We start from the raw sequence: 113,619 nt of genomic DNA on the forward strand, positions 1-113,619 counted from the left end.
CTTGGTTAACCTGTTTTTAAGATAGTGACGCTTAAATTCTTTTCAAGCAGATCTTGGTTACTGTAAACTGAAAAAGCAGCACATACTTTGTGTGTTGATTTTTGTCTAGATAGGAAAGATACAACCAGGAGGTTCTTCAGCATTTATCAAGGATGAAAAGGAAGGAGATTGGTGCAATCTGGTGTGCTGATGCTTGAGGTCTGCTCAAGCAATCTCACACAGCAAGACCATTACCAGATTCTGGGTAGAGGCTGTTTTGGGAAGGATTCTCTCCGGTCCTCAGTTGGGAATTGGGAAGGATTTATCTGAGCGATTCTGCAGTGGGGAAGAGAAACATTTATGCTGGAAAAATATTAAGAGTTTATGCTCTTCTTGTGACCTTTGCATGGAAGTAATGCGATGAAAAATGTGAGGGTGAATGTTTGCCTTTAACACCAGGTTTTATTTGCTGTTGTAGTAGGCTCCGTGGATCTTTTAGTTTCTCTTGAAAACTCTCATGTTGTTGTTGTTTGAAACCAGTAGAGGTATCAGGAACAAAAAACTTGATATAGAAGAACAGAGAATATAGGAAATTCCTCAAACAGCAATTAACTGACTTCCAGGTTTAACTTCGGGCCACAGTTTTGTTGACAGCTGAGGGTGTTGAAGAACACAGTGCGGTTACTGGTTCAGAGGTGAGCGAGGTTTGCGCTCAGTTTCAGATCTGGTATCGCAGCGCCAGCTTTGGCCTTGCTTTTCACAAGCACTGCGCACAGGGAAGGGTTCCTGGGGTGGCTGTAAAACATGCTACTACTATGCAGGCAACTGTAGAAACTAAAATTTTAAATTACATACATACGGTCGATTCCACTCTTCCTGTATGTATTTCAGCTAGGGCGAATGTGGAATATTTACAGCAAACAGTTGTAAAATAAATTGAGAGAAGCCCTAGACCCCTAGCACCAGGGTTTTGTTCAGGGTGAGTTTCACAGCTGTACCATCTCTGCTCTTCCTGATGTTGGTGCAAGATTTAGCAGTTAAATTCCATAGGCAACTGGGATCCTGACTGTGAAACCAGCCTCTGAACAGAGACAAACTGGATAAGGCTCGCAAATTTTGTCTATTCTTTTAAAAATGTCCAACCCTCCTTGCGGAAGGAAATGAAATATTACTCCTTACATAATTTTAGTCATTTTTTTCCCTTTTATGCATCTTTCAGTGTATGAAGTGCCACGTACTGAAGGATTTGGTCCCAAGCAACCATAAATAGCCTAGCAAGCTTGGGTGACTTTAAGGTTCTGAATTCCTCTTGTCATTACAGGGAAGAAACAGCCATGAACTACTAATTTTGCTATTTATTTTTGATGTCATGGTGCCAGCTCATTTAGTGGTTGAACATCACATACTGTGAAAGCTTGTGTCTCTTTGTTTCCAAACATCCCAATCCCTAAAAGCTCTGAGAGATCGTGTGGTTGGATTTTGAAGGATCGGGCCCTGTTAGGGGAGGGGAGGCTGCAGGAGGTGGCTGAGGACAGGTGTGGGGGGTGTTTGGCTGCTCATCCTGCTGACCAGTGAGACGTTTGGCTGTTCTGCTGCTCATGGTGGTATTTCAAGCCTATTTGCAGAATAAATAGGTCAGGTTCAGAGCAGAGGAAGCCTATGCAGCATTCTTCTCCTGAAATTAGTCTTTCCTCTCTGCTTCTTGGAAATAAAAAGACTGTGGAGCACATGTAGGTGCCCCTGGCTTGTCTCTGGAATGAAGCACAGTTGAGTTAGTTTACCCCCATGTCCTGGCAGAAGGGAGGAATGTCAGCACTGCTCCCATGAGATCCTAACACTTACTGTTCAGAGTTCCTGCCCTTGCCTTTCCCAAGTTGTGTATTTAAGCAGTAAAGGCTGATAAGCTCATCTTCCTCAATCTTTAATTTGCTTGACACCATTTAGAGCATACGCACAGCAGGAAGCACTGCAGTTAGAATGACTGGAAAATACATGACTCCTACTCTCCGAGGGTATTTAAAACAAACGCCTGTGTAAATAGCTCGTGAAGTTCCAGCTTTTCGTAAGAGGACTTATCCTGCCCTTGTAGGGCTCTGTTTTACTTACGTGGTACAAACTTCAGAGCTCCAGGCTATCGTTATCAGCTGTTTTGGGTAGGAAGGCTGAAGTGCCACTGCAGCTAAGTGGGAGCATCTGGCTTCTCGTGACAGCTGGATGTTTGCGCTCAACTGCCTCCAACCAAAGGAGAGTGACGGCACTCAGCTGAGGACTGGGAGGTTTTCTTTGGTGGTAAACACAGTCTTTCACAATAAACCGAGTCATTCCCACCCAGCGCAAAGTCTAAACACTCTTCTGGAGCAGTGCAGCCGGTCGCAAGGTGATAAGGCTGACCTGAGGCCTCCACCCCGTGACTGCAGAGCACGAACCACAGCCCGGGGGGGGGGAAGGCAGTTTATCAACGTGGAGCAGAGGCGCTGTGCTGCAGGGGAAGGCTTCTTCCATGGTTGGAAAACACATTCGCTGCCCAAACAGGGTGAAGGCAAAGCCTAAAGCATAAGATGGGCAGGGCAGCTCTTGAAGGGCAAAGAAAAGTCTTCTTTCTTGCTGGTAGTGCTGTCTCTATTGCTGTGCTTGTTGATGCGGTGTCATGGACTGGAGAGCTGTCACATAAGCAGTGCTTCCCTGCTCTCAGCTGTTTCTTTTGCTTGTGTCGAATACAAATCATCAGCAAAGAGAAAAGAGATGGTGTGTGGATTTTACTGCCTTCCTCCAAGGTGTGTGAGCGCCATATTCTTATTTGGCCTTTGTTGACACAGATTCCCCACAGCTAAGCTCCTACTTACCCTCAGTACAACAAGGGAATGAGTCAAAGGTTGCATTTGCTCTTCTCAGAGAACATAACGCTGTATCTTCAGACGTATTTTCACTTTCTCTGCTTCAAGATCAAGTTTTTCAGGGTGCTAGGACTGGTTCTGCTTTGAAGGACACGCAGCAGATGCCAAGCACAGGAGCTTATTGTCTTCCTTAGCATACTGAAATCTGTACTTCAGGGAGGGGGAAGGCATTTTATACTGATGATTCAAATCCTATCAGATCGTGAGCAAGTTAATAATGCTGCTTCATCACTTCTGCAGCTGACACATCCCCTGTTCTCATTTTGGCTTGGCATCCTGAATTATATCAGCACAGCGTTAAGTATTGCACATCAAAGCTGATGAACACTGGCACACCACTACAGTATCTGGAACACGAGCAGCAATAGAGCAGCGCATTACGATATGGAGGCAGGGTGTTAAAAAACAACATTGTGACTGCAGTTCCTCCAGGCACTGGGAATGTAGCTCAGTGTTCAGTCAGCCTTGACTCGGACTCAGCTTGCTAAGTCAGTTAAGACTAGTTTAGTGGGAACACAGCCATCGCCCAGCGTTACAAAGAACAGCTTTATTAAGGTTCTGGTGGCACATTAACAGCCTCCCCATGTCAGCCTCGCCACGTGATCGGTTTTCTGCTTGCTGGGCTTGATGAAACCCAGGAGTTCCAGTTCCGAAACGGCTCGAATAAAACGAGCGCTGGACATGTCCGTCAAGGAAACTGAAGACACTTAATGACGATAACCAACACGGACACCATCATCTCCCAGAGGGGAAGATTGCTAAGTTATGGTAAGCATTGATTACACAAAACGTGTTGCGCACTAAAATTGTTAGAAAGAGCATGCCTGGCCTCCAGAAGCACAAATAATCTAAACAGTGTTTCTTTTTGCTACCTGAAAACAATGTGGCAACAAAGGAACATTCCTTTTCACTTGAAAAGAAGCTTTAAACCTTTGAAAATACTAATTTTATGTCTCTCTGAAGAATTTCCACTGATGTCCATTAACAAGAAAATGGGGAGCAAGATACTTCCACTGAGATTTTTGGGGGGGTTCATAGAACAGCAGAGGCACAGTGGCACAGCATCACCACATACACACTCATCCTCATACAGCTGTTCATCCCTGCGGCAGCACTACTGCTGTAGCCATGAGTTGTGGTTCCAGTGCCCGTCCTTCAGATCCTCTGAAGTGGGAATTAGGACCGAGCGAGAAGCAGGATGGATGTTTTGTGCAAGCCAGGAGCCTCAGCTCTGAGGTAGCAGAGCTCATGGTTTCTGCAGAGACTGCTTCATAAGCATTTCCTCTGCTAATGCTTTAATTGTCCCCATAAGAGTAAACTACCAACTCTTTCCATCTCCTCTCTAGGTCACAACTGTCCTGCCTCTTCCTCAGTAACGCTCTCTCCCTGCATAAGCAGATGTACCAACTCTCAGATGATTTAACTCAGAACAGCTGCTTCATCTTGTTTCAAGCTCCGTTGCTTCTATTTCAGATCCAAAACGCTCCTCTGGACAAAAGCTGCTCCCTTACCTCACCACTCCCAGCCCAACTATTTCACATGATCCGTTTCTGTGACTCTGCATATAAAAACTGCTTGAGCCACTTAACTAATCCAGGAAAAATAATACATCAGCACACAAAAAGCTGCATTTTAAAAATCCTGGTTCACTAATCCCATAAGCATTTGAACGTCAAATAAATTTAAGACCGAAGTGAGAAAGGATACTGGATAACATCATCCACCTGGTCTGAGGAAGGTGCATCTGCATTTGGTCCCTCAACTGCCGTCACCACAGTTGAGAAAGCCTAGAAAGGGCAAAGCAGCACAGATTTAACACATTTCATGAACAGGCAGAGCTGCATGTAAAATAACGAGCTCTGAGCTAATCACTGTCACTCAGGGGGAATGAGATCTCGGAACAGTAACTCTGACAATGTCAGTTTCACAGCAATCCAGAGAGCAAGCAAGGTTACACATTACCAGGGAAGGCACACAGAACGAAAGAAGGAAAGAAGGTGACTCCTTGAACTCACGACTACATTTTACATTCTAAATACACTTCTGGTTCCTGACCCGTTCTCAGAAAAAAATACAGAAAGCGAGACTCTGTAAACCATCTGGAAGAATTAAGCTGGCTGCAGAGAGATCTATAAAACTGAGTGACATCAGGAGGCTGGATAGGGATCTGAGGTGCACTTTCTCTTCCAATACACAAGCAAGGCAGGAGCAAATGAAGCACATTCAGAGAAGAGGGGTGTTCTGTGCACGGCATGTAGTGAAGCTGAACAATTCTTTCCCACAAGCTGCTGTGGTTCCTGAAAACTTGCACTGCTCAAGTAATCCAGTTAGACTTAATAAAATACAGAGAAAACATTCCAGATTAGGAAATAGTTGAACTAAAACATGGCTGTTGGGAAGTACTCGGAGAATGTATCATCTTGATGCACATTCTCTTCTTATACTGCCCTTTGGCCATGGTATGAGACAGGGTATCAGGCTTGACACTTTGCTCTTCCCTAGCATAAGGCATTCTGCCCCGAAGCCCCACACTTCAGTGGTGGCGCTTCCCTGTCTCCCTGAAAGTGTCATAAAATATTTAAAGGGGAAACAAGGTAGCTTTGCGAAGCGTAATGTCTGATCTGCAAATGTGAAACAGAAGAATTTCATCACGGAGTAACAATGCTGGAAATAAATGATTCACAGCAGGCGGGAGGGAGGACTCTGTGGGCTGGGGCTCTGGAGACGCCGTGTTCTTGTGCAGGAAGGACTGGGGCCGGCAATGAGTTGGTTGTTGAGGGGCACGCCACAAAAGCAGGCACACAGCAAATAGGTAAATCAGGAAAATACTGCGAGCAGCTGGAGGCACTGCTTGCATCCTTACGTACCTCTAGCCAATCAACAAGATTGATTAATCTGCCGCATTCCAAATGGAGCTTGTAGACTATGCATATGTCAGGGGCTTTATTAGAAATGCTTCCTCCATCGCTTCTCAAAGCTTGACTCTGATGAAAGACAAAGGCAGTAACCCCAGTCAGTTCTTAATCCTCAACAATCTATGAGGCTAGATAAAACATTGCACCAGGAAATTCACACAGTAAGTATTTTAACCAAATGTTCACTGTTCGTGTGTTTAGTGCTAAGTTGGTGGCGCAAAGAAATAAACAGAACAAAAAAAAAAAAAAGAAACACACTATTAAAAACAAACAAACCACAGCTCTCCTAGGTACTTCTCTCCTTGTGGTCCTTCTACCATTTTTTCTACTTATTCAAATGATTCTCTGCTTGGGCTTTTTCCTGTTTCTCTAGAGAGAAATATTCTGTTCTGTGGATTCAAGAAAAGAAACCTCTCATGATTAATCTCAGGCCTTACTATGTAAGGCCCTCATCCCCCCTCAGAAAGGAAAGTCTTAGCAGAAATCTGTCACATGGGCTAAAAACCCGAATTGTTTCATTCATCTCAGAGTTTTATCTTTGAAATGCAACAATCATTGCTCTGGCTTGAAACTCAACACCTACAAAGGCAGAAGTCTGATTTCTCATAAACTGTACTGTGTCAGGAAATCCAGGTCATCAGCACCAAACCATTTACTGTGTAAGTAAAACAAAAACCAAAAACCACTGGGGCTAGAAGAAAGTCTCCGCATGGCTGCAGAAATTTATGACATTTCACCTCAGTTCATAATTTTATTCAGTTTTCAGTCTCACGTACTCTTAAGAAGCCAGCTCCTGTAATAAAACAACTTTGGATCATTCCTTTCAGTTCCTAGAAATTTTTGCTAAAATGCTCTTATATGTCAGTAAAAATACACCAGCAAACATGCCAGACTTGAGAAGTCTATAAAGCCCTAGCGCCTAGTCCTACCTTCATAAATAAAAGCTTTTCAAGATAGGAAAGAAGGTTGGGCAAAACCCACAACTTTGCTCAGGAATCTTTAGCTTACGTTTTATCTGTATCAGTTCCTGCAATTTGTGAGGCTCATATTCAATAAAAAAAAGACCTCTCAGATGATCAAGTCCAACGCCGTTACTGTGCTACCAACTAGCAGGGGCGAAGTTATACCTTCTGGGTGATCTAGTGGCTCACCACTACCCACGGGGGTTGCCCCACACTTCTTTCCTCTCTGCTACCTCTCCTAACTCCACGGCTCCCAACCACTCACCTTGGTGCTAACTCTGGTGCTGCTGGACACTTAGCATTGAAACCTAATCCTTCAGATTTTGTTTTTAATGCCAGCCTAAAGCTTGTCCGTTCACAACCTGAATTGGCTTTGGAGAGCATCCAGCAAGTACCAGAGCAACTTCAGCTGTCCCTGGAAGGAAACTAGACTGAGAGGCAGGATGCAGCAGGGCTCACTCCTTGAGATCAATGTTACCCCACGGTCAAGAACAAAATTTGTGTGACCATCTAAACCCTGTGAAAATCCAAAAATGACATTTCCTTGAGTTGATACAACCCTAAGCAGTGACTTGCTGATATTCCAGGTTACAACTTGCTGTGTTTTCACGAGATCAGTGAAAACAGAATTGTACTTCTTTTTGTGTGCATTATTTTTTCAGGATAAGTATGCTCTTTGGTTCAGATTTAGCTAAATAAATAACCAGACTAGTCTTGTAAGAAATGCATCACATTATTAATCATTTGCTAGTACGGCACTGAAGCAGATCCTCTTCTGTCCTAGTCCTGTGGTAGGAACGGCTCTAAAAAACCTTGCTCTGGTCACATCCCAGGAAAATACAAGCCATACAGAAGTCACAGGTACAAGCAAGAAAAAGATTTGACTCACACGGGTTAAAATGCTAAGCAAGGTACTCAGCCAATACTGCTGCTACTAGAAACTATGTCAAAACCTTCACAATTTACTCAAACATCAAAAACATGTTGAAGTACGTCACAGAACAAAGTGCAGGATGGCAGAGGACTTTAAGTCCTGTCAGCTCATCAAAGAGAATACTCATTGAACACGTTAGCAGCTAGATTTTGCTGACTTTCCTGATCTTTACATTTTTTTTCTATAGCATAAATTAGTGATGTTCACATTAGGTTTCCTCAGTGGTAGCCCACTTGCTAACTGCCATTTTCACAAATCAGACCAAGCAATTTTAGACAAAGTCCTGCACACAGCAAAACCCTCATTCAAACAGAGGCACGGTGCCAACAAACCCAACACAAACTAGGCTGTGGATTTCAAAGACCGATCTTTATTAAGCTTGGTTTCTGGTAATTAAGTGTTGGCTCCGATTCAAGTACCACATAAACACACAGATACAGCTATAACCAATGCCTTCTTCAAAACTGAAATCATACTTTTTAAGAGAAATGTCAAGGCACAAGGATAACTCCAAGTAGCATACATATTCTATATGCTACAAGCTATATTCTATATGCTACAATCAAGGATAAACCAGAGAAATGTATGTTCACTCCTGTTCCAAATCGTGTGCTTCTCTTTTCTTCCCTTTCACAGCTCATCCCAGGAATTTGATACATGAAATAACTGGGGAAGAGGCTGTTTTTCTTCTCTAGAAAAAGGTCAGGCTCGGTAACAGGATCAATGACAATCCTTTTCTTGGGCTCAGGAAAGACAGGATGTCAATACACAACCGATATTGAAATTAATGTAAAAAGAAAAGGACTCAAATATGCTTGTATTTAAGCTATTGTAAATTTCCTCACTATGCCTTCACCTCACAGCAAGCCTACACAGTGAGGCCTCAGCACCAGCACTGCAAAGAAAGTCTCTGGAAAAAGCCTGACACAATTTTTTTCCCTTGGACACAGTCCTCCCATTCATAATGGAGGACAAAATGACTTTTCTGCTACATCCATAGAAGATCACAACTAGAACAGGCTCTGGAAAACAGCTTTCCCATATAAAACTCTTTCCATAATCAGCCTCTTTATTTCAGCCAGCCAGATTCCCTAGCTCTTAGCGAAGTCCCCAGTTGCTTATCAACACTGCCGTGCTGGTTCTCTGCAAAACATCTGAGCACGTGCCAAGCTTCATGAAACAGCAAAACTAAGACTTGAACATCATCCTCGTGTACAGCCTTCCGAAACTACTCCAGCTCTGCAAACAGCTCACTGGTTTCTTACCTTCAGGTAGGAGTATGGGTTATTCAGAGCCGTGTGAAGTGCAACCCTGGGGGCAGCGTTCAAGTGCTCGCGAAGAATGCTGGCTGTGTTGAAATACACTATCTCATGCAGCGTCTTGTGGTCTGCAGGAACAAGGTAATTTCTGAAAAAGCAACATGAGGTACAGGGCGAGGAAGGGAGATACAAGCTTTACCTTAAGGGAAAACAACAGAACTTTACTGCAGTCAGAGAGTACGATAATGTATTTCAACCAGTACTGACAAATCCCCCCCCCAAAAAAAAGATGAAAAGGACCGGAATCAATTTTTAAGCAGGGAAGTCAATAGTTAGCAACTCTGCATCTGAGGGATTTAACTTGGAATTCTAGCTGGGCCAGACAAACTAAAAAATAAGGGCATAAATGCTAACACCAGCTAGGTACTCTACTCCACAAATCCTACTGATCCATCTTGAGGCCATCTCTATCTTCATATTTGAAGCTTTTTTGGGGCACTTCTGTTAGCTTCTCTTCCCCCACCCATGCCAACACAGGCTTTCAACCTGCCACCTCCCTTCACTAAGGCTGCACAGTTAACAAGTGCCTTCATCTCTTACCCCACACACCCCAAGCCTTGCAAATTTTCATCCACAAAGCTGCCTCCAATACCTTATTTGCTATGCCTTACTTGCCAAAAATGGCTAGGATATCACACTTGGCATCTAGAGTTTCATAAATAGAACAGACCAGCAAAGATTAGAGTAAAAACCCTTGACTTTATTTCATAACGTACACCCAGCCCTCCCCTCAACTTCACTCTGCAGACAAAGTAAGTTTGTCAGTTTTTGTGCCAATTACTTCTAACCTATGGAAAACAGGTTGTATTATTTTTTTTTTCTAGAGTGGTCAAAGGAAGAATAATAAGGGGGAAAAGAAACAGCATGCTTCATACCACAGGGACTAAGACATAATTTTGACAAGATTATTCCCATGTTAACTTGTTAGCAAACTTTGTTTTAAGTTACGATGCAAACTAATGCAAGAATATAAAATAGAGAAGCTCACCTTACAACGCTGTCTATATAGTCAACAACTTCAAAACGAAGCATTTCAAACTTTGTCAGTTTCTTAGACCGCCTTGATTCCTTCAACTCCAACAAAGTCTTAAAAAAAAAAAAAAAAAAAAAAAAAAGTGGTGCATAAAACTACCTGGGAAGTAATTATTCTCTGGAGAACACAACGTATATGTTGAACATGTAGAATTATTTTTTGCTGGCATGTCTTCACTAATGATGATCCCAACTGTGATCGTGCAGCTATTTTTATTGAAGCCAGTGTATTCAGTTCTCATACTTGTAGGAGTTAGGTTAAATCTTCAAGCTTGAAGAAATGTGGGTTAGGCAGGGTGTAATTTACAAGTTTAACCCAAAAATACGAACTAATTTGCACTTTAAAATCCTAGTTTATGACAGATATTTGCTATTATTTTCTATTCATCAGGTAGGTCTGACATACATGATTGTTCCTATTCGTTCATTTTTAAGCAAAGTTATTATCCATAACTGTTAGGCAGAGCTCCAGCTGGCAGGGAAGAGCTAACCATGGACAAATACACCTTAAAGATTCAGTGAAGGAGCTAGTCAGTAAAGCCTATGTAGGCCTGACCTTCTGAAGATGATAAAGGTCTGTCTTCTTCTGGAGCTCCTTTTGTGACGATACGGACTCATCTTGTTCCTGGCAAGCTTCTGCTACTAGAACAAAAGGGAGATTTCACCTACAGATCACAGGTAAAGCTCCGACCAGCAGTAATAATCATGATCCATAAAAGCTTTCTGGTGACCTACATAGAATGAGCTGATATTTTACTGCTCTCTGAAGAGGTGTCAACATCATTAAAAATCCTCACTGTAATTCCCTTAGTAGGAACCGAAAAGATCTAACAGAAAACAGCAACAAAATTATCTTTTGTAGTTGGTGTTTCAAAACACATCAGTGAATAGGGCAGGACTGCAGACTGATGCCAAGTTTCAGCGTTACAGAATCTTGATTTGATCAGTATCTTGCAGGGCTGATCCATTTCTCCAGTTCTGGACAAAGAAAGCTGACTAGCTAGAACTAGTAACTTCAATTTTTATTGAAAGTTATGAAAATGCTCATGCCCATGGTATCAAGTAACTCTTCCCTAAAAGCTCTGAAACAGTACTAGGAACTGAAGTGATCATTAAAATGTACGTTTAAAAACAACCTCATCTTTTTCTCAAACACTCAACGTCAAGAGCACCCACATACAAGCACTCACTGCACAAGTCCTGGAAGATCTTTTCTTAACACATTCACTAATACATTTGCCAATTCACTCTTTCTTCTTCTGAAAAAATAAAGCAAAAAAAAAAACAAAAAAAAACAAACAAACTGATGCTATCAGAGCAACACCAAAACAGAAAGGCTTTTAAAAGACCTCCAGGTGAATGAGCAGCAGAGACTTACTATCTAGATCACTGGAATTTTATCTACTATTTGCATTTAGTTAAAGATTTCAAAACAGAGAACTTCCTCTCTTCACTGCTATAGTTAACTTGAGGTATTTTAAAAATCAAATCCTTCTGCTCAAAATAGACTGAATATATTTTCTTTCCTCAAGCCTCATGTTTTGCTATTTTCCAATTCATCAGGAAGTCTTGAGAAGATGGACTGTTTTTAGAAAACACACCACCACTAACACAATATTTTAGACTATCCATTCACCAGAAGGGAGATTTGGGTACCTAGTATTGTTGGCAGACTTCTGAAAACTTCTGCTAAAGATCAACACAACCAGAAATATACAGGAAGAAGTCACCTAACTCGGCAATCTTTTCATTTCAGGCTTATTTTAATTGCCCCACTCTTGCTTTTTGATAGTACCTTAAATCCTTTTTGAAAACGAAGATCATTCTTGTACTCATTAAGCTCTGTTTTAAAAACTTCTTCAAATCAATATTTGAAATCAATACTGCCCTTCTTTTTGCTTTAGAGTTCTGCACATCTCTGAATTCCTTGATTATTTTTTTTCCATTTTGATTTGATTTTATTTATTCCTTCAAGGTAGGAGTCCTAATAGTTTATCCAATACTTCTTTTATCCAATACTTCTGCATTTTAAAGTGTTTCTTTTCTAAATTAGATGAACCTTCCTGTTTTCCAATGCAGTTCAGATTCTTCAGTGCCAGCACCTTCAGTGACAAATACAGCCTCTTCAAAAAGATCACCACATTGCCATACCACAGCCCCGATACGTCCTCGTACCGTGAATAACCACATACAGGGGCTCAACAGGTTACAGCATGTCATCAGAGCCAGGACAACTGACAGTGGGTGTCCTTGTTTTCATACGAATCTAACTGAGGGCGCGGGTAAAATAACATCTATACAAAATATAGAAATATCTAAATCTGGATTAAATACTTTCCATAAGCAAGCCTGCTTCTACTTATCTTTCAAAATCTGTTTTTACTTGTTAAATGTTTTTAATGATTGCAACATCTGGTAAAATGCTCAGAATACACATATGACAGATTTAGTGAGTAATGTTTGCTGATCTGTCCAATTTCTTATCTTACATCACTCTTCTGTATTAGAAAAGCAGGAACCACAAACCAATAAAACAGAAGTGGCATATTCGTGCCTGTGTATTTAAAAACAACCCTGAAATGTTTGACAACTTGGTACAGTACGAGGATATACCACAGAAAATGATACCCATTTGTCCCATTATAGATCAGCTTCAATTTAATCTGCAAAGGAACGTATGATAATGCACACCCACCTTCTAGTTTCTGAAACTGGGTCAAGAACTCCTTCAACTTCTCTACTGTCTTATCAAACTCCTTTCCAGGAGATGACACAAGAATTTCCACACATTTTTGAAGCATGGTTACCAAATCACACTTATTCAACATCCTAAAAGACACAATTGTTGACACAGAATGATGAAGCGTCTTTCAATGTCCTTAGCTGGAAAAAAAAATGTTAACTTGAAAAAAAAAATCCTTTTAAAAGAGAAAGCCTCCAAAATTTCAAGCATTCAGTCTTGCTGTATTTTTTCTTGATGTCATTAAGAGAAACAAACAAACAAATCCACAACAATTCAACTTAGACAGATGTCAGAATGAGTTCTCAAACTAAATTTAAATTACTGCCTTCTCCATTTAATTGGTATGAATCTAGCCACTCCTAAAATCACAGATTCACTTAGGTTGGAAGGGACCTCTTGAGATCATCTAGTCCAACCTCCAGCCTAGCCTTTACTTAGCTTTATTTATTTATTAGGGCATTTTATAAATGTCACCATTTCAATGCTCAGTTTCATTCACAAGTTATCAAAGCAAGTTCTTAAGTGAACTGCAGAATCGGTCACTGCCCCAAGCCAGTATCTTTTCACATGCACTCCCATCACTTTTTCATGCAGTGCAAGAGATTCCCATCAACACACCCAGTGGTTCTGAACTATCTCACATTCCTAACAGCTGCGGTTACTAACAGCCCTACTCAGCTTATTCCTGTGCTTTTGCTTTGTCTTTAAGAAGCACAAAACAAAGATGCTAACAGTTTAAGGACTGCAGAAGACCGCAAAAACATGGATACACAAAGAAGGGACCATAACAAAGCAATGAAATGATGGGAGTAGGTCTCATGTTAGCTACCTAAACTTTGTCTCAGAGTTTCGAGGATGCATGAATGAGAGTCTAAGGTGGCTTTGTCAATGTCTGGAAGGACAACTGCAATTCAGGCTGCAGCTTTTGATTGGCAGTTGATTTTTATCTGATTTATGGTTATGGATTTTCACAAATCAATAGTTTATTTCAGATACATTAATTTTGTACAGAAAAGGAGCAAGAGCTAACAAAATGAAAAGGTGACCTTGAACACAGAAGAGTGGTCATTTATTTTAGTAACATTTTCCATTATTTATCTTAGTAGTATTATTCAGAAAGAACCTGCAAATTCTAGAAGAGTCTTGTCTTAGATACAAGAGCCTAGAGAAGAACTTACCTGGGCTATGAGGCCCAAACAACTGGCAAAAGGATGTTTTTTTATATATTGAGAAACAGAAAAGGCTCCCTTTCAGCTTTTTTTTTGTGCCTGAGATTACTGCAAGGTATTCCAGGTATCAGAGAAAGCTATTAAGCAAGGAAGATCATCCAGAGACATCCAGTAAATGTCTCTTATTACTCAGAGATGAGTTACGAAAGAGAAGAAAGGAAGCCAGGACAAAGTCCATAGAAACTCCCTCAGAATGCTGAAGCAAGGATCATCTGAAGAAGGGATAACAAGTGAACAGCAAAATGACGTGGAAGGGCAGAACCATGACAAGCAGCAGTACGTGCCCAATAACATCAACGATTAGAAGGCAAAAGTAGAGTACAGTATCAAGACAGAAGATAGGTCAGATCATCCTCAAAAGTTTTGTCACTTAAAATCTTGGCCAGATGTCCAAACCAGTTAGACCCCTAGAAATTAATGAAGTGAGACACACCAACATCTCTTAATTATCTTTCTTCTGATTGGACTGATTACCTGCTATACCTCACGCACTCTCCCTCTCCCTGTGATATTTTCAGGGCTCTAGAAAACTGGCTTAACATAGAGTCAGATTGCTGAAGTTAGATCACCTGAAAAAATAGTTTTGAGGACAGCACTTCTGGCTGAATTGAAGGGATAAAAGCAGTCTAAGAAAGGGCTGAAATAGAGAAAACCAACTAACCAAAAGCAAGAAAAAGGAACTAAGGGTAACTGAAAGCCCTTCATTCAAACATAATTTATGAAGAGAAGTGAGATGATGTTGCAAATTGAGAAATAAGCTGATCAAAATGTTCTCAATTTTTACTTCCTAAATGAAAAGAGATGCGCTCCGGAAAATATCAAAAAGAATAATGGAAGGGTGAACATATGGAATATCAATAGGTGGCAGGGCCCCTGGGAAAGCAGAGATATTAAGGAACAGTCAATAGCTTCCATAGGCAAGCATAGGAAGGTGAGGAGGAGATAGTGAGTAGAAGTACAAAGATCACATTTTATCGTTTTCTTCTAAGAGACAGCAGCACAATACGATGCAAAAAAAATCAGAGATGAGAAAATAAGTGTAAAACAGAGAAGGCAGTTAAAGAAAAAAACTGAAAGAAACACAGTCACAGCTAGAATTCTAAGTATTTTAAGGAATTATGTTGAAGGAGTTAAGAAAATAACAGAATTCCTGAATTAGAAAAAAAAATAAATAATAATTTATGAAAGCAATAACCCTGATCACTGCTATTTCTATTCTACCTTTTATTTTCTACCTGGTATTATCTATTCTACCCTGAGCAGTGGTATTTCTATCAGAACCTCCATACAGTGGGTACCAGGATGAGAGAAAAAGCAGGAGAGAGATAAAGTGGTAAGAACAAAGAGGGAGCAAGCCAGAATCTGATGGTAGTATCAACTAAGAGGCAGTGGAATTCAGAGTGGAGGAAAACAAATGAAACATAGGAGGAAAAAAGGGAGAGGCAAAAATGACCACGAGTTACTAGAGATTACCGAACAGACAGTACAGAAAAGCAGTGACACATTTGTAGACATGGGCTGATAAGTGATTGAGCCCTGTCAAGATTCAAGAGAGTCAGAAAAGAATTAAGAAGGAATGACTGCAGAGATGGCAACTGAAGCAAGTAATCCTTTCAGAGCAATGAGGGTAAAAATAGAGCAAAGTGATGGTGTGGGAGAGAAACTCAGTATGGCGAAGGTACAGGATGGAGGGAATGCTTATGAGTGTGAGCTCAGACAGCGATCCTCCACCCAACACTGACACGGTTTTTCTAAGCAGTTTTCCTGTCAGACATCAAACCTCACAAGGCCAGAGGCTGTTGCAGAGGCAGTTATGGTAACAAGTGTTGTATCAGCTCCTTGTGTGACAGAAACAATGCATTATTTGAATGAATGCAGCCATCAGGAAACAGTCATTTGCCATGATAAAGCATGTTCAGAAGTCAGAAACTTCAACACTGCAACTGGAAGGTTTTCTATTACGAAAATTGCCTTAGGTGACTTTTCTATTTTAAACACTGATGGACAATGCAAACATAGGCTCTCCTAAAATCCTAAGCTCACAACAGCACAAAAAATTAGCACAATCCCTGTACAAACTGGTAGACGTGCTTATGAAAAGGAAAAAAGCAGTAAATAAGAAAGGCCTCAACTACTCATTTGGAACAGATTCTCATTTTTAAGAATGGGTCACAATTTAGGCAAGCTAAAACAACTTTGTTGGTCAACTGTTAATAAGAAGGCCTTCAAAAACACAGCACAATAATGTATTGCAAGAATTTCTAACACAATCATACTTTAAAAGACAAAGTCCAACCGATGTTCTCATTCACACAAAGGCACCTTGATGCCTTTGGCACAATTACACAGGGCATAAGAGATTTTAGAATCTGGCTGGGTTTCACAGAAAACAGTAGGAACAGAAAATGAAAAAAGCCATTATACTTGCAAACAACCCCACAACTAGCTGCAAAGCTTCCAAACAGGTAGCATCCTCAGCTTCAAGTTCTCGGATAACAGATGACTGATATTCTATACGTGTACAGTGGTATTAAAACAAAATGGAAAGGAAAAAGTCACCTTGCTAGTTGAAGAAATGACTCATACTCCTCTGTCTCCCACACACGGTTTTCCAAACATGCACAGTGCAGCTCCCTGATCTGTTATGCGGAAGGTAAAGAAAGAATAACGTGTTTTTTTTTTTTTTAAACAAGCAAAGCAGTGGGGAACTCCTACAACAATCTTTTCAAAGTAACATGTAAAAACTCCTTTGGAGCTTGTTTCCCAGAGATGTAGAATGACCACAGCAGAAACTGAAATTATTTAGTACCTTACACAACTAATTTGCCAGAGTCTATATATATAAATCACTCTGTACCAGGTAACTGCAGAGACCAGAGAGGAACTTGAATCAAATGCCCTGGCTAAAACATCTCTTAAATCTCAAATACGGGGACAGTTCAATCCAATGTTGTAGTTAGGGCCAGACTCTAATAACAGTGTGTAATAGATTGAGAACTAACAGACAAATACACGTGCACAGAATATTTTTTTTTTTTTAGTGGAAGAAATTGCTTCGCATGAGAAGGTAGATTTAATGACATTAGAGCAATATGGCTATTAAGAACCATTATCACTGTTCACTTGCTATCATTTTTTGTACAGGTTGAAAAACTCAGTCTCATCCTCTGAATTTGACTCTTTTAGGTGGTAGAAGAGTACACATTGTCTGCAACACATACAGAGGGTTCCAGATGCGGGAAAGTCAACCTGCCAATTCTCTTGCTGATCTGTCCATCTGCCTCCTCCTACAAACTCCTTCCTGCTGACTGATGAAGTACCATCCCCACCACTAAAAATAAGACGTGCTGTTCCTCTCTGCCCATAATAAGAAAGAATCTGTCTCCATTTGGGAAGCAGAGGGCAAACCAGTAGAAGAGAACATATAGAGAAAGAGTAGATACTTGTTCAGATGCCATACCATGAAACAACAAAACATGCTTCACTAAAATGGAGTAACACTACCTCACCTGCTTGCCCAAAGGATACTTTGGAAGTGAAGACGTGAAAACATGAAGACATCTCAGAACTGGAAAATAATTTTCATGATAAACATTCAGGTCCTCCAGCAACTTCTGTACTGTTTCCTACAGTGACAGAATAATTGCTTTGTAAGTCATTCTGACAATCATTTGTTTAAAACTCTCACGAAGTACTTAAAATGACTCTTGGGTTTTGACATTCTGATGTGCTGTGACTTAAATCCCCAGTGTGAAATTACGACCACCATGTAGAAAAGTTCTATTTCAACAGTTCGCTGCAATCACGCTGCATATCTTAAACTTTACTTTCCTCTTCCATCTCACTGAAGAGTTGTTATTGATTAGCATTATTATCTTATCATTTGCAACTATATTTAGCTGTTGTTTGGCGTGTCATCTCACAACAAACAGGACTACACTTTTAATATGCACTGAGAAATTATATAGCTAAATTTATTCAAATCCTTGCTATTTGCATTTTTATATTACAAATACATTTAAAAATATATTTGTTACATTATGAGTGCTTCCTGTTTTTACTAGTGAGGTATACATAAAAAGAAAATTTCATAGGAAAACATTCTAGAGTTGCTGCTTCTATGTGCTCTTAAGTTGGCTTGCTTATTCATAGATTGAGATCTTCAGAAAAAAATAAATAAATCATGTATTAGGAAAAAGAAATTATGAACTCCTGCTATCGAATTTACCAGATCGCACCTCATTATCACTGACTTCCCTTGGAAGGATATGCAAGACTTCTGGAAAATCCTAGTAGCAATTTCTGGTAGCTGCATTTAAGTATTTTAGGCTCATTACATTTAAGTTCATGAATCAAAAAAATCTTCTCTCATCTGACTTCAAAGATCAAAAGAGAAAAACAGGGCTGTCTACATTTTTAGTACCATTTCCATCAACTCAGAACATGTTATTCCAAATGGAGAGGAAAAAAAACACAGAACAACAAAACAAAGAAAAAAACACACACCCAAGCCACTGAAATCCACTAAAGTTAAACTGAAAATACCTAAAACAAAAAACCACAACAATAACAACAAACCAACCAAACAAAAAGGGTATGTGCTCCTGGCAATACAAGGAAGACTGAAGTGGAAAGATGTAAGTATCTGTGTTACTTTCAGCCTGCTCTGTGATACATGTACTTGGTGCTGCAGAGAGCTTTCCAATGTTAAAAAAGGTTTGAGATGATAAAAAGCGTGAAGATGTTCCCGTAGACTTTTTATCTAAGGGTCTAAGGGTATCTAAGGGTCTAAGGACCCTTTTTTTAAGGGTCATTGGTTTAACAATTATTTAAACGTCTTCCAAGTCCCTAAGACAGACATTTGTAAGTTTATAGTTAGATTCTAAGCAGGATCATTAAAAGAAAAAAAATCTTCACCATAAGAAAGCTGAGAGAAGGTAACGAGTTCTGTTTTATGCTGCTAAATCAATCTTATTCCCTCAAACTGCGAGCATTATAGCATCTATACTTCCCTCATCTGGTTTCTCAGGTCAAAACTGATGAGGTTACATAAATTAAAACACAGTAAGACTACATATTTTGCCAAATAACAGAGTGGAAAGACATAGTCTGTTTCCCTCCTTATTTCTGTTCTAGAAGAGGTTGAAAACATTATCAGAAGGCCACACAACATACTTTCCATATAGATCGACATATTTACATAATTTTAAATGAAATTTGCCATGAAAACTTTCAGACAACATTGTAATTAATTAGGATGTAAAACTGCCGAGAGAAAATGCATTTAAACCCAGATTGTTTTAAATATGTTGAACTCCTCCCTAAATTACAAAAAAAAAAAAAAAAAAAAAAGTGGTAACAACATGGAAAGGAAATGCAGCTGTTTGGTTGCTAAGCCTGAACAGCAAGTTTACCTAGTCCTGAACGTGAACAGTAAATTTATAAGAAGTACAATTAAATTTATAAGCAGGTAACACTATCAGCTTGGCAATGCAGTAACAGTTCTACTGCTATAGCAGAGACTAGAACTAGTGCCTTAAGGTACAATTGGTTGGGAGCATCATGTGCACATAAACACAAGAATTCCAACTGTTTTTTCCCAAACTTCCATGGTGGGAATGGACTTACAAAATAAGGGATACATTATACTTTTTGAACATACTGATGGGTATTAAAATTTAAAAGTAGCAGCCCATTAAATGGTGTTTGTTTAAAGAAACAGCCACTGCTGCTCATTCCCACTCCTTCCTTCTTCCGTTCCTGTTATTTCAGCAGAAGCATTTATGCACCTGCAGAGGGAACAGGCTGGGGAAATTATTCTGCAGAAACAAAACAGCAGAAAAAATCCACATTTTGGGGTGGTTTTTTTTTTTTTGGTCAGGTTACTTTAAGTTGGATTATTTCTCTGATTATATTCATGGTGCAGCCATGCAAGCTGTTGTGCTGGCACATCTGCTGAGGTGTGAATAAACAGCATGGAAACAGCAATAGCTTAAGCTATTTTTGACACTGAAGACTGCAGATCATAAAATCCCATATAAATCATCTTTAGCCTTGACTACTAGAATTGCATTGCACTCACAAATTTGTCTGCTCTCTTCCAACCATTAACAACGTTCTTCACATCTGAAAAAGTTCTTACAGACCAGGACAACCTGCTAGGATACATTAACACAATCACAGAACAGTTTGGGTTGGAAGGGACCTTAGAGATCATCCAGTTCCAACCCCCCTGCCATGTGCAGGGACACCTCCCACTACACCAGGTTGCTCTAATAATAATAGCCTTATCTCTGGTCGTACCATTTGCCTGACAGGTTAGCTGTACTTGAGGTGAAGTTAAGAGAAATGCATCTACAGGGAGTGGTTCAGCTAATGATAATTACAAACACTTTTACTGTATGATGAATTCCTAAAGTGCTCGCAACAATAGTAGTAGCCTGACTTTAATCACTTGACAAACCTCCAGATAAACATGCAACAAAGTTTTAATCCTGTACAACATCTAGTGTGAATGTGCACCTTGGGACCCAGTCTGCCCTACTGAATTCAATCAGAGACTACGGAAGGGTAAAAGCTCATGAAGTAACCTCTGTGATTACTTACTCATTCTTCAACCACTGCACTCTCAGTCTGAGTAAGCATTAAAAGACCAGGCCATAAATAAACCTTGTAGCCTTCTTTTTAAGCACTTTTATTTCTACACATAGCTAAAAGCTGACGTAAGAAAAGCTGTGCAGCTTGATATAAAGGTATAACTTTATACCCAGAAAGCCTAGAGATTTCAAATTTTGACTTGTGGATTCTCATTCTCCATTACTGGATATGAAGCACAGTATGCACTGTACAAAAAACGTTTTACAGATCTGTACATCTTAACCATGTAATTTATTATCTTTCACATAAGCCAATACATTTGGAAAGTTACTTTTGCTCTCCAAAGACATTCTTAACATTTTACCTTTAAGAAACCGTCTGTTGTCAGCAGTGCAATCTGCTTCTCTGATGTTTGATTTTCCACGTACCTGGATGGCAAGGAAAAACAGGAGCATAAAAAATATGATGTAAATTATGCTTAAAAGGTCATAAGGTTAAAAATTTCAAAATGTTTATGCTAATATAAGGATTTACTTGAAAAGATTCAAAAAGGGACAGCCAGATCCCAGCAAGTTGAAAAGCCATAACTAAACCCAAGAGATTATGCTCCGTATCAGCTTAACAAGTTGCGAAGTGATTTATGGTTATTTGCCATAATAGCCTGTTTCTGTATTAAGTACAAGAGGAAAAAAAAAAAAGTCCAAATGATGCAACAGATTGCAAACCACATAAGCTGTACTCTCCATACCAGATGATAAAGGGTTCCTGAAAATATTTGGAACTGTCCTCCTTTTGAAGAATTTACCTTTGTTATACAAACATATGCTCAAGTAGCCTACAGTTATTGGTTAAGCTTATAGATAACTTTTACCTTTTCCAATGCTGACTAAAATGTGAGCGTCCCAAAATTTATTTCCCCCTCTTACCTTCTAAAAGAAGGCAGCCTTCGAATGTTTTCACACTGATTATGTGATAAAGAATTTATTCTCTTCTTTAATTCTTCTTGATGGCAACACAGTACACTAAGAGGCTGGGTATAGAAATGCTCCACAATGCAGAGCTGAAAAAAGCAAGAACCAGTGACGTTAATAAAATTCATCCTCCCTGCTATGTCTACCTTTTAAGGCTTTCTTAATCCCTACAGTGCATATTCTATAATGGTAGTAATGGCATTACTTTAAAAAAAATTCATTACAGTTCGTATATATTCCGCAACTCACGTCACTACACCACACTGATTATTCAGCTTTAAATACAGTCATGTAACCACCTTTTTGCTCTGTGTGCTATTCATGTGCAGTACCTCATTGTTTCCCCTCCTGCAAAACCATAACTACAGCTTGTCAAATATTTCCTATTCATTTATGGAAATTGCTGCATTCTTTAGCTTACATATTCAGCTCTAATGTTCACAAATAACAGAGTACATTTAAAGATATGAAAAGCAACTGCAATATATAAGCAAACTTATCGCTTATTCTCACTTCATCTACTGTTTCATGTAGACAAAGACACTGCTAAGTTCTTCCTATGCACAAATACAAATATGCTCTATCATTGAGTTCATCTGTGCTGAATATTCCTAGTACCAGGGCCTTGCAAAACAGCAGCATATCTCAATCATAACCAGTCTTAAAAACCCAGCAAAACAGACAAACAAACCATCGCACCAAAACCATTTAAAATTAAAACCATCAAAGGGGAAAGACATTTCCTGTCAGAAATGTTAGCATCACTCCTAGACATAACTGAGGTGGTCATCCCTTGTAAAAATCACTTAGGAAATCTGACCTGAAATTGCTTTTTTGCACTTTACTTGAGTATTTTAAAGCACAAAGACACAGCCACACCCTGTGAGGGCTAGGACTTGTACTTTCGCATCAGGCCAGTGGGGAATCATTAAATTATGGCAACTCTTTCAAATAAGAGGAATTGAAATATACAGAAACCCGCACAGGTCTGTCTGGGGGATATTTCTGCAAGCCATGTGCAATCACTGAATCTTAAAAATCAGGGAACCCAAGACACTCTGAATGAGTAGGGCTATAAAATGGCAAGTTTTACTAACAGATTCCTTTGTGACACCAATCAAAAAAAACAAAACCACAATTTCACAATCCTGCATTAAAAAATTCCTCACAAAACTCTTGTCCACAAGCCAGAAAAGCTACATAGAGACTCAGACATGGAAATATATCTAGATATAAACATAAGCCAATAAAATATACTCTGCATGGACTTTTTTATTATTAATTTTTAATAAACTTTATAAAGTCTTCCACTTTGTCTTCCAAGACGGTAAATGTAACTCTTCAATTGCTGCACAGCTGCTTGGAGCACAAGAACCACCTACTCTGAGGCACAAAGCAAGAGGCCCTAGAGCTCCTATTTCTCTGAAAAGGTAAGCAGTGTGCATCCAGAAATTATCTCAGAAGAGTTCCAGCAGGAAGCGAGGAAGAGATACTGGTGTAGACTACATCAGGACAAATTCTGTTCACAGCCCAAGAACCTGGTACAGAGGAACAAATACAGGAACTTGCTACACAACCAACTGGAGAGTTCTGCCAGGGGTGTCAGAAGCCATAATTTAACCCATAGCAATAAAGAGGCCTTTCCTACCCATTAAGGCAGGTCACCTTTTTAAGTTCAACTTTTAAAAACACCTTTTGTGGCAAAATAAGCTAATGAACTGTTTTTAAATGCCTCCTTATACCTGGCTCTGTAAGTTTTTCTTTAAACCTTTAGCAGAGAAACACCCACCTGCTCACAGAGCCAAGATGTTTTCAAAGGGCATTTTTTTCATCCACGTCAATGACAGCAAGAATGGGATCCAAAAAAAACCTTTCAATATCTAGTAATAACACTTCATTTTCAGCACCCATTATTTGAGATTTTGTTACCATCACCTACCTGAAAGCCTTTGATAAAATTCTGGACAGAAAAATCATGGTACAAGAATATGTTGATGAGAACCTGAAGAACTTTCTCACTCAGTTTAAGTGGAAACTGGGTTGTTAGAAGTACCTAAGGGAGACAAAAATGAAAACATAGCCATAGGAGAAATTCTTTCCTTAATTCAATTTAGTAAAATTTCTAAGTACAATTTAATACAACTCTCAGCATATGTTAGCATGCAAGTAAGTGAGTTACTAAATACACTGCCAACTTGTAAAAACTGTATTTCTACTAGAACAAATACCTGTGCAAAGACTTTCAGTTTATTTCAATACATTTTTCTAAGTTCCTTTTACTAATAAGCGATGTTTGAAGTTAGTTTTAGCTTAACATTGTTTTCGTATTATTTTTTAAGTTACAAATAATAGAAAATAGATCTCTGTAACAACCAAGGATGTCACCGCTTTCAGCATGTTCAGAAATTCTGCACAAAGTGGTATACCAAAAATCACAACGGCAAAGTGTCCGTATGAATTAACCATTTGGATAACTCTGCTAATTTTTGACAAGCAGCAGAATTAAAGCTGAGCTCATTTTTTTTAGATTTATTTTAAAGACTATCCTTTTCTGAACAAAGCCAAACTTGGATCAAAGCACTCGTCTAATGAAGATGTGGGGATGTCGAAATGTAATTGTCGCTGTATGTATGTACAGATGTGAATGCAAATCAAAGATGAAAGCAGGTGTCTATTAATGTAGAGAGGAAGCTCTTGGCATTAATAAGCTGCTCTGCAGTTATGAGTAAAAATTTCCCAAATTCACAGCTCTCAGGAACAGATTCCATTCCAAAAGCTTCAGAAAAAACTTGTTTGTAGAGGCCACACATGTACGCTGTCCTTGAATACACACACTCCTATTTAGAAAGGGAATTACCTTGTCAATTATAGTAGACAGGTGCTCCTTACAGGAAAGGGACTGGAAAAGCTCTATGCACAGCAGAGAGGAAACAGAGTGAGGAAGTAAGCCGTGGATAATCATTGGAGATGTAGCGATTCCAAAAACCAGTACTAGAGGTAATTCATGGATATGCTGACTAGATCATGGGGTGGGGAGGGGAGAAAAAACGTTAATAGTTACATTATAGAAAATCATAAATAAAACACATTCTATTAATACTACAGCACTGAGCTCAAATGATTTACCTGCAAGAAATGGACCAATTAAAAGATTTGTTGCCAGAAGTTTTGATGAGGAGAAGAGGAGTAAAGGGGGGAAAAAAAAAAAAAAAAAAAAAAAAGGAAGCTACTTAAACCCTTAAAGCCCTAAAGCAGAAAACCAAATTAAATTATATTTTAGGATTCAGATTTCAGGAAGCAGCAGGAAGCATTTTCAGTTATAGTATTGCACTAACCCTATCTTCCAAAAAAGTTATATTCAAAGCACTGAATCTTAGCATATGACTTTTTTTCCAAAGAAATAAAGAAAAACAAGAGGAGACTTTGACAGCTAACAGTCACAAGAACATTTAGAAGTTTTACACAACTTAGTAGCAGCAAAATAAATATGAAACCTCTCTGAAGTTCTATCTTCCTGTTGTACTTAAAAAAAAAAAAAAAAAAAATCAGCTTCTCCAGATTCCATCTTCTACAGATAATTTGTTTTTAGTATATGCTTTGAGAACTGACGGCCGGGACTGAATGTTGTATTCACTAGGAACACCAGAAGTACAGTATTTTCGGTATTATTTCATCATTCTATTCCATTTTTTTAAATTGGAGTTTCAAGCAGATACAAATTCTGCTATCTTAAATCCCTTCTAGGTTAGAATGGATGATTTATTCATTTTCTCTTTGTTGTTACCACAGCCACACTTCTTGACCTTTCAGTTGTCATCCCACAATTATTTCATTTCTGTAACTCCTAAGAAGTCCTTTCTATGGAGTTAAATATGGGGGGAGGCTTTAACAAAATACAGTCTACTTTAAAAATTTATTTTCAAATAGTAGACTGTGACAGACCTGAACTAGACTATACTGCATTCCACATGCTCACGATGAGGTATCTATCTTTGCTACAAAAAAAAAAAAAATAAATAAATAAAATAAAATAAAGCACAATGCTTAAAAAACAATTAAAACCTCATCTTCCCCTGCCCTACAGCCTAATTATTTTGAGATGATTACGATTTCTGTTTTTACATCTTGAAATGTTCCCCGGAGAACCCATCTGCCAGATTTAAAGTAGCAAAAAATTTTATTGCAGGCCTCACAGCAAGTGAAACTGCTCAGCCATTTTTAGAGGTGATGTCAGATGTGCATGCTGCAACTGAATTAACTCTACAGCTGCAGCTCTGATCCTACTGTAACTAAACAGAAGATGTTCTTTTTGGAGAGTAGCAGGGGTTATTGACTGAAATGCTGGAGATGATATTAAGGAGAACAGTATTAAGAAAGGACAGAAGCACCACCAGAGGTAGTCAGCTACTCATTACACATCCTGGTCAACACATAAACTATATAAAAATCAGAGAATTTCTAGCACTTCTGTTTGTAAGCTAGAAAACCTTTAAACAGTTTACATCAGTTATTACAGATCACAGAATGGCTGAGGTTGGAAGGGACCTCTAAAGACCATCTAGTCCAACCCCCCTGCAGTTCTAAACAGTTGCAAATAGAAAATGGGTAACAGAGTGGAAGAACAAAACTTCAAGTCACATTACCTGCTGATAACTATGAAATCTTGAAGTACTTTTGTGGTGAAACTTTCCATATCTTTGAAGATAATCACAACTGGAGGAGACTTCCAGTGTCTGGAGGAAGTTCTTTTTTTGTTTGGAGTCTCAAAATCTGTTTTCTTTAAAGCCAATGGTTACACATTAATAAACAGAAGACAGTAAAATAAAAAGATTGAGTCACATGTGTACAATGTTATAATGCTCCAAAGTGACGTGGCTGACTTTTTTTGTTCATATTTTGTACGTATTTTGCTACAACTGTATGTATTACAAGCATCTAGAACGCAAATGTTCTTCTTTCTATATTGCATAGCAGGAAGTGCAAAGAATAAATACATTTTTAAAAACTAAACAAACAACAACACATTCAACAAAGACAAGGATAGCTCTGTGGGACAGAATCAGTAAAAGTGTGTTGGGATTGAGGTTAAAGATTTTAGTTGGGTACCTGGAAGTTGCCCATTTTCTATACATTTATACTGTAATAAAAACTGCAGCTACTCATTAAACTTTTATTTAACACACTGCTCGCAAAATCAGTTCTAGCTTTTATTCATGACAGAAGAAAATACTTGAATAAAACATCATTAGCTTTATTAAATAAAAGGATAAAAACCATTTATGGTTATTTTGTCACAGCTTTTCAATGTAGTAAGGTTTGCAGATGACACACTGCCGCTAATAACATGATGATAACATGATAACAAACATGATGACATACAGCACTAAAATGGTGCCCCCTCCCCAGATGGCTGTTCTTTCTTGAAGTTTTGTTTTAACAAGCAAAACATCTCAGCGCTCCAGGGAGAATAGCATCTGGCATGAAGTTGATACTGCATTTTAAGCTTCTGGTTCCCATGTAAACATATCATAAAATAGTACTTTACCCGATTTCCAGAATGCTGACATTCATACCTCATCAGAAACTAACTCCACATCTGTTACAGATTTACTTTCAAATCACCTCAGTCTCGGTCGTTTCTTAGTATTAAATGAAAAGCTAACCTTTGGCGTTCCTTCACTACTGCATATAAATCTGAGGTATTCAATTTCCCTTTTAAAAGAATCTAAAGGTCAGACATTTTTGTAAACTGGTGATACAAAAACCAAAATCATACCTTTGTTACACTTTCATACCAGGTGATTAGAGAAGTCATTGAACAACGTATTCTATTCTGGGAAGTCTGTACATAGTCGTCTTCCTCTGAGTCCACATCTACATAGCAGTTCATCAGCTGCCCGAAGAGCTTCTGCATCAGATTTTTTATACCTTCACAACACGTTTTTAAACAGACAATAAAGATGTTCAGTTAGTTGCCTAGAATCTTAGCACTTCCCCAACTCGTGCTCTAAGAAATTTCCCCAAGTTATTATTTTTCACTTTTCTTATTATTCTCCTCCTCTCTCCAGGACACACATCTCACGGTACATAATGCTTCAAAGTATTCATGGCATGAATGTTGTTAATGCAGTAGAATGTATCCTATTAAGTTGCCTAGATAGCAACAATTCAAGTTAAGATGGTGGCCCTGCACCTTTCCTGAACTAGACAAATGCTATCAGAGTGGCCTAAAAATAAACGAGAAGGCCGATCAATAGCTTGGGGAATGGTGCTGAGTGATTCAAACCTTTTTATTTAAACAACCTTTTATATTTAAATAAAGGGCAGGGGAGAAACAATTTTTTACACATTTCTTCAGTTTAATTAAGCGGATTAAAAATGAAATGCATACATACATGATCTGATCAAAAAAGGGGAAAGCCAACCTTCAATATCAACATGCACTACACAAAACAGCATGCTCTTGATATTCATAGTACAAATTATTTCAATCTTCACTGTCTTAAACAAAACCAGACAACAGAACTGGACACCTCTTAAAACATAGTAAGCATTACTGTGATGTTAATGTAGGATTGAACAAATCTTTAGGAGGCATTCAATATCCCTCCATCCTATTATTCTTACCTTTGGGGGCAAAAACTAGTTAACTGACAACTTATTCAGATGAAGAAGCAAAGATACTGCAGTATTTACCTGGGCAATCTTTGGCTTGCAGCAAGGCTACATAAGGAGTAACTCTATTCTGAAGGACTTCCGAAAGACTTCTGAAAGTCAAGTCATGATCTGTAACATTTACACCTAGAAGAAAGACAAACTAAGTGCATTTTGCTGTGACTTGTGACCACAGTGACGGAATAATAAAATGGACAGAAGACAAAAAAAAACAAACAAACAGAAGATATTCAAGGCAGAAATGAAAAGCATCACACCATCTACGAGGTAAGATGAAAAACTAGCACAAGATTAAACATGCATATTCATATTGGCCAACTAAAAGGAACCGGGAATCACTTTAAGGATGGCTCGTGTAGTACTTTGCCTTATTTTTTTTATGAAAGATTTCTCAAGGGTGAAAACCTGCAGGGACTGGGATTGGTTTTCTAGCTTCCCTGCCTCTCATAACTGCCGAAGACATCCACAGTCATCTAAGCACCGCAGACAAAAAGATTAAATTTGCTTTCTCTAGAAAAGCAGCAGTGCAGACACCTGAGACCTGGATCCTCACGAGGCTTATGTAAGGGGAGGAATTACTGAGTTTCAATGAAACACATTCTGAATTTATTATGAACTACTCAACTTTTACTGCCTTTGTGAACATTCTTAGTCAAACAAAGAAAGAAGAAGTCTCTCCAGAGGGCAATTCACAGCTTCTTCCACAGAAATATTCAAAGCAGGAACTTTCTGCTACCTACAAAAGCGACTAACCTTCCAGGCTCTGTTAGTGTTCACATGGTAATTCTGCAGCACAGGCCTAATTTTAGGTTACCTAACATGATCCAGTAAAAATACAATCAGGTTGTCCTGAACCCGGTTCAGGTTTAGTTATAAACATTTGAAGCAAAAAACAAACAAACAAACAAACAAACTTCTGACCTCCGCTAACTTCAGTACTAAAACATTCAGCTATTTTTCTCACCTTCTGCTCCTTTTCCAAGATAATAATGCTTTTCATGTAGAAAAATACATGAAAAGATGCACTGCAAGAATCAACTCATAAACAGTTATCAGAAAACCAGGCCGTATAATCCCATGGTTAGTCACAGAAACCACCAAGGAAATTAGTGCCAAAAGAGGACAGAATCAAAGCATCTCCGTGGTATTGGCGGGGGAGGAAGGAGGGAGGGATCATGAATGTTGTCTAAGACACACCTTAAAGGAAGGTGTTCCTTCCTGCGTGACTGTGTACACAGACAAAAGGCATGCAGGTCAAATCTTGCTTCCTTCTCCCAGCCCAATCTCTTCTGTTAACATTTCTGAAAGCTGATGTTGCTCACACTAATTGCTGGAAGTCAGCAGTACAATTTCTTTGATCTCTGTATCAATTTTAAGCCTCTGTATGAGAACAAATGGATATAACAGAATGCATCTTTAAAAAGTTACCTAAGACAAGAGCTGCAGTAGGGATTTCTCTGGACTTCATCCGACAATTCCATTCTGTTGTCTTCTCCTGGAACTCGGAATGAGACCGCCTCAAAAAACTTACAAGGTTATCAAATAACTGCTGATTCAAATCTTCCTCTATTTGCTGTAAAGAAGCAGAGAGTTTTTATTTATAGAAATGTGGAAACACCAGTATATCTTAATTTTCCTACCCTTTCCCTGCATTGGATTGAATCCTTAAAACTCCAGTGCAAAATCTGATGTAACGCTAGTGGGTTTTTTGTTTGTTTGTTTTTAATTAAAAACATGCCAGTGTATTAACTATGTGAAAAACACAGACATTTCCCATCTTGGAACTTCTGGTCTAATGTCTCAACAATAACCTGCACAGCAAATGAGCTTAACTGTTATCACACCACAGGCTTTAAAGGAGACAAAAATACACAGGCAAAGCAGAAGTGACACAGAAGGAATAAATATAATGAATATAACAAAGGTTTATAAAAACTTCTATTATTCCCTCCTAGGTTAAAAAAAACTCCCATAAATTCTCCTCTGAGAGATCCGTATGAGAACTAACAATCAGGTCCTTCAAATTTAATTCAAATTGAAAGAAAACAAGAAATGATGAAACCAAGCATTACAGAAAAAAATAAATACTAAAACATGCAACTGCCTCATTTGCTTCACTGTCTTTTGCCCTTCAGGATGATCTTCATACCAGAATATACTGCAAGGTGAGAGATGGGCAGTGGGAAAAAAAAAAAAACAAAAAACTTTTAAATGCAGATATATACTAGAAACATTTTGTGTTTCTTTTATTATGTATGTGCCTTTGAAAATCTGTCTCTAATCCACAATATCCCTTCTGCTAGAAGAGCCAAAAATGTGCTCTGAAGTTTAGAATTATCAGGACATACTCTAGAAGGCTGATGAAAATTAAGCCCCTATTCCCAATAAAATCATGATCGAGATTTCTTAGGAACACCAAGTGACACACCCCGCTGTGAACTTGATTTTAAAAGGAGCTACAAAGGTTGTCTCTGGCAGTATTGCTGAGGCAGCTACCAAAAAGTTAAGAACACATCTCCAGGATGTTCCACATGATGCCTCCTCAAAAACCTGAGCTCCATTTCTATGACAGAGAAGAGTTCCTACTGCACGCTTCTCGTAAAGGACTGATAAACTGACAAAACACACGCAAAATAATCTTCATCTTTTCACCCTCTACTTATTCAAAACTATTCTTCTGTCTTTTTGACGTTGATTGTCTCTGAGCTCAGGTAAATTCTACGGCAACTGAGAAAAAACTGTAACATTTCAAGAAGTACAGTTTATGCCATCAGCTTTGAAACAGCATCATAAGAGCTCCTCCATTACTATTCATCCCATAACAATCATCAGAGCTTCTGCTTCAAAATCCATCAGGCCTTGAGCTTCTGATTATTATCGTACAAGTTTTCACTAAGCCCATCTAATAAGATTCTGAGTCCTCACATTGCATAGTTCCACTTTCTACTATTTTTTTCACTGTGCATTCGTGAAGATTGAATTCAGTTTGCCGTACCACTACACACTTGCTTAGCTTTCTTAAATCCATCAGTCTTTTGTGAAAATAACTTAATTATTTTAACTATTCTGGTAGTTTTCCACCAAGTATTTTAGGCTGCTCTGCATCTCAAGTGACCAACTCATTTACTTGCACGACACTACTCTGGAAACATTTAAAAAAGTTGAAAAATTGATCTGGCAATTCAATCCCTGTTACAACACTAACACCCAGCGAGGTTTTGCCACGTGTGCTCTGAAAACTATTATTTGTACCTTAGAGCTAAAATTACCATGTTACAGCCCTGCACTTGGGATTTGTGTTTCTAACCTGGATTCTGGTGTAACACCTGAAATTTGTGACCTTACAAAAAGGGAATGTTTCTGAAAGCCCTCGATGAGATATATTATAACAAGAATATTTGCATGACCACTGCTGAAAGCAGGGGTCAAGCCCAGGATATCCTGCAACAGTGGAACAAAGGAGGTCAAAAATTCACATTCAAAAAAAACAAAAACCAAGGACAAGAGCATAATTCCTGCCGTACTTTTGCCAGCTTTTCATGTTGTGAGAAGCCTGAGAGGACGTCATCACCAAATGCCACCACTGCAGCACAGTTTGTGATAGACATACAAAGGCCGAGAGTGTTCCACAACAAAGTACTTGGAGGTCAAATCCATGTCAGCATTCAACACCTCAGACAGGTTTCAGAGAACTGAAAAAAAGACCAACACAAGCACATAGCTTGACACAAAAATGTCGGGTATCCTGGCAAACACTTCACTGAACATCCTACCCTTAGTGCCCTAGAATAAAAGTCCAAATCAGCAAGCCATACACTTCTCAGGTATTCTACCATGGATTGGGTTTGCTACACCAGGGCTTCCAAGTGCAAAATAAAATCCTGACTGGATAAAGCTCTCACCTACCTGGCCTGACCTCATGAAGTGATGCTGCTTTGAGAAGCACTTAGAGACTTTGAAGGACTAGAAACTTTCTAAGATCCCTTCTGAGCTGTATTGTCACATCTAAGTAAAAACAATTATCACCTCCAAGTTTTCCAACAGCAGGGCAAAAGGACAGAAATTCAAAATTCAGTAAGAAAACATAACAGATACCCCAGAAGCTTAGTGAAGAAAATTTGATGTATGGCATCAAAAATAACTGCAGATAATCTGTTGTTGGGTAAAGCAAACTAAGGCAAGGCCAATGCCAATTTGTCAATGTAGAGATGAACTGTCTTCCACCCAGAGGAGAAAAAAAGAGACAAAAGTATTTGGTGAACTCCTAGCAGCATTCAAAAAAAAAAAAAGCCACCAACAGCGAATTATTTAGGACAGGAAAGAATGATGATTTTCCAGATGGCAATGATTCTGTGCTTCTAAGTAGTTAAGGGAGGCTTTTACCATGATGGGTTGCGCTGGCTGCTCTTGGACAAATATTTGCAGAGCACTAGGAAAAAAACACTTCATCAAGTTGAAAATCCTGCAGCCACTGTTGGCTATCTAGAAGCATAATTTCAAAAGCCTTGACAACACCATGCCAAATTAAGAAGACAAGAAAAGGTTTTCCAGAAGTGGCTACAGATGTCATTGCCCCTCTAGCCTCACTGTGTAACTGAGGAGGCAGTTTCTGCCAGTGCTAGTGGCTAACCTGTCAGGCTGAAGCAGCTAGCAGGATGACACCAAATACACCTCCCAAAGCTTCTGTTCTCTGGGATCAGCACTGCGGTGCTGCGCGCTGCTTTGCGCACCCTGGTTGTTGCGGTTTGAGAAGCGTGCTGACGAGTCCAAGAGAGCTGGATCATGGAACAGTAGAAACAGAATTAGAGGAATTTACGAGTTCAGCCCAAGGGTCCGGATCGTAAGCTCCATCCAGCTGGCTCCCACTGTATATCCCAAAACAAACTTGGGGAAAAAAAATCTCATAATGTTTAATGCCCAATAGCAGGCAGAGGAATACGGAATACTTGCCCAGAATCCTTGACACCAAATAGAGGAGGAAATCCCTGCTGTACGGAAGCAATTATTCATGCTATAATACAAGCCAGCTGGCTACTCAGACACAACAACAGCATGCCATCCACCACACAACAATTAGGAGGCCACAGTTCAGTACGAAATTAACTCCCATCCGCACCAGACAAACCCACTGACACTGTTGGAACTAACTCAACAGACTGAGCTTGCAGCCTTATCTTTCACTATTTGACATCCATGCACTTGTGTTCACATAAATCCACTGTGAATCTTGGGCTGCTGTAAGTTCTATAACACTGAGGTCAAAAGCAGCCTGAAGTCCTCAGAGGGCTGGCACACACAGAATAGAATTGGAAATAGAGGAAAAAAAAAGTATGCCAGGAATTAATAAGAAGGTCAATTAGTTAAAACAGCTTAGAAGAAGCAGCTTGACGCATCAAAAGCATGTGGTAAGAAGTAATACGTAACTGATGGATTTTTTTTATTTTTACTTTTTTAATTTTGTACACTAAAAAAAGGATTTCAGTCTTGGTCAGCATTTCTGGCCCTTTTATTGCTTTAACAAATTGTTCTTTTAAGTGTGTAAAAAGAGACTTCCAAAAACAAAGCAAGCAGCACTGTTGTAAATGCTTTAGTATTAGGTGCGAGACTCACCTCTGCTTCCAATTTCACGTGTTTCCATAATGACTGACAAGTAGCAAACCGTAATTCGCTATCCTCTGCATCACTGTTTCCTTCCCTGAAGTAGTCAGCTAGAAAGGAAAGGGAAACATAAATATTATTAGAACAAATCATTTTTTCTTGAGAAAAAAGCAAAGTACCCAACTGAAGCAAGAAGATCTATAAAGATATCTAGATAGATAGATACAACAGATATAACTATACAGGTATAAGGGAGATGACTTTTCTCTTAGCCAGTTAATTAACTGCTGGTATCTGGTAAAGTAAGTGACAGAACAAGCAGAATCTATTGCCCAACTATACAGGCTTCAGTCAAAGAGCTGGCTTCTACCTCAAGTCCCAGGTGAGCTAAAGGCTAAATCAGGGCAAAAAAACCATTATGTGTATATATATATAATATTATATATTATTAATATATATTTTTTTTCCCTTGCTTCATAAAGTTTTGTGGGTCCTTCACTATTACAATCTGATATGAATCACAAAGGCTTGCAAGAACACATGCATAAGAAATCCTTTCTGTCTTCCTGGAAAGATGCAGCAATACCAGCTTCCCAAACAGACAAACAAAAAGGTATACTTGGAAAGGCCTGTTAGGTTACCTGAAATACAGATTTATTTTTTTTAAATACATAATCTTAACTACCATAACTATCACAGCAAAACTTTTAAGCACAAACTAAACCTGTATTTTTGAATCATCTCTAAGCTGCCTCTCACTTCTAAGTGAGCTGCTTACAAAGAAGAAAATGAGAAAAAAAATAAATCTGAGCCATAAAAGCCATGAATCCTTCAAAAATCAGCACCTTTTCAGTACCACAATGTCTTGGCACATTTTTGAATGCATCTGGCTTTGCAGGTGCTCCTCTAGCTCACAGATACAAGTACAGAAACTCTCTACCAGCTTCCCAACAAGAAGGGCAGTGAAGAAAGTAAAATAGGAACCTGAACAGAACCAAGTCTGAGTTACATTTTTCTTGTTTTTCCTCCCACCTTCACACAGTCTACATTTCATAAAATAAAATGGCACAGCTTTGGAACTGTCCTGCTCCCAGCATACCCACACCTAACTCCCAGCTGGTGTAGCTTTTAAGCTTCTCTAACACTATCTGGAAGAACACAAAGGCTGAAGGTGAAGCAAACAGCCTGTTGTTACCTGTTGCTTGCTACAAGGCAGCATTAAATATAACATCTAAATTTTTCTAAAGACACCTCATTTGTATCCCTAAGAAAAATCACTTAAATACATAACACACTTTGATGACACAGGCTTTGAGTTAAAGACCATCCAGCCACCGCACTGTTATTATAATCAATGAATAATATTCTTTCTATACTACCAAACCTCAAACTGCATGGGCAAATGTGCACAGAAGGCCTTTGTGAGGTGCAAGAGTATATCAACCACACCTGAAACTTCACATTTGTCAGGTTTAGCCTTCCAAACTCAACATATGCACATCAAAGTCATGTTTATTTAGAACACCATTTGAATCAACTGCTGTTAGCAGTCAAACTAGCTCCCTTCTGCTTCTCTTTTCAGAATACCCCAGTCAAATTCATTTTTCTGTGACAAAGTATGTGCTAAGTGGAGCAACACATTTTTCCAACCATGATTTATTAATCCTGCAAAAACATACTGTTCAGTACAGGGTAAAAATCCAGTGTGGTTTAAGTGCACAGGTCTTGGTTGTTAGTTTATTTATCTTGCAATGACTTGAAATGACAGACTGGATTATATCTGCCTACCACTCATTCCCTGAGCCACAGATGTGCCAACTCTCACAGAAAAAAAAATAATTTGAGATTAATTTTAAAGCAGGTGCTGTTGTAAGTCCCTCTGGTAATGAAGGAGCCTATGATGATTTCCAAAGCCTTATTACTTTCCCCTCTGCTTTTTTAAAAATACATATTTTCAAACTGTCACACTTTTTGACAGCTCTGTCCCTGCCGAAAAAGTTTAACCTGGGAATAAGAACAGTTAGTTCCCTGACCAACTCTCAAACAGCAACTATTTGAGCGGCCTTATTTATGGCTCCAATAAGAGTCTCTCCCACTTGGTCTTCCTCAAATGCCCAGAGACTTGTATACATGCCTTTTGGATTGGAGAAAAGAACGTAAATATAACAAAAGTTAGTGAACACAAGCCAAGAGGTGTTCACAAATGGCTTCTGCCAAAGTTGTTTGAGGAAAAGAAGAAAAACTACCCACACAGGGTAAGAATTATGAATGGGATATCATTTCTGACTCCCATAGCTTAGAAGTGGCTCATTCAGACTCTTCAGATAGATGGTTTGTCAGTTAACAATTTATGGCAGTATGGAAAAAAAAATAAAAAAAAAAAAAAGCGAAGACAAATATCAGCTATACATTCTTAATCGTTGGAGATGAAAAAACATTTACGCTAACCTACTGCTTCTGAAGAAATGAGTTTTCAGAAATACTGACATCAAGGAGCAACTGAAATCCTCACACAGCTATGACAGAATTCAATCAGAACTGAAGCTTCCAGGATTAACCCTCCCAAAGCACAGCAACATGCATCAAAATACACTAACCTGTTTTCTGAGACACCTTTCTCTTCTTGGGACTTGGTTTAAAAACAAAGCAGCCCTGGAGAATAACAAGAAAAATATAAACTTCAAAACGAGCATCTATCTGACTGTGACTCCCAAGGCCATTTTATTCTCTTTAATCGCAGTGTTCCATCAACAATTTAACCAAATTGCCAGCGTCTTAATGATACCATTAGTTGTGCTTTTATTGTCCTGTTTCAAGCTAGAAAAGCAACGGAACCAGTATTCCAGCACATCTGTGAGGAACTTTTATCACCCTTCCATTATGTTCTTCAATTCATCCATCAGCTAGAACAGCAGCGAGAGAGGAATCGTTGAACTCCTCATGTACCTTCATTCAATAGATTTAAAATTAAGAGGAAGTGATTCCCTGGGGACACATCAATAGTTTCCTCAATACAGATTTAGTTAAAAGTAAAACAAAGCAAGAGGCTAGGATGCACAGAAGAGGTGATCCAAAAGCCAATGACACCCTGCAACTGCAGAGGACAAGAAGTCCATCCCAACTCAGAAGAGTAAAGATAGACACAAGCAGAATGACAAATGGTTGGGAAAGGTTCAGATAAATTAAAACCCTGCCGCCAGAAGTCCTCCAAATAGAAGTCATCTCACAATTAGATTTGATCCATCACCAAGAAGGATGAAATCAACTGCAAGTATTAAGCTTTGAGTTCCGGGAGATTTTTTCATTTTCCTGTAGAAAACCTGATATTTCTCCCATCATCTTCCCAAATCAACATTCATCTTCTTTTTGTGATTTCCTTTATACCAGCAATCGTACACTGTCCCCAGCTCTTGCTGTAAGGTTCTTGTGCCACAGCAAAAGTGAAGCAAAAACACAAATGTTCAAGGTATTTAAACAGACTGATTCAATCCAGCATTTCCCACAGAGATGCTTGCATAAACAAAGATTACTGAACTTAAACTGAGACAGTTCAGCCACCAGCGTAAGAATGATCTAATAAAAGTAAAGCCCTAGAAAGATGTTGAATTTTGATTACAGACACTAGTTTTTTGGGTATCTTCGGACACATTATTTCCCTTCTGATTCAAATAAGGATCTAAAGTCAAACACTGATACCTATATTGTCCCCTTCTGAAAAACTGCCTTAGGAATTGGAGAAGTTCTTGGATACTTTTCATTTTAATAAGTATATTAAAAACCATCCAAAAATAGCCGGACAAAAGTTGTCCAGCTGTGTCGTCCATACCCTAAATGCTGTGGAACAATTCCACTACAGAAATATTTGATACAGGCTTATTTATGCTGCATTATACACAGCAAGTCAGCACAGTAATTCCTGAGAGGACAGCTGGAATTGGCCCAAATTACTCAGGGGGTGGTGAGGCCCTGGCACAGGCTGCCCAGAGGAGCTGTGGATGCCCCATCCCTGGGGGTGCTCAAGGCCAGGCTGGATGGGGCCTTGGGCAACCTGGGCTGGTGGGAGGTGGTGTCCCTGCCCATGGCAGGGGGTGGGACTGGGTTGGCCTTATGGTCCCTACCAACCCAAACCATCCTGTGATTCTATGAAAAGAATTGTATACGGTGCATAGATATAAGAAGAAATGATGTTTAAGTCTAATGAAATATAAATATTATTTAATGCTTTACATTCAATGTAGCAGAGATGAGCATGTAAAATGACCAAGGATTACATTTAAGACACAGGACACAACAGAAGTACCCTTCACTGCCCAAATCCTTAAAAGCAACATTTTTAAAAGGGAAACCCACCCGATCTGAATTCAATTTTAACTTTGTTTGGAAGCAGCTCCCTGTCCCCCTGGAAGCACGGCCACTTCCACACCGAAGGACGCAGCCACACGCCTGGGTCCCGTGGAAAGCATCACGAGGGAAAGGATTTTTCCTGAAGTAAAAAAACCCTTCCTGCGCGCTGCAGCCCGCGACACAACCACACAGCGCGGTGCCCTGACACATTTCAAGCGAAGCGCCCTGCCTCCTCGCTATCGCCCCTGGCCGCGAACCAAACGTTAAGCTTTCAAAAAATAAAAAAAATAATAAAAAAATCACATAAATTTAACGCTTAAACGACGGCAAACGCCACCCCCCCCCCCCCCCGCCGCCTCACCTTGGAGACGGAGCCCGCGCTCATGTCGCCCCCTCCCCCCCCGCTAACGGCTCCGTGAGGTAACGGCCGCGCGGCCCTGAGGGGACGGGGCCGCGGCGCATGCGCAGTGCGGGGCAGCGCGGCGCTGACAGGGCGGGCCGAAAGGCGGCGGGAGGGCGGGGGCAAGGGGCGGCGCTGACCTCCCGCCCCGCCGCCCGGTCATGGCAGCTTGCGCCTTCCGGAGGAGCATCGCCAGCCAGGTAACCCGCCACAACCCCTCTTTCGGTAACCGGGAGCGGGGCTGCCCCGAAAACTGAGCCGCCCGGTTTGAGCCCTCAGCCGGACCCCCCCCCCTCCGGGAGGTGGCAGTTGGTAGGGCCGGTTGCCAAGGGGACCGGCGCGGGCTTCGTTGGCCCGCCCACCCCTAAGGGCCGGGAGGGGGGGGGGGGTCCGGTCATGGCGTGCAGGGGTTCGAGGATAAAAATAATTAACTAAATAAATAAATTAAACGTTATCCTGTGAAATAAAGGACCTGTACGCGATGTTTTGTCTTGTCTTTTATTTTTTCCCTCTTCCTTTTCTAAGGTTTCTTTACTATTCCCTGCGTTTGCGTTGCGAATTGGAAAAAAGCAAGCTTAAAGTACTAAATAATTATTTATTTCCTTTCCCTGAGAGGAATTTTACTTGAAAATCCCTCACAAGTGTATAAGCAGGGAGCGGTACTTCTGGGTATTTTTCACTTAAGCCACTTTGTTCTTTATTTCAAATTTAGCTTTCCAAAGTTTTGGATCTGCCGCCAGAAAAACTAATAAAGTCCATATCTGCAGTTCCTGTCTCCAAAAAACGGTAGAGTTTGCACTTTATCTTACAATATCTTCTCATTTTATATTATTTTTGGTTGTGTTTATTAGTGTAATAGCTTAACAGGGGTTCAGGGAAATAGAAATACAGAAAAGCTAACTGAAGCTAATATACCGGTCCAATTATAAGAAGATACCTAAATCTAATTAAACCACTCTGTTTTTTGAAGCAAGCTCAATACAAATATAATTGCTTCAAAAATATAAATAATATGCACCACTTGAATGGTAAATGTTTCAGTATTAATAAATTAATAAATTAACTAAATATGAAACTGCTTAGAACCAATGTGAAGTTACAGATTTTTTCCCTGTCATGCTTAAGAGGTGTAGTATTTTTGGCAGATAAACTACTTTTATTCATAAGTATAACATTTTTTTTTACTGTGAAATGGTGATTTTACCATATGTATTTTACAGTTGTATTAGAGCAAAGGTAATATTTAGCTTTCTACTGCAGCTTTCTAAACGTAGCTTACTTTTGGGTACCAGTGACTGGGTTATGCTTGCCAATTAGACTTGCCATATGCAGAGTCAGCTTGGATTTGTCAAATCTCCACATCATTTCAACACTTTTTTTCCCTGATTTTCATCTGTTCCTTTTTTTTTTTTTTTTTTTTTTCCTTTCCAGGCATGTTGCTGATTTCCAGCTTTCTGTTGCTTCTGTTCTAGAAAACCATTCTGGTGATTGCTTAGCACAAGATCTTCAGCTTCAAGCTCAGAAGCTAGCTGAGAAGGTATGCTAATATGTTAATTCCATGTATTTGACACAGTAATGAACTTACAGACTAGGGATGTAAAAGGCATTCTTTCTTAAAATATGAAGAAAAAATGGTATTCTTTCTTCAAATATCTCTTTGGATCAGAGGAGTGTAATGACTGCACCCATTGTCATTGTACAGTCTTCCCAGGTAATCAGAGGAGCAGTTAAGTTTCTTGTGAAATTGTGGTTTTAAAATAGTTTGAGAGTAAGTTGTGTTTGTGAGTTAGGAGGCACTGCCTAAAAGCTCTGCTGTTGTCCGTACTGTTGACCAAAACTAGAGGAAAAAATTGAGTACGTAGTGGCCTGAGAAATCAAAGATGGCAAACTCCAACACTAGAATCACAGTGAAGAAACTTAACCTGTGGGTCAAACAGGCCAGTCTTCTCACTAACTGTTTGAAATTGAGGTTTCTTAGAACAGCAGTGTTTTCATGGCCATTTCAGGCTGTGGGAAATTGCAGTGGCTGAGTCATTAAGGCTAACTACTGTAATAAAAAAGACGCAACAGGCAAAACAAGATATACATAAGTGACATGAATCTTGAAGAAACAAAAGGTACATGGAAGAGAAGAAAACTTCAGAGAAGTTGGTATGTATAAAGTTGGAAGAGGGACCAGAAAGGTGATGCTAGGTTTTGAGGTATCATTAGAGATGAAAAAAATCCTTCAAAATCTAAGAAGTTGCTACTGGTGCTGATGAAGAGGAGTATAAACTAAGAAGTAGTGACAATGTTAGCTGCAAAGAGGCAGTAGATCAAATAATAAAAGCGTAAAAAAGATGCTTCATCTGCCTCAGAAAGAATAAGTTTGAGAGGGAATCGGTAAGGTTGCTATATGATCAGGAGTTTAAAAGGTCAAATAAAATAATTTGTTACTGAGAAGCTAAACTATTTCCTCATTTCATACTCCACTGCTGAGATGTTGAAGAGAACCACACTTTGGACCCATTTTTGTAACACGTGAATATTCTGACTCAGGCAGAGGAAGAGCTGATGGTGCACAGATGTACAACCAAAAGTTCTGAAACAACTTTAAGATGATCTAGCATCATAAAATAATGTAAGTTGGAAAGGGCCTCAGGAAGTGATTTGTTCCAGTCTCCTCCTCAAAGTGGATTATTGAGGGGTTTTGGATGGGTTTGCTTAAGACTTTTGAAATCCACTGTGGTTTTATAAGCCTCCATAGATGTAACAGCCTCTGTGGGCATTCTGTTCCCATGACTGTAACATCATGGTAGCGATTCTTTTCCTGGTGTCTAGTCTGTCACTTTAAAAACTGCTGTTACCAGTGATGTGAAAGCTACAAATGTGTCTTTCTCTTTTATTGGTTCTGGCTCATTAAATAAATCTTGGCCACCGAGCCTCACATCTTTACACGGCAAAGCGGATGTAACAGTAGAAAAGAGCAAACCATCAATATAAGCTCAGAAATTGAATACACCACGCTGGTTAACCAAAGGAGGGGAAAAGAAAAAAGAAAAAAAAAAAAAAAACAAACTTCTAATCTCTTAGAATCATTTTTGTTGGATATTGGATAAAGGCGATGCATTTATTATGATTTGTTTAGACTGATCATGTCATCCACAAAGATAAGCAGTATAGAAATACAAATATGCAAAATGTAACCATAATATCAAAAATTAGCAGTGAGACAGAAATGTAGACAGTGATCAGTGTATGTCATGATAAAAAAAAAAAAAGTTGATAGAGTACCTCGAGTTTCAATAGCATGCTCTTCTCAGTCACTGAAGAGGAAATTGGTCACAATGTTTGAAATACAGATATTTAGGTTAGGCAGAAGAGACTGAAATAGGTCCCATTGACTAAAGTAGCCAAAATAATAAGGCAACATGATGCCAAGTGGAACATAATATGCTAAGATACGCTGAGATTTGTCTGTCATTAAGGTTCTAATTGTCTTGTTTCTGTTGGCTTTTGATTTTGTTTGGGTGGCTGCTTCTTGCTTCATCTTTCAACTGTTAGTTCTTGGCTGAGAGGGAACTTTTTTTCTTTTTATGCCTTTATAGGATATTCTGATACGGCATTCTGATCCAAGCCATAGGCATGGGGAGATCTGGTTACTAAAGAATGGTTAAGTACTTGGAAGAATTGATAGAGCTATGGAGAGGACAAATAAGCTCTCATATTAAAGAGTTGAAAAACACTGAGATGGTAGTGACAGATGATGTAGAAAACATTTAGCAGAACAAACAGTATGGAGAAAGTGCAGTGGGAATTTCTGTTTTATATCTGCCCCATAACATGGGTGAAATGGGCCTTCAGTAAAACAAAGAGGAAGGAAATTCAGAGTCAATAAAAGAGATATTTCTTTCATGTAGCTTATGAATAAACAATGGAATTTGTTATTGGAGATTGTTAAGGTTAAAGAACTTACAGGCTAACAGTAATTACTCCTGTTTGAGGTAGGGTCTAACTACAAGACCTAGAATGGGGATAGAATTTCTTCTTCATGCTGATGTGCTTCAGTAGGAATGTGTAGCTTGCCTCTTTCAAAGACCAAGTTATAAGATAAACAAAAAGCAACAGAAGATAACTTGTTTGTTTGTTTTTGTTGTTTGAGAAAATGTCCTGTCTATGAAAGGAAGCTACTTTAGTGAAAACGAAGCCAAAACTCTCAACCTGTAAAGAGACTAAAATCTGTGTAAAGAGGAGGTTGACATTAGAGGAGCTTATACATTCCTTACAGCTTCAGAATTTTCAAAACACGAGCCTTCTGAAAGTTGTAAATGGAATCTTTAATATATAAACCTTTAACATCTTTAGTTTATATCACTGGCTGCTGCAAGGCATTGTAGTTCAAGTCAGGAACTTTGAGATACAGCAGTCCAAAGCTTGTCTCAGATTTTCTTTAAGACGTGGATCTTTTTGTTGTTGTTGTTGTTGTCACACACACGGTGTGAAGCCGTCAAATGCATCTCAGCCTTTGTGTGTACAAAGAGATCATCTGCTGCTCATAGCCAAAATAAATTAACACAGCCTGGACACAAGCAAGGACTGAAGCAAAACAAGTGTGTGAGTGAGTTGTGTTCAGAGCCAGTAAGCATGGATTAGAAATAATAAAATCATCCTTTTTTCAACTGGATGGATTAAATGATCTGTGATTGCTTACAATCAGATAAAAAGCATTTAATATTTATAGTGGATTAAATTAATATTTTGGGTGGATTGAATTAAAGTTTTCTAATTTACCTGTTTTCATGGAGAGTTGCTGTTCTGTTTTGTTCTTATAGCTAAAATGTGATGCTGTAGTGAGTGAAATCAGCACCGGTCCAGGAACAGTGAACTTTACGATAAACAGGGAATTGCTGGCAAAGGTGAGTACAATATTTCAGATGTGTTAAAGTTCCTCAATAAATTCCGCAATGTAAAACTCTAAAATATTTAACCATAGTCTTTGATCCTTTCTATACATATCTGCTTGTTTTTCATCAATTCTACTCAAGGATTCCTGATGCTAGATGTCTAGAATTGGGAATGAGGCTCACAGAAGTTCATCCTCTTAAGGAAACAATGCATCTATCCTTCAGTTACAATCCCTCTCTTTTTCTTTCATGTTTCTGCTCTAAAAGGCAGACTTCACGTGTTCTTTGTGTTTCTGAAGTACACAACTCAAAATTTTGGTCTTGCATATAAACTCTTGTTTAAAATAAAGAAGGATGGTAGAAAGATACCTGAAATAAAAGTACCTGACTTCAAATCTACCATTACGTACTTTGTTGCCAAAAATTCTGCGAAGTCCAATCTGACTGGAATGGAAAATCTTAATTTTGTTAAACCAGTAATTTAGTGAAAGGAAGATACCACTTGGTTGATAAGAGTAGTGTTTTGGTTGCACTTGGTCTGGATTATTTTAAAGAAGTTGCATTAAGATGGGTAGCTGCCTGGTGCTATTCAACTGGGGAGTGAATGAAAGCCCTGCTAAGCCAGCTGAACTAACTTGGGTTGCAAGCTACATTGTGGTGGTGTTCAAGGCATTAATCTAAGCAGCTTTTGTGGAAATAACATCGTGGTCTTAGAAAATGAGCCACGTGTGATTTGGGCAGGAAATCAGATCTTACCTCATGCTGGTGAAGCTCTCTTCCTATCAGGGCTTCCACTGAGCGAGTCACTTAGGCTTGTTATCATCTCCTCCTGAATGATAAGTGGACTTGTGAGTTGCTAATGCCTAGGCATTCCTATCAATTGCCTGCTTTATGTATTGCCTGGAAACATCTCCTTAAATTCTCATTAACTATCTGTAATCCATCATGATAAGAACATAACACCTGACTATTCACTGAAAGAACAGTTTTGGTGTTAAATTGTATTCACGGGCAGGATTTGACAAGGTGCTTTGTCTGTAGGGATTTTACTCAGTATAATGAGTCAAGCAAAACCATGTGTCTGGCCTAGTAGAATTTTGCTGGAAGAAATGTGGGATTAGAACACAGAATTTTGCATTATGTCACTGAGGAGAGAGGAGGAGATAAGACTTAGCTGTGACTTTCACTAATAAGGAGAATAAGGCTGTGATAAATTTGAGGATTTGTTTGTGTGTCTGGCTTACCTTCTAAGGTGCCATAATGAAAACAGCATTAAAGGTTTCTCTACAGGCATAGTTCCTTTTTTCTGCATCTGTTATTTCTGCTGCAGAAGTGTTTTAAGGTGACTTTAGGAAAAACAGAATTAAACAAACAACTTTCCACTGAATGGAATGAGATTTCCACTTCAGCTCACATTGCTAGAGGCCTGTACTATCTTCAGGAAGTTTGTCTGATACTTACAGCTTTGTGTATTAGTTTTCGTAGTGTATTGGCATCACTGCGACAAACTGAAGAAGGCAGGGTGAATACAGGGAATTATCTTGCTGTATGATTGCAGTACTGATGAAGCGTAGGATTCCTCTTTCCACAAACTACATTCATGCTGTTGAGGAAATATTTGAAGGCATTTTAGACCATCTCCATGCTTTCAAAGTACACGTGCTTTTGTACAAGCCATTTTCACAGACTTGCAGGTGGGAGAAGGGGTGTTTAGACACGTGAAGACTGAATAGTTGGCTTTCTTTGGTGCTAGAGGTGTAGAAAGCAGGCTGGCTTTTGATGCCTAGGAAAACCTAGCAGTCTTAGTAGAATGTGAGTGTTGTGGGTTGTTGTTTTTCTTCCTGTTTTGGAGTTAAGTAACTTGGTGATTCTGAGGAGGCTTAAGAACTTGCAAAAGTCTCCTGTTTTTCTGTTTCCACATTGTATATGCATACTCTCATCCAACAGGAAAGGAAAAGAACATTAAGCAGATTCTATTCCTAAAAAAAGATTAATGAAGACATACAGTGGGCAGTGATGTTAAGCAACTGGAAAAAGCTAGAGATGTTAGTCTGCCTCATGTTCTAGAAAGAACAATGAAAGCATTTGTATTACTGAAATCAGAAAAAGCTAAGCCTCTTTTGTCTGGTTTTTCTTCACTTAAACCACTGGTTGACGTGTATGTATCCTGTTGTTATTAAGAATGATCAGACGATGAGGTATCTCCCATAAGCTGTTGTTTGAGTCTACCTGCAGTGAACTGATGGAGAGCATTCTGCAGTTTTGTCCCTTAGGCTGGCTTTAGTGGTAGTCACAAAGGCTAGAAATCCTGAACTTCTGTGTCGGATTTCCTGAAAATAAAAACACTTTCATGTGCTGTTGAGGTGACCTGGATAAGCATGGTAATGCTCGTGCAATTATAGCCCGTTGGATTTCTTGCAGGTCCTCAGTGACAAGGAGTGTGTGGGAGATCTGATGTGTCCCTAAGGGCTGGACCTCTGTGACTGGGTTGTGCTTTGTGCAGTGGGTGTCCTTTACATGCACACGTTGACAAAAACTTTGGATCTAGGACAGGACTCATAGGAATTTCATTTCCAAAGTCCTCAAAGTGTGCCTTGATAAGATTTATTCATGGGAAGAATGCACTTTTGAAGAAGCTCAAAGGTACGCTATGTAGCTTTTCTTTTTAAATCAAGGAGAAAAAAATGTCTGCTGAGAACATCTGGCTGCACAATGAAATAAATTCTCTCATCAAGTCTACTGCTTATAAGCTTTCCCAGTCTTTGATCAAAATCTATGGTCTAGTTCTACAAGATAGCTTTTATTTTAAAATGTGTTACCTGAATTAGGCATGGCAAGGGTCCTGGTCAGACTGAGTAAGGTAAGAGTCCTATTTACATGAGAATGCCTTTATTTTACAGGAGGTTACTATTTTACCCACATTCTTGGGCTGACTTTCCTTTCCTGCTTACTGATTACCTCTGCATGACCCTCCAGCACTTTGATGTTGTGTAACTAAACAGTTTTAATGAGATCTACGCTTTCTACTTTTAAGTTTTTACCAAAATCAGCTTAGATTTTCACCAAAATCTCTGCTTACAATTTGTCTGACTTATTTAATTGATCCGGTGCAGCTTTCCAAAGTTAATGGCATTTCCATCTGCATGTGATACCTTGTTTTCTTGGCAGACCAGCCATCTAACTGGTAATGTGAAAACCAGCTGTGGGATCAGACTCCTGTGTGGTTGGTGGATGGTTTTCCTGATCACATTTTCTGTTGTTGATACTTATTTTCCTTCATTTTATCTTCCCTGTGCTTTAGACTGTGCTGCAGCAGGTGTTGAAAGATGGCTCAGAATATGGAATAAAAAGTGAACTTTTCTCGATGGTGCCTAGACAAAAGGCAGTGATTGAGTTCAGGTAAGCACTCGCGATGAGTCCTTTGAGAATACAGCCTTGTCTGCTGATTGATATTCATTGCCGTAATGTGCGGTGCCTGTGAAGTTAAACCACATTTATGGGATTACATTCATCTGTATTTAATACTCTGATAGATTTGCCAAGTAGAATTTAAGTTTTATTTAGGGAATTGAGGCTTTTCCCAGAATGTATTTTTGGTGTTTGAAGAGTTCATGCCTCGTTCTCCTTTACTGCATAATAGCATTCAGTTTCTAAGTAGGCCTCTTTTATCTTGTTATCAAGAGACATCATCTGAATTTTCAGCCAGTAATGCACTTCTTCTTCCACCTGGGTTTCAGTTTCCAAAGCTGTTACGTAGCTGTCCTCACTACCTTCATCCTTGACTTGCTTGAGCAGCCAAGCATTTATCTTGCTAAATCTTCTCAGTTGCTGGCCCCAGAACTTCTGGCCAGTATCTATTTTGTTTGTGGTAACCTGTGCATGGAAAGAAAAGTGGTTGACTTGGATCACTTTTTGTATTGAAAAAAAAATAATAAAATTGTTCACCTATTCTCCTTGTGTAGGCTTCCTTAGTCAGAAAGTCAGCACATGCCTTTAATTTGGAGGGTGGATGTTCATAGCTGAAATTTAATTTTTGTTTTTGACAGCAAACAATTGTGGGCACAGTGTTCCTTTTTCCTTTTGTTGATAACAAAGCTACAACCTGTAAAGATCTAGCTCAGCTATCTGGTAGTATTGTTTCAAATGGATGCTTAAGACGGATTAATAATATGCCGCTGTTGTAAGCTTAAAGTGAACTAAAATACAAACAAACTAAACAAAACATTTGTTCACATTATAAAACCGTGTTGGAGGTGGGTTGTTTTTTTTTTTTTGTTTGTTTGTTTCTGCATAATGATATGCCGTTTACAAGCTTTGAAGAGGACACTGTTGGTAGAGAATGTGATTTTAATTACTGATTCTTGTACACAAAGTTACCTGTTCTGGTACCAGATTTACCTCTAATAAAGGTCTGAAGAACATGATTCTTATGTCCAATACATGTGAAAGTGAGACAGCAGTGTAAGTCCTTTGTCACTCGTATATTTGGATATTGGGAGGTTCCTTGGTGTGTTTTTTTTCTTTTTTTTCTTGAACACTGGCTGCTTGCTGATATGAGAGGAAAAGTGGGTTTGATATCGAGATCTACTTGGAACAAAAACTAATCAGAGAATTACAAGGGCAAGGTGAAAGTTGTGGTTTAATTACAGTTCTTCTGCTGTTACTAATGAGTTGAATACTTCTGAGTTGGAGATGTGGCAGCCTTGTACATTGAACAAATGCTATTTGTGGAAATTTGTTGCAGCTCCCCTAATATTGCCAAAAAGTTTCACATAGGACACTTGCGTTCCACAATAATAGGTGAGTATGCGTTTCAGTGTGCGTCCTGAAAGGACTTCTTGTCTCCATGATTCACTTGACAGGGGAATTGGGCTAACCTTTCACTCCTGGTGGAGTGGCTGTGTCAGGCTTGACTTGCTAATTAAAAGCCTTTTCCTCATTATACAGTGAAGAAAAGAGCATGGTGTGTTGCTGGCAGATTTATTAAGTCACACGTAATATAGTTTTATGACTGTGAACATTAAATGAAGTACTTTAAAATTGTTCCACAAAGACACCCAGGGCAGTTTTCATTGAGGTGTTATGAAACTCCTTTGAATTTTAAATTTCTGATTTGTGCTGGACTGCAGAGCAGATAGTTATGTCTTGGTGGCTATCTTGCAAGACATTTGCTTTTATGTGTTAATTCCTCTATGCTACTATTACTGACACAGTTGCTGTCATTTGTCACGGAATAATTAAGTAGTTTATTGTGCAGTATTCTAATAGCATATGGAAAACATCATTTCTCCCTGCCTTTGCCCTGTCTCATTAAAATTTGTAGGTTATTAGCTGAAGACCCTACAGCATCTGTTGAGCTAATAATGCATTATTTTTAATTATACTAATGTATCATGTATAATTATCAGTTACATAAAATTAATAAATCTGCCTCTTCGTGGACTGAAGGTTGAGTGGCATTACGTATTTTTGGCTTGCATTTCCGGGTCCTTTGTTACAAAAAAAAAAAAATAATAAAATAAATCAAAAATAGTTCTGTAGGTGGATGTTCATCCAATAGAAACAGAATGAACTGATGACAGGGAATAGGAATGGAAAGTAATTAAGTGATTGCAAACTATAGTGTGGCGTTACAATAAAAGAAAAAGAGAAAGCTTTTTGCAACCTTTTATATCAGTATTGTAAAGAAAAGGTACCCTTGAAGCACAGAAGAATAGGGGAAGGGCTGCACTTATTTCTTGGTTGCATATATTACTTCTTTGTAATTCTATGATACAGCAAAACTCAGGAGAAAGACAAAAGGTTTTTGTTGTAATAACAATTAGAACCAAGATGTTCTTATGTGATGTGGTAAGTTTGGACCATATCAGACACACAGTGTGTGAAAAGTTCAGTACTGGTCAAGGACTTGGAGTTGTTCTCTGTTTAACTTCACAGTTAAGAGCAGTTTGTGAATATCAGTCCTTGCTTAACCTCCTGGTATGCAGTTTCCTGGCTTTGAGAAGGGAAATATGGATACTACCATGTATTTGTGAATATACGAGAAGTCGTACATGGCTCCTTATGAACATAAGGATTTTTTATAGTCATGTACTTTCCAGAATGTGCATGCACAGACAACAGAGACACAAACATATGGATCTGCATGAGACGCTTTATGGCACCTCTCAAATGCTAAGCTGCTTTCTTTTTTATTATTGCTTTAAGTTTGGAAGTATTTTAGCACATTGTGTAGAGTAGTTCACCTGACTGATTTGCTTTTCCTTTTCCTTTTGAATATGACAAAACCATAAAATTGATCGGTTGAGGTTGACCTACAACTTTGCATAATAACACCAATTTTGATTCCTTACCAGGGAATTTTATAGCAAATCTCAAAGCTGCACTGGGACATGAAGTAACAAGAATAAATTACCTTGGTGACTGGGGCATGCAGTTTGGTATGTTTTGATATTTGTTTCTCCTGTTCACTTTTCAACTGTATAACGTGGTCTGGGTTTCCAACTTCAGTTTTTGCAGGCACATTGGATTCACCCTGGGCTCATAAAGAGTAGTATTGTGTTCACATATATGTAATGTGTCGTTAGTCTCCTTAAGACAAAAACAAAGCAATCCAGAGTGATTCATCAGCGGTATGACGTATACTGCCATGCAAGAAATACAAGCGGAAATTTGCCCAACGGTTCCTCAGTAGCTCTCAGATTACCTGTGTGTTGCTTGAGGTTTATTTTTAAAGCACAGGAGAAATATTTTGAGTGTGGTGGTTGTACTTGTGGTGCTCTAGTAGCTGAACAGGCTACTGTTGCTGCCTCCATACAACATAAATACATGATACTATATCTGTTGCATGTCTGTGGTGATACTACTGTCCTCCTTATTCAGATTTTGCACGGGTAATAGGAATAGTGGGAGAGTAAGTTTGTTAACTTAGCTATGCCACACCTGTATGCATAAGAATAGAATGATTGTTTGGGGAAAAAAAAAAAAAGGAAGTTATATTCTTGTATTTAGTTGTCTTTGTGTGTGTCTTTATATTTTTTTTTTTGTTTGTTAGTTTGTTTTTTCCGTGTGGAAACAGGTTTGTTATTCACAGAGTATAACTAACTTTTTTAGCAACAGCATTTTGGTAGGTCAATGCTTTGAGTGTTTGTATTATTAAAGGTATCCCAATACTTCCCCCAAAATATTGTTTGCCATTAAAATGTAGCAAAAGGAGAGGTGTGTAGGTAGAGAATGTGCAAGTGCGTTCTTAGAAGGCCGTCAATCTTGCCTGCATGTGCATTTGCTTGCATGCATATACACACTGCTACCTCCACCAAAATGTCCACCAGGTAAGTGAGAACCGAGAAATCCTCTCATGCAGGACTGCCTGGCTGGTATTTATTCCCTGACTAGAGTTCGTTTGTGTCTGCTTGCTAGGTCTGTAAATACTATTCACATATGGCAGTTGACCCATCCATAGGCTTCCCAATTTTGTTGTTTTTTTTTTATGTTAATCTTGCATTTTAAATTTATCTAAATTCTCCCCTTCTTTTCTAATCCCCCACCTGAAAGCTGATTTTGACCTATTTTTAGGAAGAAAAAAGAACCACAGCCATGCCCATTTTCTCATTCTTGAAAACTGATACGTTCATGGAAACTATAGAACTGCCACACAGTTTTTGCAGTGGGGTCTGGAAACAGCATTTATATTTATTTTTAATTGCCAAACACCAAGTGAAATGTCTATCAAGCAGTCAATTTAGCTATTTCCAGCCCGTATGCTGCCCCCTTCAGTTGAGCTGGTTCAGTGCTTTGGGGGATTTTAATTAATCAACTTTGTGAGTAAAACTGGGTTAAAAATGTAACAGAAATATCCTACTCTATTTATGTATTCACGTTCATCAGTAATGATGATACACCTAAAAGATATTTAGTTCTATCAGTTCTCCTTCTAGAGTAAATTCCTGGGTTGTAGACAGTTGGGTAAAATATTCTTATGACTGTGAGAGCAGTAAGAGAATTTATTTTCTTTTTTTTTTCTTTCCTTTGTCAAATTATTTCCTCCACAGCTTGTCTGTTCTGATCATGTTTCTGGTCAAACCGTAGTTTATAGCAGTTTCACTTTACTTAGGATTTCTTTTGTAAGAATTGAATACGGAATGAGTTTACATAAAATTAAATAAATTTCATCATTACGTATTTCATTCATTTTTACCCCATAGACATTATTTTTTATCACCAGCGCTTGCATAATGAATGTGGCAATGGCAATTAAGCAATAAAATGCAAAAGGCAAAGGGCTTCTCAGCTGACCTCATTCACTCGTTGGAGATAAATGGTACTCGTAAGTCTGAATACCAGGAAATTTAACACAAAGTTTCTAGAAAGAATAAGGATGACTGTGTGTTATTTACCTATATTCCTGTTGTCCAGAGCACAGCTGTTAAAAACGGTACCACTGACAGAGCAGTCCCAAGTGTAGCTTTCCAGATGGGTGCTCCCTTCTCTGTTTGGGCTGGCTCAGCTCAAATATGTGACAGGCTTTATAACAAATAACACAGTCATGCTTCACAGAATTATAGCAGAGGAATATTAGTATATTAGTCCTTTCCCAGAAGCGGTGCTATAATTAACAATCTGTCAGCATTTCCATTACAACTCCCATTGTTGAAGGCTCTAAAAAATAATAATTGAAAATGTGTTTTGCTGAAAAATGGCGGAGCAGTCCTCAAGCTTGAAGCAGTTTTGGGGCAGGTTTCTTCAGGTAACAAATCTCAGGCAGTCGTTGCGTCTGTCAGTCCATCCATCTTCCTGACGCTCTGCTCTTAATAAATTCGGAATGCATTGGGCAACCTCAGCCAGATCTGACAAAAAATATCCCGGAGAAGAAAGTTCTCCTAGTTTTGTGACAGCTGGCGGACGTGTAGGGGTAGGAATACAATGTAGTGCCTTCGGGGAGAGAAAGTTAACTTCTGAGCTCAGCCTGTCAGCTCACCAGTCAGCACATCTCGGTCAAATTCAGTCCCAGCTCGTGCTACATCTTGCCAGTAATTGGGGAGTATAACAAATGTTTAGGAGAAGACAGAGACACGTGGAAGGAAGTGTTTGGGGTGAATGAAAGCTGGAAACCTTGCTGGGGGTTGGACTGTGAAAGCAGCATGGAGAAGTGGGGTGTGTAGGTACACTGAGAGAGATCATTAAGAAGCCAAGCCCACAGAACCGGCTATCTTTAAAGAAACACCCTCTCAATAGGATCAGACGCATTTTGTTTCCTAAACTCTAACTTGTTTTTCCTATCTAAATCTGCTACAGCTCCTATCGCAGTCGTTGTTTTCGGGAGGGAAGTTCTGGAGATAGTGCTGTTTGCTTAGCTGCTGAGGGCTTTCAAAGGGGTGCCCGCATTCCTCAGATGCTGTCTTTATATCAGTCCAGGTCCTTGTTGGCTCAGAAGGAAGAGATGACCTTAAAAGCAGCCTCAGATAATCCAAGAGGCTATGGGGTTAATAAAGCTAGATTACGGAATGAATTAATGGGCTCTTTTGACTTAGACAATCAGCTGGGGGGTTGAATTTCTTGCCCTTTCAGATGGCTTTCAGAAAGTGCTGAAGCCAGATCAGATAATGTGAAGAAAAGCTGCACATTCTCAGCATTTAGCAAAAAGCTCCCTTCAGAGTCCTGCATGAGTGGTATGTGAAATAACTGCATTGTGTCCCAGTTTCTACTGTCCTTGAAGTGATAATGCTGCTAAGGGAGGAAGCCAAACAAGGGGGTTGATTATTCTGTTTGCTGGACAGTTTCCCCTGTATGGCTTTGCGTTTTCAGCTGGTCGCTGTGTAAAATATAACTTTATCTGCAAGTCTAGGAAGAAATTCCATTTATGAGGAATTGAAAAGTTGACATTGTATTTTATACTAATTTCTAGCTGTTAAAGCTTTTTTCATACAGCAGAATAAAAGGCTATGCTTTTGATCTCTTTATAGCCTGCACTTATTACATTGTTTAGATATGTAGGCAATTTGTCTTGTTACATAGAGTGCTAAGACAGGGCTTGCTTATTAAAACAACTTAATCAGCAAAACAATACACTCTGGGCTGGGCTGTTGTCTAACTCTGTATTTAATTGTTTTTCAAGGTTTACTGGGTGTTGGTTTCCAACAGTTCGGCGATAAAGAGAAGCTAAAATCCAGTCCTTTACAGCACCTTTTCGAGGTAAGTTCAGAGAAGACCATTTGGGTACCTCAGAGGATAATCCATTTAATGTCACTGTCAGTTCTGTACAGGATGGTGCCTCTGCAGGGTCACGAGGGACTTGTGCAATCATGTTGTATTTAAACAACTTCATTGAAAGACAGCTGCCTGTGACAGCAGGGACAGGTTTCATTAGACTGAAAAATACACCTCCTAAGGGAGGGAATTGAATGGGTCCTCGGGTTGCATTGGGTGCTGCGACTGCTACAGCTTGACCAGTATCAGCTGTCCTAACTCGGCAGCGATGACGTCCGAGCTCAGCTTTGGTGACTGCAGTGGCAAGGAAGTCTGACATCTAATGCTGTCGTGTGCTGGTTACCAAAGCTGTGTTCAGTTACACTGAAAGAAGTGGCATATGTGGTATAAAAATGTTCTTGTTGCCAGTATTTTAGAACAAGTAATGTTTCATTTCCATTGCTCAGTACACAGTTCACTATGGTTGGGGAGGTGTTTTGGAGCTGCTGTGGAGCCTTAACATACATACAGGTAACGAGAAGAGACTGTCACTTTTCAGACTGCTGTTCCAGCCCTGCAGATTGCTCTTTCTTTCAGCTGTGTGTAAGACCCAGGACCAATAGAAGGTGCAATTTCTGTTGGCAGGTGTTAATGAAAAGCCTTCCAACAGCAGAGAAAGCTGTTTAATTGCAGGGGGGTGCTCTCTTGGTTGCCCACCGTGCCTGCCTCGGCACAGTGCAGGTGTCACAGTTTGCATTTCTATGCATCAGGGACAAAGAAATTCCCTGGAGTCTCCACACAGGCTGTCATAGTTTAACAAGTCTTCTTTTTACAGAACTGATAGGATTTTGGATGTTCATCCAGATAAGTCAGTATTTATTTCTTCCTTTTTACCAGTTCCTACGTTAGTTCTTGTTTCAAACAGTGCAATAGGCAAATAAAAAAAAAAAAGGCTTTTGTGAATCTTTTGATACTTTTAAGTTATCTTTGGTTGACAGTGTGTGTTGTACCAATCCAACAGCCACAAGGATGCTGAGTTAAGCTTTACTTTCCAAGCTGGATGTGGGAACTATTGCTAATGCAGGTGTTCAGGCAGTACATCGGGCTAACCCTTTCACATAAACCTGCTTACTGGCAAAGGAACAAAGTGTGGTTGAATGTTTGGGCACTGTACAACTGAATACATATTAGGCAGGTTGTTTATGTGGCAGAATAGCTTCTTCTGAGTTCGCCAGCCTCTCTGACATAGGAGTGTTTTGTTTTCTCATTCCCTCACCCATGAAGCCTGCTCAAGAAAATTGATAGATTATTAGCGTGGATGTGTTTTAGAGCCTTAGGGCTGATTTCCAGAGAGAGAAAGTAGTAGTTGCATTCTTGTGGTTATGCATTGATGTATGTTATTTAATTCTTATTTATAATTTCAGTCTATTCTTAGGATTTAAAATTTGCCTACTTGAATTTTACATTAAAGCTTTAGCTTAATGCAGCTTTACGTGCTGCTGCAATAGATTGCAGCAGCACGTAGGCCTTAGGACCTTGAAAATTATCTTTAGATTTAGTGAATAGTGTTCAGTTGAGCTGTAAGATTCTAAAGCAGTAATTGTTTGAGACCAAATTACAGTTCTCAAATATCCCCTATTTTTAACTGTTTGTTCAGCTGTGTTCCTGGACTGTATCAAATACAGAAGCACGTTTTAAAGGGGTGTTTTTCTGCTGTTGTATGAAACCAATCTTTCCTATAGCTACATGAACTTTAAAAATTTCCATGGCACCGTCTCTGTATAAATAAATATGTGGATGAACGTATCTTTCCAAATAACTTTGCACCTTATATTTTGGCTAAGCGTCAGATTCAAATACGTCTTTTGCATTATTTTTGCTCTACAGCATCAGAGATGGGGAAGGGGTTAGAGTGTGTGAAGCCATTGTTCGTGGGAGGGGGAGCATTGTTCTTGGACAGGGTAGAATTTTTCCTCTACTTTAAGTTCCTTTTTTGTGGCAGAACTAAGCAAACATTAATCTTTGAGGCTTGTCAGCAATACTCTAAAAATCTTGGGACATGAAAGGAAGGGGAAAAGTTCAAGAGTTTTGCTGTGAAAGCTTTTTTTTATAGGCAGACCCATTCAAGCAAGGTATTCTTGGCAAACTCGTCTGAACATTGCAAGAGTGAAGTTTATATTATCAAGATTGCAGTGATTTGGGGATCAAAACGCTCTTACAAAGACTTGAAAGTTAATCTGCATTGAACTCTTTGGGTCTAAATACACAGTGTAACCACTGGTCAATGTTATTATTTTTACGTAATACTATATCTTTTTAAAAACTTTTCAATCAGCTTTCAAATTCTTACACATGGAGAGAAGAGAATCACTGTCTGGTGAAATATTTGAGCCTCTGTATAGAAAGGAATTTGTTTATGAACAGGAGAGCCGATTTTGGTGTACCTTGGTAAGATCAGCTAACGAGTTAGTAACACTTCTAGCTAACTATTAGTGCATGTGCCTTTCTAGTCAGGTGTTGACATTCGTATACTTGACTCCAGCCACAGAAAGGCAGCAAGTGTTAGTGTAGATACCTAGTACTATAAGTATGTGGCTTTTGGCTCAGAACTCGTTGTTGTTGTTGGTTTGGTTTCAATTTGGTTTTTGTCATTTATTTTTGGTACAACAATGGCACCACCTAGGGTGCTGCTTCAACTGCCAGCTAATTTCTAGGCAGTGCAAAGTATCAGCTTTGTGGTCCTCTGAAGAGAGGTCTCTGGTTTAAAACTGTGTGATGGTTTCCCCTTCATGCAAATTATTTCTTCTATGTTCTGCTGCTGTGGTTGTTTCAAGGTTATGAAGACACTGGTAGCAACAGCAGTAAAAAAATATGACATTAGTCTTGTTTCAAGATAAGATAGTTGCACATTTTCCTGTTGGAGTTTAGGCTAATCGTTCATCCTTTAAATAGGAAATGTGTTCCTTTAACACAGCTTTAACGTTTTTGACATTAAAAATGTCACCTTTGAGTCTGTTTGTCTTATTCTTGTAGAACTTTATTTTTGTTTGAGGAGAGCATTATATTTCTTCAACAATTTCCGTGGCGTTATATTTTAGGTGTATGTGCAGATTAACAAAGCAGCAGAAGATGAAAACATTAAAAAGCTGGCTGCAGATTTCTTTAGAAAACTGGAGGAACATGATGAGCAGACGTTGTCACTTTGGAAACAATTTAGGGGCTTCAGCATTGAAGAATACATCCGAATTTATAAGGTACAAATAATCCACTGCTTTTTATGTGTTGCTGGTAAAATGATCTCCTTTTATCTGTAGGTCCATCAATATAATTGACAGCACCTTCTCATCCAAGAGACTTCGACTTAAGACTAGAGGCTGATGTAATGTTGTGAATTTGTTGCCTTTCTGGTAAACTTCACACTGTCAAGGGGAAGATGTTTCTAAATATGCCAGGTTATGCTCTGTTCTGTTTGGAAAAAGCACAGTAGTTGATTAAACATCAAAGTGGAGAGTCACTTAGTTTCTGGCAACCTAGACAGGTTTTGTTTAACGGGGTCCATCTAATTGGACTGTTGACTAATCCTCCATTCTCAGGAGCCCTGAAGCCAGGAGCATGGCACTGAGCAACAGTGCAAACCAGCGTTAGCTAAATATCGTTCAGTTCTGCTTCACGTTTGAAGTCAGCAACAACCCACTAAATTTAAATTTCTACGTTATAAATTTTATTGGGAGATAACTCTGTTTTCACATTTCTGATGTGATAATGTGGAGTTGTGTATGTCACACATTAAACTGAGTGAAAGAAATCATAGCAGCAGGAGATTACAGTCGTAATCAGTGCATAAGTACTCTGTAGGTAGAGTTGAACTAACATACAGCCATCTGTTGTATACTGTAACCTCAAGAGTGGAGCTGGTGTCCACCATTTCATGGGAGAAGTTTGCACTATTGACCACAAAATCGGTGCTATGAAATTGTGAAACGGGAGTGGAAATAAACCTCCTGTCACTGAACCCAGTCTCTTGGTATTAATAGGACATAGTCTTGCTCCAGAACCACCTGAATCCATCTGAAAACAAGCTAGTGTTTTTCTTTCCTACATTCTTGCAATAAGATTCTGGAGTGGGTGCCTGATTTTGAACTGTTTGGTTGTTTATTTTTTTTTTCTAACTTCCAGTTCCGAGGGGTTTGTGATTAGTTATGCAACTGCCCTCTGCTAGCATGATTCTTCACTTCAAATAGCACTTTTCATCCCCCTCCTCATGACGTATTTATAGACGTGTCTTCTTTCATCCTTGTTTTGCAATACTAAAAGAGAAGTGGCCTGCCCTACCCTCAATAATCCAGATAACCTCGCTGTTTCTTTAATTTCTTCCCTGAAAGGTATCACTGGATTCATGCCTAGCACCCTAAGTTAAGTCTCCTACGTGAGGCACAGCTTTGATAATTCTAGTAGGAGCCTGACCTGTTAGGGTGAATGGAGTGTTGGGCTGTGTCTGCAACTGCATCGTGATGGTTACTCATCATCCATCACATGATGGTGGATACAGCTAGATCTTGCTCTCCCAATTCCTTTTCAAACCAATAAATAACTAGAGGATGGACTGACAGCCTTTCTTATCCTCAGTTAAAAACCTCGTCCCTTGTACTATTATATTATATTATTTCACCCTCTTTTGGCAGTTAGCCATCCAGGTTCTCCCAGGTGTACTTTCATCCTTCCTAGCAATGGTGATTTCTGTGTGCTCAGCAAAGTTTGTGAGCAGCTCCTACTTTTTTTTTTTTTCTCCTCCTTTAAATCCTTTAAAATAGGATTGGCTTCAAGGCCAGGTAACTGTAGTCCACTGGTTTCGCCTTTAGCACAGCAAGTTAATTACATACCCCAGAACTTCCATAGTAATCACTCTCTCCAGTTTATTCTTAATTTCTCTAATGTTATATCCAACATTGTATTCAGCTTGGGGAGATTAATTCTCATGCAGAAATCGATTATATCAAAATCCAAATGTATTTTCCTTTTAACAATGAAGTGACATTTCTTGGAATAAAATCCATTTTTGCTCTCTGACCCATGGCACACATCTGTGATCTGACTTAATTGGAAGAAATGATTGGCCTTAATCTAACAATGTTTCTTTTCTTTCATATTCTTGGAACCTTTCAGCGCCTAGGAGTCCACTTTGATGAGTATTCTGGCGAATCATTTTATCAAGAGAAATCCCAGGAAGTTCTGAGGATGTTGGAGGATAAAGGACTCCTTCAGAAAACAATGTATGACCTGGTTTTCAGTCTACTGGTGTGGTTTATTTAACATTTCAGTGAAAAGATAAGATGACCGTGGTGTGTATGTAACCTACAGGAAAGTGTTTTCTTTATATGGTTTCAATAGCTGTTCTAATAGAAAACCAACAGGGCTTGTGCAATCACAGAGAAAAAATGTTTGCCTTTTTTGTCACTAACACTGAAGCCTGGCCATGACAAATTAGGTGCAATGACAGCAGCCAGCTCCTAATGGCCTTTTCAGCTGTTGATTAGTTTGGTAGCTGTGTGTGTCAATTAACAAGGAGAGTCAGAGGAGATCTTTGCTTCCGCATGCTGCCTGCCTGAATGGGGAAGAAAACTATATTCACAGAATGTACCAGAATATGAGGAGGTGGTTCTCTGACATCACCAGTGGTGACAACAGCTTAGAGGAATGGTCTTTGACAAGGCTTCTGGGAGGCAGTCATTCCAGGAAAGATCAAGATTGTTCAGAGTGGATGGGGTCATACGGCAAGAGGCCTTCTGGTTTGTTTCTGTCTTACCTGAAGTTTACCTGTATTTTGAATCTGGACTGCATTTACTTCAGCCTTTTCTCTCATCTTACAGAAAAGGGACAGGAGTTGTGGATCTTTCAGAAAAAAAAGACCTCTCGTTGTATTCCACAGTCATGCGTAGTGATGGGACATCTCTTTATATAACAAGGCAAGTAAGTTCATCTGTGTTTATTAGGTTTTATTTGGCCAGTAAACTTTTGTGCATGAGCACATTTGTAACAGTACAGACTTTGAAGCTTTTTATTTTTGTGATGGAACATATTGGCTAATGAGTAATTGTAACTGGAACTAGCAATGTAACTATGATGGGATGAAAATGGCTCGGGAAAAACAACTGCTTTTAAATACTTTTCATTCCCTTAGCCATTCTGTTAGTAAATCTCCCCTTTCCATAAGTCATAATACTTTCTCCAGCTACTAGCTTTGAAAACAAAGCCAAGATCTCTTCATCTCATAAACACTTGACAAATGAAGGTTTTAGAAAAACCCTTGCTTAAAACATTTGTTTACAGTGTGCTGCAGAAGAAAATGGCTTGTTCAACCATGTCTTCATTGACTCAGTGGACCACCAGCACTGCACCATCAATTTTATCACTGTTTTTCTCCCTTCTCATCAGTAAAATTCCTCTTGGATATTTTGATAGGGAAGTCTTAAAAGCTTATTTGGGCCAGTAATGTAGATCAGATCATCAGATGTCTAGCCCTCGGGATAAACTGTACATTTTTTCAGGAGAAGAGTATTAGGGGTTGCAATCAATCCTGCACATCAGGTAGCTGCTGAATCCCAGAGCCTGACAGAGACAAGGCTGCCACAGTTCCATGCCCATGGGCCCAAACAACCAACCAATACCTGGGCACAGGAGCCCCCAAGGCCATAGGGCAGCTCCAGTTGCTTGTACAGACACAGCCACGTTGGATTCCTCCAGTAATTGTGTTTAGATATGGTGTCCATCCATCAGCTGGCCCTGGATCCTCACTTTCTCCTGTTGCCTCCTACAGAGAGGCCCACACATATACAGATGGGTCTCTCAGTCAACCCCACCGGCCCCACAGTCTAGTAGTTGGCATGGACCTCCTGTTATCTCCAATAGCCATCTCCTTTGGTACCCCAGCCTTGAAGACACACACGTACCTGGCTCTGAGGGTGCTTCAGCTACCTGCCGTATGAGCTGTAGCCCTTAGTTCCAGTGACTGACACGTAGACCTGCAAACACTTGCATACGCACAGAAAAGCCCCTCACCCAGAAAAGTTAGTAATGGAGTTTAAGGAGAAGACAGGACAGATTGGACTGACCAGGTGCAAAGCATGGCCAAGCCCAGACAGACTTCTTCTTCCCATAAAAACTGTTTCCTCAGTAATTTTCATAGCCAGTGGTTTAAAAAAACAATTCAAGTGCATGTTGTGAACAAAGCACAGATGTCCTCTTTTTCGCTCCAATATGGCACTCCTCTCTCCTTCATAAGAGTAGGTAATTTTCTGAAGTGGTAAATAATGAGGCTTGTTTAGTTTGAGTGAAAGTCCAAATAGTTTCTTACTATCTCTTTCAGAGATCTTGCTGCTGCTATAGACCGAATGAAGAAGCATAGCTGCGATACTATGATTTATGTGGTAAGTAATTCTAGATACATGAACACTTTGAGCCTCTCTCCAATAATCTGGGGGGATCTCTTGCTCCCAAATACAACTTAGGCACGTGGTGGTTTTGGCAGTAACACAGACTGTCCTCATTGCCCAGAAGCTATGCCTCAATCTGGCAGTATTTCTTGGTTCTGTTTCAGTTCACGACCCACAGAATGGTTGAAAAATTATTCTCTGTTTAAAAACAGCAATTCTCTGTTTTAAAATTTCATTTTAATTTGTTTTAAAGAAACCTTTATTCAATTGGCATTATATTTTCTATATTAATGTAGTAATTAATATTTAAACAAGTCAGAAAAAGCTTTTAGTGTTATAAGGGGTTGTAATATTATAAATTAATGTTCTAAAATGAATCTGGATTTAGTCTAAAGTCCTGATGTGTTATCTGTGATGTAAATTCTTACAGTTTTGAACAGTGCCTCGATTTCATTATGTTAGAATTTATACATGAAATACTGTTTAATCAATCTGAACAAAGCAGTTGTAGGCAGGGAGCCTTTTTATATTTCTGTGCTTGATTGTTTTGCTTTTTAACAATTCCAGCAGTATCAGTAATAAGCTGTAGGGTTATCTTCTCAATTATGTAGAGCTTTTTTGTGTGTTTTTTTTAGCTTCATAACCACCAAGGATGGATCACATGATGCTTTTAAATGTTCTTTTTTTTCCCAGATTTAGAAAAAAATGTTTTGAAAATCATGTTCTATTATGACCAATGAACAGTCAATTAATGACCTGTGGAAAAAAAACATACACATTCTGGCATGTTCTTTGTGATGTGATAATGCCTGTGTATTTTCTCTGGTACAGTTTTTTCAAAAGCCAATATAATGTTACAAATACCACGATTTGAGGGAGAAATCAATAAACATAAAAGTAAATACCAACCTAGTTTACGTGGAACTTTTCATTAAGTCACATTCCTCCTTTTATTTTCAGTCTTCAAGAAATTTCTGCTAGCTTGTCATTCCAACATGTGATCATAGAACAGGTTTTTGTTGTTGTTTTATTTTTCTTGGTTTGTTTAGTGGTGCTGTGTTTTGTTTTGTGTTTTTTTTTTTTGCCTCTGCTGGCTGCGACACGCTAGAGTCACTGGCATCAAAGAGCAGTGTGGCTGTGAAAGTGCAATTCATTAGGAGTTAAGGAAGCTTCCTGCTAGTTCATGTAGCTAGGTAATTATCTCTATTTGTACTTGTTATACCATGAGCTAGTGGGGACCAAGGGAGAAAGAACAATTAGAAAGAAAATTACTGGGTATTCTGCACAAATCAGGATGTGCGCTGAATGTTAAGCTAATGGAGTGAGCCCATTAGCTCACTCCATTAGCTTAACGTGTGTGGAAACAATAGTCTCATATTAACAGGTTGCTCACAGCTGAATTGGAATAACTGAATTTTTGTTTTCATTAGGTCAACTTGCTTAAAAGAACATTAAATTGATTTAGTAGCTGTAAAGCTGTAAATCAGTGGTTTGTAGTAAAATAATCCTACTTATTTCATAGAAATGCAGTGGTTTGAGCAAAACATCCAAAATGTTATAAAACGCATGACACTTATTAAAAATGTGAGGAAATTTCAGCTGCATGTTGCACTCAAAACAGGAGATGAAAACTCTTATGTATGAAAAATAAATCATAATCCCTACTGTCAGACAGCAAATTTCTCCCATAAAGCTAACCACTTGGATTACATTTGGACGTGTATAATTAGGGGCTTGTACAGGTTAAAAAAATAATTAAAAAATTCTTCATAATACAAATCTTCTTAAGCATTTGTGTTACTTTTGCCATGCTGTGGAGCTGTGCAGAAAATGTGGTGTTTTATGAAGTGGTAATGTCTGTGGGTTCATCTTTTTTCCTGCTTACACATCCATGTTTTGATTCTTAGTGTTAGGCAGAGATAAAGCTGTGTGGTACTCCTAGTACTTATTTCCATCTTTCTCAACAAATTTGGTTTTCATGAAATATTAATTAGGTGATTTGTTTAAGCATAACACTCGCTCACTGTTATGCTTCTTGCAGTATCACACAGCTTCCAAACCACAGGAGTCGATGCTTTGTTTTCAGGTGACCAGCTGAAACCTGGCACTTAGCTTCTGCTGCCTAATAAGTAGTCTTAGCTTGGCCTCTCTTTTCATCTTCTTATCTCCTTGGTAGCTTACAGGACTACAGAAATAATCTTTTAGATTATTTTCTTTTAATGATTTTAAACATTGCTCTGTACATTGTTTTTACATACGTAGGTCCTACAGTTAATTACAAACTTAAGTTCTGCACTGTGAACAGTCATGAAGGAAGTAAGTGTCAGAAGGACTGGCATCTTTTGATTGCTTACAGAAGACTGCAGCCCTTCAAAGAGGCCTTTAAATGCTGTGATGATGGCCATAGTGGTAAGGGACATGCTCTTGTACTTAGAAAACAAAGCTAGTTGCTGTCACACAATGTATAATGTCTCATAAAACAGGAGTAGAATTCAGACCTAGTGTGGAGCAGAGGAAACAGCAAGGCAGCGTTGGCCAGTACAGTGAGCTGCCCTTAATCTAAACTTCATGAAGTTCATTGAAAGACCTTTTAGCAAGAGAGATCTTGCTTTATTTCATGTACTGAGAGCTTTTCCTGTATGTGAGGTGCGTGGAAAAGAGCTTGGAAGGCCTTGTTTGAAATGCGAACCACCGCTATCCATTTATTTATTAGCCTTGCTCCTCTGCAGGAGAGAGGTGATGTGGAGCTGAACAAGTTATGAGGAACTCTGAAAGAGGAAGCAGGTGCTTTAGGTTCAATGTGGTGGTAGAGCTGAGGAAAAAACACAGATAAGCACCTCACCCACTGCTCACTCCCTGTCTTGGAATGCCAAACAAATAAGGAAATACTGGTTATTGAATTATCTCAGCACTCTTGTCAGCCTCGTGTTTTAGGGAGGGATGAAGAAGGACTCTTAGTGGTGTAGACAAAGCAACTAGGTAGAAAAATGAACTTTGTGGCGACAGTTGTGGCTAGAATACTTCTGAAGATCCTTGCTAGACACAAAGAAACTTCATCAGAAACTGCCTTAAGTCCCAGGAGAGAAGAACTGGAAGTAGAAGAGAGCACAGATGCATCATTAATATAAAAATGTTATCGTTTATGCTTTATTTTTTTTGAAAGCTCCACAAGCCACACTGCAGGCAATAGAAACTAGTGGATTCTGGAGACGGTTTTGTCTGTGGAAAGCAAGCTGCCTTTTGGCTTTCACTAGGAGCTGTGTTAGTCTATGCAGGTACATCACTGATAGTTGTATCGTTATGTAGCTGTATCATTATGTAGTTGTATCACTGACAGGCTTCAGGAAGGCTTCTCTTCCCGTGTTAAAGGAACCTTGAGGTCTGGTGATGTAAAACATGGGAACGTATCAAGAGCAGCAAGGCTCTGCATTGAGAATAGAGGCATTTAATCTGATGGGCAAGTAACATGAAACTAGAGAACAACAAGGTTTCATTCCAGTTCACGGCTTTGCATCCATGACCTAGGAATAATCATTTTTTAAAGAGGTTATTTCTTTTGTAACAATGCAAAATCTTGTTGCCACGTGTTTCAGCTGTTACAGTTTTCAAGTCTTGTCTGTCTTTGCAGGCCTTAATTCTGTTTGCAGTGATTTATTGGCACAGCATCAATGGTGCTGTGTGCATTAACAGCTAATTCTTACCTAACCTGAAGTGTTTTCTGTTATGTACCAATTCTATTTTTTAGACAGATAAAAGTCAAAGTAGTCACTTCCAACATTTGTTCCAAATACTGAAGCTCATGGGCTACGACTGGGCTGAAAGGTACGTATTTACAAATTTTGGTTATGTACTTTTTTGGGTGGTGGAGGGGGGGAGAGTGGAAGAATGAGTATATGTACAGTGGAATTTCAGTGGGGGGCACTTTTGAAGAGTATCTCCTGATTGTGCTAACCTACCACCATGCTGTAGCACCTCATGTGTATATTTTGGATGAAACTAAGCTATAAGATTTGCTACAGGTGAGCAACTATTGAACTGCAGAGTGCAAGCAGACATTTGGCCTGTAAGACCCAACTAATACTAATTCAATAAGGAGGAAAAATAAGAAAACAAAACCCCCAGAGTTGTGTGCAGTGCAGGCTCAGGTCCTCAGCACCAACCGTTTCATTCTCTAACTCTGCTCCTGCTTTCCTTGCAAGTGGAGATACCACCATGTGTTCAGGATGCAAAACGCAGTAGCTTGTCCACCACTTTTTGGGGTCTTCCATAACTGCTTGATATAAAAATGAGAGAAAGGAAAATAGTCTTTCAGAGACTTTACGGCGTAGCTTCTGGGATGTTGTATGATCCCTTGTTAAATTATTGCTTCGTGAAGTATGATATTTTAGGCCTGATCTGAATCTGAGTTTGAATCATGCTCCAGGCCTGAAATATCTATTGCAGGGAAATGTATCCCCACTGTTACTCATTTTGATTAGCGACCTTGTTAGCAAGCTGAGCAAAGGTCAATAACGGATCTGCAGACTAAATCATATTCCTCTCTGACAGACTGCATGCCTTTTGTAGTTAAATATAGGATTTTAGCCTTCAGGAATATTAGCCTGCCTCCTTCCACACTCCTTACAGTTGCACTAAAATTACCTTAGGTTATGGATCCAGGATAATGCTTGGGATTAGTGTGAGCAGAAGCAGAGAATGTTTTATTATTAGTGATGATTAATTACACTTTTAGTTTAATGTGGCCACAATAGAATTATTATGACTCCCTCTCTAATCTTATTAACAGGTTTGTGTTGCCACAGTAATTTGATCTGTCGACATCCTGCCTCTCATCAATTTATTGCGTTGAGCCCTCTGTACTAAAGCTAGTAGCAGGAGAGGTTCCCAGGAGCGCACAAATGAGCAGGTTATCATAGTTCTGCTCATAATTTTCTCATTATATAATATGGATGGAGTTTTGGTTGCCAAAATGAGAGTTACTGATAATATCACCCAGCTTCCCACATTGGAGCACTATTTATTCAGCTGTTACTGCTGTTTCCTGGTCAGAACCCAGCTCTAAACAAACACTGCAAACATTTCTGCTGATTAAAATGTAATTTTAGGTCCTGCTGCTTGTTCACACAGGTGCCAGCATGTGTCCTTTGGGCTAGTTCAAGGGATGAAGACGCGGAGAGGAGAAGTTGTCTTCCTGGAAGATGTTTTAGATGAAGTTCGTTCGAGGATGTTACAAAACATGGCTTCTGCAAAAAGTTAGCTATTTCAGGTCTTATTCATTTCTTCTGATGTTCTGCGTGATCAGAAACCTGTTGTCTTTTCTGCCTTTTACATTCCCATGAATCAGACTAATCATAGCAATGTGCTCTGACCTGTGTGCTTTTCCTATCTACCATAACTCAAACAACACGATAATAATCCTTTGCAACTCTGTGAACCTCCCTAAATTACAGACTTGCAAATCTTAGCATTCAGAGGAATTATTTCATCATGCTCTTGCACTGGAAAGGATGTACTTGCCCTTGGGGGACAGCCATTGATTGCTTTTTCTGGAGGGGCAGACCAGTCAATAGTAGAGCTGGGGCTGGAGTTCAGGGAACAATAGATTTCATCCAAAGGATTTGTAGCTCTGACAGTTTTCTCTGGCACGATTGACCGTACCTTGTCTGCAGCTATTGCCTCGCCATCCTCCCTGCCTCAGGACTGTTTCTGGAGTCCCCAAGAGGTCACAGGTCTGCAGCAGCCTGCTGAAGGGCACGTTTGCCTGTACCTGAGGTAGTGGAGTTGTTTTCTCTGGAAGCAAATAATGATGCAAGCAGTTCCCAGGGAAATGCTGCCCCCTCCTGTGCTTTCTAGAGCTGCATGCTAAAGTGAATCAGTTATCAACTTGGTGTGCATCCAATTTTGCTTGAAGAGCAGACAGAGAGGAGGGAGGCGGGCAGAATGACAGAAGGGTGACCATCTATTGCAGTCAGTTTTACTGCAGAGAGGAACGGATCTCAGAGCTCCAGTTTAAAGGTCAGTATTACAGCTGAGTGCAAAGCCAGTTTGTTTTTGTGCTGGACTGAACTGACATGGCAGGGGTACAAGCAGTGAGCAGAACAGCCAGAGGAAGTGATGTGTTCAGATGGCACCGCAGCATTCCCCAGAGTTTATCCATTAGATCAGTTAGATCCTAAATCCAACCTGTGCTTGTAAAACTTTTTCCCCTTGTGTTTGAATTCCTGCCTTGCTTCCCTTTCCTTAATTAGAAATCATAAATCCCTTGCTCATAGCGATACCTTCAGTGTTTGAAGAGTGTCTGGATGCACAGTGGAAGATATTACACATTTGCTTGTGGTATCAAGATGCCAGGCTGTCACTGAAAGATTGCTGGGGCTGGGCTTCTAACAGCCAGTGCTGGCTTTAAAAATCATGCCTATACAGGATTGAAGCTGGTTAGCTAAATAGCCCTGTATAAACTGTCTTTGCTGTTAGCTTCACACAGGTTTTCTGCTACTGAAGTTTCCCCTATTGGCATCCTTTTTCTTTCTACTCATCTCAGTAACCCTGCTGTCCACAAAAATCCTCTCTCTAATGCCTACTTCCTTTGCTGCATAACTTTTGTCTTAGATGGCTTTGTCTGACATTTCTTTGCCCCCACACTTTTCAAATTTAGTACTTTCTAAATTTTGCAGATAACAATGATATGAGTAGCATGACCTTGTCAAAGTTCTCTCTGTTGGCTTTGCTGACCTGGCACAAAGAAATAGCAAAGCAAAAGACAGAAATCTAAGTGTATTAAAACTGCACTGCAAAACTGATTCCACTTCAGTGGTCCTTTAAGGTAACAGCTCAGTTCTGCATCTTCAGCTGTTGGTGGGAGATTATCTGGGACAGCAAATCATAAGCTGAACTCGGCAGATTTAATAGACTACATATACCATTATCAAAAAATGTACTTGCTCCTTGCTAAAGGGGAGCAGATTTGGATTGCAAAGAAGTAAAAATCCTTTCAGTCCAGCAGAGACAAACTGGAAGAGGGGAGGAGGAGACCCTGACAAGAGCACTGTGCTCTGAGTTTAAAATTAGTTTTAGAAGGGTGATGTGTATCAGAAGGATCGCTTTTTCCCTAGGCGAGGTTGTGAGACCAAGCACAAGTCTGATTTCCCTGAAGATCCAGCATTTAAAGTGGTGTTAATGCAGGCAAGGGCACTGTGCTTCTGATGAACCGGAGCACCAGCTTGGCCCTGTGACCTTCGCTGTGTGAGGGGAAATGAAACTGCCCCTTCGGTGAATTTCTGTACGCAGCAGCGTACTGCTGAAGTATATTAAGGAGCTGCAAAAAAGCTGGACACAGCTCTTAGACTCTTCCAGATGAATTAGGTTTTGCAGTGATAGACATAAGGTCAGTGTATTTAATCAGAAGAGCTTTGGAGAGGCTCTTGTCATGTCTGCTCAGGAAGAAGATTCCTTGTAGGAAAGTGGTTTTAATCAAAGAACTAATAATGTCCAGTGAAAGAACATGAATTTAGATGAACTGCAACGGAAGTATTATTCACACACCAGTTTTAGGCTTGTAACTTAGATGTCCCACATTGCCTTCACCCATCTGAGGCACTCGGTATCTTCTTCACCTTGCTTTTTACTGGTGAGATGTGCTTTCAGGAAACCCAGGTCCCTGAGGCCAGAGGCAGTCTGAAGGAAGGAATACTTGCCCTTGGAGGAGGAGGATCAGGTTAAGGAGCATTTGAACAGACTGAACCTTGCACCATAAGTGAACAGGGGCCTGATGGGCTGCACCTGTGAGTGCTGAGGGAGCTGGCTGATGCTGCCTGAGGCCACTCTTGATCATCTCTGAAAGGTCTTCATGATCAGAAGAGGTTTCTGAGGACTAGAAGAAAGCAAATGTCCAGCCTGTCTTCAAGAAGGAGGATCCAGTTAGCTACAGGCTGGTCAGCATTATGTCGGTCCCTGAGGACAACGAATCCTGGAGTCCATTTTCAGAAGTAAAGTAGCAGCCCAGTGACAGAGGAAGAGCCAGTGGGCACAAACTGAAACGCGGGAGGCTCCGTCTGAACATCAGGAAACACCTCCCTGCTGTGAGGGGGACTGGGTGCTGGAGCAAGTTGTCGAGAGGTTGTGCAGTCTGCATCTGGGAAGATGCTTCAAATCTGCCTGGGCACAGCCCTGGAGGCTGCTGTAGCTGCCCCTGCCTGAGCAGGAGAGTTTATAGACAGACTCTGGAGGTGCCTCCTAATCTAAGTGATTCTGTGACTGCATGTGCAGACAGCACTGGTTTCCTCCTGCGGCTTAAAAGTGAAATTGGAGCACCCAGCTCAGGTTGTCTGAGTACAGCCAGTTTAGGTGTCTGCAGTGGAAGGCATGAATACTCCATAAATGTGCAGCCGAGTGCTCTATTAGTCACTGGAACAATTTGTCTTTGACTGTTTAAGCCTTCCTATCACTTCCAGTTTTTAAACAAAACCCAAACGCCTCTGTCATTCTCACCCTAGTTTTACAGATTGGCTGTTCGCATTACAAAGAGGAACGCAGTGTAGTCTAGACTGGAGTAATGAGCCAGCCTTAAAATCTGTATTAACCAGAGGAAGTGGGAAAAAGCCTGTCTGAAACCGCTGTATCTTCCATTCGAAGAAAGATTTCTGTCTTGGACTTGCTGTATGCATCCTGACAGTTTCTGTTTTGCTAGCTCACAGTTCTGATAGATCTCATGTTTTACTGACATCTCGAAGTCTGAGCAAGTCTTTATACTGTTATGGACTTGAAATTTCTTTTTCTCTGTTCCTTTTCAGCAACCAAAGAGGTAGAAGACCCTATGGAGACAGCAGAGAAAGTTGGTCTTGCGGCACTAATAATTCAGGTGAGCCTGAATGTGCAAAGCTATAAATGGAAATGGAGATCCATACCTAGGTAACATCAAGTTCCTGTTGCAGGACTTCCGAGGCCTTCTGTCATCTGATTATCAGTTCAGCTGGGATCGAGCTCTTCAAAGTCGTGGAGATACAGGCGTATTCTTGCAGTACACCCATGCCAGACTCCACAGGTAAGAGGAACATTGGTATGCAGAAATACACTTTGATACTTACTTTAATTTTATTAACTAACTGCTTTGTCAATAGTAGCGTTAACTCCTTCCCTAAATAAGGCACATGTTCACTCTTCCAGCAGGGGTGTGAGCTTACAATAGGAATTGCCAGGACTTCCCAGAAGAGCAAGACAATTAAAATGAAATTTCCATCTCATTTCTATAGGGCTGAGCTAAACAGTCCCTGTACTTTCACAGTTCTAGCTACAGCCTTTGTGTGTGGTTGGTGTCAGTGATGAGGAATGATGGCATGAGGATTAAGGAAACTCGTGTGCAAACTGAAGTGCCAGTACTTATAAAATACACCAAGTTACAGAACTTAAACTTTTTTTTTTTTTTGCCAGTCTTTTTTTAAGCTTGTTAGTACCAAATGTCTAGCAAATCATGGATTGATTTAGTTCAGTTCAAATAAAAGATCCCTGTCCTTTCTTCTCAAAATACAAATTACTGTTTTTCTTGTTCATCTTTGCTAACAAGTGTTTTCATTCAGCACCTGTTTTTGATTCTTGCATTTTAGTTTAGAACAGATGCATGGGAGTGAGCAGCTAACTGACGTTAATGCGTCGTGCTTGCAAGAGCCAGATGCCATCTCTGTTCTTCAGCATCTTCTCAGGTTTGTCCGGTTTTCTTGGCAAATACCAGTTCCCTTAAAATAAACGTTTTGATTTGCTGCCAGCCTGTTGAGGACACACAGATTGCACAGTCATAAGAGAAAAGTGGCTATTTTGGGCAGCAGCTTGTCTGTTGGATCATAATGACTGCAACAGTAGCCTTCTAGGTAAGGCCAATGGTATCTTACTTACCCAGTGAAACGGTATTTCACAGAAAACCCATGGGTTGTTTCTTGGGCTTTATCAGATTTGTGCATAGCTGCCCATCTTGTGTGTGAAAACTGACAGGGTGAGTGTATTTCAGGGTACTTTGCAGGGACTGCCACATCCCAGGTGTGCATCTATTTTCAAATAGAGGTTGTTGCTCCACTGCAGGGCTCTTATTTTTAGAGAGCTTCAGGTCTGCTTGTTGTAAATGCCTTTGAGTCCATCCAAGTAGCATATGGAACCTGGGAGAAACATCTGGGACCTTTACTTCCAGCAGGAAGCCGTATTTAGGCTATCCATGAGGCCAGGCAGTTGGTGGCTAACAAACTCATAGTTGAACATGTCATGATTTCAGGAATAACAATTTTGATTGTCCTCCTTGCGAGTTGCCAAGAACAGATTCTTCTGGAGAAGTTTCCATGACAAACACGCCTGAGCTGTCAGAAGCCTGCTTCCCATGGCTCTGGTTCTGCTGTTTGAAACATTGGCCCTCAAAATTAGCTGGCCAGTTCTGAGTATCATTAAGAGATGTTTGTCTAACTTCCTTTCTGGTAACTTCATAACTTCGTTACCAGAGCTCGCTCCACAGTTCCCCTACAGCGAGCTGTTAAAGAAGATCCCAGGAAGCTCAGCGTGGCCGTGATGGTGCAGATGGGCTTGGAAGCTAAGCAGAGATCAGGAGGCCCACTCCCCACTTGGAAATCTGCTCAACCTGAGAGGTCTGAGTAATTTGCTAGGGGCTGTGAAAAAAAGAGGCACGAGCAGACAGCAGAACCCATGAAGTAAAACTATGGATTTCCATGAATCTGCTTGCATTTTCCAGTTGAATACTGTCTTACATAAGTGTGTTTTATTCCAGGGTTATGTAAACCCACTTTGTTTTTGTCTTTTCTAATGTTACAAAATTCCCTTTAGCAACTTAAAATTCTAAGCTGCATTTATTAAAGGCAGCATCTAAGGGACTATTTTGTCTGCCTTGGTTATTTAATACATGTTTTTTTGCTCCTAGGAACTTACAATTAGTGTTGAAATGTAAAACCAGACATAATGTTCCAGGAGCAAATATAGCTTTTGTGTTCTCTTTGCTATCGTGTGCCCCGCCGAGCTCTGCAGCCTACAGTGTTTGCATGACGAGCAATCTCTTTCCAACAAGACATGAATGAGGAAGAAATAAGCAATTGTGTGCTAATTACATGGCTTAGGTCCGGTTCAGACGGCTATTTCTGTTAATTCTGCAGTTGTGTTTGTTCTGATTTCAGCAAGTCTGAGCCTTTTATCTGAGGACACCTTACCATTTTTACACCAAGCTGTTGTTTTCTGTCTTCACAGGTATGATGAGGTCCTGTATAGATCTTCTCAGGATCTGCAACCCAAGCACATAGTCAGCTACCTCCTCACGCTTTGGTAAGGCAATCACTGATACCGGCATCCTCCTCCGGGGAGGACGGGCAGTGCCTGTCTTCCCAAGCTGGCTTTGCAGCTAAATCTGCACCTAAATCTGCACTGCTTTGAAGAGAAAAATAGTGGGAAGATGTAAATTTGTGGGACCTCTCTGGAGCAGAAAAGATATCAAGTAGGGTAGCAAATGATAGCATAAGTAGTCGAGATGAAGGTTGGAACCAGGAAAAAAGGAGTCAGGAGCCTCCCGAGAAGCTGGCTGCTTTCAAGAAGAATCCTTTGACTGTAACCCGGTGCCTGAAACCAAAATCATAACAGGCTAACCACGTCTCTAAGAGGAGATTTGAGCTGATAACATGCTCTCAAATCTCAAAATTTTAGCTAGGTTGTCCAAAAACCTTGTAGCCACTGATCTCAGCCTGTGTTGAGATGGAAAAAGCATGTTATGGCTCAAAGTCAAACTGGACACGCAGCCGCCACAGGGAGGGTCCCCCCAGGGACCTGTGTCAGGACAGTGAAGCTCTCGGGTAGGCTTGCTGGAGGAAGCTGTACAGTCTGTGTACGGGGAAGGCTTTAACAAGTCAGAAAAAACTGTGTAAGGCTTTATGCAGCTTGGCAATGACAGGCTGTGTGGCTCTCGGGGATCTTTCCAGATCTGCTTGGTTGGGGACTGGGGGAGAGGCTGCTATTTGTACAAGCACCAAGCTGTTGGTGGCATGCCCAGACAGCACGCAGGCTCCAGAAAGCCATGACCACCCTCAGTCAGGTGAGCCAGGCTGTAGAAAATAAAACTGTGGCACGCTGCAGTGGTGGCTCTTCCACTTCTGCTGCTTTCTGTTGCCTGCAGATCGCTCTTGTGGAACGATTTGCTCGATTTGCTCCTTCTCACCACCTTTTCTGTTTCAGTCATCTTGCAGCCGTGGCGCATAAAACCCTTCCCGTGAAAGGCAGCGCACCTGAACTCGCCCAGGTATGGCACGGTGGAGGGGCGATCTCTTGGGGCTTTGCCAAAATTTGCAGAATGTGCCCCCGCAGGCTAAGGAGCCAGCAGGCAGGCGGTCCCGCAGGGTGACACCACACCAGGAGTTGCTGCTCGTGGCTCTGCCTCATCTTCCTGGAACACAACACCACAAGGAAAACTGCTCCCGACCAAAACAACTCCCCCCTACTTTTCCTCTCATCACCTTTCCTTCTGAACTTTTAAAGGAAATACTGAAGTCTGTAACTCGCTGGTTAATTCCTGACAGTTTTCCTTCAGTGGTTATGTGGGAAGGCAGAGGATTAGGAGAGAAGTGAATTTCTCTCCTCCCTCTCGCCACCTACACATCCCAAGTTGTCTGAATTGCCGTTCTGGCTAAAGCAGCGAGGCTGACAGCTGTTGATGTGCATTTCCAAATCAACGCAAACTATTTTCTACTAATCTCCCAGGCAATGGTTGACCCTGTAACTGCTCTATAAATGCTATAATAATTGCACTGCCTTTATGTTCTTCAAGCTATTTCAAAAGCAGTTCCCTGTCTGGTTTGGGCAAGAAGTCCTATTTAAACATGGAGCTGTGCTGTGGGGGGAGACAGCGCTGTGGACTTGATAAAGCTCCATGCTGTAGCTTAGTTGCTGTAGGTTTTCTGCCTTTGAAGATGGTTCCACGCATTCTTCTAGAGAACTAAGACAATTCTAGCTACAAGGAGCATTGCAGTTCCTTATCCTGTAAAAACAAAACAAAAAATAAGCAAACAAACAAAAACCCTGCCTATCTTAGAGTAATAGTTTTAAAAAGCTACTTTTTTTTGGAGTAAGCCCTTCCCAGCCAGCCAGTCATGGAACTGAGACAAGTGAAATTTTCAGAGCAGCCTCGAGTTAAGTTCCCTGACAGCCTCCAGTCCGTGCCTGGCGAGAGGAAGGATTTCAGCAGCACTCTTGGCCTCTTAACAGCCTGTGCTGCCACTGTGGTGCACGGCTGGTTTTTACTTTTCAGTAGTTGCTGGCTCTTCTGTGAGCATCCCCTCTGGTCACTGCCATGGGGTTGTGGATTTTATTTTGCTCTTTTTTTATTTATAAATGCCGTTATTAGTCTGGGCCCCTCTTCCCAGCTTCCCTTTGCAGCCCCAAAAGCGTCCCTTTGAGCCTAGAAGTGCCCCCGCCAGCTGGTGTGAGTGCTGCCAGCTCACACCGGGGTGTTACTGCGTGTGCGTGGGGACAGAGGCTGCACAGGGTGTTCTCCCCTCTCACAGGCAGCTCCTCGCTGCTCTGCAGCAGCACCTGCTCTGGCTTTGCTGAGCCCTGCTCTTGTTTTCCAGGCCAGGCTGTGTCTCTTCCGAGCGGCGCGCTCCGTTCTAGGCAGCGGGATGCAACTCCTCGGCATCACCCCCGTCACGCGGATGTAACAGCTGTGTAACATCCTAGTAAAAAGGTATTTTTCAAGAGAACATAAACACTCTCCTGCCAGTCATTGTGAATGCAGGCTGCAAACTTGGCTCTTGAAGGGTTTTGTTGCAGAAGAGCATGATGGCACTGCCATTTGGGGGTGCCACCGCTGCCGTAATTACTTTCTCCCAGACAGTAGTGGTGTCTTTAGGGCAGCAGTGTCCTTGGTAGGCCCCATACAAGGCGAATTTTATGGATTTACCTTTGTCAACATCACACTTCTTTTTGAAGAGGGAGGGGAATTACAGCGCCCTGCCCTAAGCAGTGAAAGTCCCTTCCTGCATCGCCCTCGTGGCAGGACAGGTGCGCCGTGTGGGGACACACTCATTCAGACCCTGCCCTTCTCTTTTGTGTGTCCTATCGCCTTCCCACCTTCACGCATCGAGCCCCACTGCCAAACCTGTCACGTCCTGACCCGCTGAGGAAGGAGAAGGAAGGTGTGCTGCCCAGCTGGTGCAACAGGAACCGCGGCACTCCCTCAGCAGCCCCGCGTGGCAGGCGCTGCCTGGCAATTTCACAGCCACAACGCTGCCAAAGAGAGGTGGAGCACCAGGTGGCAGTGCCAGCCTCTGAAATGAATTCTGACAGGGCCCCGACACCAAAGCCTTGGCACTTTGCTGACGTGCTCCATCCTACGTGCACAGAACGCTTGGCAAAAGGCAGATAGGAGCACCTTCTCCCACTGGAACCAAACTTAAGTGTTTTGTTATTGCTGTGGTTAACACGCCCCAAGCTGAAGTAAAATCCAGCTGGGTAGCTCAGGTCTGAAGGAATTTAAACGAGGTATAAATCAAAGTCTGACTTTTGACTCCACTGTGGATTTAAACAAATGCCCCAAAGGCAGTTTTCCCTAAATGCAGTTGCATTTTCCTCGAAGGGTTGAACTGAGCAATGCCCGGAGGCAGGGAGAAGATTTTAGTTGGCACTCTAATTAAATCGCATGCATTGCAGGAACTGTTCTCCAGCATCACTTTGCTATGCATAAAAAGGTTTAGGGAAAAAGTGTAAAGATGAAATTCCTCTGGTCCAACGCTTGTTCATACCAAGCTGGAGATACAACGTGCCTGTCTCAAGTTTTGAGAAAATCTGTAAAAGAATAGGCCAGCTCTCCACCAGCTACAGCAAGTGGAAAATAAAACTGAAAAGTAAAAGAATCTACAACTTAACAGAAACACTAGATTTTCATTATGGATTTTTAACCCAACAGCAAGCGTTACTTCGTATCGCTTCTGGGTAAACGATGTTTGAAGTGTGCTTATTACTGGTAGAGGTGTGGCTGGCAACTGAGACTTGAGTGCATAGAGGAAAAAATACTGCTACACCATCACAAAAACTCTAGCAAAGTTCTCTGTTTATCTGATATGTATTATTTAAAAGAGAAACTCCCTGTGGAGAATCAAACTGCAATTGCCAAGTGGTTTAAGAGAAAATGCTGGCAGTAGTTGCCCTTTTTAATAGATTTGTTTGAAGCTTTGGGGCATTTTTGCCCTCAAAGGGCACAACAGTTTATCAAATACACAACATTTCCCAATTCCCACTTTCCCTCCGTTATGTACATTATATACAGGTGAGTGTTCAGTTCCTTCATTCTCTTTTCCTTGTAAATGGGACTCTTCATTTTCCATCACAACTGAGTAATGCCTTCCGTGAAATACCCATCCGGCTCTTGGCTGTAATGGAGCCCCAGCAGCAACCTCGGGTAACTTCTCATGTAAAAAAAGAAATAATTTCTGGTTTCAGCCTATCCCACTTAAACCATTTCACAACTAGCTAAGGCTAAGTTTTTTAAAAAATGTAGTTTTTAAGTTTTGAAGTCCATTTTTTCCTCCTGTCTGTCCATTTTTAAAGACAATGTCACACAGTGTCGAGTCTCTCTTTTGGGCTCTTCGTCTCCGCTGGCTGGATTTTTGTGGTGTCTTGCCGAGGGAATCCATAGAAGTAAATAGAAATACACACCAGGATAGCACCCACCAGAAAGGTAGTAGCTGCAAGGGAACAAACAGTTCAAAATAAACACCTTTGTAAAAGAAGAAACCACCTTCAGAAGACTGAGCTACATAAATTATGATGATGTCTGACAGACAGTCTTAACGTTACTCAGAAGTAAGCAGGACAACAAGCTGTTAATTCACAGAACTTAAAATCATACCCTGTCACTGAAAACTCCTGAGCATTTACAATCCCCACAGCATTTCAGGCAGTTTCCTGTCACAAAAATGTGGTGAAGGTCAGAAAATCAAGTGTGAAACACCCTCTGCAGTTCCAGAAGTGCTCTGACAGGCTTTTGTTACAGTAGCACTAAGGTAAAGACACGGTGGATGTGATAGCATAGCCTGTGATGACACATTTTGTTTGCCTTTTCAAATTTAGACACACCTGAGAAATACTGTTAGTGAGGCTTTCACAGAAAGCTCAGCAGTCCAGGTTTGATGTGTGTCAAACAGCAGGAAAGCATTCAGCCCAGATGAGTTTTTAAAAGCAGTTGTTTTTCACCACTTGATTTAAGGCCCTCTTTTTCAGCTTGTGATGGTTTTCTTAGACAAACCTTTGTTAAGTTTCGCCTCACTACACCGAATCAGAACCATTACACCATCCCAACTCTAAATTCTGACTACGGTGGGAAAGTCAAAAATCATAGGGAAGGACTGAGCAGGAGTTATTTGATACTTTATCGGGTACATGGCTGATCAGGGAGAGAATCCTTTGTGGCTGCTGGCCAGCCCCCAGGAATTTGCTATTTTCTCTCAGAAGTATTCACCCTGGTGGCTGCGGGATGCGCTCTGGTGCATGGCTGGGCACAGCAAGCGGGAAGGCAGCAGCAGGTATAACCTAATAGGATGTAGTGAAGCCCTTGCAGAAATAAATGAGGAATTAATTTGGCACTGGCTCTATTAAAACCAGCAAGAAAGGGTACCTTCCCGACAGCTCTCTCAGATAAACATCTCTAACCATTTGCATACTGAACTGCATTAGGAAGTGATTCGTGAGCAGAGCTGTATAAATCAGTAAGCTGTTTAAACTGGAAAGAACCTTTCCCTGTGAAGTTATAGGGTGCCTCTACAAGACCAAATCATGAATGCCTGTGAAAGCAGAGGATACAGCACTGCTGGAGAAGGCTAAGTTAAAAACAGAAACATTCAAAGGAGGCATGAGTGATTGCCTTGGTGTACAGCCTGCTACCAAGGACAGAAACCTGCACCTACAGTCAAGTCAGGTGGCAAAAAGGCACTTACTTAACTGGAGGCCAAAGAGGATGACCGATGCCACGGTAGAAAGAACAATGGCTGCTGCTGCAGAGAAGCCTTTCATGATGTTATCCGTGTACTTCACAACCACAGACGTGTAGAGGCCGCCTACGCTGGCGAGAACTGGAAAGCAGACAGCAGCTGTCTGTTAGCAAAGGTGCAGCAGGTTCCTCTTTAGAGCCATGCATTTTACCCCACTCCTTGTTTGGGCTACATCATCCTACTTGGTGATCTAACACAACATGTATCACAGTGGCACATCTACAATGGCATCTACTAGATCAGATGTGACTCGTTTAAAGACTTGCTCTACCTGCTGCTCAGTTATTTGGAATATTCGTTAAGCACGATTTTAAGTTGAATAAACTAATAATTTTCAAGAAAACAGTATTAGAAAAAACACAGTAAGAAACAGTGGGGCAAACTGTATTTGTAGGTTCACACAACCAGTTACACCAAAAGTTAAAAAAAGCAAAACAACATAACCTGACCATAAAACCATGAGATACTTACAGATGACAAACCAGACGTAGTGTGTATAGCCGTAGAAAAACCCTTTCTCGAGAACCTGGGCTCCATCTGACATGTAAACACCAAATAAAGTCACCGCAATCCCCGATAAGTACATCTGGATGTTCCTCACCCACAGGGATGTATCAGAACTCTTTAATACCTTCTCAAAATAAACTCCTAAAAAAAGAAAAAAAAAGTTTTTTTATAAGATGAACAAGGCATCAACTTTAGTGATTCCCAGCTCATGGTGTTTTAAAACCAGACAAGACTACTGGAATCCTCTTGTCTTACAGAATTGCACATTTCACAGAAGTTCCCAATGCAGAAGTCCCAACAACGTGTCCTGCTAATGTATGTCTTCTGGAGCAGGATCATTTTAAGGTGTACATAAAATCAAAAATAGATTCTGTTTCTCTCTACAGTCATCTCAGTTGTTGATGAGCTTCATTGTTAAACCATTCCTCATTTCTGTTTAGTTTTCCTAGAATTCCGATACCAACACTGTTTCTTCTGTGCAATTTTATTTGTGCAAATTGCACAATTTTATTGCACTGTGCAATTTAATTTTATTATTTATGCATTTCAGCATGGTGTAGAATGATTTGTTCCTCCATCAGGATATTTAGCAGTGAAAAAAAACAACACGTGAAGAAAATAAAACGAAATCAAATAACAGCAACACAATATCCAGCCTCCTACAAAAGGGAAACTTTGTTACCTCAGTATGGAGACTGAGAATTCCTTGAGTTCAGAGCGCAGACATGTTCTGAAATCACAGCTTCAAAGATTATAAGAGCGAACCAAAACCTCTGCTTTCCACTAATTGAAACTACAGGCTGTTTTTGAGGAAAAAGGAGTTCATGCTAATCTAAAGCTCTGTTTCACGGTGCCACGCTGACCAGCATGTTTTACTTTTTATCCTGCATTACTGAAATTCCACATCTACTTTTCCGTGACTCAGGAGGTGTGTGTCAGACTCAACAGCCTCCGTTTGACAAGGCCATCACTAGCTGCCTCTAACTACTGCTCCCAGGGCTCTGCTCGTATCTGCAATTTCCTCTGCAGTCCAAAACAGAGACGTTTCACAGCATTCAGACATCTTCTCAGCCATTTGTGTGAGAAGAGTTGTGTGACCACACTTCCTGGCGTAAGTCCTACTGATTAAGTGTTTGTTGCTCATTAACTTTGCCCAAGATCCTTGAAAAGATAAAGGAGAAGTACACCAAGTGATAAAGCACAGCAAAAAGACCTATGGGTTAGACACCCTAGACATCCGTTCTTCCTCCTGAAATGACTGAGTTCGCTCTTTTGCTTATGAAAAATGCAATTTATAATTTATAATACAGTACAGCGAGGACATATGGTGAATCAATTACCTAGAGAACGCATGTATATTTCAGGTGTTTAAATTACAAAAGCAAACAAGGGAATACTGTTTTACATGAAAACTATTTTAAAAGTCTAATCAACAATATAAACAAAAAACTAGTCTTGTTAATGACTGTAGTGCTTCGAAGAACCCACAGCAGTCTACCTCGAGTTCTGTGCCCGCTGAGAAGACCCAGGGAGCACAGGCAGATAGAATCAATTTACCAGAAACTTGGCTGAGCATGACCCATGTTTATAAACTATTAACAAGCTAAGAAAACAGTAAGTAGGGCAGTGACATGATGCTGTCAGTTCTGAAAATGCATAAAAATCACTGTGCTAGGAAAGAAAATGTACTGTTTAGGAGAAATTCTTTAGTAATGTTTCAAGTCACAAGGGCTCTGTCATTAGGTATTTGTTTAAAACACTTTTATAAGCATTGTTGTGCCCCCAAACCTTTGCAAATTATCACAGGAAAAGGGGTTTGAAGAAAGCTTTTTTCCATCTCCGAGGGACAAAACCACATAACTTTTTGGACTTTGCTGAATAACATAAAACAGTTAAATATGGTCGGTCCAGAAATTGAAGGTTTAATGCCAAGAATAACTAATTCATATTGTGGGCAGGGGAAGGAAGTAGAAAGAGGAAAGGAGTCTGGATAGGACTTATGTTTTCAACATGTAAAGCCTCAAGGGCACAAGGAGCTGCGTGGATGACATCTCCTGTCTTCCCAGCTGCCTCAAAGCTACGGCTGTCAGTGAGGAATCACTGGGAGGAAACACCCCAGCTGCAACCCTTTGGCTGGAGAAGAAAGCCGCATGGGTCTCTAAATCCTCTAAAGCAGCCCTCTCCAGCCCTTTAAAAGGTCAGGATTTGCAGGGGCAGAGCTATCCACCCACATCGTGAGGGCGTTACAAGGCTCTGAAGGCTTTGCTGTGAATGCTGTACATTGTCTCATGGCTTGGGAGCATCTGTGGAAAAGAGTAAGTTTTGAACCTTCCAGGAAAAGCTGCTTGAGATCTACAAAGCCTTATTTCCTGTTTCTAATTCAAAATGCCCATTTCAGTGAAAAGACACCAAACAAAAACCTAACCCTTCTCCTTTTCCCACCTGCTAGCTAGGAGGATTTCCACGAGTAACAAGCAGGTATGCACAGCACAAGATGATTCCTGCATGATTGTATGGCAACAGAGGTCAGTGATAACACCTTTCCTTACAGAGGGAGAGGGGAGAATCCAATTTGCAGCCAAGAAAATATCCCCCTGTGAGCCAAATTTCAAATAAAGTAGTAATTGCATTTCCTTATTTCTTAGCACCAGCTCTTTGTCCTCAAATTCTGGTCTCCTCCTACAGGAGCCAGAGAAAAATGACCGTTGAGAGGAAAAGCTGCTTGAAACTAAAGTAACATAACAAAAGCATCACACAGCTTATCCAGGCTTCCTGCTACTCGGCTTCCTCTCTCCCACATTGAGATGCAGGGGAAAATTTACCACATATGACCATGGCAATGTGCATTTTGGGGCTGAGCTGCCACAAGAATTAAGTGGCCCCTTTTTAAAAAAAAAAAAAAGGCACATTTTTCATTGGATCACCGTAACAGAGCCAATCACTGTAAAATTAACTTATAAAATTGAGGGACATGAATGAGCTGTGCTGACTGGGTCATTCTGGAGGTTCCCTTCACACTATTCGAAGCATTCGAAAGGTGCTTCCTTCCACTTGCAAAACAGCCTTCCACGTTGCATCACATCAAACCAACAGTACGTGCTCCCAGCCATTTGTTTTTACAACTGGAGCAATCACGTCGCGAATCTGGTTTGTAATTACTGCAAGCATAAGGTAATTACAGGCAGAGGGGATAAAGTCCTCATTTATCTTCTAATCAACAAAGATAGCTAACGAGGAGCACAGAATTGAACAGTTCTGTTGGCGGGGACCTACACAGACCATCAAATCCATCTGCCTGGCTGCTCCAGGGCTAACCAGGAGTTACAGCACGTTAACGAGGGCGTTGTCCAAGTGCCTGTTGAGCACTGACAGGCCTGGGGCACCAACCACCTCGCTGGGAAGCCTGTTCCCATGCCTGACAGCTCTCGTGGTAACAAAATGTTTCTTAATGTCCAGTCTGAACCTCCCCTGGTGCAGCTTTGTGCTGCCCATCAATGTGAAGTGCAGGTCATGCACATGATGCCACACCAAGACCCTATCAGCGCAGAAGGTATAAAACAGAGAACTTTGTTTGAAATGTCACGAAATATCAGTCATCTTGGCATGAACTGCATGTGGAAGCAATACTGTACCTGCAAATCCTGAACACAACACAGCGACAGCAATCGCTACAAAGCCCAGCCACGGATTCTGCTCCACCTGCAACATGGAGCGTTGTGTTAAACAGATACAGCACCGCAGCCATTTACAAAACCCCTATTTCATTAAGTGCACCACAATCGGTAGCATTTCATTACACTACAGATCTGATTTGCTAGAGCTGCCCCGCAGATTAGCTCGGTGTAGTTGTGACAAGCTGACTGTGGCGTGGAACAACCCTGTCTGCACGGGTATACAACAAATCCGAACACAAATGATGGAGCCAGTGTTTGCGGTGCAGATGAGGTGGTTGGAAAGAGGAAATGGGTACTGCTGGGTGGAAGCTACGAGACATTACCTTAACTCCAAGGTGCTGTGAAGTGAAATGCACAGTGCGAGGCGGTTTATTCTTCGAGAAATGGCAAAATGGAAACTCTCACCTGTACTTTGGTAGCCTGAGCAGGCTCCCACTGCACGAGGGTGACACCGCCACACAGCATGAAGACCGAGAACCACTGCAGTTTGCTGAGGGAACGCTTCAGCATGAGGACTGTGCACAGAGCTGTGCAGGGGATCTTCAGCTGGTACGTCACCTAGAGACAAGAATACGTGGTTGTACAAATTCCTCCCAAACACGCAAACAGAAAATTCAACTACAGAGCGACGAGTAACATCTTAGATTTGTCAATTCCCTACAGAACCTGGCGGTGTTGTACCATTTCCAGTGCCTGGGCAAACAGGTAGCTAACATGCACGCCTCACAAAACTATGAAGAGAAATGTATTTGCAGATCAGTTACTCACAAAAATGTGCCTTACCTGGTAGACTGCTGCATCCAAGTTGCTAAGAGCCACAAAAGCCATGTTGTTCTGGAGAGCGTACACCAAAGATGGAACACTTAATTTGAGCAATTCCTTGGGACTTCCAAATACATTTTCTTTCAGAGATGTTATTAGCCTTGACAGGCTTCCAGATTCTCTGCAAAATAAAGTAATAATGTAGCTGGGGGCCATCCTGAGCTGATATTTGAAAACGGAAAACAAATCAACAAATCTGTTGGGATGGCTGAAAACGTGTTCTTAGTAATCATCTTACCTTCTGCTCATCAAAGGAGAGAATTAGTGGGAAAAATCAGTGATGTTATCAATTACAGTGTGCACGAGAGCCGGCGATGGAAATGTGTCACTGCTCTTAAATTTAACACTCCTTTTGCTTCCCTTGCACACCCATACAACTGGCTCACATCCTCTTCAGCACCCCAGGAAATCAACTTCCCACGTTCCACCCACATCCCAAATTCTTTCTTCCTACAAACGTCCACCAGCTACCTACCCCAAACTCCTGCTGTGCAAAATCAGCACCCTCTGTGCCAGGCTCCTTCATCAACCACCTCACTCCTGCATATTCCCCAATTCTTGATGCACCCCTCTTTCCAAACTTTCGGAGAAACTTTGCGTGGGACAGACTGGCTGACAGTGAGCACATCACAGAGCTGTCTTCTGCAAGACACGTCTGGCCACGGGACAAGCACTGATACAACAACGTTTGTAGAACAAGGAGGGGGAAGAATTAATGCCAGTGCACTACAGCTAATTGCACAAAGCACTATGAGTCACGGACATTATAGGCAGAGTTGTCAGTTTATTTATTCTCCAAAGAACTTACTTTCCAAAGAACTTTTATTGCCTGGCATTGGGAGATAAGATGCACAAGAAAACACGGAGCACCTGGTAATCACCCAGGTACAACTTGACTAAAGTGCTGCTCTTCCAGATGTCCAGTTGTAAATCAAGTGTAATTAGCACACTGAGAGAGCTCTGCTCGGTGATAGGAAGAAGTCAGAAGATACCACATGGTCATGGCTTCTATCTGTCAATACTAAGGTAGGCTGATGAACATGAAATTAATACTTAGCCTGTACCTTATTCTGTCCCAAAACATGCTCGGTGACTTAGCTGATCGCATGCCCAAAGTGAGATGAGAGCAGCAAGAGCTGCTGGTGCCCATGGATTCAGGCATGGCATCCAGCAGTGTTTGAGAAGAAGATGTACTACGTGGTAGTTCATCTCTGGGTGGGTTCTCTTTCTGAAGCACATGCTTATCAAGAATCTTTAACTGAAAGCTGAGGTCAGTACAAAGGGCACGTCTATGCAGAAAAGAATTTCAGAAAAAGCCTCTGTGTATAGCTTACACTGCAAAATAAGCTGCCCAAAGATGTACACAGCAAAATAAATAAGTAAATTAAAAACAAACATTTAGCTTGAATTCAGCATTCTTGATATTTATCTACATTTGACTTAAAAATGTATTATGTTTCTACATTGGTCTGAATATTTGGCGGATACCCATAAGAATCAGTTCTGCAACAGAAATACTCAGCTGTTAAAAAAGCCAAAGCGAAAACTAGGGTTTGCAAATGAACTTTTCTTTATCCACTGCTAAGAAACTAAGTGCCATCTAAGAATCTGGATGTTGTAATTGCCAAAGGGCGAGCTGGACTTCAAATAAATGTGAGAAGTTGAGTCCTTTCCTGTAACAGTACGGCTGAATAAATAATTACACAGCCTCAACCATTGTAACCTTCCTTTTAGAAAGGAAATCTGTTGGCGTTCATTCACTCCTTCAATATGCTTTGCAGGAGAAACCCAAAAGGTAAACACAAGGAAGGCGTAACAGAAGAAATGTGCAAGAAAACAAATTCAGCAGCCGGAACAGCCCGAGTGTCATACTTCAGGATCCTGTATGTTGTAGCACGCAGTACTGGCTGCTTCAGAAGGGCAAGGTAGTGAGATGTATCCAACCATACCAAGCAAATAATTGTATTTCATCTTTTAACTGGCAATTAAGCTACAAAGGCACCTTGCCTTGGCAGGATGGAAGTCTAAAACTGGAGGAAGCCGTCAGGCAGACGCTGCAGGAAAGCCATGCTGGAACTCGCGCCATTTGCCATATTTGTAGGTGATCTAAAATGGAAAGTTACTGGGATATTGGCAAAATTTGCTGATTATACTAAACTATATGTGGTGTCCAAGAGAAAACTTTCAGCCGTTGCTGAAAGGGCCCCTCACTACACCCAACAGAACTCATCAGGTCTTCTGCTACCAGCTCAGTTATCCAGGCAGCTCAGCTGTGCTCAGAGAAAGGAGCTGTCAGGGATCCTTTAGGAGAGGATCTGACACCCAGCCAGGTGCTTTCTGCACTGTTACCTCTCTGCGTAATGCCACAGCACGTTCACACCTTGAGTGCTGCACGCAGCTCAGGATCCTGATTCACAAGTGTTCATAAAAGAAGCACTTTTTCCATATATACTGTGTAATTATATTGCAGAACCCATTTCACAGGCACAACAGGAACTAGCAGTTCAGAAGGAACCCAGACAGCCATGCGGAGGGCAGGATCATCACGGGCTGCAGCCGCAGCACACACGCAGCCTCCAGGCTGGGAATCCACGAGCATCTGCCAGCAAGGAGGCACAGCCTACACCCCTCTGGTAAGCTGTGAGGGGTCTGGGTCCCACAGATTTGAGAAGTTACCAACCCACAGACCCTTCACTGCTCACAAACGTGGGCTGCTGACATCGCCAGAAAGCAGACTGGGTCAAGATGTGCTCTGGCCACAACCCTGTGAGAACCGCAGTGCCATTTTTAATGAAAAGTTACACAGAAGGCCTACAAATCCGAATACTGGCTCATTTCTAAAGCAACTAAACCACCTTTTTGATGTAAAGAAGAAAAGATCTGATAAAAAAGAAAAAGAGGCACCCCATGTGACTTCGCAATCCTCTAGCACAAAACAGACGGCCCTCTGATGTATGAAAAGCCACAAAGACACACACAGACCCTGAAAGAACAAATTCTACCAAAACAGCAAGAGCTGGGCTTTGGAAGAACCCAGAAAATACAGGCCCTTCCAAAGAAGGATGCAGCACAGGGAAACCGAGGTAAGACAGCACATGAACACAGAAAATATGCAGAAAGGACACACCTGAATATCGAGCTGTTTACAAAGCAGTTTCAGCTGAGCTACCCAGCCACACATTCACACAGATCTGCGCTTCAGTAACTGAGAGCATGGGGTTAGAAGTGGTGATTCGTTCCCAAAACGCCGATTAGCATCCCCATACTTACGTAGCCAAGATGCCCACGCTCAAGAACAACTTGATAACCTCGGTGATGCACACGGCCGTGGTAGAAAAGTAGAGCTCTGTCTGCACTGTCCTCGTGTACCGCAGTGCTACCGTGTACGTTGCCGCTACCAGGGTCATCACAGTGAGGCAGTACAACTTGAACGGTAAGCTGACATTTTCTGAAAGAAAACAAAGATACCAACTTAGCATGCCCTTCGCTTTAATTTAAGTACTGAAGCAGGGTGTCCTACAGCCCCAGAACTGTGCCAAAGACTGTACAATCATTTCAGTGTTGTGAAATGTTTTGTATAAAAAGTCTAAGGTAAACCTTAAAGTCTCTTCTCAAAAAAGACAGCACAGAAGCTCCAGGTGTTTGACAAAAATCCATCCTCTTGCTCTAACAGCGATCCTTTTTTCTAGAAAAACTAACCATGGACTAATATTTGTCTTTCTGTGCCTCCCTACCCTTAAGGTGCCAGTACGTGCTTGCTCTGGAGCGGCAGCCTGTCCTCGCCTCGTTCACTGTAGAAAACACTAAAGTTATGTCTATTTGAGTAACCTGAACCACACAAGGACTGCCTATCATCGGTGTAGCCCTGCATCTTCCCTACTCCGACCACTGCTGCAATTCTGGGAACAGCTGTGGCCCAGACCGATGCTATTTTGCAGTTTGGGAGCTAGCCTGTCCCAGGCCTGGTGGCAGTAAAATATCCTCGTTCCCTGTGGCACCCCATGGGCGCCCACTGGTGCTTCTGCAGCATCTTTTGGGGCATCGTCTGTCGTCTTCCGAGTGTGTCAATTAAGCTGTGTGTCATTAGGAAAAGTTTATGTTCCTTTGCTGATAAGGAGATGAGCTAACAGATAAGCTCCAGGCAGTTTTGTAGTAACTTTGTTCGTTTAATATGGGAATTAATTGCCGAATCCAGCGCAGGCGAGGCTTTGGTTCGCTTTTCTTCGCAGCCAGCGCTGCCTTCCCTTGCATAACCTCCTGCTCCTCTCACCACCTAAATTAGCGCTTCCTCACAGTAACATCTCCCCGCCTCAGCAGCCACTTTAAGAGGTAGATCTGATTAGTTTTTGGAATAATGACGCCCAGAAGTGACTTACAGCTGTCGGCTTGAAATTTAGACTTGTGTTGGGGAAGGGGGAATTTGAGGGCACCGCTGGGAGGTGACATGAGCCCAACTATGGGGATTTAATTTGTTTAAATCTGTAAGATATCACGTCAAAGCAAGGGTACATAAAATCAAATTTAGCATTTGCCTACGATAACTACTCATAAAAAGGGGGACGAGCTGCGTGCCCCCACTCAGCAAAAGATCCCCCAAAGGGGCAGCCCCCGCCCCAAAATGGCCCCGGGGGTCCCCAAGATGGCGGCCGCCTCCTCCCGCCGCGGGCGCCCTCACAGCTCCCCCTCCCCACAGACCTTCCCCCCCCCCTTTCCCCCTCCCCCCCCGCGCCCGCGGTGGTCGCGCCCGCCGCCGCTCCCCCCCCGCCAGCCGGGCGCGCCCACCGCAGCCGCGCGGGGGGGGCGGGCTGGGGCTGCCCCCGTCCCCCCCACACACACACCCGGTGCCGTCCCGTCCCCCCCGAGGCGCGCTCACCCCTCGCAGCCGACATGGTGCCGGGCCCATCGCACCATAGAGAGCGCGGAGCCGGCCTACAGCGCCCCGCGCCCCGCTTCCGCCTTGCACCATGGAGGCGGAGGAGCGCCGCGCCCCGAGCGTCCTCCCGCAGAGGGCGGGAGGAGCGGGGGGGCTGTGGGGGGCGGGGGGTGTTGCTGGCTGTGTGGCCGCCTTGGTGACTTAAATAATGGAATAAATACACGGAAAGCGCCGCAGAGTGCGGAATGTGTCGGGGAGGTTGTGCTAGGCTGAGGGAAGGGCTGAGGGAAGCCCCGGGTGGAGGGGTGGGAGGCAGGAAAATCGCCTCACGGCGCGGGGCTGCCCCGCGGGGCTCCCCTCAGCTCCCCTCAGCCCCAGCTCCTCTCTCAAAACTCCTGTTTTCTCGGCCCTTTGTCAAAAGTGGTGTTCAAGTAACTCGCTGTGCTTCTTGCGGTGAGGTGCAGTCCCACTGGTGCCAAGTGCACACAAGCAAATCACAGAATCACAGAATTTCTAGGTTGGAAGAGACCTCAAGATCACCCAGTCCAACCTCTGACCTAACACTAACAGTCCCCACTAAACCATATCCCTAAGCTCTACATCTAAACGTCTTTTAAAAACCTCCAGGGATGGTGACTCCACCACCTCCCTGGGCAGCCCGTTCCAATGCCTCACAACCCTCTCTGTAAAGAAGTTCTTCCTAACATCCAACCTAAAACTCCCCTGGCACAAAATGGAGCACCCATGCCCACTGGACTCCATCCCCTCACGTCAGCACGTCCCTTCGTCCTGATACGAAACAAAAGCACCAAAACAGGCCGGATGCTGCAAGGTGTGTGGCAGGGCCCTCTCCACAAAGGTTATGGCAAGAGGGAAGCCCACAGCAGCACAAAACAGTGGTTTTACTAACGCTGTTATTATGTGAACATTATTTTCTAATTTGTATTTACTGAACGTATACACTGTTACTTGCACAGTTTCTTCCTACAAGGCTAGGTCTTGCCTGATCTTTCCATCACAAGCACACACCACTGCACCAGGAAGAGCTGCTGAAAAGAGGTGGAGATTCAAATAAAGACAAAGCTCAAGTTCAAATGGGCATGGACTGAAATTTGTCTCCCCTTCCACATGAATAAAGACATTCTGAAAAATAATCTCTCCTTTTTTTCCCTGTACTATTTTAATGGCAGTAAACACCCAGGAAGCAACAATTTCACACACTTCTGACACTGCCAGTAGCAAACTTTTCCATGCTGACGTGTTTCTGCTGTGTCAAATCTGAAATTACAGTCGTATTCCCCACTATTTCACAATACTGCCATAGCTTCCACAAATGTAAAAGAATAAAAGGATTTTCACTCGTCAATTTTCTTTCATATAAGTGCATTTATATATTCTTAAAAAAACAGCTTATTAGTCCAAGGTAAGAACTTTAACATAAAAGGTTCAAAGGAAATGATAAAAATGTACAGAACAAAAAGTACTGCATTAACCATCAACGGGCTATCTTCTCTGAATTAAAAAAGCTGCAAGTAATAGCACTCATGTATTTATTAATAAATCTGAAAATCAGTGCCAGCTCATCATCGAAAAACCTGGAGAAGCAGCATATCTGGCTGCTACTGATCCTTTCCTTTCCTTTCCTTTCCTTTCCTTTCCTTTCCTTTCCTTTCCTTTCCTTTCCTTTCCTTTCCTTTTCCTTTCCTTTCCTTTCCTTTCCTTTCCTTTCCTTTCCTTTCCTTTCCTTTCCTTTCCTTTCCTTTCCTTTCCTTTCCTTTCCGAAAAATCAGCTAGTAGAAACAGTTTATCTAAGTTTTATGTGCACTCCCCTTCTGATCTTTTAGTAGTAGTAGTAGTAGTAATAGCTTGTGGATTATTCTCAGATGTTTAACTCTTAAAAAGTGAAGCCAAATACACCTTGGACAGCTAAAAAGAGAATGTTACCCTGCACAATGCCACAAAAAAGTCACCTAGCTCAGGAAACTACAATGCACCATGGCACACCTGAGCAAAAGGAGAGTTACAAACCTTATCCAATCCCACGCGGTCCCACAGGTGCATCAGGATAATTTGCAGAAAATAACTGGTGGAGCTTTTTGTTGTTGTGAAAAGCATCTCTGCTTTAATGTATTCCCTGCTTCGTCTGACAAGATTTTAAATCTCAACTGATTCAGTTTTTCACAAAGAGAAATAATAGCTGCTGTTGAGCTTAGCAGACCTGGCACTTATTTCAGCACCGCAGTGAAACAGAGATAAAAACCTTTTCCTGTTGTGCTTTAGTTTTTTTAAACACAAGTGAAACAATGCCTCGAGTTCCTATTGTTTGCTGTGTGCTTGGAAGCACACGTTTTAGCCAACAAACACAGAAATTATTGGAGACCTCAAGCGGCTGCCAGAGCCATCCTAGATAGATTCAGCTCCCCACCCCAGCCGCTGCTCATCAGGCCCATTACTTGGAAAGCCCTTAACAGCAGCACGAACGGCCAGGCCCAAGAACCCAACCCGATTTCATCTCACTGCTTTTACCTTCTGGGCAATTACGCTCTGCGGGTAGAGCTGTGACATCTGGGTGACTCTCTCGGGATCAGTTTTATTTCACACCACTGAGAATTATGCCTCTGTAGGAGCTATGGGATTGGCCCCACATCTCATAAAAGTGGTGAGTCTAACGTTTTGCTTTTCATTTACCAAAGCCACATCTTCATGGTAGTGTTTCAGCAAGCAGTCATTGTAGTAAAACACCAAGAAAATCTCAGACCCCCTCTACACATTTAAATGTTAGTTTAAGTTAAAGTTTTCAGGCACATGTCCACTCTAAATTGATTTTTAAACTCTCCGTGTTTCAGGCTCTTCATTTCTATCTCTTAATGCCATTCAGCAGCCCTAGCAGGTAAGACAAATAAAGTAAGTCAACTGCTCCTGGAATCAACAGACACAGCAAATTATTTGGTAACTTCATTCAGATATATATTGGGATTTTTATATGTATTTAGTATATTTCTGTAGGTTTCTCATTTTCACTTAGGTTTCATCTATTGGTCTTGTTAAGTCCACTTTGACCATACAAGTAGCAGCAGATAATCCTCCTCGGAGACCTGCCAAGAAAATCTGCGGTCTGGGTACATTGCTCGAGTTCTCGCGCTTAGTCTGGGTGCTGACGTCTTTTGGCAAGTACACCTGGGTGGAGTTCTCCCTTCTCAGATGGCTGAGATCAGTCTGCATGGCATGAGTTAACTTGCGACGCAAATTGGCCTAAGGACACAAAAAGACACAAAATTTTGTTTGAACATTTTAGCAACATTTGCATATTGTACCTCTACGGGCTTCACAAACCTGTAATGTTGCACGCTTCTTCCTACCTTAAGTTCATTGAAACTAACCCCTGAAGCTAACAGAATGTGTGAACAAAACCGTATGCAGCCCCACAATTTTAAAATTTTTTGTTAAATGCTGAAGATTTTGTTTTATTAGAATGAAATGTCATTTTCATGTTAAGCTCTGCCAGGGCTTCAGGTTTATTTCAATCAGTTGGAAAGTACACTGAATGTGATGGAAGCGGATTAATCTCCTGTATCTGCAACCTAAAACAAATCTGAGGATCCCAAACCTTGTGGACAATTAAACTACAGGATCTAGCCTTTGGTTTCTACCAAACATGATGAGATTTGGTCGTTGGTGTCACAGAGTATCAAATAAAAGGGAAAAAATGCCTTCTTTCCAGGCATTACTTGTTAGTCCCTTGGCAAGCGGCACAAGATAGGTAATTTATGATGGTAGTAATAAAACCCTGTTTAATCATAGCAACTGCTGTAGATACAACAGTATCACTTATGAAGTGTTAATATTACCAAATCAGCAGTTAAAACAAGGAAATGTATGCTCCTTCTTCCATATCAGCAATGATAAAAACCACTTCAAATTGCACGACATATCGTTATCACTGAAATACACAAAACACAGCCTCATGTGGTGGGATTCTGGCCCATGCTTGTAAGTGAGAAAGTCCCCGAGTGTGCAGTCCCAACACTGGAGTCTGAAGCCCAAGTCCGTGGAGTGATTAAGTTGGCCTGAAACTGGGTGTTCGTGTCAGGATAAGCCAAAACACCCTCCAGGCTCCACCAGTTAGATCTATACTGACTGTAATGGAAGTTTGTGTCTACATCTTGACACAGTTTGGTACATTAATCTACAACTTAATCTTACGCACTGTGTCACAGGAAAATACGGAAAAGAATAATGAATTTACAGAAAAAATGTGATGGAAAGAAAGAACATTTTATTATTAGTTTTTCTTTTTTTTTTTTTTCCCAATAAAAGGTTTTGCTGACAATTGAAATGAGTGAATGCTGAGTGAGTGCTATTGCAAGGAATATTGCATGCTTGTACAGAGAAACAAATGTGAGCTGAAAATTTTACTGCTAACATCAAATAAGGCTTCTTAAAAAGTCCTATTTTAATACCTCAAGTTTTCTGTCTAAGTACAAATAACAGAAAAGAAACCCAAGGCCTCTGAGCTTATCCTGTATCAAAACCTGCAAATATGTCCATTGCTCCTCTAACAGTGTCAAATTTACAGAAGCATTGGTAAGCTGCATCTGTTATTACAGCACTTTGGCTGTAAATGTTTTATCAGCTCCACATTACAAATTCAGCATAGCCAGTGAAAATGCTTTTGCAGGTGCCTCGTATTTTTTGTTTCAACCCCGCCAATCTCCCATACGGACAGCTGATGCTGAGACACCCTGAGCACTTTGTCACTAAACATTTCAAACGAACGAGCTTGTAAGTTCTCCAAGCTCAGCTCTTAGAAAACATACACCTTTGCTTATGCTAAAGACAAGCAAGCATAGCCACTGAACATGTCTTAGCACTTACTTACGTCCTTCTGTCCACTAGAGAAGCAAAACGAGGCTTCAAGCTAGGCCACTTGTAAACCTCAATGGCTTATTTTTATATACTTCATTATCACCTATTGCTCAGAAGCCTTTGTAAACCAGCTCATACTGTCAAAAAATCCCACTCTAAAATTTTTGGTTCCCTTTTATAATGTTAGAAAGTTGATGGCAAGAAGGATGACAGAAAAGAAACAAACCTGACAGCAGACCACAGGCCTTCACAATGCATTTGTTCACAGAAACAAAACCAAAACCCACCTCCCTGCAGCATTCTGTGTCCAGTTATTGTTGGTAACTGCAGTGTGACCTACACAAACGAGTTCATTTTGATTGAATTGTGAAAATCAGGTGCTACACCTTAACAACCGCATGGGCTGGGAAAAGAAAAGCTCCTAGTAAGCAGCTTTTTAAGTACATGCTGTTACTTTAGAAGCTTTTATGTATGTCACCAACCCTCTGTGGGACTGTGATTTCCAATCCAACAGCAAATCATCATGATTTATATATAACAACCATTTCCTCTGGGTTACATACACAACAGAAAAGCTATTTGCTCTGTTTCTTACATATCTGGATTGGTCGTGCATGAAAGAGGGGAATTTCACTTTCAAATAAAACCCAATGAGTTGGTTTTAGCAAACATGAGGATTCAAGATAAAATGAAAAATACCTCACTATGCCAAAAAAAAAAAAAAAAAGAGAAAAGCCTCATGCTTTGATTTCTTTCAAGGGTGGATAAGTCAGTTCAAAGAAAGCTTCTGCAGGGTGAACCACATCCAAAGGTATTCCTGACTGCTCTGTCTGCCAGCTGTTACATTTTTTCTCCTCTTACTTGACAGTGATACTAATATGAATTGTTCAACTTGGAATAAAGTTTTGCTTGGCAGAAACCCTTCTGCAACCCCGTTTAAAACCAAATAATAATAATAAAAAAATACAAAAACCTATTTGTATAGCAATATCTTCAAACTGTTAAATTTATTTGAGTGTAGGGAAGCAACTTTAAAATTCAGTGCTAATCAATAAACTCACCACTTAAAGAAGGCAGATGAAAAATTAAGAATGAATCGACCTAGCAGAGGAAGCACTGCTTAAAAAATGGTGAAAAAATGATTGAACCAGTTTTAATAAAGGCATGCATCTTTGTGTAAGTTTAGACTGCAAAGTACAATACTTCATAATAATTTAGTCTGAACTTTGTTATCCAACACATGAAAATCTGGTAGTAACAATACGAACCAATTTTATAGCTTTTCTTCTCAGTTCCCACTCATTCCATTCATAGGACTTCACAATAGATGGAGGCAAGATGTGAGTGTCAGTTTGAGTGCTGCTGTCAAGTTTTGTGGTTGGTTTCATCAAACTTTTGTCTGCACTTCTTGCCTGGATAGAGGAAAAAAGCCAACGAGCAAGGCATTAATGAGGAGAATACAGGCATCTAAGACAGAATACGGATATGCATGTTCTTAGAAGCAAATAGAAACTTGAAAACCTGTAAATTGCAAGATTTTTATGTTCAACGATATTTTTGTTCCCCTGAACCTGCTGAAAAGAAAAGAAACCAATCAGAATTTGCTGTGTTTAATTTCTGGCAGAAAACCCTCTAGGTAGACACCACAGCTGAATTTCAGACTCACATCCTGGGTAAGTGCTTAATCATTGGACTTTGATAAAAGTCCATGGGCAGTATTTTATGAGGCAGGCATCTCAGTTACCTTCAGGAACAGACTAAAAATCGTAAATAATAATCAGGAGAAATGCCTACATCTCTGCCAGAAGTAGGATATAAACCATATCTTTCTCACCAAGGGTCAATTCAAGATTACATACTCTGCATAGCTAGGGATTTAGAATTCACAACGTGTCACACAGAAAATCTATACATTAAAATCAAGCCTTTGGATTTCACATTGTAGCAGCGTGACGTTCATTATTAACGAGTCCCCTTTTGTTCTGCAATACGTTCCATAAATCCTGTCCCCAGATATCACTACATGCTCATCCAGCACACACCGATGAACTCCTGAGCTAAAGCTCTAGTTAATGTGGTATCTGGCTCATCTTCTGCTGCATTTACTTCCTGTCCCTTTAAGCTAGTTTTGCAATAATGGGGAAAAGAAACATCAGACACGAGATCTGCCTAGGATAAGGATGAGCAGTTTTCATCACTGCCATAATCCTTTGGCACTACATACTCTCCTAGGAAGAGACCAGGTGAGAAGAAACATTTTCCCCTTCTGCTGTTATCTACCCCACAAAGGTCTGGAAGAGAGGGACCTTCAGACACTGTATGATAGGCAGATTGTTATACTGCTGGGTTTCATCAGTTCCCTTTATGTTCTGGAAAGGACAGATCAACCAGTGATCCGACAGCTCTTCAGAAGGGGCGATGTGTACCTGTGTGTATGGAGCAAGGTATTCAAAGTGATGGTGAAGCTCGAGCAGATGAATTAGCTCCGCGTGTTCTTTTGCTTTTTCTACGGTCAGCTGAATGAACTTATCTGGGTCTTGAGCAAAAATGTAAGCAGATTCTTTGGAACTGAAAACGTAACATCTGTCCTTGTGCTTCAAAATCCCAATAGCAGGATTTCCTAGGGAAAACAAAACAAAACAAAACAGTAACAAAATAAAATAGTAAACAATTTGATATTCAATACAAAAGACGTGATCTTGATTAAAAATGTTTCCCTCAAGTCATTTTTTTTTCTGAAATAAGAATAAATCCCTGAAATACTTTTAAATACAGAAAAGTATATTCCTTTAGGCCAATACAACTGCTTTTGATCAGTTTACATCCAGCATGCTTTAATCTAGATCAGACTCCATGTTTGTGAGAAAAACTATGGATAAAACACCCACAGCAAAAGCATAAAAACAAATGTTCACACCCAGAAATGTTTCCCCTATAACCTCCAGCAAGTATCAGATTGCAGATCAGCAATCAATTTATACCAAGGGGCATTACACTGAAATTATGCAAAGGGGATAAAGCAGCTGAGAAGCTGGACAAGAAATTAACAGAGAAAATTAAATGTCAATAATGGCCAAATAACTTATCGAGGAAAACATAAACTGAGCTACAACAAATGACTCTCTTTCAGCTGTCATTGTCTAGGAAAGACTCAGAATTACCACAGACAGTGCCTTGAAGATATTAAATGGCACTATTCAGTGGCAATCAAAAAAAGCTCAAAGAATATCAGAAATTAGTAGGATATAAACAGAGAGGGAGAAAAAAATTATAAAAACCTATATGCTATGTTTGCTATACCACATTTTGTTCCAACCCCTTAAAATAAGAAAAATAAAATTAAGTGAGCTGGGAGTTATCAGAGGCTTGAGTTACTCTTCACAGAAGGAAGGGTTAAATAAATAGTTGTCTCCAGTATTAAAAAGAAACAACCAAAGAGAAATAATATGATTCAGGATTAGAAACCCATGAATTGCATGCAGAAGTTCAGATACAAAACGACTGTTTGCTGATCTTCCTAATAGAAAAACCATGAGCTGTGATGAAATTACCAAGCCAGAGCTTAAACCCAGATCAGAAAGAGGTACTTTCTCATATTATACATATTTACAGTTGTGGGACTTTGACAATTAGAATATCCCATGACGAACTCCGAATGGATTCAAAAAGCAATTAGATAAATGAGAAACCTCTGACAATGATTATTTAACAGAAAGGTGAAAACACAACATTTCTCTGAAGTAATCCCATAACCACTGGCTGCTAGAACAGGGAAGGATATTAACGAAGGAAGGACCACTCCTACATGACTTCTCATGGTCAGATGCAAGGCTAGAGAGACCTTCAGTCTAACCCAGGACAGTTGTTCTCACACACAATACTAAGTAAATGTAAGATATTTACACTGCCATTAAGGCATACACTTTTTTAATAATGCCAAGAACTGGCCACATTTTCCTCCCAGCCTGCTGTAGGTTTAAAATAGTTCTACATGGACAGGTTCCATAAAACACTGGAGGACAGGATACAGAAAAACTGGGGTAGCTGAAATACAACTTGCTTTCAAGACAAATGGCCCTGAATCAAACCGAATAAATCCTACCATTAGCTGACCACAAGGTGCAATTTTGCACTATTCTGTTCAGAGAAGACTTTTGATATTTTATATCCACTGCTTAAAGCTGTATGTAAGCATGTATGATGTAGGCATGTATGGGTGTGTTTCAAGATACACGAAATAGAAGGAAGGACCACTTACAGGTGACTGTATGAAAACACAACAACAATAAACAAACCTGCATTCAGTTGCAATGTAGGTTATAGAGATGCACAAATAGCAGGAGGAAACATTTGTCCATCCCATTTTGTCTCTGCCTCTGCTTGTTCATGCCTACTTTCTCTTGAAGCCCCCCTGCCTATTTTGGGCAGTTTATCTGGGTATTTTTAAAAGAAAAATATTTCAATGGGGGAAATAAGTTATCTGGGAGTGAAAATTACACACATGAAATTACAGTCCTCCAGTTTTGACAGAAAAGAGGACACATTCAGAACATCTTCACATCTTCTCTTGTACTTGTGTACACGTGTAGTAAGGAGATCTAACTACAGAGCATACCTGGAAGGGTGAGGCCTTTTACACCAATTGCGTATGCACAGAAACCATGGTACTGGATTAGCAACTGATCAAAATCAGCAGTAGTCTCTGGAAAAAGCCATTCTTGGTTCTCGAAATCTGAAACGTTTACTCTTGTTCCTAAGAAACGATTTAACAAAGGAAGGATTTCATTAAAAAAACATCTGATGTTTAAAATATAATCATGTTACAGGATAACCTGATTACTGTTATCTTCCCAAACTTCAGGCCTTCCATAGAAAAGATCCTAAGGAACCGGTCCTGAAGGACTGAAAAGGCAGCCCTCAGGATCCTTTGTTAAAAGCATTAGTTTTCTTTGGAAACAGGACAAAAGAATATCATATGGTAATATCATATGGTCCCACTTTGGTTTCACCCACTCACACATTCTAAATCTCCTTCAGTATAATGTGATCATTAGGGATAGCATCTTCACCAAAAACACACTTCTGGCAAAAAAGATAAAGCCCCATTATTTAGCTTTTTTAATCCTCCATTCACTTCAGAAGTTCTGAAAGGTGTAAGAAGTCATAAACTTACAAAACTTAAAAAAAACTCTTAGAAGTATTCTTTCTTCTGACAATTCTGAATTTTTTTAAGGCAGTTTGTAGCTACTTTATTAGTAGCTAGTTTATAAATAGTTTGTAGCTACTAGAAATATTTTAGATTTATATATAAAAGCCCAAACTGTACATGAAAAATAAATCCACACACTGCAAGGGCTGCATTTTAATTTACCGTGGAGATTTTAATTATTAAAAAATCAACGTGTAGTTCCTTCTGTATGTAAAATTTAAATTATAAGATCTTGAGATGTGGAAGAAAAGGAAAAAAAAAAAGTAACTTTCAGTACCCATGGTTTCTCTTATCCTCTCCTCATCGGTTTTCACAGTCACTCCTTCAAGAAGAGATGTTAGCACTTCCTCAGGAAAAAGCTGCGATTGTGCTTCCAAGAACTGCTGCAGATTGTTAGTCATATTGGAGAGAAAGCTCAGGAGTAGTAACTCGTTCTGAAACCCAGTCCACACATTACAAATTGCAACAAAGAGAGGCTGTAAAATAAAGAAAACCATCTGAAGTCTTGAGTTGTTTTATGTCTGCAACATAACCCTAGTGCTGTGCACAACAATCCCTAACATGAACAAAGCTGACCCACAAGGCCTCCAGCACCCCAAAATCCCAGGGCGGGAGGCTGTGGGGATTTGAAAGTGGACATCCCATCACTCCAGGCCCCTATATCCAGCCTCAGAGAGGTGCAGGGTTTTGGACAAAACTGGAAGCTGCAATTCCCAGCAGCAATGCTGACACAAATGTGCACTCACCTGTCAAAGAAGACCCTCAGCTTTGAGTATAAATGCTTAATTATAATGATATTAAATGCGCCCTGTTGCCTTTAAGTACATAGCATTTATGGGAAGAGATTCAACAGAAATGCATGCTAACAGCACTGTATTTTATGCTTGTTCCTGACATTATTACATGAAGGGTCAGAAGAGTTGGCTCTGGAATTCATCAGCATCTCTAATGCTGTGGATAAGTTATGGGTATAAAAATGGAAGAAATGAAAGGAAAGGAAAGGAAGCAAGACCAAAACCATTCTTACTCAAAAAAAAAAAAAAAAAAAAAAAAAAGGATTAAAAGAGTAGTAATGAAATCTACTATGTTTACTAAAACAAAGGGTTGGTACAAATATAACAAATATAGTCCAGGAAGCATCCAAGAGCAGCTTCTAGGAAAAACGTGGATTCAGAAAGGCTAAATTCAGATCAGTGAACTGAATCTTCCTAGGCTCCTTCCATCACCCGGGGGAAGAAACAGGCTTTCCCAGAGGAAGTCAAATACCCTAAACTGGGCTTTCTTCTCTCACGTGCCTCTGAGAAAACCCTACTTATCTCTTCCCTCTGTCTTTATCACTGTACTAAAGTGTGTATCAGGCACTTAAGCCCCACGAAGATACAGAAGAAGAGAGAAAAACTGCTTTAAGCAGCTCAGTGAGCAAGGTAAATGTCCTCCAAACGAGAACATCTGGCTTATAAAATCACAGCACACATAAGCTGAAGTGTCAGATCACACCTGAGTTGCACCTCAAAGTGCCACTGCCACGAGTTTCCAGCACAGATACCCCCAAGGGAAGTGCAAAAATACTCTAAGTAGATGGGGAATAATCTGCCTTCCTCCCTCCTCCACATGAGGCTTTATTTTGCTTTCTAATTATTTGTTCTGAAGGATGAAATAAAACCTAACACACGTATAAAGGGCATGCTAGTTCAGCAGCTACCTACGCGGAATTAAAATGGTAGGCATATCACACAAAATAATGAGCTCTTCCAAGAAAAGTATATTCATGGAAGCCTGCTTTCTGACGTCTTTCTTTCCCATATTCTTTTTACCACGCCACCATACTAATCCCAGGTTTTCATAGTGTAAGCAGGCACCTTCTTCAAATATTTACAGTTCACATCACTCATTCTCTCTTCCCCCCCATGTCCTGTAACCACCAACCAAGCACAGAACATGGATTGCACGGAGGTACGTGTCTGCCCACTGCCCAGATGGCTGGCTGGACTCATCACTGTGGCATTCCCATTGCAGAGCCCTTAGAAGGGCTCTAATTGTGTCTGTCCAATTACTTATTTTTCAGAGAACTTGCAGAAAATGACATATTCCGAGAGCTTTGGGCTCTGACAAGTTCAACTGAAACTGGCCAACGGATTCAGCAATTATTAGGAAGGGCAAAGAGACTGAAATCTCTCTCACAGTAACCCAATTTCTTTAGAAAATGTTACCAAGGAGCCATACTGTAATTGCAGAATTGCTATCTGAAAGGATTTCAAAGCAATCACATTCTGATGTGCTGTTATCAATATGTCCTAACAATTTCTGCAGGAACAGGAGAGAATATTTACACAAAACAGGAAAGTATCACTGTAATTCTACAAATACCAACAAACCACTCAAGACACTTACAGAAAAGGAGTATTTAAATCCTTCCCTCTCTTCTGTTTTGTACCTTGCTTTCCTCGTACCTTGAGATCAAGTCTGATAGCTTAGTCACCCCTTGAAAAACTACCAGGAGTGCTGTTATAAAAGAGAAAATAATGCAGCCTTTTTCTTAAAGCAAACTATGCAAAAACACACCTGTAAAGTATTTTGTAATCATTTCCCTTCTTTCTCTCTTTCTCTCTTTTTTTCTTTTTTTTCTTTTCATAATTAAAAACAAGTAAGTTTTCCATTCAAAATACTTACAAAAACGTCTTTGGTATCTACAGAACCCTTATTCTGGACGGCGTTTTTTAACTGCTCCATTGTTGTTGCAAACTGCACGTTCATCTTTTCAACTTCTTGAGCTCCCGTAATTGCATCAGACTGGAAAGAGAATGTATTTCAGGTAAAAAGTATGAGAGTCAAAAAACAAAATATTTAGCAACAAATATTTATGTTGACCTCTTTGTTCAACGACTTTAAAGAACAAAATGAACCCTAATTTTCAACAAAATGTTTTTTTTCTTGAGTGTTTAGGTATAAGACCAGGCACTTCTCTCAAACCAATACTAGGAATTTTCACATAAAACCTCAACTCCTTTGAAATGAAAAGAAATTGAAAAAAAAAAAAAAAAAGAAAAAAGGGAGAGAGAGAGAGAGAGAGAAACATTTTCTCAAGCTTTATGATGTACAGGAGAGTAACATAATTGTTGTAACATAAACCCAGCAATTCTCAAAAGACAAATAAAGACAAATAAAAAGGTCTTCATATGCAAAACAAATTTCAGGAATTTTAGTTGTGTTCTTACGACTTCTGATGACTCCATGTGTGCTAGGGATGTCTACAGCCTAAATTTGAGATGATTTATGTATTGAACGAGAATTTTTCTTTCATGTTTCTTTTGGGGGAGAGCTTTTAATGGAAACAAATCTTCCTGTTACACTTCAACTTTATTCAGATACAGAGATCTGTTATTTCAGGTAATCTGGCTTTTCTTACTAGGTATTTTATTGCAGAATCCCATTTTATATTCTCCAATCATCTGCAAAGTGTCTAAGTATCAGCATACAAACAAGTAAAGCCCTACCTTTTTAATTCTTTGGTGATGAAATTAAAGCTCCCCAAAAAGGAAAGCTTCAGAAATGAAATGGAAGTACAGTCACAGTGAAGTGAACAATTAATTAATTTTGTCTTTTACCTGACAGCAGCAAACCCCAGCAAGTTATGCACAAAGCTCAGCATAACAGGTTATGTAGTCTCTCATATTCTGAGAAAAATATGATTTCAATGATTTCTGAATCTTTTTTTTTTTAAACCCAACAAGATGTTGTCTCACCATAAGGATGCAGAGGAAGGCCTCGTATTGTCTCACGTTGAACAGTGCTTCTTTTAGTTTGAAAGAACTGAGCTGCTTGTGTCTGTGCTGGTCTTCATGCATGGATTCCAACAGCGCTGTGTAACAGTGGGCTAGCTCATGGCAAGTATTGAGGCTGTCTTCTATAGTCCGTGTAGCTGATGGAAGGACTTCGTTCAGAATGGCTGGCACTGTTTGTACAGGATGAGAGATACATACAAAAAGAGTGATTTAAATCATTAGCAAATGGTTACAGTACAGTATAAGGGCAAAGCAGTTTCCCAATAAAATTTTGATTCCTAACCTCTATCGTTATACTCCCAACTGTTTCTGTATAGATTCAGCCACCTGACTTACTAGTCAAGTTGTTCCAAACAGTCAGAATTACAGGTGTGGAAATATAACAGTCAAGGACTGTGAGAAAACTTGCTTTATAATAGATGCAGCTCAGCTGCTAACACTGACATGGGTTTCCTGCGAGTCTTTAGGCAATCTGTGTAATTTTCAGTTCTCACTTTCCCCATCTGTAAAATACAAGTAACAAAGGAAAGTCCTGCCCTTCTCCGAATATAGCTTTGGAAAAAAGTCCAGGATACCAACTGACATTTTCTACCATTAAACAAGCAGAAGAATTCAAAATCCAAAAGATTTTTGAGAACATGTTAAGAATCTGAAGGGGTTACTCTAAATTATCAGAATACAGATAACGCCCCAGCAACTTTTAAGAATTCTCATTACACTTGCTCAACAGAAAATTGTAATTGGATTGACAGTGTTCTTTCAAGATCTTAATTAACTGCTTTTTAAGGCAAACGTTACACATTTAATTCACTTAATGGCCAAGGATCAGGGAACAAGTTATCACGAGGTAAATTAATGCATCAAGTTAATGCATATAATCCTTCTACATAAACCACACCGGATTCTCTGTTAGCAAAATAGCAGCAGCCTACATGGAAACCTATACCCAAATACTAAATATGTACATTTCCTCCAGGTTTACAGGCCCTGGGTCAAAGCTGTTTATCTAGAGAGACGGGACATTACTGGAGCCACTCCAGCACAGAAGGCCAGGAACAATTAATTGGGAATTCACAACCCAAAGGCAGGTGTATACTTACAGTCATCGATACCCTTTCCTCCATTCCCACACTCCCTGTTGAACAATCGAATCCCCGTGACTAGCATGGTGAGATTTTTCAGCTGTTGCTCTTTTTCCTTCTTACTGAACGAGATGAAGGCACCCAGCGCTGTCTGGGGGAATATACTCTGCAGGGCAGCTAGAACCATTGCAAAAGGTGAGAAAGCGGAAAATAAAATGATTAAACAAGCAAAAATAACCTCTCCTGAACAACAACTGCAGAAAGTAAAAATTATGGCAAATTTAGACTTCAAGGCTGAGCAGTGACAGTTCGGGCAGCAAGCATTCGTCAGGGTTTACCACATTGATATCTAAAGATCAGCAAACAGAAGGTAACGTTTTATTTTTCAGTAAGAAAAGTTCCGTCTCACAACTGGGAGTTTACTGACCTGTTGCCTCCCTGACAACCTCAATATCTGTTGGGGATCCCAGGCCAGAGCTCAGCAGCACGTAGCTAACAATCATTTGATACACTTTCATCATTTCATCTGGCACACGAGGACGGCTGTCTGTGATATCTCTGACCAGAGGAGCCAACCTTCCCTCCAGAACACGACGCTGCTCTCTGAGTAATTCAGCTAAGAAGGAAGGGCAGTTAGAAAGAGAAGTCTAAATCCTTTGGAATTTGGCTTGTACAGAGGGTGCAATTCATTACCACAGTCAAAGAGCCACTTTAAGGTTTCTGAAGCACAGGTATGTGGAAAAGATGTTCACAGCACCATACTTTTATAATTAACAGCAGTGGAGTTAAACTTTAGTACGATTAGCATCAGCCAATAGAGGCCAGAGAAATGTTCAGGCCAACTTAAAATAGCCACTCTGGTTTTCTGGGCTCCCCTGCTTGCAGTAGGACCCAGAATACCTAACACACACACACACCCTGAAGTTACACACCCAGCTCTGAATACTATCCAAGATCTCAGTAGTCCTCTTACTGGAGTTATTGAGCTTGTTGAGTCCAGAAGGCTTTGGAGCCTAATTCTACTGATTTTTGGTTTTAGTATATGCTAACAAGAAAACGCTTTCATGATGCCCCCTGCCACCTCAAACATTTACTTTCCATCTATGCCTGATCTGTGTTTTCTGTGTCCCAGCCAGTGCTCACTGTCCCGCTGAGGTCTGAATTTACAGCCAGAGCAGAGACTGTAACCCCATCTCACTTTGCTTCCGCTTCCACATTCCCACTTTGAGACCATATGAAGTCACCACTGATGAGACCAAAACAGACTTGGTTAAAACTGTGGCTGTTCACGATTACTCATCTCTCTTAATTATCGATATTGATAGAACAACAAGTTCTCTTCCAGATACATGAGTGAAGTTCTGGGTAGTGTTTCTTTTTCAGCTCCGCAGGTGCAGCCCAAGCTTTTCTTGCTGAAGAAAGCTAGGCAGTGTGCCTGAGAACAGAATTGTTCTGAAGTGATCTAAAAGCTCAGTAAGTCTCTCACACAGGAGGAGGCGAGCGTACTCTCAAATGTAGTGCACATTTGTTCCCTAAAATATCCATAACAAAACACTGTACTCTTGTACAGTACATCTCTCCAGGGATTTCTATTTTGCTTTGCTGCCAGCAGTCATTTAACAAGAATCAGTATTAGTCCCACACAGAGACCGTAAAATCTAAACTCAGAATCAACTTATTCTACTAAAACATGTATTTGTATTGAAATTACCTCGGTTTGCATAGTCCATATCAAAGTAAACTTGCATCTTAATTGTGCTCAGGGATGGGTTTGTTGTGTCAAGCAGTCTGGTAACACAAAGCTAAGAGGAGAGACAGAAAAGATAATTCTTTCTAATTACTGGAGAAACTTCTGAACTGTTCAGATCTATATGACAGGTTTCCTAACAGCAGCAGAGTCCCTCCCCTTCATTCTCTAGATATGCAATAAATACTACGAAGTATAAGGCATTTATTAACATGAGGGAACACATAGTCCAGTCTTTAATGATACTTGATTCTCACAGCTCTGTAGCTAGAGTTTTTTAAGTGTTGATATCAAAATAAAATGGCAATATAGGTACAGGAACAGGTAGCAAATAACGGTATGGTCTTAGCTAAGTACTGACACTCACACTCATGTCAAAATTACCTGGATAAGATTTTGCACATCTCTTTTCGTAAGGATTTGGTCCACATTAAATTCATTTCTTGGATCTAGAACAACAGCTTTCACCTAGAAATTGACAAAAGAAAGCTATTAATTTATATCTCAGCATACACTCTTGGCATTTAGCCTTTTAAGTTCTGAAAAATCTCTGATGTAGACAGCGTTTCCTCAGCTTTAAAAGGAAATAATTAAAGCTTAAGTCTTTTAACATTAACTTCACTTCCCCTTGTGACTTATCGACAGCTCGTGTTCCTGTAATCACTCTTCTTTGCAGCAAACCAGAATGCCACATACCTGTGAGACTTCCAGATGGAGTGAACAGCTTTGCAGTAGCAACTGTTCACAGTGACTGGGTCCAACGTTTAGGGAACGCAAGGCAGAAGAAAATCATTTATACATTTACTGCACAGAAAGAACTATGACAGAATTATAATTCAAAGTGGGAATCAGCAAATTTTGTTATCTGCAAGACCACTAAGATACTTCATATTATTCAATTGTGCAAAGAATTACTTGATACAATTTTAAAAACAAATATAAGTTTTATTATTCTTTAGTTTCATTTCAATCTTTGATAATGAAACAATGTCAGTCTATTTCACTTGTGTTGCCAGTTTCAATTTTAGTTCTCAGACATAATGGAATAAAAAATCGATTTGAAAAGAAATACTTTGAAAAGAACATTTTAAATTACAGCTCCTTTAAAAATGTCCTGGAAATATATTTTTCTAAGCAAAAATTTATAACAATTCATTATGTTTGTTTACAGACTTCTATGTTGGCGTTGAATGCATCAGTATAAATGCTTGCCCTTTGGATAAAAAAATCATGTTCTGCATACAGGGAAATATTTGCATGCTTGCAAATGGTATTTATGCTGAGGGTTTTGCTAGCCACGTCAGTTTTTATCTGATTAAAATTTTCATGTTTAATTGATTAACACTGCTTTTGAACTCAAACTTATTTTTAAAGACATGCTGTTAACCTTTAGCTAGTTAAAAACAAGCTAACAAACAAAACAGCTTATTGCTATGAACCAAGAAGAAATGCCATAGTGCATAATGGTTTTTAGGATATTAATAGCTGAAAAATTGTCCAACAATGACAACACAAAGATTGATTCTATTTCATTTCTAGTTTAAGCATGATCCAATGTACAAAAGTGTGACCCATGTACAAAACCCAACCCTGCCTAAACTCAGGAAAATAAAAAATAAAAAATAAAAATGCACATAAAAGAATCCATCAAAATAGATGAAGGAGGTAAATCACAAAGAATAAATATATCTGTTGCAATGAACCACCTATGGGATCAGACCTTTCTGTTCATTTATGAAAGAGGTGGAAGAAATGTTATTAAAGCTCAGAAACAATCCTCATTTGCACTTTGGTAAGAAAAAAAAAACAAAAGAGTGGTTTATCTGCCTATTAAAGAAAAATGAGGGAGAATTGCTCTGTGTTCACAGAAGTCCCACGGCTCAGGACCTACAGCCTTTTCAGGGCCTTAAGTTCACAGTCATGGCATTTCAGACAAATGAAATACTTTCCGAGGTTGCTAAGACCCCGTACTGAAGATCACCAAACTTCTTAATGTGGACAATCAGAAACAGACATTTCAAAATTAAAGTCACTCCAGAAAGCCTCAGCTGCAGCCGCTCCAGCTTTGGCACCCTGAGATGAAGTTGGTATCTGACGTTTATTGATTTTTAACACCATAGGAAGATTTATTCCCTTGCAACTTTCTGCTCAGTCAGATAATGACAGGACAAAAGGAAATGGTTTTAAACTAAAAGAGGGGAGATTTAGATTAGAGGGTAGGAGGAAATGCTTCACTCAGGGGGCGGTGAGGCCCTGGCACAGGCTGCCCAGAGAAGCTGTGGATGCCCCATCCCTGGGGGTGCTCAAGGCCAGGCTGGATGGGGCTTTGGGCAGCCTGGGCTGGTGGGAGGTGTCCCTGCACATGGCAGGGGGTGGGACTGGGTGGGCTTTCAGCCATTTTATGATTCTTTGATCATTCATTCTGGGTAGTGTCAGCAACTTTGGGGGAACTACTTACATTATGTAAAGTTTAAGATCCTGCATCATGCAAGCCTTGACAGGAGGTTTGAACTGCCAAGCTACAAGCAGCTAAGTTTGGGAATGCTATATGATCCTTTAGCACTACACAGGGAGAGAGATTTTATTGACCATAACAGAACCTGAACGTGGCTGGCGAAACGCCCAGCTGGATTCACGAAAACCCTACAACAACCCACTTGCTCTTACCATGAAAGCTACCAAGGTTTCAGAAACAGCCTGTCCCTTGGCGGCACACTCTTCTCCGACTTGGCGGATGATGACCTTTATGACTCCTTCGGTCAGCTCGCCAGACATCGCGGCCAGGCAGCGCCCTGACGGGCTTATACGGCTTCTCACCACGCTTCTCAGCGCCCTGCTCCCACCACACCACGGCGGGCAGCGGGGACGCTTGTACCACAGCCTCCTGCGGCCTCTTATTTTCAGGCACCAGCGGAGTGCTGAGCACTGAGGCATTTCCAAGCGGCATTTACCCGACGCCGCTGCCCGTTCCCGTGGAGACGGAACCGCCCCAGGGCGGGCCCGGGCCGCGGGGGGTGTAAAGGGGGGGGCTGGGGGCGTGCGGTGCCTGTGGAGGCATGGAGACATTTGGGTGGGATAGGTCTTATGGCATCAAGTCCAGCCTAACCTAGCGCTGACAGGCCCACCGTGTCCCCAAGCACCACATCTGAATGGCTTTTGTATACCTCTGGGGATAGTGATGCCACCACCTCCCTGGGCAGCCCATCCCTGTGCCTGACTGCTCTTTCTGAGGAGAAATGTCTCCTCATTGCCAACCTAAATCTCCCCTGGCCATTCCCTCTAGTCCTATCACTGGTTATCTGTGAGCAGAGGCCGACCCCCAGCTCCCCAAACCTTCCTTTCAGGTAACTGTAGAGACCCATAAAGTCTCCCCTGAGCCTCCTCTTCCCCAGACCAAACACCCCCAGCTCCCTCAGCCGCTCGTCCCAGGACTGGTGCTCCAGACCCCTCACCAGCTTCACAGCCCTTCTCCAGACATGTTCCAGGTCCTCAATGTCCTTCTTGTAGCGAGGGGCCCAAAGCTGAACCCAGCACTCGAGGTGCAGCCTCACCAGAGCCGAGCACAGGGGCACGATCACCTCCCTGCTCCTGCTGGCTGCACCATTCCTGACACAAGGATGCTGTTGGCCTTCTTGGCCACCTGGCCACACTGCCGGCCCACGTTCAGCCAGCTATCAATCAATAAATACCTCCAGGTCCCTTTTCATCAGGCAGCTTTCCAGCCACTCTTCCCCCAGCCTATAGCACTGCATGGGGCTGTTGTGCCCCAAGCGCAGTGCCCAGCACTTAGCTGTGTTGAATTTGAGCCTCCCAACGTCTTTGTAGTCCTCCTGAGCAGCCTGCCCCTTCCTCCAAAGGTCATAAACCCTCTTTTTCTTCCTGAGCTCTAGCCTCAGCTTTCTGTTCAGCCAGGCCAATCTTCCACACCAGGTCATCTTTCAGCATGCAGGGACAGCCTGCTCCTGTGCCTTTAGGATTTCCTTCTTGAAGTGTCCTGCCTTCCTGGGCTCCTTTACCCCCTGGGAATGCTTCCCAAGGGATGTTGTCTCATAAGTCTCCTAACAGGACAGCCTGCCGCCAGGAAGTCCCAGGCAGCAGTTCTGATAACCCCCATCCTTACTTCTCCTAGAATCGAAAGCTTTTATTTCATGATCACTATGTCCAGGACAGCAGCCAACCCTCACATCACCCCTGTCCACATCAACCCACATCACAAGTCCTCTGTTCGCAAGCAAAGAGTCCAGCAGGAGCGACCTTGGCTCACTCACCAGCTGGGTCAGGAAGCTCTCTTCCACACACTCCAGGAACCTCCCCGGCTTTCTTCTCTGCTGTGTATATACACGTGCATGTCTGCATATATGCAAAGCATATGAATGCAGAGGCATAAGTATAGATGTGCTTGTGTATGTAAACATCAACAGGCAAACCGTGTGTATAGAAGCAAAAAGCAAGCAGGCAAGCAAAGAAGCAAGCAAGGCAATTATACATTTGCCAAAGAAAAACATGGTTTCAGGAGAGGTTTGCAGTCTCTGTTAGACCACAAAAAATCATTTAGCTTGTCACTAAGCTACTGAAGTTGCAGAACACTATTTTACATTAAAAACATTTGGATTGCTCCCCCATAATTTGTGTTAACTTTAAGTTTTAAACAGAGTTTCTGGAAATGGAGGCCTGGTTTATCCAGTGTTCTTGTAGCTAGAATTAAAGACCCATATTCCCTCCTCAAAAATCCCCTATGTCAGCTACATAGAGCCCGTGTCATACTCACTTGAAAGACAGATAAACTATTCCCTCTAGTGGTGTGTCTGAGCCATTCACTTCTAACAAACATGCACAGTAAAGAGATTCTTTGATTTGTGGTGGAAGGATTTTAAATGTTAGCTTGCAGAATCATTAGAAACAACGCAGTAGTTTTAAAACTACTGCAGAGGTTGACACCCTAGTCCTTTCTTCAAGGCAAGGCTTATCACCTGCTTGACAAGTCTGCTTGCAGCTCGGTTAGCTTCTACCTGTGCTCAGGCCTCCTCTGCTGGGTGGCTGCAGAAGCAATGCAGGGCACCACCTGCGCCTCTCTGAAGATGCACCCAGGTGCAGGAATTCACAAGACAATCCAGAATGCAAGCAGAAGTTGAGTTACCATTTCTTTCTTCATCGCTGACGTTAAAACACGAGTTTTTCAATGCAGATTTTTGTTTGCTATGTTTCAGGGTCCTGAAACTACCTCACCTTGATGCAGAAACTAATGTGCAATTGGTTGCCCTTCCATCTGAGCATCAGGAAGCTCTTCTTTCTGTGCAGCTGTTGGAGTACTGGCACAGGTTGCCCAGAGGGGCTGTGGAGTCTCCATCCTTGGAGATCTTCAAAAAACATCCAGACGTGGTCCTGGGCAGCCTGTTCTGGGTGGCCCTGCTGGAGCAGGGGTTGGAGCAGGTGGCCTCCAGAGGGCTCTGCCAACCTCAGCCACTCTGGGGTTCTGTGGTCTCTGCTTCTGTCAAAGGAGCAGTGCCAGGAAAGCACAAGAATGAAAAGCCTGTCTCTTTTAAGAGGGAAATGTCTGGCTTTTAATATTTTTATAGAATCACACAGAAGTCTCACAGTCAGAAATCTACACTGTGAGGGCAGAAGTGTGATGCCACCTTCCTGAATTTGTCTGTTCACAGGAAAACTGCTTTTTGAAGCTGAGAATGTTTTGGTGCACGGATTTTTATCCTCTCTTCCTTCTCAAGCCTGCACATCACCAACTGGAGGCCCTGTCCCCATGGTACCCTGCTCAGAGCACACTGGGATGCCAGCAAGCTGCACTGACCTGCTCTGCTCTAAGGACACATTCACACAAGAGCATGCAGCACTACTTTAAGTTTCCAGGACTATTTTAAGTCCTGGAAAGCGATACAAGTGGTAGGTATACACCCATTTCAGCCTCTTCGAGGCAAGGTGCAGGCTGTTTCTTCACAAGTAAGGGAATCCCAGATGACATCTATAGCAATTATTTAAGGTATCATTAAGGGTTTGAGCCTCCCTGTTAGAATACAGTAAAGGAACATTAAATTGTTCTCCTGCTCTCTTCTCCCAGCTCCATCATTTTGCTGCTGGGTATGCCTGCTCCGTGTCTACCCCCAGTTCCTCTGATATCAGGCTTTCACAAGTATGAGGGTACCTGACACGGAGCACAGCCTTACTCAGTGTACAGAGAACTCAGGTCAGGGAAGCTGACGCTTGTCCCGGTGATGAAAGAGTCTCCAAGGCAGCAACATTTTGGTTGCCGAAGAAATACAGTTTGGCTTTTACCTTGAAAATAATAATAATTAAAAAAAAAAATAAAAAATCCCGGATTTCATTCACAGATAGCACAGCACAAGAGGTTTACCCTTGATTTGAGCAGTTATAGGAAACAAAACAAAACAAAACAAAACAGTGATGTATAAACCCAGTTAACAAACACATTATTGTTAGCCAGGATCCTTTGGCTAGCACAATGGATGCACTGTACTTGCTAGGTTACAGAAAGGGTGGGGAGCAGAATTATTTGTCCTTCAACCCTTTCGAGAGGAGGGAGCGGAGAGATTCCAGACATACCATCACTAAGTGCCTCAACTGGAAACTCCTGCAAAAGATGCATTATGCAGCTGCATTCAGATGAATCACTACCTAAGGCTCCACAGCAACTTCAACATTTCAGTTAAGGCATTAATAAAAACAACACAGATCAAGAAATTTTTCCATTTATCATCCCTCTTTAAAAATGCTTTAAATTAGACCTGGGACACATACACTACTTGTTATGGATCAGGTAGTTCCCTTATATACCTTTTGAGTTAGGTTTCAAAACAGGTGCAGCTTGGCCAGCAGCCCACGCTGGTATTTCATGGGTTAGCTAGCTATTAACTAGTCCTTATGTCCATACAGCTGATAAAAAATCAGTAACTTTAACATCCTTTTCACAGGAGACTACCTTCTTGCACAATGCTATTATGAGTCCTTGCAACAGTCCCAAACCCCACAAATATGCAAAAGCAGAAAAAAATGCAATACACTGATTTCCCTACAAGTCCAAGAGGTGTAAGAAACTGCTGCTGGGCAGCATCCCATCCTGATGGGACGTATCAGGAGATCAAGGACTGTGGACTTTCTTCTTAGGCTGTAGGAACCTCTTCCAGAGTCGTGGAAACACAGCATTCCAGCATGCAGACGAAGGAGGGAATTGTCTAGGAAATATGTAGTTATGGCTCTGACCCCATTAGTGGAGAAGAAAACTGCACTAATAATGGGACAGTAAAAATGCTGCAGTTTGTAAATCAACTTCTCACCCAGCTCACTCTTCCAATTACGGATTTCTCACTTCTGTAAAGGGATGCTCACTTCTGTACAAGGATGCTCTTCATTCAGCTGTCAAAATGTAAGAGCATGATCAGTGAGTCAGACTGAGAGGGGAAGAGGGTTGTTATCCACACTACCTCAGAAACAGAGCCCTCCCTGCAGTGTTTTCCCCATGTCAAGAGATTAGCTGAGAACCAACCCACCAAATGGATGGATGCCCTTGAAATTACGTGCAAATTTGCAAATCTTTCTACAAAATTGTGACCTTTGTTGCCCCAAAGCAATTCTATTCCCAGTGCAGCTTCTCTCCCCTGCAGCAGCTATTAAAGCTTAAGATCCTGTAGATTTGTGATGAATACTTGAGTAACACTTTAGACAGCCGTGCCTGTAGCAACCTTCAAAACGAGTGCTATAGACTGGAAAAAAAGTGATTTTTTAACATCGTGGGGTGCCTGGTAACTGTTAGAGAAGCAAAGAGCAGCTGAGTTAGCAGTTCTTACCTTTTACTTTAAAAAGCGAGTTCTAAGACTCTCCTGCAGATGCACAGCACTGGCCAGCTGCGGTTGTTTTTTTCAGTCTCACATGTCAGCTAATCTTGTTAATGGACGTGGAAAAAATACTTAGATAGAAAATGCCACGAGGAGATAGGAATCCAATTTGTGAAATTACAAGTACAGAAAACACCTGACGTAGAAGTAATTTAGTAAAGTCATTTAGCCGTAGAAATAGAATACGATTGAAAAGGAGTTAGAGATGGGCATTAAGTCCATTTTGCTGAAACAAAGAAAGGAGCATTTTCCCTGGCATGCACAAATATTTAAGGACAGTTGGTTTTGCTTTGAATCAAAGGCACATCTTATACGAAATTTTGAAAATCCTTTGATAGGGTATTTTACCAGGCTGACTCTCTGTGACCTCCCATTCAGCTCCTTCCTTTCACATGGAGACAACTGAAGTAAAACGGGAGGTTTTTTCCAAGTCTTTATTAAGGTGTGTTCTGGAGGCCATAAAGATGTGCAGGCCGATCCCAGTGCACAACCACATGTACAGAGCTCAGAAGGGTTTTGAGAAAAGAGTACCCACCCTTTACATTTTTATTATTTTTTTTTAATTTTGGGGGGGTTAGAGATGGGTCCTGATGTGCACAGAAGTTTTAGTGGCAGATTAGAAGGTTTTTAAATATTTGCAGATATATAAAACCAGGGCTCTCATGTGCCGTAGCAAGATGTTACTTTACTGAGAAACATAATGCGAAGCAAGAGCTTCCAAAAAGCCTTCATTCTGGGTGGCTGTTCCAGTTAGTTATTGGGAAATTCTGAGTTAAAATCCCAGAGCTAGACAAATTGCTGCTTCTTGCTTCGCTCACCACCCTAAAACAAACAAATGAACGAACGAACAGAGAAACAAAATGAAAACCAAAAGCACATACACAACATATACAATGAAACTGAAGTTATGGCCATGAAAGAACAGGTTTTTGATCAATGTTTTTACTGGAGAGGCCAACTCATGCTTGCTACCTACTCCTTGCTCTGTTAGATTGCTGTCCTTGCAGTCTTGTCTAGGCAAAGTAGTAGCATTTGTGCAAAGCAAATACAGTGGGGAGTTTTGATTCAAAGTAATCTGCAACACTAATGAACA

General features: G+C 40.8%; 4 protein-coding genes and 1 long non-coding RNA gene across 12 annotated transcripts; 2 read left to right on the forward strand and 3 right to left on the reverse strand.

The window, feature by feature from the left end:
• Positions 1–3,405: 3,405 nt before the first annotated feature.
• Positions 3,406–38,706, reverse strand: ORC3 (origin recognition complex subunit 3). Of its 4 annotated transcripts, none has more exons than XM_068677996.1 (20): positions 38,554–38,706; positions 36,446–36,500; positions 33,861–33,958; positions 29,679–29,823; positions 28,272–28,376; positions 27,352–27,503; positions 26,219–26,352; positions 24,433–24,592; positions 23,515–23,628; positions 21,531–21,664; positions 20,969–21,032; positions 17,517–17,633; positions 16,567–16,646; positions 12,731–12,864; positions 10,592–10,674; positions 9,992–10,089; positions 8,950–9,091; positions 5,741–5,857; positions 4,581–4,660; positions 3,406–3,548 (listed from the first exon to the last, which is right to left on the reverse strand). In XM_068677996.1, the coding sequence occupies exons 1-20, from the start codon at positions 38,575–38,577 to the stop codon at positions 3,443–3,445; spliced, it is 2,142 nt and encodes a 713-aa protein (XP_068534097.1). In that variant the 5' UTR covers positions 38,578–38,706; the 3' UTR covers positions 3,406–3,442. The 4 variants fall into 4 exon arrangements, with proteins under 4 accessions (XP_068534097.1, XP_068534096.1, XP_068534098.1 ...); XM_068677995.1 differs by having other exon boundaries at positions 10,592–10,677; XM_068677997.1 differs by lacking the exons at positions 36,446–36,500; positions 38,554–38,706 and adding an exon at positions 31,775–31,942 and having other exon boundaries at positions 10,592–10,677.
• On the forward strand, positions 38,652–84,497 carry RARS2 (arginyl-tRNA synthetase 2, mitochondrial). 5 transcript variants are annotated; one of them, XM_068677999.1, is made up of 21 exons: positions 38,652–38,792; positions 39,305–39,378; positions 40,024–40,129; positions 43,404–43,487; positions 46,777–46,874; positions 48,220–48,275; positions 49,832–49,915; positions 53,590–53,666; positions 56,759–56,914; positions 58,824–58,930; positions 59,528–59,623; positions 61,024–61,084; positions 64,836–64,912; positions 66,218–66,342; positions 69,880–69,947; positions 70,021–70,130; positions 70,690–70,785; positions 72,320–72,394; positions 73,295–73,358; positions 74,686–74,798; positions 75,199–84,497. In XM_068677999.1, the coding sequence occupies exons 1-20, from the start codon at positions 38,754–38,756 to the stop codon at positions 74,770–74,772; spliced, it is 1,740 nt and encodes a 579-aa protein (XP_068534100.1). In that variant the 5' UTR covers positions 38,652–38,753; the 3' UTR covers positions 74,773–74,798; positions 75,199–84,497. The 5 variants fall into 5 exon arrangements, with proteins under 5 accessions (XP_068534100.1, XP_068534101.1, XP_068534102.1 ...); XM_068678000.1 differs by having other exon boundaries at positions 77,857–84,497; XM_068678001.1 differs by having other exon boundaries at positions 79,157–84,497.
• Positions 76,231–88,134, reverse strand: SLC35A1 (solute carrier family 35 member A1). The gene is made up of 8 exons (XM_068678006.1): positions 87,976–88,134; positions 86,373–86,550; positions 83,064–83,223; positions 82,686–82,838; positions 82,239–82,305; positions 78,571–78,747; positions 78,046–78,180; positions 76,231–76,797 (listed from the first exon to the last, which is right to left on the reverse strand). The coding sequence occupies exons 1-8, from the start codon at positions 87,989–87,991 to the stop codon at positions 76,667–76,669; spliced, it is 1,017 nt and encodes a 338-aa protein (XP_068534107.1). The 5' UTR covers positions 87,992–88,134; the 3' UTR covers positions 76,231–76,666.
• Positions 88,135–89,082: 948 nt separating this feature from the next.
• Positions 89,083–109,363, reverse strand: CFAP206 (cilia and flagella associated protein 206). The gene is made up of 12 exons (XM_068677994.1): positions 107,329–109,363; positions 105,046–105,129; positions 104,626–104,716; positions 103,342–103,530; positions 102,933–103,091; positions 101,794–102,002; positions 100,721–100,840; positions 98,328–98,526; positions 97,457–97,594; positions 95,268–95,461; positions 94,110–94,253; positions 89,083–91,227 (listed from the first exon to the last, which is right to left on the reverse strand). The coding sequence occupies exons 1-12, from the start codon at positions 107,725–107,727 to the stop codon at positions 90,997–90,999; spliced, it is 2,157 nt and encodes a 718-aa protein (XP_068534095.1). The 5' UTR covers positions 107,728–109,363; the 3' UTR covers positions 89,083–90,996.
• Positions 90,820–92,311, forward strand: LOC137854516 (uncharacterized). The gene is made up of 2 exons (XR_011095199.1): positions 90,820–90,865; positions 91,001–92,311. It is a non-coding gene; the product is annotated as an uncharacterized lncRNA (long non-coding RNA).
• Positions 109,364–113,619: the final 4,256 nt, after the last annotated feature.

This window comes from Anas acuta, chromosome 3 (assembly GCF_963932015.1).
Source record: "Anas acuta chromosome 3, bAnaAcu1.1, whole genome shotgun sequence".
In the NCBI taxonomy this organism is placed as follows: domain Eukaryota; kingdom Metazoa; phylum Chordata; class Aves; order Anseriformes; family Anatidae; genus Anas; species Anas acuta.

Excerpts from the sequence above, each read along its gene's own strand:
- ORC3 (XM_068677995.1), bottom strand. The coding sequence starts at position 38,577 with ATGAGCGCGGGCTCCGTCTCCAAG. Across the intron at positions 29,824-33,860 it reads ACGTGAAATTGGAAGCAGAG|CAAATAGAGGAAGATTTGAA; the intron begins GTGAGTCTCGCA and ends GCTTCTTTACAG. Across the intron at positions 16,647-17,516 it reads AGTATCCTTTGGGCAAGCAG|ATCAGGGAGCTGCACTGTGC; the intron begins GTGAGGTAGTGT and ends TCCGCATAACAG.
- RARS2 (XM_068677999.1), top strand. The coding sequence starts at position 38,754 with ATGGCAGCTTGCGCCTTCCGGAGGAGCATCGCCAGCCAG. Across the intron at positions 49,916-53,589 it reads TGACTGGGGCATGCAGTTTG|GTTTACTGGGTGTTGGTTTC; the intron begins GTATGTTTTGAT and ends TTGTTTTTCAAG. Across the intron at positions 66,343-69,879 it reads AAACATGGCTTCTGCAAAAA|CAACCAAAGAGGTAGAAGAC; the intron begins GTTAGCTATTTC and ends GTTCCTTTTCAG.
- SLC35A1 (XM_068678006.1), bottom strand. Across the intron at positions 78,748-82,238 it reads GTTGTGTTCAGGATTTGCAG|GAGTTTATTTTGAGAAGGTA; the intron begins GTACAGTATTGC and ends TTCTTTTTTTAG. Across the intron at positions 76,798-78,045 it reads CCTCTTTGGCCTCCAGTTAA|CTACTACCTTTCTGGTGGGT; the intron begins GTAAGTGCCTTT and ends GTTCCCTTGCAG.
- CFAP206 (XM_068677994.1), bottom strand. The coding sequence starts at position 107,727 with ATGTCTCCATGCCTCCACAGGCACCGCACGCCCCCAGCCCCCCCCTTT. Across the intron at positions 104,717-105,045 it reads ATGTGCAAAATCTTATCCAG|CTTTGTGTTACCAGACTGCT; the intron begins GTAATTTTGACA and ends CTCTCCTCTTAG. Across the intron at positions 98,527-100,720 it reads TAGATACCAAAGACGTTTTT|CCTCTCTTTGTTGCAATTTG; the intron begins GTAAGTATTTTG and ends TTTATTTTACAG.